Here is a 144,179-nt window from a genome sequence, read left to right on the forward strand (position 1 = left end):
AAGACATGTATATATATAATGTAGAAAAAAACGTGTGTGTATGCACACACACACACTCAGGCTGTGTCTTTACCAAAAAAGAAAAAGAAATATCATTTCTGGGTTGCATACCTATGCGTAAGATATGAATTTTGACCCCACCATCTCATCTAGCTACTTTCTCTTCCATCCTCTGGTTAAACAGTGTATCTGCCTGAATATTTTACCCTAATACTGCCTTCTTAAAGTCCTTCGCTATCCGTCAAAATTATTCTTCCCCTTTCACTCAAAATATTTGGGAAACACATTCAAAGAATTGTCCAGGACATGGGCGGGGGTGGGAATAGGGAGTGAGGCAGCTCAGTGAGGTGGGGAGACCACCTTCTAATGTAGTGTTCAGTCTCATAAATTTCTAGAGCACTCACTCCAGACCCCATAATTTTCCAAACTTCGTATTAGCATGTAAAAGAATTATCTGAAGTAAAACATATCTGCAAAGTACCTAGAATGATGACTGCCCCACAGTAGACACTCAATAAGTATTTATTGAATGACTTAGTGTTTGTGGAGTAGATAAGTGAACAAAAAGCATATCCTAATGGAAATTGCTCTTATTCTGATGGCCCAGAATGATGGTGTTAACAGAAATAATGAAGCTCTAATTCCCGCGTTCTCAACACTGGGCACATCCATTTCAAGTATACATTCGTCCCTCCTTATCCATGGGGGACATGTTCCAAGACCCCCACTGGATGCCTGAAACCGTGAATAGTACCAAACCCCACATATGTATTTCCCTATGCATATATACCTATGATAAAGTTTAATTCATAAGTTAGGCACACTAGGAGATTAACAACAATAGTTAATAATAAAGTAGAACAGTTATAGCAATATAATGTAATAAAAGTTATGTGAATGTGGTCTCTTTCTCAAAATACCTTATTGTACTGTTCTTACCCTTCTCCTTGTGATGATGTGAGAGGATAAAATGCCAACACAATGAGATAAGGTGAGTGAATGACATGGGTGTCGTGACGCAGTGTTAGTCTAATACTGACCTTCTGATGAAGTACCAGGAGGACCATCTGATTCGGGTGATCCTGGGTCCTGGAACCATGATGATGTCAATGGTTGGGGATCCCTAGAGGAATGACATGAGATTTCCTCATGCTACTACTCAGAATGGCACACAATTTAAAACTTATGAATTGTTTACTTCTTGAATTTTCCATTTAATATTTTTGGATTGCAGTTGACCACCAGTAACTGAAACTGCAGAGAGTGAAACCGTGTGTAAGGGGAACTATCGTATTTCTCTTTTAGATGCAGATTTTTCTAGGATTTGTGACAAATGTCACTAACATTTCATGTGAACATATTAAGTCTTATCCTTCATGATAAAAAGCTTAGTATTCCAGCATTTGGGAGCTTTAAAGAACTTTACAAATCATACTGCACAAACTCCCCATTTTACACACAAGGAAGCTGGGACCTGAGGTCTCAGTGCTTAGTTCTAGAACCAATACTAACATGTACATCTCCCAAGTAACAGTCCTGAAATTCTTTATTGCTATCTTAAGTCAACATGAAAACACAAAGACCACGATTAGAGGACATATTTAAAGGAAAAATAATTTTAAAAATGGGATTCTGGAGCTCACCATGTACATTTTATCATCTACTAAATTTTATTCAAGATTTGTACTGAAATATACAAGTCTAGTTTGTGATTGGCAGTGGATCCAATTTAACAAAAAGATAGGAGTGAATTAGTGCAATAATAGTGATTTTATACCTATGAATAACCAGGAGGGAAAAAAAGATGTTATCCCAAAGCAGTGATGCTATCTTTGGGTCACACAGTCACCACTAGATTATCTTTTCATAAGGTTAGCTGGTTGCACATTGAGCAGTGACAAACATTAAAACTTACCTTTTCCAATCTGTTCAAATGATCCCTTCATATTGGATGCTGACATGCCACTTCATCCTCTTCTTTTATAAAGAATGAAGACATCAGAGCTTAAGATAAACTCAAAGTTCAAGCCAAAAGACAAAGGTTTTCTCAGTCCCTTAAACATTTTTTTACAATATTAGGCTCCTAATGGATGCTCAGAAATAGTGGGGTAAATGAACACAGAGAGCAAGGTCGAAACTACAAGGATGATTGCTGAAAGCTTCCGCCTGGCAGCCAGAATGCTCATATTTTATCAGACAATGTGGAAGAGACAGAAGCCAGCTCTCTAATCACGATTCTGAGAACTTAGTGTATGTCAACTCTGGACTGGCATCAGACTTTAAATACTGCCTTTCTGAAAAAATGCATAATGCCCTACCTAAAATTTGATAACACCAAAAGACATTAATGAAAGTATACAAAAGGGATAAATGCCTCCTGGATTGTTACACATCTGTTACCTGAGTGTTTTCAAGGTGTCAGTAGCCCAACAATGCACAACTTGCTTTCATCTGTTTTTCATATTGAGTTTCTGTGTAAGAGTTTACTGAAACAATGAGTCTGCATCAAAAAAGTAAAAATAAAGGTAAGAAGTGTTATTAGGGTTTCTCTCCAATAGACATCAATGAAGAGAACAGCTATAAATGTGATAAAAATCAGACTCACCTATCACATGCCTCCTTATAAATATGATATTGACTGTTGCCAAGAAGGATATTGATAGACTGCTTCAGGGAAGATCCTTCCTGAGTCACGTTTGCCTCAGCAAAGCAAAACACTTTATTTAAATAACCACTTTCATAAATAGATAATATAAGTCATGGTGTGCTTTTGCTTGGAGCACATAGATACTCATATAAGTTACATTTTTAAAATCTCTGCACTTGCATTAAAGTTACAATTTATTCATAAGAAAATCCACTTTGTTACAACTTACAAAGTCCTAAGACTAACACAGAGAACTCAATGACTACTGCTATTTTTGACTAGTACTCAGCATCTTTTTTGATTACAACCTTATATTGGTTTTAAGAAAAGTGAAAAGCAGTAAAAAAAAAAATCTATAAAATTGAGAAAAGGAGTGTGTCTAAACCTATTTTAAAAATTGGATAATGTAGATGATTCTAGGGAAATTTCATGCCAAAATGATCATTGACACAAACAGTTTTCTATGAATCAGAAAGCTATCTGACTGGGGAGTCTAAATACAAGAGTACAGGGAAGTAACAAGAGAAAAACGTCACATCAATGATTTACAAAGCATAAATTGAATCTGCTATTACCTGCCGTAAAAATACACTGAAAGCTAAAATGATATACCTGAGAGCAAGTGTGTAGAAGCCAAGACCAAGTTTTCCTATAATTTAAAAGCAAACTTCAAAAATAAATGTCAGGTCTTTTACGTCAGGTCTTTTTACTGGAGTAAAAAGGAGATTTACTCTCCCACCTGAAATGACGCCAACACCAGCCAAAATATCTGAAAAACAGTTCTCAAGTTGATATCAGACATCAAACAACAACGAGTAACTCTCCCTGAGAGACAGAAAGCAAATGAGGAGAGTCCTATAATTCCCTAAGATCACTTTCTTGAAAGAGTTTTCAGGAGGTAGTGAAGGGAGAGTTAACCCAGGTGAAGTTTGACAGATGCTCTGAGTTGAAGAGATGGGGCTGAGAGTCCAGAGGGACCAACACAGAGTATGCAGGGGTACAGGAAAGGAGTAGACTATACACAGAGAGAATTCTGGAGATCTGCAGAAGGTCCCCTTCAAATATTCAGCTGAGTACTGGCCAGTCCATGTGTGTAAGGAAACAATATCTGTGCTCACACAGGGCTGAGAATTGCCTGTTCTCACCAGCAGACTGGATTACCTCCCAATTCTTGGGGCACTGAATCAAAAACTCAGAATGGTCTTGTATACTAGCAGGAAATAATTTGCTCGATACTAACCATTGAAATGTTCACATCTAACGATGTTATAAACACAGCATTAAAGGATACATCTATTTGCAAGAAACTTAGCTGCATCTCAGCACAAAGCTTAAGAATATTTATAAGTATGCAAAAGTGCCCAGCTCCCAACCAGGTAGAATCCACAATCTCTGGCATTCAATCTAAAGTTAGTAGATGTACAAAGAAGGAGGAAATTATAACCTATAATGAGGGGAAAAGTCAATCAATTGAAACTGATTTGAAACTGACATAGATGTTTGATTAGCAGACAAGGACAGGAAAAGACATTAAAACATATTTCGTATGTTCAAAAAGTTAAGTAGAGATATGGATGATGCAAAAATACAAATAAAACTACAATGTCTGAGATTAAAAGTATGCTGGATTGGATTAATGGAAAATTAGACACTGTAAAAGAAATGATTAGTAAACTTAAATACATGGCAAAAGGAACTATACAAAATGAAACATGGTGAGAGGAAAAAAGAATTACAAAATGAAAAGAGCATCAGTGAGTCATGGGGTAACTTAAAGCAGACCAATATATGTGTAATTGGAGTCTCCAAAGGAGAAGAGAGAGAAAGCAGGACAGAAAAAATATTCAAGGATATAGTGGCCAAAAATTTTCCATAGTTGATACAAATTATAAATCCATATGTATAGGAAACTGAACGATCCTAAGCACACGCAAGATGAAGAAGATTGCACCAATGCCAATCTAATCAAATTGCTCAAAACCAGTAATAACCTGGACACAGTATGTACAGACGAATGAAGATAAGGATGACAGCAGATTTCTTTTTGGAAATAATTCAAGTTGATAGGACAGTGGAGCAACAATTTAAAAATACTGAAAGAATCAGTAGATGCCTGGGAACAGGTAGAAAGTATTAATAATGACTAGACACTGGACTTTCTCATTGTCACTGTTGTCACTGTGTAAGGCTGATTAAGATTTAGGATTGTACAGTTGGTTACATACCAGATCCAGGTAGGAGTAAGCAAGCGTGGCAGATGTGACCAGGAGCTCCCTTAGGAGGAAACGTGAACATACCAATTGAGGATGCTTGAAGCTATGAACACCCCCCCATCACCACCACCCCCTCTGCGAAGCCTAATTTAGCAGTGGTCACATTCTCCTAATTTTTAATGAAATAAGAAGGAACTCCCTCTAACACCAGAAGATCATCTTAAAGGCATTGCATCCTGGAAAATATTAAATTGTCTTTTCAACTTAGCCTCTCTGATTGCAGGAGAAACCAACCTTAGCACTTTGACACGTCAGCTTGTCTGGGCACTGTCACCAGGGCACTGTTCATGATCTGTCCCTTGCCTCCCCTTTCAGTCCCAACTCAACCCATATTTTAATACACACCAAAGAACCGTGCTTGTTCACAATTCCATGCCTTCATATAAAGTCTTTGACAGATGCTAAGGCATTTGGATTTTAGTCTGAAGGCAATGGGAGTCTTTGAAGCCCGTCAAGCTGGGCAGGGACATAGTTCATTTGCATTTGGAAAAGATGAGTCCAGGCTTGAGAGGAGGTTGTTTGGACAAATGAAGCTATGTCTATAAGAACATTTTATAGGTTGCCTGTGGTCTCCTCTGTGGTGGGAATTAGGTGATAAATATGTCACAGCATCCCTTTCAAGAAGAAAGAAAGGAGAGTTAGATGGGGGTGCGTATTTTGACAGGTGGGTAAGTCAAAGTAGTCCTGCTCAGTGGGCTCAGAATTTTCCTGTAGCAGCAAATTGTTAGTATCACCTTTGAATGAGAATCTTAGAGGTTGGAAATGATTCTGAGAAATTATGAGAAGGTAAATAGTTATTTAAGATTTCCAGGCTGCAATAGGGCTGGTGACCATGAATTTTTACTGGAAGCAAACCATACAATTATGCACATATAATTACATTATTTAACAGCTTAGCTCTAAAAGCAGAAAAGACAGAGAATGTATTGATTTAGTCTTAGGGATTGGCTGAGTAAGTGTAGTGGGAATGCCAGAATTTTTATGAACATGGAGATGACACCAGAAATCTATGGTTAAGCTTGGAGGAGCAGGGGTGGGGGAGGGGAGTGGGGAAGGGATAGGACTAATGAAATGAGTTTTGGGGGACAGTTCCACACAATTGGTGTTAGACCCACTTCACCCGCTCTGGTTTCCTCCCAGTCACTGCAATCTGTCTTCTCTCTTAAACCAAACTATTGCAACTGCTTCACCAAGGTACATGGTGCCTTTGTCACAGAAACCCTTTTCTTCTCAGTCCTAATCTTCCCTGACCTCAGGAAACCCAGATCCCTCTCCTAAGCCTGAGACCCACACACAAAATGTCTTTAAGAATGCTTCATCTTGGGTGTTTGAGAGGGACCTCAAATTCTCCAAAACTTTTCCTGCCTAACCTGCTCATTGCCCTGGTATTTTAATCTCAGGAAATAGAACCATCATTAACCTAGGCACCCAGGCCAGAAATTTAGAAGATTTTTCTCACCCTGCACATTCAGACAGACCCTAATTCCTGGCAGTTATAACTCCTAAGTATCCCTCTATCTCATGGTTTCAGTCTTAAATTGGCAGGCTTGTCTTTTGCAGTGGACACTTTTGACCATTCTTCCTAAAAGGCAAACTATTCTTACCTCTATGGCAGATACTCTACTAGTTTGCCTCACCCACTCCTAACCTCTCCTTCTCGACTTTTTTGAGACTCCTCTTTCTATCCATCCCTCAAATGATGACTCTCAGGCCTTCTGACCTTCCCTTTTTTACATATCCTCTTTGACTACTCATTAATCTCTGTGTCTTCTTAGAATTTACATTTTTAAATGTACGCCTAAAAGTTACACTGGCTTCCTGAGCTTCAGACTAACTGGCTGCTGGTCATGTTGGACTTACAGGCCCTGGAAACTCAATGTTTCCAAAACTGATAAATTAACACGTTCTCCAAACCTACTTCTCTTTCAGTACCCATCGTTTTATGACCATTTCTTTCCTACTCACCTGATGCAACTTCTTAATTGGTCTCCTTGCCTCTAGTCTTGCAGTACTGTAGCCAGAATCGCTTTTCTAAAATGCTAATTTGATCTGGTCACTACCCTCCTTAAAAAGACAAGGGTGGCTCCTTGTTACACTTAGATTAAAATCCCAAATTCTTAGCCTGTCTTAAGAGCTTGTCTCTGAGCACCCTGCCATACTCTCCAAAAGCATCCATCTCCACTAACACCACCCATTCTGTGCTCCAACTTCTGGAAACTCTCAATTATGGACTCTTTTCATCTTGTGCCTTTCACACCTTGTTCTCTCTTTCCCTGGAGGTTTCTACTTATTTTCTACTAATTTAGGATGTGGCACATATTGCATTTTGTAGGATGTAAGTGTCTGAATGCTGACCACCTTAACTCATGAGTTTATACTGAGACAACCCTAAATGAACCAGGCAGATTACACACATGCCTTTATCCCTGCTCAAATACAAACCTCCCCCAAATTGTCAGTAGAGAATTAAATAGGGTTACAAAAGAAATAGTAATACAAGACATTTCCTGAACCTGAGCTGTGAGTCAATGGGTTAAAATGGTCTACCAAAGCCAAGCATGATGAAAGAAAGAAAGAAACAAGATAGAAAGAAAGAAAGAAAGAAAGAAAGAAAGAAAGAAAGAAAGAAAGAAAGAAGGAAAGAAAGAAAGAAAAAAGAAAGAAAGAAAGAAGGAAAGAAAGAAAGAAAAAAGAAAGAAAGAAGGAGGGAAGGAAGGAAGGAAGGAAGGAAGGAAGGAAGGAAGGCATACCAAGGCAATGAATCATGATTTGCACAACATGAAAGGTAAATAAATTTACCCTCCAAAATCTCCAGTGTAGAACAAACATGGATTACATGAAAAGGAATACCAATTAGAATGACATCAGTTTTTTGAATCCACATTGAGAAGCAAAAGGCTTTCAAAATTCTGAGTGAAGTAATTTTCACCCTAGATTACTGTACACAATCAGAATATTAATTAAAGAATGTGGAAGAAGAATAACAAAACTTATAGATTTACAAGATTTCGAGATCTTATCTCCCATGCATCCTTTCTCAGGAATCAGCTCTAGGTGAGGGTGTGAGCCATCAACACAAGGAAGTTAGCCAAGAAAAGAGGACCCAGGATCCAGGTGTCTGGGGGTTCCACACAGAATCCAGGCAGAAGGATGCTCTGGGTGCTAGTGTAGGGATGTCCCAGGGTGACAGATGTGAGCAGGCCTGGACAGCCACCCACCCACCTTGAAGTGGAAGACTCAGACCTCCAGGAGGTGAAGTCTCTAGAAAAACAGTTAAATGGAACATTGAACTGTATGGCACATTGCATTGAGAAGTTTTTAGAAAGTATGGAAAGAATGAGTGATCATTACAAAACTAATCAAATAACAAAACAAGGTAAGTATGGGCTTCAGAATTAACAAAAAATTGTACAAGAAAATAAATTCTGGTTCAGTATTTGGCTGAGTACAAACAGCTTGTGCATAGGCATAGTGATTTAAACACAGAATATTGATTTACCTTTATTGGGAAAGCAGCAATTCAGGCAAGAGGTTGTTGGAAAACTATATCCTCCACTCTCTTCAAATGCGTCATAGCTAAACTTCACTAATGAATTAAAAAAAAACAGAAATATGAAAGTAAATGCCAGAGAAAGAGCTACAAGAGTTGAGTGGAGTTGCTTCCGACCATCAAAACCAGGAGACAAGGCAAGGGTGAAGCACAAGCCTGCCATTTAGGACACAGTACTTTTTAAAGCTATGTAGGTATTAGTTTGGCAAACATCTAAGCAACTGTTTTTTTCATTTAAAATCCATTTTTTAACTTATAGTTAATTTACAATGTTGTGTTAGTTTCAAGCAAAGTGATTCAGTTACATATATATTTTATATTTTATATATATATATATAATATATATATATATATTTGATAGTTCTAAGTATCACATTTTCCCTCTCATTCTCTTTAAAATGACTTTCAATTTTAAAAAGTTTTTTAGATGTTACTCAGCCATTAAAAAAGGATGAAATAACGCCATTTGCAGCAACAAGGATGGACTTAGAGATTATCATACTAAGTGAAGTAAGTCAGACAGAGAGAGACATATGATATTATATGATATTCCTTATATGTGGAATTTCAAAATGATACAAATGAACTTATTTATAAAACAGAAACAGACTCACTGACATAGAAAATAAACCTATGGTTACCAAAGGGGAATGCAGGGGATGGGAGGGATAAATTAAGGAGTTTGAGATTAACATATACACACTACTATATACAAAATAGATAAACAACAAGGACTTACTCTATAGCACAGGGAAATCTACTAAATGTTTTTTTTTCTTCTTTTTTTTTTAACATCTTTATTGGAGTATAATTGCTTTACAATGGTGTGTTAGTTTCTGCTGTATAACAAAGTGAATCAGCTATACATTTACATGCATCTCAATATCTCCTCCCTCTTGTGTCTCCTTCCCACCCTCCCTATCCCACCCCTCTAGGTGGACACAAAGCACCGAGCTGATCTCGCTGTGCTATGTGGCTGCTTCCCGCTAGCTATCTATTCTACATTTGGTAGTGTATATATGTCCATGCCACTCTCTCACTTCGTCCCAGCTTACCCTTCCCCCTCCGGGTGTCCTCAAGTCCATTCTCTATGTCTGCCTCTTTATTCCTGTCCTTGCCGTAGGTTCTTCAGAACTATTTTATTTCTTTTTTTTAGATTCCATATATATGTGTTAGCATGCAGTATTTGTTTTTCTCTTTCTGACTTACTTCACTCTGTATGACAGTATCTAGGTCCATCCACCTCACTACAAATAAATCAATTTCATTCGTTTTTATGGCTGAGTAATATTCCATTGTATATATGTGCCAGATCTTCTTTATCCATTCATCTGTCGATGGACACTTAGATTGCTGCCATGTCCTGGCTATTGTAAATAGAGCTGCAATGAACATTGTGGCACATGACTCTTTTTGAATTATGGTTTTCTCAGGGTATATGCCCAGTAATGGGATTTCTGGGTCATATGGTAGCTCTATTTTTAGTTTTTTAAGGAACCTCCATACTGTTCTCCATAGTGCCGATATCAATTTACATTCCCACCAACAGTGCAAGAGGGTTCTCTTTTCTGCACACCCTCTCCAGCATTTATTCTTTGTAGAATTTTTGATGATGGTTATTCTGACTGGTGTGAGGTGATACCTCATTGTAGTTTTGATTTGCATTTCTCTAATGATTAATGATGTTGAGCATTCTTTCATGTGTTTGTTGGCAATCTGTGTATCTTCTTTGGAGAAATGTCTATTTAGGTCTTCTGCCAACTTTTGGATTGGGTTGTTTGCTTTTTTGATATTGAGCTGCATGAGCTGCTTGTATATTTTGGAGATTAATCCTTTGTCAGTTGCTTCATTGGCAAATATTTTCTCCTATTCTGAGGGTTGTCTTTTTGCCTTGTTTATGGTTTCCTTTGCTGTGCAAAAGCTTGTAAGTTTCATTAGGTTCCATTTGTTTATTTTTGTTTTTATTTCCATTTCTCTAGGAGGTTGGTCAAAAAGGATCATGCTGTGATTTATGTCATGGAGTTTTCTGCCTATGTTTTTCTCTAAGAGTTTTATAGTGTCTGGCCTTACATTTAGATCTTTAATCCATTTTGAGTTTATTTTTGTGTATGGTGTTAGGGATTGTCCTAATTTCATTCTTTTACATGTAGCTGTACTGTTTAAACAGCACCACTTATTGAAGAGGCTGTCTTTTCTCCATTGTATATTCTTGCCTCCTTTTTCAAGGAGGGTTTATCTCTGGGCTTTCTATCCTGTTCCATTAATCTATATTTCTGTTTTTGTGCCAGTATCGTACTGTCTTATTACTGTAGCTTTGTAATATAGTCTGAAGTCAAGGAGCCTGATTCCTCCAGCTCTGTTTTTCTTTCTCAAGATTGCTTTGGCTATTCGGGGTTTTTTGTGTTCCCATACAAATTGTGAAATTTTTTGTTCTAGCTCTGTGAAGAATGCCATTGGTAGTTTCAAAGGGATCACTGAATCTGTAGATTGCTTTGGGTAGTATAGTCATTTTCATAGTGTTGATTCTTCCAGTCCAAGAACGTGTATCATCTTTAATTTCTTTCATCAGTGTCTTATAGTTTTCTGCAAACAGGTCTTTTGTCTCCTTAGGTAGGTTTATTCCTAGGTATTTTATTCTTTTTGTTGCAATGGTAAATGGGAGTGTTTCCTTAATTTCTCTTTCAGATTTTTCATCATTAGTGTATAGGAATGCAAGAGATTTCTGTGCATTAACTTTGTACCCTGCTACATTACCAAATTCATTGATTAGCTCTAGTAGTTTTCTGGTAGCATCTTTAGGATTCTCTATGTATAGTATCATGTCATCTGCAAACAGTGACAGCTTTACTTATTCTTTTCCGATTTGGATTCCTTTTATTTCTTTTTCTTCTCTGATTGCTGTGGTTAAAACTCCCAAATCTACGTTGAATAATAGTGGTGAGAGAGGGCAACCTTGTCTTGTTCCTGATCTTAGTGGAAATGGTTTCAGTTTTTCATCTTTGAGAATGATGTTGGCTGTGGGTTTGTCATATATGGCCTTTATTATGTTGAGGTAAGCTTCCTTTATGCCTACTTTCTGGAGAGTTTTTATCATAAATGGGTGTTGAATTTTGTCAAAAGCTTTTTCTGCATCTTTTGAGATGATCATATGGTTTTTCTTCTTCAATTTGTTAATATGGTGTATCACATTGATTGATTTGCATATATTGAAGAATCCTTGCATTCCTGGGATAAACCCCACTTGGTCATGGTGTATGATCCTTTTAAAGTGCTGTTGGATTCTCTTTACTCAATGTTTTGTAATAACCTATAAGGGAAAAGAATCTGAAAAAGTTATATATATATATATGTATGTATGTATATCGCTTTGCTGTACACCTGAAACTAACACAACATTGTAAATGAACTATACTCCAATTTTAAAAATCTTCATTGAATGAGTTAAACCTCTCAGTGTCACCTGCTTTAATAAGCTCACACAGGGTGAGATCAGCTCGGGGAGGGGGGCAGTGTTCTGTGTGACAGACAGGGGGAGTGGAGAGGGAGGGAAAAGGAAGATTTCTGTCCTCAGAGAAGCCACCTCCTTTTGGCTATACTTAATTATGTCTGTTTTTTTTTTTCATTTCAAATATTGATTTCAGGGTCCTCAAACATACTTAGAGTTTCCTTCATGGTGATCCACTGATATTTGATACAGAATTTGAATTTAGCACAATTGCTAAATCAAAAAGCCCACTAGCTACACGGTCCCTGAAGACTTACTCTGAACAAGACTTGAAGATCTCTGCTTTTCTAACTAAATACGAACAAAGCTGCTTGTTGTGATTTTCTGTTGCATATCAGGGAATCCACACTGATAGTCTGACCCACAGATTCGGGGCCGAGCTGCCAGGGGCTGGGGCTCATGGGCACCTCAATTGAAAAGCATGACCGTGTTTCAGATGTGTGGAAATGAGAACATGGCTTGATACAAATAATTTTGCTTAATAAGCATCCTTACTGGAGATAGAAGGATACCACAAATACCTTCTTATCGTCACACAAAGTAACAGTGAGGTGGGTGGTGAGAACAATGGCTCAGCGGGGAGCAGTTATTCTGCCCCAGGTAACTGATATTATAACAATATCCCTTCAGAGTTTGGAATTCACTATTTTGAGCTCTTTGCTTTTCTTTCCAAAAAGAGAAACTTTTTGAGTGTGTGCACACTTCTCGCCTCTCTTTGGGAGCTGTCTATCTGAAGGGGAGCCTTGCAGAGAGGGTCACTGGCCAGCTGCCCGCTTGGCTCGGGTGCTGCAGGCCCCATGCAGATGGTTGCCCCTGCCCTGCAATTACAGCCCATTCTCTTACAAAGAGCGTACTTCCCCTTCTCCAGACCCTTCCTTTGGAAGTGCTGAGTAAACCTATCACCTCCAAGTGTTAATGACAGATTCTCTTGTCACCTCATCACTCAGGGTGGAGTGTTTAATTTAGAATGAGAGAGAGGGCCAAGGATGACTGGATTTCCTGCCCTGATTTATGGGAGGGTTGTTTGGGGTCAGAAGGTCCTACCCAGTCCCCATCAAATGAGACTTTTATAGTCTGACAGTGCCTGCAAATGTGGATACAAAATTTACTACTGTGCTGCTTGTCTTGTAGAGGGCACTTAAAATATAATTTTTCATTTAATAGAAATACTTCTCTTTGAAAAATTAAGAAGAATGCTTAACATGGTAAAGTGGTGGGTTTTCACATCAACTCAGACAGGATTTCTTGAAGATCCAAGGTTAGAGTTTAGAATCAAGTTTAGACACAAGTAAAAGTTACTGAAGGAGCAGGGAGAGACAAATCTAAGCGTAGGGATTATTTTGAGCAAAAATTCAGAAGCAAGATAGGTGACCCATGTAATATTATTGCCATATAATACCCAGGGCCAGCATTTTACAACCTCAAGGAAGGTGCCATAAATACTGATGATTTGGCAGCAAAAGCAGCCTCAAGTGGCCTCTTCAAGGTCTGTGGGACTTCTTCACATCTGCCTCGCTTGTCTCTTGCTGCCTCACTCATTCGATTTATAGGCAGCAATAAGTCACTCCTCACCCCTCTCCACCCCTAAGTAAGTGGCCCTATGACCTTCTTAGGGATGGAAATCTAGATCAGAGAGATGAATTTTAAAAAACACAACTAAGTGCATCTTAGTTAGGTATCAGGTTGATAGCTTTACGCTATTTAAATAGATTTCCAGTCTTGCAAATAGAGGATGACAGTCACTCAAAAATTTAAAAAGTGCACGAAAGACTCAAGAAATTTCATTCCCTAGCACACGATGAAAACAAAATAGCTCTTGTGGTTGTACAGGAAAGAATATGCAATAAAAATAAGCGATTTGATCATCCTACAAGTGGCATTGAGACAGATTCTCTTTAATATATGGATATAGGACTGGATGAAGAGGCTTATAAAATGGAGCTTACAAATCAGTGTGGAGCTCAGCGTGCCATGCGTGTCTTTGTTTCTGGAAACCCCTCTAATCACCTTCAGAACTAAAGGTGAGAATTGGGTAAAAATAAAATGAAAGAAAATACAATTTCTATTATCCTTTCTAAAGCTCATACCACCGGCTCTTAGCGACTGACTCACAGCTGTGATCTGCCCTGCCTCTGAGGCAAGAGGTGACCCCTCCCCACCTCCTCCCAGCCGCGGTGCTGTGTAAAAAAGACTTGGTCCACAAAAGCCAACCCGGTCACTTAAAGCATCCCCTCTCTCAAAAAGGACACATACAAAGACTGTTTTATGGTTTCATATATTTTTATAAACAGCAGGATATTTAAACCTGACCCATTTTTTCCCCTGATATAATGAATTGTCAGGAATGGCTATACTAGTAGAGACAAAGTTACTTTTATTCCTTGTTGTGTAAGAAAAAAAATAATCAAATGATTCAGTCTTTCACTTTGTTTTGCATTTCAACAACCTCAAGAGTTCACATGTTGGCAGTGCATTCCTTCTGTTAAACAAAATAAAACCTATAAAATACAAGTGTGTTAACCTTTTCCTGAAGACTGATTAATACTGGCTCCTAAGTGGCAGACGTTTTCTACTTCCTTAAAGGAAAAAAGGGAGGAATTGTGATGATAGCAAAAAGAATATTCCAGCCAGCTTCGTACGACTGGAATTCAGAGTCTTGGAATGAAGGGAGATCTTGGAGATCACCTGGTGCTAACCGAACCCCACATTATACAAGTAAGGAAACTGAAAACCTGGAGACATGGAGCTGGAAGCCTGCCTTTCAGGTTTTCTGTCCATGAAGGACGGTTTCTGTTGCCAAGCTCAGGTCTAGGCTGCTCACCACCCAAAAACCAATAATCAAGGAGCAAGTGTAGGTAGAAAGGAAAGATGCTGTAATCAGAAAAGCTGGCAAACTGGGGAGAAGGTGGACTCGTGTCCAGAGGCCAACTCTGGAGATTCTGCTCAGCTGTGACAGTTTTTAAAGGGAAAAAGGGGAGATGATCTCAGTGAATCATTAAGGCAGGAGGTCAGATTCTTCATCATTTTTCCATTGCGTGCAGACCTGCTGACTTCTCCTGACCTTCCTTTGGATGCTATGTTTCCCAAGTGCTCTGGTTGCACCCAGTGGGTCCACCTGCAAATGTTCTAAGGAGAAGCTAGGAGTAGAGAGTCAGTCATTCTTTAGCTACTTAATTCTTCATTCTCACTCCTTCTAATCAGGGAAAGGAATCAACAGATTAGGCAAGGCATTGTGTACATTTAGTAAAGCAGAAATCAGGAGCTAGGTTAAATGTTACATAGTGATCTCATCTTTATGATGAAGGTCTGAGGAAAACATGGATGAACAAACAGAAAAGGGACAAAGGAGCTGCTTACATTTCCCTGGCCCAGTGTCTTACCTTCTTTAGACACCTGGCTGTGAACAGAGATGGGGGTTGTGACTCAGATGCAGTCAGGGATTAACATGCAGCAACTTGCATATCATGTAATATACCAGGTTAAATACGATAATGAGGAGGAATGCCTGCCTTTGGGGAATTGAATTCAAATTAAAAGGACACCAATGTCAACAATAAACATACATGTTGGCATTCTTCCAAACTTGTCCCCACTACACAGTGGGTAGGCCATACTTCCCTCTGGAGCTGCAATGCCTAGATTTTCCAAAGTACCTTCAAGATCCACACATACAGCTGTTATGAAAAATTTCCAGTTTCCAAAAATTCTGTGATGCCATACTCTAAAAACACCTCTCTGGTTTACATTGTCCCATATCATTGTTTTGTGTTTCCTATCTTTTTCTTTAAAAGGTAGCAGATAAACAAAAGAGCAGACAACTCATCCTTATGCTGTTAAAAGTGAAAACCAAATAAGCAAGCTTTACACACTTTCTACTCAGTGGCAGATACTGTGTAAAACATTTTTTGCATATGTGCTCTCAATGAATTTTCACCATAGCTGTGTGAAGTAGGCTCATCATGTTGTTTAACAGGTGAGGAAACTAAATTGCAGAATGGTAGAGCTACTTCCTCAAATTCACTTGCCTCAAAAATAAAAAAAGTTCAGTTTGAAACCCAGATCTCCTTGTTTTAGCTCAATGATTTCTTACTAAGCCATAATTAATTTTTTTTCTAATAAGAGCGGATGAATACCATCCCTATGGAAACTCATTTCATACAATGAAGTGAGTTCTTTAGTCTTGTTTGCTGCCACAATGCTGGACATAAATGTAAAATTTAAATGGGGAAATCAAAAGTACTGGTATTTCCATTATGCCAGGCTGAATGATATGAATTTAGTATTTCATTATTTGGCAGACGGTACACCAGATGCAACCTTATGTGATGTATTAGTTTCTGAAGTTGTTCATCTTTGCTTTTGTAATATATTAAGAAATATTCTTCTCTGAATAATTTTAGTGATTCAACCTTCTCTCTAATTGTTGACATGAGAGATTCTGACTAAAAAACTTGGTAACGTTTCACCCAGGAAGTAAAATTTGAGCTGGGATTTAAAGAATATTCAGTTGTTTGTAATTTCCAATCTGTTACATTACATTTTCTGGCCCTTTCTCCAGGAAAACCTCTGTAAACCAGAATTTATACCAAAACAAAAACAAAAACAAACAACATATTTCAGTAGAATCAAATAATACATCAAATAATGCAATCTCAACACTTTAAATATTTCTTTCATAATTGAAATAATTACTCTCATTTTTCATCCTGAAAATATGAATCCTTGCATGTTTGCTCTAAAGAAAGTGGGGCACATCTCTATTATTGAAGACTGAATATAAATAGAACATTCAGATGAGGAATGAGACACTGAAGAGAATTATTGCCTGTATCAAACTATACACCTACTTTGAAGATGGTCTCATTGTAATTAGTTAAATGTCTATCTGTTTATCTGTTTTTTTATTTTGCCCTCAAATCATAACTAAATCAGCATCCTTAATAAAAGCTGGTCAGGGCACATGGACTATAGTCTGCAAAAAAGAAATAAAAGGGAGCTAAAAATAAACAGAAATGGCAATGTTAGATTTCACCAAGTTTAAAACCCCTAAAAGCTTCTTTTCTGATGATGATCTGATTCTCCAGCCCATCATGTTTCAACAAGGGCTGAACCAAATTACCTCTGCTCTACACCTCACCCAATCTCAGGCTTATGTTATTTATTTTTCTTTCTTTTTCCTTAGCTCTCAAATCTCCCTGTCTTGATATCTCTGAACCCAGGCTGGTAATCAAATTTCAACTCCTAGTTGCATCCTTTGTAGGGTAAATTTATTTGAGGAATCTTCATTTTGGCCTCTGCCTGGACTCATTAACTCAATTCCAGTGATTCAAGATACCTCTCTTTTCCTGATTTCTCCAATTCAAGTCAGCATCAGCTTTCTAATCCTAGTAGTTAGGCACAGCTTTACACATTTTCTTCCTTGATTGCAATACTTGTTGGATTATGAATAGGATATAAAGTATAATAGGTATTCAATAAAAACTGGTTAGACTTTTTTTCCCCAGAAACTTGATGTTTCATTATTAGGTAATACCGCTATGGTCAATGTGGTGATTATTTTGATGTTCAATTAAATTATTCTGTAAACATGTTTATTGAATAACTGTAATAAGGAAGAACAAATCTGACTCCATAATGGAGCTGCTTCTTTTACTTTTATCTTAGTATTCTATTGCTTTTTCTTCCAGTTAAGAATGTTGCCTATAGCCTGAATGGCCATTATCAAAAAATCTAGAAACAATAAATGCTGGAAAGGGTGTGGTGTGAAAGGAACACTCCTGTACTGTTGGTGGGGATGTAAACTGATACAACCACTATGGAGAAGAGTATGGAGGTTCCTTAAAAAACTAAAAATAGAACTACCATATGACCCAGCAATCCCACTACTGGGCATATACCCTGAGAAAACCATAATTCAAAAGAGACATATACCACAGTGTTCATTGCAGCTCTATTTACAATAGCCAGGACATGGAAGCAACCTAAGTGTCTATCAACAGATGAATGGATAAACAAGATGTGGTGCATATATACAATGGAATATTACTCAGCCATAAAAAGAAATGAAATTGAGTTATTTGTAGTGAGGTGGATGGACCTAGGTACTGTCATACAGAGTGAAGTACGTCACAAAGAGAAAAACAAATATCGTATAATAACACATATATATGGAATCAAAAAAAAAAAAAAAGGTACTGATGAACCTAGTGGCAGGGAAGGAATAAAGATGCAGACGTAGAGAATGGACTTGAGGACATGAGAGGGGGAGGGGGAAGCTGGGGCGAAGTGAGAGTACCATCAACATATATACACTACCAAATGTAAAATAGATAGCTAGTGGGAAGCAGCCGCATGGCACAGGGAGATCAGCTCGGTGCTTTGTGACCACCTAGAGGGGTGGGGTAGGGAGGGTGGGAGGGAGGCACAAGAGGGAGGGGATATGGGGATATATGTATATGCATAGCTGATTCACTTTGTTGTGCAACAGAAACTAACACAGTACTGTAAAGCAATTATACTCCAATAAAGATCTATTAAAAAAAGAAAAAGAATGTTGCCTATAGCCTGAAATCTACAGAATAGCCCATTCTCAAGGCTCTGACCTTAAGGGTATGACACTTTTCCATTCATATAGAGATAAAAAGTTGTAGAACAGAGAATAACATTTATTTTCTCCAGGCTCTGAGGATTTCCATCCCAGCAATATGTTAGCACCAACTCCCAAGGTTCTTCCTTCCCAGAGTGTTAAATCCTGTGTAATGGGCGATGGTCTCCATATCAGTAAACTCTCCCTCATCCAGCTTTCTCTTCTGTCTCTTCTAATCTATGATGCTCAGAATCCAGTCGCCTATATACTCTCCAGCTTCTTTGACTATGTGTTCGCCGAGCCCCACACGTTCCTTCAGGATACATATATATATAATTTTCCTCTTAGCACTTTCCCAGCTAGCTATATGCTGTGACTTAGTTATTGTTCTAAGGGGAGGCGGGGGTAAATCCTGAGAGAACATGGATGCCCTGCAAGGCAGAGACCTTTGCATTGTCTTCAAGAAATGGGGGAGGAGTGGACCACCTCAGCAAAGAGTATAGGAACATCCCATTGGGTTCAGGGATTTAATATTTTCAAGTGCTTCTAGCTAAATGTCCCTTTCCATGGCTCAGATTCTCACCTTATTTCAACCAGGATCTTCATAATAGATTTGTTGAAGTTGACAAGTCAACACCTTTGCGATTGTTACTATCCTTATAATTAAGTTTCGGACCTGATGTCTCTCAGCTTTTTTCGCTTTCAGACTGCAATTGCTGAAAATCTCTGTATAGGCTGCCAAAGAGGCCCTTCGGCTTTCACATCTTGCATTAAATTGATGGTTAATTGTACTGATCCTTTCCATTGTCTTTCTCCAATACATTTATTGACCATGAGCGATAGACATTTAACTCCCTAGTCCTTATAATTGCTATTTCTCCTTTACCTCTCAAACACTTGAGAGATCGCACCTGCCAGTGCAGTCCCCTACACTGGTATCTCGCCCCAGTTTGCAAATGGAGGAATTTTGAACTGCATGTGTGGGGCTATCCATCGTCATCACAAGCGGTAAGGTCTTCCTTGCCAGTCAGACTGTTGATTGCCAATTCCAAAATATGCTTCCTAGGATTCCAACTGACATTTCTCAAGTCCCCAGGATACTGGCTCTGAAACTTTGAGATACTTACTGAGAAGGAGTTTGCTGTGAGTACTCTTGGAGTACTACTTGGAGGGAGCAAGGGAAGCAGAATTGGGCAGGAAGAGAACCTGGGCTGCACTGCAGTGACAGCGCCTCGCAGCTGACCCCACATGAAGCTCCAAGACGGAATGACTATTCACAGATATCCCAAATCAGCACAAGGGAGTCAGGCCTTTGCACCCCTTTGTACCCCAATGTATACTAGTCATTAAATGTGGGATGCTTGTGGGGAGTAGATGCAACTTTACATAAAGCTGCTTTCACTCATGGAAATTTCTGGAAAAGGACACAGCTGTGAGCTGTCTGCAGCTAACATTTCCAGCAGCTGGGGAAAAGAGTTCCTCAGTCTTGAAAAGCATCTGGACAGTCAACACAACATCCGCTAGAGTGAATTTCTCACATTCACTATTGTTTCTCTTACAAGAATAAAGATCATTATGGTAGAAAGGCCAAAGTGGAACTTTCTAGAAATGCCCCCTCTTTACCAGCGTATTAAACTGAAAATATTCATATCCCTGGAAAAAATGCAAATTAGTGCCACCATCAAAGACTTGAAACTGCTAGTGTAGTGATAAGCATTCCATTCTCATTTAACCCCCCTGTTTTGCCCATGCAGAAGGTGGGTGGGTTTTGTAGAGTGACTGTGGATTACCATAAAATTAATCAACTGCTGACTCCAATTGCATCTGGTATCCCAGATGTATATGTTCCAAAGCAAATCAGCACAGACTCCGACATCTATTATGTAGATAGGACCTAGAAAAATGTTTTTTCCTCCATACATATATTAAAGGAAGACTAGAAGCAGTTTGCTTTTCCCTTCACATTCTGACGCCAGGAATGAGTCCATTCACATACTGTAATGTAATACACAAGAGACCCTGACTCTCCTGACATCATACCCAATAATTCACCAGCTCCCTCTGTAATTAAAATATGCTAACTGGACCCTATTAGCTGATGCAATAAGTATTTTAAATGCCTTAGTATGACATATTTGAAGTGTCAGAGATAAACCACACACAAATTTAGGCATGAACCACCTCAATGTAGTGGTCTAGAGCATGTTGAGATATTTCTTCTAACATAAAAGACAAGCTGTACCATCTTGCACTACCCACCACAGAAAGGAAGAACGATGATTAATGCACTGTTTTTGAATTGGGGAGGCAACATATTCCATGTTCAAATGTTCCAACTTGACACATCTATCAAGTAACTCATAAGTCTTCCAGTTTAGAGTGAAACGCAGAGCGAGAGAAACTTTGTAGTAAGTCTAAAGGGCAGTGCATGCACCTGGGCCCAATGACACAACAAATCCAAAGATATTCAAAATGCATGGTAAATAGGGTGCTGTATGGACCCTCTCACAAGCAGCTATGAAAGAATCAGACCTCTAGGGGGGTTGATCAAATCTTGGCTGTTTTCTGCATATAACCATTCTTTTTGAGAAACAGCTTCTGCCTTACTATTTGGTTCTCGTAGAGACGGAGTACCTAATCATGTGACATCAATTGACTATTCCACGCTGAATGTTATCTGACCTGCCAAGCCTACTGATGGTCATACACAGCTACAATATATCAACAAATGCCTTAGTGTGACATGTGAAGTGTTAGAGATAAACCACACACAAATGTAGGCATGAACCACCTCAGTGAGCACATTGAGATATTCCTTCTGATGTAAAAGACCAGCTGTGGCCTCTTGCGCAGGCTTGAGCAGGTCCAGAAGACCAAGTAGGTTGTCTGAGCACAAGTCTCTGACTCTTTGGCACCAACTCCTGCTTCAGTGAATCCCTCCCTCAGCTGACACTTATGTCCCTTTGGGGGAGTTTCTTATGACCACTTAATGGAGGAGGAAAAATAATGGGTCTGGTTTCTGGATGGTTGTGCTTGAAATGCTGACACCAAATAAGAATGGATATCTGTACTGTTAAAACCCCACTGACAGATGGCCTGAGGGAGAACACTGAAGGGAAATCTTTCAGGGGGAGAAGCTTTGAGTGGTGTATTTGGTTTTCCACTCTGTCTGGAAATAGATGGTCATAAGTACATATCTGCATGGATTTATAGGTGGTAATTAATGAGTTGGCTGGATGGTCAGGAATTTGGAAAGAACAGCATTGAAATGTGGTGATGAGAAAATCCAGGGAAGAGGCAATAGAGGGATATCTCAGAACAGGCGCAGGAGATGAGGACTGTTCTGTTTCATGTGAATCTTCACCAAAGGGCATCTACTACACAGAAAGCTTTCCATGATAAGACAGACAAATAACACGCTTGTGTCCATCATTCTCTTTCCCCAAACACTCAATCCTTTTCCAGTGGGCCATGTAAAAAGTGACCCTCACTAAGCCTGACCCGGCTTCCACTGGGGGAGAGCACCATACCCACCAACAGCAGGAATGAACACTGAGACCCTAATACGGCCCAGGGCCCGGGGTATGAGGCAGCCCCTCAATGGCAGGTAGGTTATATTGGACTTCTTCCATCATGGAGGGGGACATGGTCCTCACCAAAATACGTACCTGTTCTGGATATGGTTCTGCCTTCCTTGCCCATCACACATATGCCCACACTACCATCTGCAGAGTTATAGGATGCCTTACTTACCATTAGGGCATTCCAGACAATGTTGTTTCTGATCAAGACACCAGCACAGCTGCCTGGTGGTCCTTCTTCAAAGGTTTGGGTCTCAGCCTCACAGGGTCACTCTCTGAGCTCAGAGATGCCACCATCAGGACCACAACAAATCCTCCTCAGAGGTATGAGTTTCAGTTTTGTGGAACTTCTCGAAGTTTCTAAGTTTTAGTTATTTTAATCTTTTCCCTTGTTCCTTCAACCCTAGGGATGGTAGCTGCTTTCTACAGCTGCTATTATCATGGCACTCAAAATTTTGCTTTGACCTTTTCCAGTAAAATATTATCATTTAATCATCTAGCTAATGATTCTTTACACTAAATTCTTTCTGTTCACATAACTGATGTAACTTCTGTCTCCTGACTGAGCTCTGGTTGATGCACACAATAAATATCTGTTGAATGGATAGGTAAGTGTATTCCTACTGGGACTCTGCCATAAACTTTTCAGGAAAAATGCCCACAGGACTCTTAGTTTGGAAATTCTTTTCATCTGGAGTCTTATTTCATTTTTAGATCGAACTTTGTGACCAAAATTTCACGGTTTCACTTCCTTACTGTTCTTTTTTGGATTATCTCTATGTTGGATGAAAGTGTCGTGTTGTCTTCTTCTACAGTTGCTCACCTTAACTAAATGGGAGTTTCTGTTCCATATGAAGTAGCACCCAGAATCTAGAACCAGTAACAGAAATACACTTCTCATCCTTGTGACATCACTGCTACACAGATAAGCCACTATGTCCCAGTATCACTCTCTATATCAGTGTCCACAAACATAGAATACATTTTGTTTCTTTGTGGTAATCAAATGGGCTGCTGATAAATAAATTAATGGAGAGAATTTGGTGCTTAAGCTGTTCCGAGCCCTCCATACACCTAAGCATGAGTTTTCCCTTCTTGTAATCTTCCATTAAATGTGATATTGAGAATAATCCAAGAACAATTTTGAACATAAAAGTTAATATTACACAAATGATTTCATTTGGGTTCAAAAAAAAAAATTGCTTCTGAACAATCTGACAACACATTGCTGAATTAAATGTGGCATCTCCTTGGCAAATTTACCAGTTTTTAAATCAGAAACCAGAACAAACTGGAATTTAAAGCAACACCATATGAAGTAAGAGAGATCCACACACTCCTCTGATTTCTAACCTGTAAGAATAAATTAAATAGAAGCTGGCATTTATGTAAAGCTTAATTGGACGTTTAATTTGCTTCTAAACATCAGATGAAGTCTTTGATATGGGAAAGCTAAGAAGGGGGACCGGAGTTAATGCTTCTTAATCCCATGTAAATTGTTCACAAAGACACCGAGGTAGGAAAGTAGTCTGCAGGGGAAAACAGGCCAACTGTTTGCAGGTGCAGAATTTCTGCGAAATAAATGCATCAGCCATTTGAAACACATTTCCCTGCTTTCTTTTTGTGTGAAAGAATTTTCCTTCATTTTGTAATGCATTTTGCACTAATCTTGATTTAAGAATGAGCTTCTTAATAATCACTGACTTTTATTTACTAGGTCTGGTGATCATTGTGAAATTGGAGATGGAGCAAATAAATATTTAGTGATTTAAAATAGGAAACCCCGTTCAGAATAATATCATTTCATCTGAATTCTCCCTACTCTTTTCTATCTCCCACGCCTATTCCCTGGTGAACTATTTAAATGAGGTACCCTCTCAGAGAAGAGGATGCCCTTGTAGGAACAGACCACGAGGTGAAGATTTAGGGAGGACTCCATCATCCCATGATTTTGATGATCGTCTTCCCAGACCTTTATTTTCACCTATTTGGACTCTTCTCACCCTTCCTGGGTTTAACCACCCCACCGTGGGCTTGCACCACTGTCTCCGAGGCTGCACATTCCTGTGATTAAAGGACAATCTTGGCTCAGAGAAGTCACCCAGTCACTCATTCACAGTTGCAATACCGACGCCAACCCACTGGCGGTTCCAGTCTCAGTATCTCTCAGCACAGGGAGGAGTGCAACATTTTTTTCTCCCAGCTTTTTAAAATTTTCCATAGGAGGAGAGGCTTGATATTGGTTAAACATGTCACTGGAAACATGTCTCTAGTAAAACAGGTATATTTCTGTAATCCCATTTCAAAGTTAATAAAATACAAAGCAAGAAAGGTGCAAAAATAACAGGAGGTTTGTGTTCTGCTCAATAAAAACAAGTTAAACCCAAATTTAGGTCCTAGCCACGTCATTAGCCAAGCTCCAGGGGTTCCTAGGTATCGCTGCGCATATGGTCTATGAGATCACCCACTGTCTTCAGGCCCCCCTGTTTGATGACCAGATGGACTTGCTGAGATCCCAGGGAGTAGGAGGGCAACACAGGCCTTCCACTGCCCAGCATCCCAAAGCATCTCTGCTTCGTGCATTCACCAAGGTGTATTTTCCCTAATTATAGTCTACTTAGACCTATAATTTAGTATATGATTTTAAACCATTTTAATTTTCAGAACACATTTAAGCTCTTTACCCGGACTATACCCAATGTCATTTCTTTGAACAGCAAGAATAGAAACAGTATATGGCCTCAAATAAAATTTTATTATCAAAATAAAGTTTTATAATTTTAATGATATTAATTTAAGATTTTTAGGTTTGATCAAACTGTAGTGTGTCTCCTCATTTAAGTGTTCAGTTAGGTATTCTTTGTAAGAATTTATTTTTAAATTCTTTTGCAGCTATTAAAAAACCCAGGGCAAAATTGCTCAAATATTTTATCTTTAGCTTTTATAGTTTTATAGTACCAATGAAATTATATATATTATATAAAGTTATATATATAAGAGGGACATGTATATATGTATGTATATGTGTATGTGTATATATTAACATATATACATATATGTATATGTATATATATTCTGAGCTTATAAGGAAAGAAATAAGTAAAATGGCTTCAAAATCTACTATGTGCCAGGCCTATGTCTTGCACTTTTAATATATTATCTTATTTAGTAAGATAAGAGAATTAAGCATAGGGCAATAAGGACTCAGAAAATTTAAACTGTATTTCAGTCTGTTCTGCTTTGATTTGCCCTTTCATCCTTCAAATAATACATGAAGTTACAAATAATACATGAGGCTCTATAATATATTATGAACTTTGTAGTGGTTCAAATTGATCTTCAAACAGACAATTATGAGGAAATACTGAAGATGGAAAGAACAGCAAGTCAGATCAGAAGTGAGTTCTAATCTTGTGCAACTCTGAGCAAATGACTTACCTTTCTCATCAATAACAAACACATTAACAAGACATTGATAATAATGTATTGAAGATTATTTCAAGTAACTTATGAAAAGCTCTTGACTCACGATAATCACTCGTCCAATAAATACAGGCCCCTTCCTCTTATTAGCCATAATATTTGGCAATTTACACGTACTCTTGGAGAGTCAGTTTCCTGTAAGCATGGGATAATAATTTCTATCCTCAGAATGACTGTGAAAATTAAAAAACATTATATGTGTCAATTCAATTTAATATACAATAAATTGTTACTTCTGCTACTGCCTAGGGAACAATAGAACAGGCATTTCTAACTAGAAACCTATGTTATCGAGTAAAAGCCATTATTATTGTAGATATTCTAGCAGTCATTACCTCCCTCTCCTGACCCTCAGAATAAATGTCCTCACGTGTGTTTATACTGTGACCCTGGAATGACAAATCCAGAAGGTTTCAGCAGGGAGGGGCTCTCCTATCAGGAACATTTTTTGGTTAAAGAATTCCCGGTGCACTTCTCCAAATGGCTATGAAGAGAGACCTCGCCTCGTATTAGTACCACCTGATCTTTGACAAGTTGAAACAGACCATTCTGCACCAGATTCTGGCGAATCACCCCTGCCCTCATGAATGGACTTGCAGAATGTAATGACAATTTAGATGCGCAGACAAAAGGTAACAGTTCATCCATATACGATTAGATATTCTTCAGAAGTGCTCACCTACTGGCTGTCAGTTTTAGCCACGCCGTCTCAGGAAATCATGTGTCTTATTCAGCTGCGTGTTGCCTGTGCTGGTCCGTGGCTGGTGGAATTTACGACTGATGGGATGTACAACTGGCCTCGGCTTGGTCGGAGTTGGGTGCAGCTGCCTGGCTGGCTGGGTCCCTTGACTCTGCACACACGTCCTCCATTCAGTGTCCTGGCCCGTTCAGTTACCTTCAGCCTCTGTTGCCACAAAGGACCTGATGGCTGACCCTCCACAGCTCAACTCAGCATCCGTGTTCCATGGTGATTCTGGGCAGCTTGGAGAAGTTAAAATGACTCATGCCTTTAATTGCTAACTGAGCCTTCAAGTTGACACTGCCAAGCCCTAGGTTGTTTAAGGGAAGCTAAAGAAAGTAGTTCCTTCCAGAGTCCAAAACTAAGAGCACAGGAGAGAGCCTCTACCCCCACCCACCACCACCTAGCCTGAGACCCTTACTGATCAACTTTTAGTGAGATGAACCCATAGGGAAAAAACCTCGGACACATACAACTGGTCACCTCTCTCCTCTGTGTGCCATAATCCCCAGGCACTGGGAAGAGCCCGAGTTTCCTTTTACTTTCCCCATGTGAAATTCTTCTGTCTGACTCCAAAGCCAACTTAAATCCTTAATATGCTAAATGGGAGTGAAAGGAATTTGGGAAATCCTTTTCCAGAAAAATAGCATGGCTTGAAAAGTTATTGCCCTACTTTGTCCAAAATTGCATATTACCTATACTTTCCTCTTTAGATTCATCTTGTTTTAGTGTCTCTACCCCATTTTCTTCCCCAAAAACATGGCTCTGGGCCAATGAGGATGACATTCAGAGTCATGAAAGCAGAGTAAAAGAGACCTATCAATCATTGCTTTTAGTAAACATGGTAGATCTCGGAATAATGAGAATGGAGGCTGGGAGCCATTTTCTCTGTTACTTTAATCCAGCAGGCCCAGCAAGATGGGGTCAACAGAAGGAACTACACAGCAATGTATTAGCATTAGATACTATTTCTTTTCCTATTACAAAATAAAATCAATCATTTTATCTATAAACACTCTCCACGGTCTGCTATGTTCCTGGCACTGCGCTGCCTGTTGGTAATAGAGATATGCAAGGGCCTGCCCTGGAATTCCAGGAACTCACAGTTTGGTAGAGAGAGGAAAGCATCAGTTAGGATAAATGTAAGTCTTCTTGGAAAAGCCTGATGTCAGTGTACTATGAGAGGTGCTCATGGAGCAGATAAAACACCGTCTTCCTTAACTTTTGTGTCCTCCGCTATCTTTATTATGTGCTTTCAATTTTGTTGAACTCATCTGAATGCTGCCAAGTGTGACCGAGAAAGAAATTTCTCAGTATTGAAAAACAGATTACTAGGAACTTCTCTTACCATTTCTAAGATTTTGAGGTTCTATCCAAGGGAATAGGAAAAATATCTCCTTAGGTTTTCTTTTCCTTGGAGACATTAACAAAGTATCCCCTATTGCATCTAAAACATCCAAACATGTCATTTTCAAAAAGTATAAGTTGCTGAATATGTTCACATCCACTCCTCTAAATTTTTTATACTGTGACAATATGGTTTCGCTTGTCTGCTACTGACCTCACTTGAATAAAAAGGGGGTTTCAATATTTACCTAGCATGAAACTCTAACAGAAGCAAAAGGGTCTCGGGAAACAGAATCACAGCAAGAAGAATCTTTCCAACCAGCAAGTGGGAAACCTACCCTGTGATATTAAAAACACACACCCATTATGAAAAAACTAGAAATCTATTGCTCCCCAATTCTTCCCTATTAGAAAAAGTTTTACAAAACCAAGGAATGCTCTTGCAAATTTTCAGCCCCAGAGTCACAAGACTATTCCCAAATAAGAAATTTGCTTAGGATTCCATTTGTTTTCATGCTTTCCTGATTAAAAACCTGTCCATGTCCTGCAGCTAAATTTAGATGATAAACACTAACCAGGGGTATTTTAAAGTTTTAATTTTCAGTTTGAGGCTTTTGAGGTTTGGTCTTGATACAGGGAGAAGTTCTTTAGGGGCTTTATAGCACAGAATTTTAGAACATTTTTCTTCCTTCCACCAGGGAAATAAAAACAACAGGCAGCAGCAAGTTTGTGTGTTCGTGTGTTATTGGTGTAAATCTTTCCACTCCCAAATCTTCTGGTACGAAGACTTCATAAGGAATAAAAATGAATCAAAATTGTCCAAACACACAGTACATACTCAGGAGCCCGGGCAGCTCCACAGGCATGTGGCACTTCATGAAAAACTGTAATGAGAGTTTTGGTATTTCATACAGTTGCTCCTCTGACAATAAAAATGACTAAGCTCAAAGGAATCAATTTGAGCTGAAACCAGGTGACAAACCTTTGCATCTGCAGATATGTAAGTATAAACAAATATGCCCTTCCTTTAGATATTAAGTAAATTTGGAATTTTGGAACCTGATAACCGACAGTTTGTTCGTTCATTTTTATTGACTTACAATACTATATTCGTTTCAGGTGTGCAACATAGTGAGTTGATGTTTTCATACATTACAAAATGATCACCATGTAAGTCTAGTTACCATCTGCCACCATACAATTATTGATTATATTCCCTGTACATCACATACCCATGACTTATTTATTTCATAACTGGAAGTTTGTGCCTCTTAATCTTTCTCACCTATTTCAGTCATCACCCCAACCCCCTCCTCTCTGGCAAACACCTGTTTGTTCTCTGTATCTATGAGTCTGCTTCTGTTTTATGTTTGTTAGTTTTTTAGATTGCACATATAAGTGAAATCGTATGGTATTTGTCTTTCTCTGCTTGACTTATTGCACTTAGCATAATATCCTCTAGGTCCATCCATGTTGCAGCAAATGGCACGATTTCACTTTTTATGGCTGAGTAACATTCCATTACATAGATAGATAGATAGATAGATGTTGAATTTTGTCACAAGATTTTTCCACATCTTATTTAGAGGATCATATGATTTTTATTCTTAAATTTGTTAATGTGATGTATCACATTGATTGATTTGCAGATACTGAACCATCATTTTAATGTGTTGTTGAATTCAATTTGCTAATGTTTTGTTGAGGATTTTTCCATCTATGCTCAACAGGGATATTAGCCTATAATTTTCTTTTTGTGGTGTCTTTGTCTGGTTTTGGTATCAGGGTGAAGCCGGCCTCATAGAATGAGTTTGGTAGCATTCCTTCCTCTGAAATAATTTTGGAATCATTTTAGAAGGATAGGTGTTAACTCTTCTTTTAAATGTTTCGTAGAGTTCATCTATAAAGCTGTATGGTCTACACTTTTGTTTGTTGGGGTTTTTTTTCTTTATTGCTGATTCAGTTTCATTACTGATAATTGCCCCCTTTGTATTTTCTATTTCCTCTTGAAATAGAAAGACAAAACCTCTTGGGAGATTGTACATTTCTAGGAATTTATCCTTTTCTTCTAGGTTTTCCATTTTATTGACCTATCATTGTTCATAGTAATCTTGTATATTTCTTTGTATTTCTGTGGTGTCAGTTGTAACTTCTCTTCTTTCATTTCTGATTTTATTGATTTGCACCTTCTCTCTTTTTTCTTGATGAGTCTGGTTAAACAATTTTGTTTATCTTGTCAAAGAACCAGCTCTTATTTTCACTGCTGTTTTCTTTTTTCTTTTTTAGTCTCCATTTCATTTATTTCTGCTCTGATCTTTATAATTTCTTTCCTTCTACTAACTTTGGGTTTTGTTTGTTCTTTTCTAGTTCCTTTAGATGTAAGATTAGATTACTTATTTAAATTTTTCTGGTTTTCTAAAGTATCTCTCTTAGAACTGCTTTTGCTGTATCCCATAGATTTTTGGCTTGTTGTGCGTTTTCATTTGTCTCCAGGTTTTTCTTTTTTTTTAATTTCCTCTTTGATTTCTTCAGTGACCCATTGGTTGTTTAGTAGCATATTGTTTAGCCTCCATCTGTCTCTGGTTTTTCCAGTTTTTTTCTGATACTTGACTTTTAGTCTCATAACGTTGTGGTCAGAAAAGATGCTTGATACGATTTCAGTCTTTTTAAATTTATTGAGACTTGTTTTATGGCCTAGGGTGTGATCTAACCTGGAGAATATTCTATGTGCACTTGAGAAGAATGTGTAGTCTGCTGTTTTTGGATAGAATAATCTCTATATATATCTATTAAGTTCATCTGGTCTAATGTGTCATTTAAGGCCAGCATTTCCTTATAACTGGCAGTTTAAAGCAAGAAAGAATAATTAGCTTGTTACAGGATGGAATTCCCTTTCCTGAGGTTTTTATCTCTGTACCACAGACTCTGCAGCATTTTAATAATTCAACTTCTCAAACTTCTAGTCTATCTTTTAAAAATAAATATAAACAATAATGTTAAATTCCCTTTTAATATTTTATTGAATTGTTTTGATCATAGGTATAGTCAAGTATGATCAAATTTGTCCACAATTCTTCTCATATCAAAATGTCTTTAAACATTTCTTGTTTAAGAATTTCTTAACATAGTCCTTTCACTAATAAATAAATATGGGGTATTAAAAACAGGAAAGAAAGCTATGCCCCAAGAAGAGCCTCATGTATGCCCCCCTGTTAAGGAATTGGATCAGTAAACTATTAAGAAACAAACCAAAAAGGCAGAAAATGTTCTTGGCACACCTGGTTGATTAAATAATTGGTAAAATCTCAAAATGATTTGCAAAATCTAATTCACATCTATAATTCACATTATAACGCATCTACTTGTTAGCTCAATGTCTTTAAAGGACCTGATTTTTTTAACCAGTCATTTCGCACTCTCATTCTAGAATTACAGACACTACTGCGGCAGTAGATACAGCAGTTTGTCCAATCACCTAAACACCAACAAGGGTGTGGCAAGTTTCGGGGTCAATATGTCCACCTCCTGAGGGCATTCTGGCATTTGCCTCTGTAGCTGTTGCTTCCTCTCACAGGCTACTTGCATGTTGGAGTCTCCTGTTCTGCGCTTGTCTCTGGGGCTGCCAGAGTCTCTCCCTCATCTCTCTTTTCTAAAATTAATTAATTAATTTATTTATTTTTGGCTGTGTTGGGTCTTTGTTGCTGCGCATGGACTTTCTCTAGTTGCAGCGAGTGGGGGCTACCCTTCGTGGCGGTGGGTGGGCTTCTCATTACGGTGGCTTCTCTTGTTGCAGAGCATGGGCTCTAGGTGCGCGGGCTTCAGTAGTTGTGGCACGTGGGCTCAGCAGTGTGTGGCTCATGGGCTTAGTTACTCCGTGGCATTGGGATCTTCCCGTACCAGGGATCGAACCCCTGTCCCCTGCATTGGCCAGCGGATTCTTAACCACTGATCCATGAGGGAAGTCCCTCTCCCTCATCTCTGATGTCATCCCAATGCTTCCAGGGTGTGAGAGAAGAATGTGAGTCATCCAAGGGGCTCCTGAATGGAAACCAAAGTCACAAAATCAGAGAGAGAGGGAAGCAGCAGAACTGGAAGGAATGTAGGTGGAGAGAACTGTCGGGGGAAATATTCACATTTTTTGGTCCATAGAGCTCATCCTCTCACCTCCTGATCCTCATATTATTGACTCTCCTACAATGAGAGTATCATGGAAAGAGCTGACTGGCTTGCTTTCGAGTCTCAGCTCTGGCACATACCCACTGACTGAACTTTGACAAACCAACAGACATTTTTTCTTTTCCTTTTCCATATAGCTCAGTAATAAAAATCACTATTTTCTTGACCTCACCAGGACTGGATCCAGATACTATGAACTTACATGGAACTTCAAGTATTTTACAAGTGGAATGTTTTGGTAGAGGTCTTCAGCTTGAGAACTGAAGCTCACTTACCATGCAGGGCATTTCCCAGTAATAGGCAAGGCTGGTGAAGGAAACAAATTCAAGATCAGAGGATCACTAAATAAAATAACATCAAAAGAAGGTGGGAAAGGATAGTCACAAAGTGCCAGAGAAATAAGCCACCTTACATGGGAGGGATGTTTTTATTTAACTCAAGAATGGGTAAATGGGTTTCTGGTATGAGAGCATTCTGTTCCTGAACAGTGATGAGTCAGAATTATCAAATTCTCGTTCTTTGGCTTTCTTTTTCATAGACTCCATACAGATCACTCACTTCCTGGTAGCAAATTCCAACCAGATCCTCTGATTATTACCTATGACCCAGTCACTATCAGTTACTACTAGTACTACTTATCAGATGCTTGATACTAGTCATGTAGTCCAATACAGTTGTAGGTAACAATCTTATCATATTTGTTACAGTGAAGCTCCTCTAGTTGAAAATATATTCTATTTTGTCAAATGGAGTCTTACAAATGGTCACCACTGCCATCATCTAGTAGAGTGAGATCCTTCTGCAAAAGGGTAACCTCATCCATTACTACCTTTGATTTCAGAGTCACCTTTCCTGAGCTTGTTTGTACCTTACTGTGCCCATGTATGATAAAAGGGGAAGGTCTTCTATCTCTGGGTCAGTTGAAATGTTAGAATTGTTCAGAGTCACATGATTTTTGCTGTACAGGAGAAAGAAATATATGACAGATGCTGTCAATACACCCCGTGTGAGTGAGGCAGAGCCCCTTATCCTTACCATAGGGAACGTAAAAGCCTGAGAAGTTTGAAGGGCACGTCAATCAGCAAGCTTCTCAGTGCCCTGGCAGTTGAGTCTCTTGTAGACCAAAGCCTGCATGGCCATTGGCACAGTCCCTTTAACAGTCACTATGTAGGCAACAGCCATGCAATTGGCAAATTATCTCACAATCCCGACATGGTACCCACCTCTCCTCCAAGTCTTATCTTTAGGGGCACTTACTAGGATGTGGGAAGGGGAAGAAAAGGAGAAGGAGGCTCTCAGTCCCACTGAAAGTCCTTGAGGCCATCTAATCCTGTGTAGATTCATCTGGAGCTAAAGACACGGGATGCTTATGCTGCACTTTTGAGCTCTTCTCTCCAGTTTTAATGTGCTGTTTCTCCTTCTACCAATGGCTCCTCTCTGCTTATGTAACTGTTACGTCCACCTGAAGCCATACTTCCTCCTCGAACCCTTCTCTACCTGTTCCATGTCACCCTGATTGGGCTCTATCCTCAAATCCTACAGGATATAGGACTATATCATAACTTAGGGCACAATTTCACTATTTTGAAATTTTCTCAAATTTTCTGTATGCATCCCCAACTAGACCAAGATAATTTTTTAAAAATTTTTATTGGAGTAGAGTTGATTTAGAATGTTGTGTTAGTTTCAGGTGTACAGCAAAGTTTATCAGTTACACATATACATATATCCACTCTTTTTAAGATTATTTTCCTATATAGGCCATTACAGAATATTGAGAAGACTTCCCTGTGCTATACACAGGTCCTTCTTAGTTATCTATTTTATAGATAGTAGTGTGTCTAAATGCAACATAATCTAATCCAGGGTCTCTCAACCGTGGCACTATTGACATTTGGGGCTGGATATTTCTTTTGGGGGTGGGTCCTGTGCATTGTAGGACTTTGGCAGCATTTTTGGGTCTACCCACTAGATGCCAGTAACATCCTCCAGTTGTGATGATCAAAAATGTCCCCAGACATTGCCAAATATCCCCTGGGGTGGGGTTGAGGGTAAACTTACCCTTCGTTGAGAACCACTGATCTACCCTGATTTTGGAATATATTTTTATACTTGTTATTAAAAAGTAAATTTAGATGTGACACTTGATTTCATTGACCATACTTCCCATACTGATATAGTAGAAGCTGGTCATTTGCATGTATCTGAAGATGACTACACCCTTTGGGGACCTGGAGCCTCTGAGAAGGACACCAGAGTTGAGCCCAAACATCTGCGATGTGTTCAGGTTCTTCCTGGTCAGAAGACCCTAACAGTAGGGAAGGCCAACCAGAGATGATAAACGCCCCTTAAAATCCAGAGCTGATGGCTGAGCAACTTGGTTAATGCTACATTGGCTTGAAAAGTCAGATGAAGCCTTTGGAACTGTTGGCGCCACAAGTTTCCCTGTGTGTTTCTACTGCTGGCCTCAGGAATTCTTCTCCATCAGTGCTCCTGCAGTGGTCTCGGAGACCTCTCCTCCCCCCACCCCACTTCAGAGTGCAGCCTCAGCCTTGGTCACTGGTGACAGGTAACCTACTAGGTCCTGGTGCATAAGATGAGGTACCCTCAGTCAGCTCTGTGGGCTGCAGGGCTCAGGTGGCTGGGCCCTCAGGCTACATATTCCAGAACTGAAACCCAGTACTGGCTTCAATGGTGTATTGCTCACTGAGGAGCTGGTTAATGGCCGAGGCCCAGGAAATTTGTTAGATCTTTTGTGACGACCATATGTCCCTGGTCGTTCATTAAGGTCAGAGTCAGCAGGCTATTTGTTTTATCCACTCCTGAGCCCCAGGCTTTTGAAGCCCCAGAATTTCTTTCCAGATTCTATTCATAGTACTCTTCTGTCTGGACCCTTAAAACTAAAGGAATATCTGTTCATTCCTCTTCCTGAACACCCTTAAAAAAGTAGGTCGTCTTGCTGTGTTTTAATTATAAGGCATCCTGTGAGTCTTTGGAAAAGAAGCCAAGTAAATGCTTGTTGTTGTTAGGGTAATTATTTCCTAAAGAATGCACACACTTTGGCTTTCCCAACAAAATAACTCCGCAAGACATGTAATTTAAACCTCCATTTTATATTATTCGTTGAAATTAAGTAACAGGAGGAGAGCTTATTTTGAATGCTTCTTTAAAACAGGCTGAAAAAGAAAGTCCAGAACTTTTACATATAATTCCTACACATGAATGTTTGCCTTACAATTATATTCATTTCAAATTATTGTTGTCCTATTAAAATCAATGCATCCATGAATGTAGAATGCTGAGTGACACTATAGAGCACATTTGCATTTCTTTTAATGTGTTTTGCTCATTTACTTTTAATGATGCTATTGTCTTCTCATGATAGAAATAAAGAGTTATAAAAACTAGACTCAGGAAAAAGTACAAAAGTATTTCCCCAACACGGGATTAATCATATAGTTTCACTGGTCATTTCTATGTGGTCATATATGTCCAAGTCAGGAATCACATGGAGTATTTCTCTAGAGGGTCAGATTTCTTCTCCATGTGGCCTGTGTTAAGTGGGTTCTTTCCAGCAGGGAGTGAAGCAGGTGGTCTATGTCATGACCTTAGGGGTCTGCTTCAGGAGAAGACACAAGAATGTAAAAGACAAAGAAAAGGAAGAATGTATTGATCAGCTTGACGTAAATCATCTGCAGAAAGCAATCCACCAAGTAATTGAAAACAGCAGTTAACGGTTTTTAATTTTATGAACATTTTTGGTCTTACAGACAAATGTGGTAGGAAAATGATTTTTTAAATTACTCATCAAGATTTTCTTTTTTTCATTTAGAAGTCTCTGTGGACTTTGTGTAGCCCTGACAGTAGCTGCTTCCTTGTCCTAAACTTCACTTACTTTTTGGATGTTCAGTCACCCTGAATGTCAACTGTTTCTTGTCTACAAAGTTTTAGAGCTGTTCCTGTCAATTGCCCCCTCATCTGCTCCCATTGAGCTGATAGGACATGATCAGAAACAGACCCACAGACACAGAAAACAAACTTATGGTTACCAAAGGGGGGAAGGGAGGGAGGGATAAATTAGGAGTTGGGGATTAACAGACACACACTACTATATATAAAATAGATAAACAACAAGGACCTACTGTATAGAACAGGGAGTTCTACTCAATATTTTGTAATAACCTATAAGGGAAAAGAATCTGAAAAATGTATATATACATATAACTGAATCACTTTGCTGTACACCTGAAACTAACACAACATTGTAAATCAACTATATTTCAATTAGAAAAAAAAGGGGGAGAAAAGGACTGGACTGAAAGGCAGCACTTTTAAACACTGGTTCTCTCCCAGGTTAATGTCGACCATAAGTTCATCCCAGTCAGTGGGAAGGAATCTCAATACAGGAGTTTAGGCCATTTTATAATCATTTAGGCTTAGAGGGGAAGCAAAAATTGGGGGCCATTTCATAAATATCCTCTCTTATGTGGACACTTCCTAGACAAAACAGAAGCAATATGATCTTACTTGACCAGAGGATTAATAACTTTTGAGGTTTTTGTTTTTAAGAGTAAAAGGACAAAGATTTGTGGATTTTCTCTTTAGCTAACCGTATCAACAAATGCGATTACTTTTCAATCAATGTAGCATCTTTTCCAAAAAACTGGAATATGCTACCAGTTATTGTGTTTATGTGCCAGAATCTGTGATAAGATTTACGTAATTATTAAAATTAGGAACTGTGTTAAAAGAGGTCTTTCTAGAGTTGCCAGCTAAAATGCTGAACTGTTGGTTAAATTTGGATTTCAGATGAACAAGGAATACTTTTTATGTTGCATGGGACATACTTATACTAAAAAATTATTGTTAATTATGGTTTATCTGAAATTCAAATTTAACCGGGCTTTCTAAATATTTATTTACTAAATCTGGCAACCCTAAATATTGGACTTTATAGGTTAAATTTACAATATGGTAGAATTGGGTCCACAGACGTTCAAAGACAGAAACAAGACTTATATTGGATATGGGATTCTTAGCCCAATCACATTAACTAAGTTCATCAAAGTCTATTTACTAACATTAAAAAGCAAATAATGGGTCACTGAAGACCCAAGTTAGGAAGATAGGCCCACATCATCTCTACGAGTGCATTGATTGACACCATGTTTGTCCAGGTTAAACTGGTTTTCAGGCACAAAGTGCATAAGGGAATGAGTGAATGTCTTATGGTTTAAGACTAAGACAGGCCTAAGAGTTAATCCCCTAGCTGGGAGCTTGGCTATAGGACCTTAATACTTTAAAAAATCTACTGGCTTAAATTCCCTGTTTCCTGAAAGTGCCCAGATGGGTGCTGCTGGTATTTGTCTCTGTGACCCCTTTCCTAAGCCCCCATGGGCTGTCTAATCCCATGTGTGATGCATCCTTCCGTGAGCTGTATTAATAGTTCCCATTATATTACGTCAATTCCTGCTAGAAGAGACAATTTTTATCCATTATGTGTTGATTGTGAGGCTTAACCCACAAAAGGCAACTGTGTTTCTCTTACTTCTGAATTCTTGAAGAACACTCTGACCCTCATATATTTCCTGAACTTACTAGACAGGTAAAATTGTGCTAATACTGTTCTCTTTAAACAAGGACAATGCTGATAATTTGTTTCAAGCCAAATTTTTATTGGTATAATCTCATTTAATGTCCCCTACAATCTTGGGAGGAAGGTAGCACAGTTCTAGAGTAGAAGAATACATATCTAAATTTAAGTGTGTCTGATTGGAATCTATTGTACCAATATAGCACTAACTCCCACTTCTAAGTAAAATATTCACTATGCATTAATATATTAAATTTCTTTTAGTAGGAAGCTGCTGTATAGCACAGGGAGCTCAGCTTGCTGCTCTGTGATGACTTAGAGGGATGAGACCCAGAGTGGGAGGGAGGATCAAGAGGGAGGGGATGTACGTATACATATAACTGATTCACTTCATTGTACAGCAGAAACTAACACAACATTGTAAAGCAATTATAATCCAATAAAAAAAATAACAAATAAATAATAAAATTTTTTTACACTGGATGAATTCAGCTTGTTCTGTGGCTGAACCATCACAGGAGTCATAAATAAACCATGGTTTATGATCATGCTGATACTATAAGGAAATGAACATAAGCTTTGGAGTAGAAAAGATGTAGATTAGAATCACAACTGACACATTACATACGGTTTTATGTTCATTCTATAACGCACATTCTTTTTATCTCTGAAATTGGTACAACCAGTAACATCCTACAATGATAATCAGAAGTAGTCATACACAAAACAGAAGTGTGCCTTTCAATCAATGGCATCCTAGATTAAATCAATGTAATTGCTAAGCATAAACAAGTTTCCAGGGTATTCGTTTCCATTTTGAGCACCTTGCCTAGTCGAGCTTTGAAATTTTACAGGGTCATTTCTTCAGAGGTTGTCGTTGTTTACTATTTTCTATTTGCTGTAGATGCATTGCTTTTTCTCTCTGTTGATCATTTGAATGCATAGGCATTGATCTGTTAAGACAAAGAATCTATACTCAGATATGAGATTATCAGCAATAGTCATTTCTTTATTTTTTCAGCTATTTTTTTATGATTTAAGCGCTCTTAACTTCCTAATGTCAGGACAGGAATAAAGACGCAGACGTAGAGAATGGACCTGAAGACACGGGGAGGGGGAAGGGTAAGCTGGGATGAAGTGAGAGAGTGGCATGGACTTATAAATACTACCAAATGTAAAATAGCTAGTGGGAAGCAGCCGCATAGCACAGGGAGATCAGCTCAGTGCTTTGTGACCACCTAGAGGGGTGGAATAGGGAGGGTGGGAGGGAGATGCAGGAGGGAGGAGATATGGGGATATATGTATATGTCTAGCTGATTCACTTTGTTATACAGCAGAAACTAACATGCCATTGTAAAGCAGTTATACTCCAATAAAGATGATTTAATAAACCTAAAAATTAAAAGTAAAAAAAAATTTTAAAACTGCATGACAAAAGTGTACTAAAATTGAAATCTTTAGGATAGAAGACCCCATCAATACTCAATCATATCGTGCCTTTGCAAAAATACACTCCAATAAAGGAAAACAGAATTTTACTCTAGTGCAACGATTAGGTCTTTTCTTTGAGTAACAAAGAACTTTTTTTTTTAGTACTTAAATAGCATATTAAATTTCCAAAGCACTTTATATTCATTAATTATTCCTCTAAAAACCCAACTACAGAGATGCTTTGAGCAATTTTCAATCATGTTAGTTGGTTCCAAATTTAGGGATAAGGAGCAAGGTTGAAAGTAATTTGGCTCCTTCAAGGAGTAATGAGATTTGCAAAACACACACCTGAAAGGACAGCGGTCTATTGTTGTTATTACTAATTTTTTTGGCCACATTAGAGTCCCCCATATGGCACATTCCAGAATAAGTTTCTGTCAGAAATCCATTTTTCGTGTTATACTTCTTGATTGCTAAGGTATATATGAAAATTTCAGTCAACTGCATGCCCCCTAACAACTAACAAATTAGATTGCAAAAGATATATGGTACCAAATTGATTCCAATAATGGAGGTGGAAATCAATGTAACCCAAATAACACATACAGGGGCTTTAAGTTATTTTCTTTTAACGATTTTAGCTGACCCAATTTCATTTTGGTATGTAATATTGATTGAGGTCAATGATACTCTAATACTACGTAGAGGGTTTGAAATGTTTGTTATGATTTTACTGGGCCAATAGCATTGTTTGTATGCAGTATTGACTGACAGCATCCCACAGAACTAAGAGACACATTTCGGTCTGTAAGAGATTTTTTTTTTTTTTTTTAATTTATTTTTGGCTGTGTTGGGTCTTCGTTTCTGCGCAAGGGCTTTCTCCAGTTGCGGCAAGCGGGGGCCACTCTTCATCGCGGTGCGCAGGCCTCTCACTGTCGCGGCCTCTCTTGTTGCGGAGCACAGGCTCCAGACGCGCAGGCTCAGTAGTTGTGGCTCACGGGCCCAGTTGCTCCGCGGCATGTGGGATCTTCCCAGACCAGGGCTCGAACCCGTGTCCCCTGCACTGGCAGGCAGATTCTCAACCACTGCGCCACCAGGGAAGCCCTGTAACAGATTTTGAACACCAAAAATCAGTGTGAGTTGACATGTTTTATTGGTGTAGGTCTCAAATCAGTTTTTATTTGTTTGCTTAAGGAAATCCTAAAAATTAAAAACATACCTGAGAGGGCTTCCCTGGTGGCGCAGTGGTTGAGAGTCCGCCTGCCAATGCAGGGGACATGGGTTCGAGCCCTGGTCTGGGAGGATCCCACATGCCGCAGAGCGACTGGACCCGTGGGCCACAACTACTGAGCCTGCGCGTCTAGGGCCTGTGCGGCACAACAAGAGAGGCCGCGATGGTGAGAGGCCCGTGCACCGCGATGAGGAGTGGCCCCCACTTGCCGCAACTGGAGAAAGCCCTCGCACAGAAGCGAAGACACAACACAGCCAAAAATAAATTAATTAATTAATTAATTTAAAAACTGAGATAGTTTTTATAAATAATATATACTTCTAGAGAGAAATTTGGATTAATTATTCACCATATATCTTATTATTATTAGGTAATAGATTTGCTCTCTGAATGAACCACTGGAGGCATTAGGCAGTTTTCAAGCTATTCTGTGTCTAAGAATGACCTGGGAAGCTCGCTAAAAAATCAGATTTAAGAGCAAAATGGCACAGCCCCTTGGGAAAACAATTTGGCAGTTTCTTATAAAGTTTAGACATACACTGTCCATATAACTCCATAATCCAACTGTTAGGTTTTACCCTGGGGAAATAAAAACTTATGTTCTCACAAAAACCTGTACTCAAAGGTATATAGTGACTTTATTCATAAATGCCAAAACCTGGAAACAACCCAAATGCCCTTTAATAAGTGAATGGATAAACTAACCCTGAGAGAGAAAACTGCCCAGCAATGAGAGGGCAGAACTGTAGATTTGTGCAACAATGGTATGAATCTCAAAGGCATTGTGAGGAGATAAAGGACACAGCCTCAAAACATAGCATGATAAATTCTCCCATTTATTTACAGTCCTGACAAAAAGCAAAACTATAGCAACAGAGAATAGACCAGTGGTTGCAGGGGTTACAAGTGGCAATGTGACCACAAAAGGGTAGCATGAGGAACATTTTGGGGGTAATAGAACTGTTCTGTATCCTGATTATATTGGTGTTTACATGAATCTACACATGTGTTAAAATTCACAGCACTGTACACCCCCAAAAAACTATGTTATTGCATATTTTTAAAAATTCCAGAATCTCACCCCCAAAGCACCTCAGGAGATCTGAGGTGGAACCTAATAATCTGCATTTTAGCACATACACATATATGTGCATTTTAATGGTTCTGACAAAGATGGTCCATACTTTAAGAAACACCATTTTAGCAGAAAATGTGTTGGACTGAAAGTTAGAAAATCAAAGTACAGAAACCTGCCAATTGATAGCTGTGTGTCCTTGCATGTTTGCATGCTGTTATAGGTTGACTAGTAATCCCCCCAAAAAAACCCTTTCAAAAAATACTTTGGCGCTCTAACCCCCAGTAACTCAGAAAGTGACCCTATTGGTTTTTTTTTTTTTAACTTTATATTTTATATAGGAGCATAGTTAATTAACAATGTTGTGTTAGTTTCCGGTGTACAGCAAAGTGATTCAGTTATACATATACATGTATCTATTCTTTTTCAAATTCTTTTCCCATTTAGGTTGTTACATAATCCTGAGCAGAGTTCCCTGTGCTATATAGTAGGTCCTTGTTGGTTATCCATTTTAAATATAGCAGTGTGTACGTGTCAATTCCGAACTACCTAACGATCCTTCCCCATACACACCCTTCCCCCCGGTAACCATAAGTTCATTCTCTGAGTCTGTGTGTCTATTTCTGTTTTGTAAATAAGTTCGTTTGTATCTTTTTTTTTAGATTCCTCATATAAGTGATATCACATGATATTTATCTTTCTGTCTGACTTATTTCACTCAGGATGACAATCTTTAAGAATGTGACCTTATTTGGAGACTGAATCTTTTTTTTTTTTAAGCATCTTTATTGGAGAATAATTGCTTTACAATGGTGTGTTAGTTTCTGCTTTACAACAAAGTGAATCAGTTATACATATACATATGTCCCCATATCTCTTCCCTCTTGCGTCTCCCTCCCTCCCACCCTCCTTATCCCACCCCTCTAGGTGGTCACAAAGCACCGAGCTGATCTCCCTGTGCTATGCGACTGCTTCCCACTAGCTATCTATTTTACATTTGGTAGTGTATATATGTCCATGCCACTCTCTCACTTTGCCCCAGCTTACCCTTCCCCCTCCCCGTATCCTCAGGTCCATTCTCTAGTAGGTCTGTGTCTTTATTCCCATCTTGCCCCTGGGCTCTTCGTGACCTTTTTTTTTTTTTTTTTTTTAGATTCCATATATATGCGTTAGCATATGGTATTTGTTTTCCTCTTTCTGACTTATTTCACTCAGTATGACAATCTTTAAGAATGTGACCTTATTTGGAGACTGAATCTTTATAGAAATGATCAACTTAAAATGAGGTCATTAGGTTGGGTCCTAATCCAATGTGACTGGTGTCCATTATTTTTAAGATTTCTTTTTTGAAGCAGTTTTAGATTTACAACAAAGTTGAGAGGCAGGTACAGAGATTTGCCATATATCCCCTAACCCCACATATGCACAGCCCCCCCATTATCAACATTACTCACCAAATGGCACATTTCTTACCAAGGATGAGCTTACATTGACATATCATGATCATCCAAAGTCCACAGTTTACAGCAGGGTTCATTCTTGGTGTTGTACATACTATGGGTTTCAACAAACGTATACTGACAAATATCCATCATTACAATATCAATAAAGACCCTGAAAGGGTTTCAGGGATCTCCAGTCCAGGGATGAGAATGATTGCTTTAAATAAGTTGATACCCACTTTGAAGTTTGGATTACTAAAATTCTGCACCTAATAATGGTTTAGACACGGAAAAAGTGATAAAGCTCCTCGTTTTACAGATGAGGATGCAGGCATGGAGAGGCTTTACCCAGTTACACTGGGAGTTCTTTCATTCATTCATTTGATTATCTATGGAGCACGATATGCACAGAGCTAGGGAAAGAAAATGTTTCTCATCCAGTGCTCCTTCCACATATGTGTCTGCTCTGCTGTCTCCTAACGAAACCTCAGATCTACCTTCGCATTTATTAGTACTTTCTTGCTTTACTTCCTTGTGATCAAGCTTTTTAAAGAAATGTCTGATATCCAATTGTTTATGAAGCCAACCAAAGTGGTGCCATATGACAAAGAAGTACAACTGAAAGCATTTGTTGTCCTTAAACTACCAATAAAACTTTTCCCTTTGATATGAGCTTCTTTGTAAAACTGAGTATTAGGACTTGGGGTTCTGTGGCAGAGACATTTACTTCTCATTGAATAGCCATGTAATCCTCCCAATTTCCCAGTTCCTGTGAAAGTAGGGTCCATGTGACTGCTATATAAAGAGACACGACAAGTGTCACTTTTAAATCAAGGCATCTTTTTTTTTATCTTTATTGAAGTATAATTGAATTACAATGTTGTGTTAGTTTCTGCTGTACAACAAACTGAATCATCTATATGTATACATATATCCCCATATCTCCTCCCTCTTGAGCCTCCCTGCCACCCCCCATCCCACCCCTCTAGGTGGTCACAAAGCACCAAGCTGATCTCCCTGTGCTATGCAGCTGCTTCCCACTAGCCAACCCTTTTACATTTGGTAGTATATATATGTCAATCCTACTCTCTCACTTCATCCCAGCTTCCCCTTCCCCCCCATGTCCTCAAGTCCATTTTCTACATCTTTGTCTTTATTGCTGCCCTGCCACTAGGTTCATCAGTACTGTTTATTTAGATTCCATATATATGTTTTAGCATACAGTATTTGTTTTCCTCTTTCTGACTTACTTCACTTTGTATGACAGACTCTAGGTTCATCCACCTCATTACAAATAACTCAATTTCATTACTTTTTATGGCTGAGTAATATTCCATTGTATATATGTACCACATCTTCTTTATCCATTCATCTGTCGATGGACGTTTAGGTTGGTTCCATGTCCTGGTTATTGTAAATAGTGCTGCAGTGAACATTGTGGTACCTGACTCTTTTTGAATTATGGTTTTCTCAGGGTATATCCCACTATATGCAGTAGTGGGATTCCTGGATCATATTGTAGTTCTATTTTTAGTCTTTTAAGGAACTGCCATACTGTTCTCCGTAGTGGCTGTCTCAATTTACATTACCGTCAAGAGTGCAGGAGGGTTCCCTTTTCTCCACACCCTCTCTAGCATTTATTGTTTCTAGATTTTTTTGATGATGGCCATTCTGACCAGGGTGAGGTGGTACTTCATTGTAGTTTTGATTTGCATTTCTCTAATAATTAGTGCTGTTGAGCATATTTTTCATGTGTTTGTTGGCAATCTGTATGTCTTCTTTGGAGAAATGTCTATTTAGGTCTTCTGCCCATTTTTGGATTGGGTTGTTTGTTTTTTTGGATAGTGAGCTCATGCAGCCATGAGCTGCTTGAATATTTTGTAAATTAATCATTTGTCATTGCTTCATTAGCAAATATTTCCTCCAATTCTGAGGGTTTTCTTTTCATCTTCTTTATGGTTTCCTTTGCTGTGCAAAGCTTTTAAGTTTCATTAGGTCTCATTTGTTTATTTTTGTTTTTATTTGCATTACTCTAGGAGGTGGGTCAAAAAGGATCTTGCTGTGATTTGTGTCATAGTGTTCCAAGGCATCTTTTTTTTTGACCTTTTAAAAATGATAGAACTTTACTTTTTTATTGAAGTATAGTTGATTTACAATGTTGTGTTAATTACTGCTGTACAGTGAAGTTATTTAGTTATACATATACATACATTCCTTTTTTTAATATATTCTTTAGATCATCATACTAAGTGAAGTAAGTCAGAAAGAGAAAGACAAATAAACCAAGGCATCTTAAAACTTAGTGCACTCAAATAACCAGTCTCCCTTCTCCTGCCTGGGTGCATATGGAGGCCCCAAAATGAAGGACCAGCTATACCTTGGAACAAATCTACACATGGGAACCTGGTGAAGGAAGGTTGCAGACACATGAGAAATAAACGTCACCATGTTTAGCCTCTGAGTACTTATTTATTACTACAACATAGCCTAGCCTTTCCTGGCTCATATATGGGCAAAACGAGGAAGATTAATTCAACATGATTAGAAGTAACCAAATGTATCATTTAATTAAATGTTTTTGAGTCTGATAACCGTTCTAATTCCCAGTATAGCTGCTTTCTCTTTCCTTCTAGAGGAAGGAGGGAAATGCGATGAATCATAAACTTCTATAAGGAATGAGAGGAAGCAACAGTAATCCCCCCATAGTCTCAAAAATAAACAAGAAGTTAACTAAAAACAAGCAGGCTCATAAAAAAACAGATTGTGTTTAAAACGCTTGCTTCACCTTTTAATAGCTTAAGAATTCTAAATTTTCATTAACTGTCCCAAATTCATAATAAGACAATGTAAATACAAAACAAAACAAATAATAGGCAAAACCTATTGATTAACATCAGAGTCATAACTTCCCTCAAGAAATTTTTTCTATCATCATCTGACAGAGGGAAAATAAATCAAGTTCTATTTGTGAAAGAGGACTTAATGTTATTTAACCAGATTACACAGTAGTCCCTGAAACAGCAGAGAGCCCACTAATGTTCATTGAATGAGTATGATTCTACTCATGAAGGAACCCTTAAGACAGAGAAGAATCCAAACCTTTCACCCTGAGTTACTGAAATGTGCTCTATTTAGAGCCATTCTGTCTAAAATTTAAATAATAGTTTAAAATTCAATTTTGTTATGTATTAGTTTTATATTGCCACTGTAACAAATTGCCACATTTTAAGTAGTTTAAAAGCAGCACAAATTTATTATCCTACAGTTCTGTAGGGCTGAAGTTTGCCATAGATCTCGCTAGGCTGAAATCACAGTGTCTGTAGGGCTGCACTACTTTTTGGAGGCTCCAGGGGATAATTCATTTCGGTGCCTTTTCCAGCTTCTAGGCGTGCCCACATTCTCTGGTTTGTGACCCCCTCCCTCTATCTTCAAAGCCAGTACCATTGCATCTCCCTGACCCTTCTTCACATCTCCCTTTGACTGCAACTGGGCAAGGCCCTCTGCTTTTAAAGGTTCCTGTGATTAGCTTGGACCCACATGGATAATCCAGAATAATCTTCCCATTTCAAGGTCCTTAACTTTAATCACATCTGAAAAGTTCCTTTTATCATGTAGGGTAACATACAGGTTCCAGAAATTAGGACATGGGCATCCTGGGGTGAGGTGTGAGGGAGCAGCTCTGCCTACCATGTTGTATATAGAACCTGAGGCACTGGAAGAAACACATCATTTGGAACTCAGAGTGTTCTGCTCTGGATACACTCCTTGTTTCAGGTCAACTGTGGGCAAATAGTTAACTTTTCTGGGCTTTGCTTAGGCAAAATATAGATGATACCTCCCCTGGCTAAAGGTAGAAAGTCGGACAGCATAATTTAGTGTGGGTTTCTTCTTGCTACAAAATCAGCAATCATATTAGTTCAGTATGGGGACTCAAGTCTATATTTGGGTTACGTATATATAATTTTTACATTTAATCATTTACACCTCCTTCTTCTACCTGATTAAGCTTCTCAGTTGCCTCCTCCCAGCAATATCTCTTACCAAGCTCCACCTTTCCTAGTTCCTTTCTTTTGGGGTAATTGTCTGCATCACCTGAAAGGGAGCAGTGTTAAACTAGGCAAATGAACTAATTTAGCTACTAGTTTGACAAATGTGTCTATTGTGCCTTAATTATACAAATAGAAGACCTTGAGAAGTGACCTGAATAGTAGAAATACCAACAGAATGACGACCTTTGTTGACAGGTCACGGACGGATTCTTCTCATCTCAGCAGTTGCTCTGTGGAAAGCTGGCTACAAGGGCATTAGGAGAACAAAGGCTAAGGTCAGACTTAAGTTTAAATTAAGTCCCTTCTTTTCCAATTGCCAGTTATATTTGTGACAAATTCCTTAAAACTTAGCCTCAACGTCCCTGCACCTCAATTGCATCATCTGTAATAGTACCTAATTCATGGGGCTGTTGTAAAGATTAAATGAGATAATGTATATAAAGTGGCTAGAATCATACATGGCATAAAACTACAGTCAATAAATAATGACTGCTCTAGATGTTTTTATTGCTCCTGCTTTGCTGTATCAACCAAACTTCCCAATGGACTGATGCCCTCAAGTCTCTCAGTTCTTCCACATTCGTTCTCCAAGAATTCTTCCAGCATCCATTTATTCTGTGCAAGGTACCAGGGATATAGAAGAGAGAAAACAGATCTGATGCCTCCTTAGTGGAGCTTACATTCTGGTAGGGGGAGGTAGACAAAAACAAACAAACAGAAAACAAAAACAAAAAGAAAAAGAAAAACGGGCACACACAAATAAACACTACTATTTTAGACTGTAATTAGTGCTCTGAAGGAAATAAACAGGGCAGTGTGACAATGAATATTTGGTGGTCAGGGAGGAACCCGCTAAGGAGTGACATTCCAGCGGCCACCCAAAGGATCGCTCTGAGTCAGGCAAGTGAACAGCAAACGTAAACAAACCAGGCAGGACAGAGTATGGTGTGTTTGAGAAAGAGAAAGGCATCTCGCTGAGCACAGTCTGGGATGCAACAGGGCAGGTGGTATGAGATGATGCTGAACACTTGGGCAGGGGACCAATTTACGGGACATCGGGACCCTGTGTGAGCACTGAGGGTGTTCGCACTCTAAAAGCAGCAATGAAACATTAAATCATAGTATTCAAACTTAACTTGCTTTTAAGTATATACATCTTTTATAAAGATGATGGCTGCAAGGGAATAGATTTGGGTCTAGAAAGTAAGAAAGGATGGGTTGGCAAGAGTGCAGTCAGAGAGGCTGTGAGATTATTTCACATCCTGGGGATAAATCCAGGATGAGAGGAATGGCTACAGCTCAAAGATACACATTCTTCCTAAAACACTAAGACTTGCCTTACATTGAGGAGATGAGGGGAAATTTCTCCTCAAAGGAGAGCTTTCAAGGATGCTTCCTAGACGTTTTGCTCAAGGATAGAGGTGTGGTGGTGCCATTTACTCCATTAGATGGGAAAGAATGAGAGAAGAATTTGGTTTGGAGGATGGTTGGAAAATAGAAATGCTGAGCTCCATTTGGATGTATTTTTGAGCTGCCTATTAGACCTGATATCAGCATGTTCCAGGTTCATAGAAGTTTTCTAAGTGGGAACGACAGTCAAGTCCTCCCAAGTCTGTATATCTTCCTTTTTATGCCAGTAGCAACTTGGGTATACCAGTCACCCATCACCCTGCTCTGTGATGAGTGCACCAATTTCTCAGGCCCCACTAGTCGGGGTGAGATCCCGGAGAACATCTTTGTATCCCTAGGCAAGACTCAATGCCAAGCCTAAAGTAGCAGCCCAGGAACTGCTCTGTGAATCGATGAATGCATTGGTGCTTTGTTCTTTAGATTACCATTTCTTTATCTGAGGATTCCATTCTCTATTAGAAAAGCGTCTTCTCTGAAGATAACTACGGTCTTCTCCAGCATCCCCAATAACTTAGTGGTGACTGCTTCTTTCCTTTCATGTACAATCAAAGTTACCAGTAATTTTATCAACAAATTCAAAATTCAAATCTGATAATAGAAAGGACAGCTATTTCCCTGTGGTCCAGGAAGAAGATGATTAAGTAGAGTGGAGTGCGGGGAAGAGACACAGAAAGATAAATTTTCCACTTGATTCCTGGAATTGGATGGGATGCTTTGCTTCTTCAGGCCGGGCATGTGGTTCTTATAGTGGAGGGGCAAGAACCACTCTTAGAGTGGATGGTCTTACAGGGGATTCTCATAATACATTCCTCTGCATATCAATTGAGAAGAAGGGAGGCTGCTTGAAATACGGGTTTCATGGTAAAATCAGGGCAGAAAACCTTGTCTGCATGCAACTCCTTTGATGGATATTCCCAATGGCTGTTAAACACTCTGGAAGACTTTTGTTTAACTCTGAATGACAGAGAATTCCCCAGATTTATTTGACCTCGCAATACCTTTTTTTTTTTTTTTAATTTTTTGGCCTTGTGGCTTGCAAGATCTCAGTTTCCCAACCAGGGACTGAACCTGGACCATGGCAGTGAAAGCCTGAATCCTAACCAGTAGACCGCCAGGGAACTCCCAATCCTTTTTATTTTGAATGACACTTTTTAAAGTACCTGAGAACTAGTGTTTTTGGAACATCTGTAGCTGTTACAATAACTTCAGTGATTGACGAAAAGGCATACCCAGGCCCAGAATACGTGTGCTTTAAGAGAAGTATGTAATAGATATCTCCACAGAACAGGGATACAGTCATACAAAAGGGCCAGGTATCAATAATTCCACCTGATTGGAATGAGGTTTCCAGGAAGCCCTGAGAGGCTCCCTCCTCAACCACACTAGCTCTATGTCTGCCTGATTCTCAGGTGAGGGGCACTTACCTGGAGACATCTGTGGCTCAGTCCTGAAGGTTCGGTACCCAGGTGTCCATCCCTCTGCCATGCCTGGGAACCACTCTTGCAACCCAGCCATTCTCCTCAGTTAATATCCCACAGTATTAACTCAGCAGACTCATCTCGCCTTGTGACCATAAGATATTCCCTACATCTCAGCCAGAGTAGAACCAACTCCCCTCACCAATGCGTCAATAACTACTTGAACGACTAATGAGAGGATTGTTCGAATTAAACCAATCAAAGTAGTCCATTTCCTTTAAATTGGATGACTTCATCCCTTCTTCCATCTGGGAGACACTGGGATCATATTAAATCAACTCATAGGATATAAACAATCTTCTCTAGCAACTTACGTCATTTTAGTCTTTTAGAGCATTTGTATGGACCCATGTCCTTTCCCAAGCTCCCAAGCTGGTTCAGATGAACTCTATTCACTGTTTTCCTTTAAATACTCAGACAACCAGCTTAGGCAGCTAGCAGCATTCACTCCCTGCACATCAATTTACATTGTCTAACATGGGCACACCATGCTCCGTCCCTCCATCCCTCTGAAAGCTTCCTGCTTTCTGCTAATGGCACCACTGCTTATCTGGACTTTTTTTGTCCCAAGATATGGAATCAGATCCTCTTTTTTTTTATGTGTTTTTTTTTGGTTTTGTAGTGGAGAATAATATTAGCTAGAGGTGAACAAGTGCACATGTACAGGTTAGGTGGGGCAGGGGACAGAGGGGCTGTTAGAACTCTCATAACAAAGCACACAAGTAACCATTTTCTCAAAAATCATGAGTCATGGTGATGTTTTAAATTGATATTTCTTTTTTTGCAGTTTTTATATATTCACGAAAGTATTTTTGCCATAGGTATAAGATTTGAAGTATATGTCCTTTTTTAAGCAAAGAACATCCTAGTACCTTTAAATCTTCTTTTGTGACCATTCCTGATCTCCCCCAACATCTCAGTCAGCCACTATCTCACAGTATCTGTAAAACAGTTTTACTGTGTATCCCTAGTGCTGCATCCCTAAACAATATATTATTTAACTTTCTCTATTTATAGACTTTATAGAACACATATATATTCTTCTGTAGCCTGGTTTTTGGTCAGCATTGTTTTTGAGATTTATCCTCATTGACACACGCAGCTGAAGGTCATCCGTTTTCACTGCTATACAGATTTGTTATTGTCTGACATACTATGGTTTATTTATTCCCTGGTGGATGGAAATTTGGATTCTTACCAACGTTTTATTCTTACAAATGCTGCTGTTATGAATATTGTTGTATCTATCTTTGGGGGTATATATCAAACAATTTATTTAGGACATATGTTTGAAAAAATGGAATTTCTACAGTAAAAATAAGTGTTCATTTTAAATTTGGGGGGAAACAACTAAATGTTTTAGGACGTATTTTTAAATTTAATATTCCTACCAGTAAGGTATAAAGTGTCCACTTGCTTCCTATTTATGGCAATATTTGTCCATCTTTATGATTTTTGCTAACTACATAAATGTGAAATGGTATCCTGAGTAGTTGAGCTTCTTTTTCTGTGCTTATTAACCATTCAGATTTCCTCTTCTGCCAGTTTTTTTTTGTGACTCATGGACCAAGTGCTCCAATCTTGCTCTTAATCCTTCAAGAATGATTTCATTCTTCTATGTAGATTTTAGACTCAGCTTGTCAATTTCCACTGCAATGACCTGTTGGGATTTTGAATGGAATTATTCTGGATCTATAGTTCAACCTGTTATGTTTCATAACAGTGTGTCTTTTTATCCATAAACATCTATCTCCATTTATTAGATCTTTAATATCTTTCAATAAAATATAAAATTTATAATTTTCTCTGTAAATGCCTTGAATGTTTTGGTTCAGGTTTTTCTAGGTATTTGACACATTATTTTTTGTTGTATGTTTTTATAAATTACATTTTTTTGGTGTTTAGAAATGCAATTATCTTTAATTTTGTAACCAGGAACACTGTTAAACTATCTCAGTAGTTCTAATATGTTAATTATGGGATTCTTTTGATTTTTCTACATAGACAATCATGTTAACTGTGAGTAATGGTGGTTTTGCTTCTTCCTTCCCAATCCTTTTACTTTTCATTTATTTTCATGTCTTACTTCACTAGCCAGGGCATTCAATTCAATGTTGAATGAAAGTAATGATAGCAGTTTCTCTTTCTTTGTTTCTGATCTAAAATGGAATACTTTAAACAATTCTTTATTAACCTGATATGTCTGCAGATTTATTTAGAGGTACGATTTATCTGGTTATGGAAGTTCCTTATGCATAAAAAGACAATTTAAAATAAAAAAGATTTTACAATGGCCCTTAAACATATGAAAATACACTTAACCTTCCTTACAATTACAGAAGTGAAGATTAAAACATTTCTTATCTATCAGGCTCATGAATATTAAAAAATGTGACAATGTAATTTGTAGTGAGACTATTGGGAAACAGGAACTGCCATATATTGCTGCTGAGAATGCAAACCCTTTCTGGAGGTGCGATGCACAGGATGTGCCTTTCCCAAATTCACATGTGAAGTGCTAACCCCTAATGTGATGATGTTAGGAGGCGGGGCTTTGGGAGGTGATGAGGTCAATACGGTGGAGTGCTTATAAAAGGATTGGTGTCCTTATAAAAGGGATCCCAGAGAGGTCTCGAGCTTTCTTTTCTGCCACTTGAGGATACGAAAAGGTGGGCATCTGCAACCAGGAAGAGGGCTCCCACCAGGACCTCATGACACCCTGATCTCAGGCTTCCAGCCTCCAGAACTGGTAGAAATAAATGTTTGTCGCATAAGTCGCCCAGCCTGTGATAATTTATTATAGCAGCCTGAACAGACTAAGGCAGAGGGGAATTTGGAAATACCAACAGTACGTTTTATACACTGAATTTACCCTGAAGAAAGACTTTCAACAACACAAAAATACATATGCAGCACTGTTTGAAATTGCACGTTATTAGCAACAATCTGAACATCTATATATATGAGAATGGATGGATAAACTATAGCCAATCCACAGAGTGGAGTTCTATGAAGCTGTAAGAAAATGAAATGATCTCTAGGAATGGATACAGATATGTTTCCAAGATACACTGTTAAATTTAAAAAGTAAAGTGCAAAAGATTATCTACTATATGCTACCTTTCACCTAAAAAAGAAAGGGAAATTAGAAAATGTAGATGTGCCTGCTTATTCGTGAAAAGAAAATCACAGGAAAGGTCAACTGGACACTAGTGACAGTGTGTACTGTGGAAGGTTGGGAAGGGCTCCCTAAGATGTCCTGCTCCCCAGAACCTGTGAATGTTACCTTATTTGGAAGCAGGGTCTTTGCAGCTGGGAGAAGAATCTTGAGGTGGGGAGATGGGCCCTACATGCAGCCACAGGGTCTTTCTAAGAGAGAGGCAGAGAGAGGTTTCACAGGGACACACAGAGGACAAGACAAGGGGGAGACAAAGGCAGAGCTTGGAGGGATGCAGTACAAGCCAAGCAACTCTAAGAATACCGGCAGCCACCGAAGCTGGAAGCAGCAAGGAGGGTAAGCTCAGAATCTCACAGAGCCTCTGGAAGGAGTGCAGTCCTGAGGACACTTTGACTTTGGACTTCCGGCCCCTAGAGCTGGGAAAGAGTAAGTTTCTGCCTTCTTAAGCCATTACCAAAATTGCGGTAATTTCCTACAGCAGCACCAGGAAACAAATACAGTTACCTACAGAGGCAGGTTGGAATGAGGTGGAAAGAAAAGAAAATGGAAATGGGGTCAAAGGGATAAGGGGAAGTGAGCAGACCTTCCGTGACCATATTTCTGTGATCATGTCTTTTTCTGTAATTCTGACTTTTTGAAACACATTAATGTTTCACAGACTCAAAGAATAATACACGATTAAAATCAAGCGAGATGCAGGAGGAACCCCAAGTGGAAAGTAAACATTTACAAATCGAATCGAACTGTATTGCAGATGCATAACATAGCAACACTGAAATGGCGGGAAGAAAAGAACAAACGTAAGTAATTTGGGGGAAAGTATGTTGACAACATATTCTAAGGCTGAAGACAAAAGGGCTGTACACAAATATTGTGCTCTAGCTAGTAAACTTGTTTTTCACAGAGGTATGAGTTAGCAGTTCTGAGACTCATTGAGGTGTGTCCCAGGGTTGAGTAATAAGTAAATCGTGTGTATAACAATGAGCCACGTTACTCATTGTCAGAGAAGGGCATTTACAAGTAAGGAAAGGAGGCTGGATGGATTCTGAGGTGGGGTTGAAATCGATGGTGTCACTATGAATTCATTATTTGTCATATACATTTATAAACAGATGTGTGTACCTATGAATATTTATTAATGTAAGTCAATATTGATCTTCCTTAGCTCTGTTTGCTGATGGGGGTCTAAAAGCAATAACACCCCAGTGGCAGTGAGCACATCCAGTACCCAGACCTTCATTTTCAAGGGTTGCTCTCTAACAAAAAGAACCAGAGATCCTTGGAGAAATGGCTGACTCTGGGGCTGGAACAGGACAAGTACAAGATAAGCCTGAAACCTCTTTTCCATTCAGGAAACCAGAAAAATGTTCAAAAAGTGATGGGGACATTTCAAAGTAGAAGAAAACTCACAGTGGTTCCCAATGGCCAAAGCTAGGACAATATAAGCAATAGAAGAAAGAATGAGAGTAATGAGATATAACTCATAAGGTAAACAAATATTCACAAGTTCATGATGATATCAATAAATAATTGAATAAATGAAAGAGGGAGAAAGAAGAGCTCTTCCTCGCAATAGAAATTTAATTATTTAAAAAGAAAGAATTGTGCAAATACATCACCATTTTAGCAAACAGCACAGAAATAATTCTTGCAGTAAAACACCATCAATGATATTAAAATTAGTGTGCAAATATACCATGAGATACGGGATATTTACATAGTCACAAAGAATCTCTCCATGAGACAACTATTCATTTACAAAGGGAAAAAGTAGTATCTTTACAAAGGAAGGACCAAGCAGACGGTACCTTAACAAGTTGGTAAGGAGAGCATCCCCAACAATGAGGCATAGCAATATCACATGTTTACTGAGATGATGCACAGGGATAGCACATCACTTCTCTGCTATTCCTGCCAAAAACATATAACTTGAATTTAATCATTAGGGGACATAAAACAAACATAAATTAAGGAATATGGTACAAAATAATTGGCCAGTTCTCTTCAAGACTATCATGAACCAAAAAAAAACCTGAAAATCATCTAAGATAAAAAGAGACTAAGGGGCTTCCCTGGTGGCGCAGTGGTTGAGAATCTGCCTGCCAATGCAGGGGACATGGGTTCGAGCCCTGGTCTGGGAAGATCCCACATGCCGTGGAGTGACTAAGCCCGTGAGCCACAACTACTGAGCCTGCGCATCTGGAGCCTGTGCTCCGCAGCTGGAGAGGCCGCGACGGTGAGAGGCCCATGCACCGCGATGAAGAGTGGCCCCCGCTCGCCGCAACTGGAGAAAGCCCTCGCACAGAAATGAAGACCCAACATAGCCAAAATTAAATATAAATAAATAAATAAATTTAGAAAAAAAAAAGAGACTAAGGAGATTGACTATTAAATCAACATCTAATCTTGGATTGAATTCTGGTTCAGAAAAAGTAAATTAGTGGGACAATTAATGAAATTTGGATAAGGTCTGTAGATAAGTTAAGAGTGTTGTGTCAATGTTAATTTCTGGGTTTTGATAGCTGCACTCCCATTATGTTAGCTCTTAACCCCTGGGTAAGCTGAGAAAGCATATATAGGATTTCTCTGTGCTATTTTTGTAAGCTTTTGGTAAGTCTGAGCTTGTTTCAGAATGAAGTAAATAAAAAATCATTTAGAGATTAATCCTTTGTCAGTTGCTTCATTGGCAAATATTTTCTCCCATTCTGAGGGTTGACTTTTCATGTTGTTTATGGTTTCCTTTACTGTGCAAAAGTTTTTAAGTTTCGTTAGGTCCCATTTGTTTATTTTTGTTTTTATTTCCATTTCTCTAGGAGGTGGGTCAAAAAGGATCTTGCTGTGATTTATGTCATAGAGTGTTCTGCCTATGTTTTTCTCTAAGAGTTTTATAGTGTCTGGCCTTATATTTAGGTCTTTAATCCATTTTGAGTTTATTTTTGTGTATGGTGTTAGGGAGTGTTCTAATTTCATTCTTTTACACGTAGCTGTCCAGTTTTCCCAGCACCACTTATTAAAGAGGCTGTCATTTCTTCATTGTATATTCTTACCTCATTTATCAAAAATAAGGTGACCATGTGTGTGCGGGTTTATCTCTGGGCTTCCTATCCTGTTCCATTGATCTATATTTCTGTTTTTGTGCCAGTACCATACTGTCTTGATTACTGTAGCTTTGTAGTATAGACTGAAGTCAGGGAGCCTGATTCCTCCAGCTCCATTTTTCTTTCTCAAGATTGCTTTGGCTATTTGGGGTCTTTTGTATTTCCATACAGATTGTGAAACTTTTTGTTCTAGTTCTGTGAAAAATGCAATTGGTAGTTTGATAGGGATTTCACTGAATCTATAGATTGCTTTGGGTAGTATAGTCATTTTCACAATGTTGATTCTTCCAATCCAAGAACATAGTATATCTCTCCATATCTTTGTATCATCTTTAATTTCTTTCATCAGTGTCTTATAGTTTTCTGCATACAGGTCTTTTGTCCACTTAGGTAGGTTTATTTCTAGGTATTTTATTCTTTTTGTTGCAGTGGTAAATGGGAGTGTTTCTTTAATTTCTCTTTCAGATTTTTCATCATTAGTGTACAGGAATGCAAGAGGTTTCTGTGCATTAATTTTGTATCCTGCTACTTTACCAGATTCATTAATTAGCTCTAGTAGTTTTCTGCTGGCATCTTTAGGATTTTCTGTGTATAGTATCATAGCTCATGCAGCTCAATATCAAAAAAACAAACAACCCAATCCAAAAATGGGCAGAAGACCTAAACAGATATTTCTCCAAAGAAAATATACAGATTGTCAACAAACACATGAAAGAATGCTCAACATCAATAATCATTAGAGAAATGCAAATCAAAACTACAATGAAGTATCACCTCACACCTGTCAGAATGGCCATCATCAAAAAATATACAAACAATACATGATGGAGAGGGTGTGGAGAAAAGGGAACCCTTTGCACTGTTGGTGGGAGTGCAAATTGATACAGCCACTATGGAGAACAGTATGGAGGTTCCTTAAAAAACTAAAACTAGGTCTGTGTCTTTATTCCTCTCTTGCCCCTAGGTTCTTCATGACCATTTTTTTTTCAATTCCATACTTATGTGTTAGCATATGGTATTTGTTTTTCTCTTTCTGACTTACTTCACTCTGTATGACAGACCCTAGCTCCATCCACCTCACTACAAATAACGCAATTTTGTTTCCTTTTATGGCTGAGTAATATTCCATTGTATATATGTGCCACATCTTCTTTATCCATTCATCTGTTGATGGACACTTAGGTTGCTTCCATGTCCTGGCTACTGTAAATAGAGCTGCAATGAACACTGTGGTATATGCCCAGTAGTGGGATGGGTAAGCTGGGACAAATTGAGAGAGTGGCATGGACATCTATACACTACCAAATGTAAAAGAAATAGCTAGTGGGAAGCAGCCGCATAACACAGGGAGATCAGCTAGGTGCTTTGTGACCACCTAGAGGGGTGGAATAGGGAGGATGGGAGGGGTGGAGATGCAAGAGGGAAGAGATACGGAGATATATGTATATGTATAACTGATTCATTTTGTTATAAAGTAGAAACTAACACACCATTGTAAAGCAACTATACACCAATAAAGATGTTAAAAAGAAAAACAAAACTAAAAATAGAACTACCATACAATCCAGCAATCCCACTACTGAGCATATACCCTGAGAAAATCATAATTCAAAGAGAGTCATGTACCACAATGTTCACTGCAGCTCTATTTACAATAGCCAGGACATGGAAGCAACCTAAGTGTCCATCAACAGGTGAATGGATAAAGAAGATGTGGAACATATATACAATGGAATATTACTCAGCCATAAAAAGAAATGAAACTGAACTATTTGTAGTGAAGTGGATGGACCTAGAGTCTGTCATACAGAGTAAAGTAAGTCAGAAAGAGAAAAACAAATACTGTATGCTAATACATATATATGGAATCTAAAAAAAAAAAAATGGTTATGAAGAACCTAAGGGCAGGACAGGAATAAAGATGCAGACATAGAGAATGGACTTGAGGACACGGGGAGGAGGAAGGGTAAGCTGGGATGAAGTGAGAGAGAGGCATGGACATCTATACACTACCAAATGTAAAATAGATAGCTAGTGGGAAGCAGCCGCATAGCACAGGGAGATCAGCTCCGTGCTTTGTGACCACCTAGAGGGGTGGGATAGGGAGGGCGGGAGGGAGATGCAAGAGGGAGGAGATATGAGTATGTATGTATATGTATAGCTGATTCACTTTGTTATAAAGCAGAAACTAACACACCATCGTAAAACAATTATACTCCAATAAAGATGTTTTTAAAAAAATCATTTAGAAATTTCCACATATTCTACACTTGCTTCTAATATTTTATTAAAATACTGAATATTGAATTTTATTTGGTGACTCCTTACATCTATTATGATGATATTTTTCTTGAATAAATTAATATGTTGAACTACATTATTTGATTTTTCCAGTGCAAGGGCAGGTTAAATAAAACGTGCACTTATGGGAAAAAATAGCTTTGTCAGTAAATATTATATTTTTAAACATTGCTGAATTGGTTTATTTTCTTGTTTGGAATTTTTGGATCTGTCTTCATGAGTGATATCAGCTATCATTTTTCTTTCTCATATTGCTCTAAGTTGCTTTTCAATTCCAATTTTGTAATATCTTCATAAAATGAGTTGGAGGGTTTTCATTCTACTTTATACTCCGAGTTTGTGTAAAGATTGGAATTTACTATATATAGTATATTGTTTTATTATTCACAAATATATGTCCTCCCACACCCTATACTTTCTGGAAGCAGTGTACTTTCTGATCACATCGGTGTAGACTTGACCCTGTGATGTGGCCCAGCCAATGGGATGTGAGTGGATGTGATACACGCCACATCCAGGCAGAAGCCATAGTGAAGTTGGACAGTTATGCAGGCGCTTTCCGGCTCCTGTGTTCCCTCTGGTGAGAAACGTATATCCAGGAAAGGAGTAGCTATTTCCATCTGAGTCCTAGAATTAGAAGGCATGAATTAGAAAACATGATACCAATGCACATCTGAAGAAGAACTACAGAAAAGTTGCAGCAAGAAAAGAATATAACATAATGTGAACAAGAAATATATGTATGTTATGTATGACACAGCTGTGGCATAACCTTTCAAAAGTTGACTTTTATTCTAAACCTTAAATATTTTGTAGAACTTACTGATAAAACCAGTTCAGGTATTTTCTTTGTGGCAAGATTTTTTTTTAAGTACTGATTAAATTTCCTTAATGGTTATAAGACTATTCAGATTTTCTCTCTTTTCTTAAGTCAATTTGATAAGCTATAGAATGCTTAGAACTTCATATATATTTTCAAATTTATTGGTATAACTTTTTTCATACTATCCTCTTTTTATCTTTTTAATTCCACAGAGCTTACATCCCACTTTCTATTCCCTCATATTACAGATTTGGGCCTTCTTTCTTTTAATGTTTTTCTTCTTTGGAGGGGGAGAGAGGTAAGTCTACATAGACATTTACAAATATTATTAATTTTTCAAAGAACCATGTTTTGGCTTTATTGATTTTATTAGGTAGGGTTAGTTATAGATGACAGTAACAGGGAAATTCCAAATCACAATGGCTTAATAAATATAGAAATTTTTCTCTCTCACATAGTTCAGCGAGGGCACTCTGGGTCAACAGAGCAGCTCTACTCAAGAAGATCTTAAGGAATCAAGATCTTTCCAGTACATCATTTCATCTTGTCCTCATGGTCCAAAATAGGGGATAAATAAGTAAGAAAATGGCAAAGAACATCTAGTAGCTTTAAAGAAGTTTCCCAAAAGCTGCCCCAAATCATGCTCACTAACTTATACTGAACTAAACCTATTCCCACAACTGCACCCATCTGTAACTGTAGTTATTATTCTGGGCCACCATGTGCCCACATGAATATTGGGTGTTGTATTAATAAGGATAAAAACAGAATAGAATAGAATAGGGAAAGCAAATTGTCCCTGCAACATTGATCTTCACTATCACATGTGAATTTCCTGATTCTGCTCTCATATTCATTGTCTTTCTGTCTACACAAATTGAGATTATTCTTATTTCTCACTTGTTTAGTTGTAAAAGTACCTAATTAACATTCAAACTGGGGGGATTGATACAAGTTTTTATTTGTATCTTATAGTTAAAATATATGATTACTCTTCTAATTTAAGTTCTCTTAGTTGAATGTGAAAAAATAAATGCTCTACGACACCCAAATTCATCCTTTATCTCTTTCAAGTCTTATAGGATGATAATTTATTATGCACAGGATAAAAGACTGCTAAAAATAAATAAAGTCTTTGGAAGTTCAGGAGTTCTGATTTTCATGTTCATTTTTTTTGCATTTTCCAACTTTGTACAATAAAAATCTGTTGCATTTTAATGAAGAAAAAAATTTAACCAAAGATAATGAAAATCATAAGTAGTGGACCAAACTAAAGGACAAAACCAGAACCACAAACAAAATGATCAAGCCAACCAAATAAACTTGAGAAGTGTATTAGAAAAACAAAATAAAATTCATTGATAAATACTAGAACCTTATCATGATTAGCATCAAATGAAAATATATTCGATTCAAAATTTTAAATATCTCGTTATGTTAGTAAGAGAGTCAAAGTAATAATGACACTGCTGATTGTAAAAGACATCAGATTGTGCTGAGCTGTCTAATATGCTCCTATTGCTTCCTAATTATGCTGAATCATGCCAAGCATATCCTGGTAAGAGCCAGTCATGGGGCCTTACTGTGTGTATTGGAAATTTACAGTCACAGCCAAATGTCTCAGGCACATCAGTAACAGAAATGCTGACTAACAACCACCTAATTGAGTATCCTTATCGGTGTATTTACTCAGACAGAAAATTAGCAAATCCCACTTATCCAAGTCATTACTATACACACATCCAACACCTAATCAATCACCATCTTCTCTTCCTATAAGAGATACTGTGTCTTTTAAGCTAGAATTCTATTTCCTTAAGTATTCCACATCATTTGTCATTATTGACCAATTTAAACATTTGATGTTACTACTTAGAGAACACCCTGGGGACTGTACACACAGTTCTGAGAATCTATAAACAGATGATGTGTTTTCTAGGGGATACAAATCCAACAGTAACTAACTGTTAGAAAAGTAAAGACAGACAAACCTGGAAATTATAAAAAAATGTGAATTTAATTTTATATCTTGGAAAATACCAGGGAACTTATTAGAAGAAATTTGTGAAAGAACGTATTGTAAAACTTAGCCTGCTTTTTATATAGACTGTGTCTTAGCATATAAACTGGAAAACTTCTTTCTCAGGACATTAGACCAGTTAGACCTGCATGCCTTGATGTTTTCATTTTCATACAGACACATCAACTAGAAAAATATACTCTTGCCAACCCCCTTTGTCTCATGACTTCTGCTTATGCTGTGCTGTCTTTCCAGCACCTGCTTCTCAGTTCTCTCTGTTATCTTTTGTTTGAACTTCCTGAGATACTCCAGGAGTCAGCTGGCCTTGAAGCCCCTTGTCCAGCCTATCACTATACTTTCCTTACATCGATACTCACATCCAATTCCATCACGTGTGATCAAAGCTGAATTTGCACAGTACAAATTGGGCAACTTACGATTTAGGACCTGCCTGAGAATGGTGCCCTTGCTGGGAAATAAAGGGTAAATCACTACATGAGGCAAAAGCCAATCATGATGGCAGTTTTCCAGTACAGAGATTCTCATAAACAGGCAAGACTCACTTGAGAGAAAGGGATGCCAATTATTCTGGCCCATAGCATTTGGGGCCTATGTACTAAGAAAAAGGATCTCCAGGGAATTCTGTTGGAGGGGTGATTTGTGCTTTCCTTCTCTGTCCCTAGATGTTGGATGGATGTATGCATGCATAGGTAGATAGATAGGTAGGTAGATAGATAGATAGATAGATAAGATAGATTTTTTTCACTCACAATTTGTTAATACATATGATGATATAAGTATTGCTAACATCCACCTTTTTCCCCTCTGCAGTGTTGGAATACCTTATGGAGGAGACAGAGCTAATATAGATTAAACACGACAGGGACTCCCTGGTGGTCCAGTGGTTGGGATTTTGCCTTCCAATGCAGGGGGTGCAGGTTTGATCCCTGGTCGGGGAGCTAGGATACTGCATGTCTCACAGCCAAAAAACTAAAACGTAAAACAGAAGCAATATTGTAACAAATTAAATAAAGACTTTGAGAGTGGTCCATATCAAAAAAATCTTTTAAAAAAGGGGGGATTAAAGATGCAAATGTAGAGAATGGACTTGAGGACATGGGAAGGGGGAAGGGTAAGCTGGGACGAAGTGAGAGAGTGGCATGGACATATATGCACTACCAAATGTAAAATAGATAGCTAGTGGGAAGCAGCTGCATCACACAGGGAGATCAGCTCGGTGCTTTGTGACCACCTCGAGGGGTGGGATAGGGAGGGTGGGAGGGAGATGCAAGAGGGAGGAGATATGGGGATATATGTATATGTATAGCTGATTCACTTTGTTGTAAAGCAGAAACTAACACACCATTGTAAAGCAATTATACACCAATAAAGATGTTAAAAAAAAAAAAGAACAATTGGTCAGTAGTGATTCTCTAAAGACCTGAGTGGAGAAGAATTTTGAGGCCTCAACAAGGCATATTGGGCAAAAGCATGATGATTGCTTAGTGAGGTGTGCCATGAGAACAGGAGGAGAGAGTGGCACCATACTTGTTTGATTGGATACGCCTGATCTAGCTGCTTCTTAGTTACTTTGAAAGAGAGACCAGCAAGCTAGCCAAAGAACAGTGGACTTGGACAAATTCTGTCTTAATGTTGGTTCCACACATTTTGTTTATTTTTTCATATTTTATTTTTAAAATATTAAAATATTTTACTGTAATAAAATGCTTGTAATTTAAATGTTTTCAATATTTAATGAGCAGCTACTATGCATCAGTCACTGTTTTAGGTAATGACAAAAAATGCTGAGCGAAAGAAGCCCTGGGCCCTGCCTTATAAAGTGAGTAAAATATTAAACAAACAATCGTAAAAACAAGTGTGCATTACAACTGAGGACAAGCATTAGGAAAGAGAGGGACTAGATGTTATGAAAGTTTGTAATGAGGAGATAGATCACTTACTAGCTGTGTGACCTTGGACAAGTTACTTAATTTTCCTGTGAACCTGCATAAAACGGGCACTAACAATATGTCTTAGGGGTTTACAAAAATTAATTGACAACGTATCCAGTATGTATAATATGTATAGATATATTGAATATAATGTATACACATGTATATATAATTTGTGTGTATATATGTATACATATATGGACATAAATAAACACATGATTTATAGAATTTATACATGTCCACTGAAATATCCTATTTAGTAATTGTACATGAAATGGGGTATTAGTTGCTGTGAATGTATGCAGACATTGTATTTTTTTCTGTGTTATGTCCGCATTCTATGTATTCCTCACAACCTATGTTAGCATGCAGGTGACAAGGAGAATTGGTATAATTCCGGGAAACAAGACTTTCACTAAGGGAATAGTAATTAGCCCTGACAATAACACAAAATAGCTAGGTGGAAAGAGAGCCCAATAGCATGTTGTGGAGTAGCCAAAAATATCAAGAGGGTGTCCTTCCTCCTGGAAGATAAAGGCTTTGCTTAACCCCACAATTAGAATGCGATGATGAAGACACATTAACAGGGAAAGGAGTAAACTAGGAAGGGGCATCGGATGATAGGGGGACAATAGGGCACAGAAGGAAAGAAGGGAAAGGCAGGAGCAAGTGGAGACCCTCCTCCTAACTCAGCCCAGGGAGCCTTGACCCTGAGAGGGACACATCGCAGGATCTAATCCCAACTGTGCAAATATCCATGTGCGTAACCTCAGGGAGGTTATTAATCTCCCTGTGCCTCAGATTCTCATCTGTCAAAATACAAAACATAGTAGTACATATCTCACTGGGTTAAATGAAATAATATAAGTAAGATATTTAGAACAGTCCTTGGATCATAGTAACTGCTATATGTGTTAGCTATTATTATTATTAATATATTTCTAGTCCTTTAGATGAATGCACCAAAATGGGAATCAAACATGATAGTGAGAAACCTACGGTGCTTCCACCTGTGATTTCTAGTCATCAAGTAAAATCAAAATTATATCAGGAATGTTTTCAGCTGCAAGTAACAGCATATCTGAGTAACCAAGGCTTAATTAATAAGGACATTTAATTATCTTATATATAATAAGAATAGTGGTAAAGGGTTACTGATTTGGTGCAGGAGCTCAAAATATTATCAAAGACCAAGGCTCTTCTTATCCTTCCTATCTGCCATCCTCAGCTTATTGACTTTTTGCCTCATGATCACAAGATGGCTGCCACAGCCACACACATAAAATACCCTGGCTAAGGAGAGTGAGGTTTTCATTGGTAGGAGCTAAACAGGTTAGAATTAGAAATTACAAAATTAGAATTCTGTTAAACAGGAAGAAGTGGTATGGCTCCTGGGTGGGCAGCTAACAGTGTCTAAAAAATTTTTCATGTTTTTAAAATGTTCTGAGTTATCATTTTGAAGGCAATTAAAATCATTACCTGCAGCAAATTGAAAGTATATAAGTATATATGTATTTATAATATTTAGATACAAAGATCATGATGTATCTGGATGAAAGAAGATAGGAACACTGTCAGTGTTTTGGGCAAGTTTTCCACAGTGAATTTTAAGTATAATTGTGTGCATAAAAACATAGATTTATTTTCAGAAATGCAAATGAAACAGCTGGAATAACTGAAAATAATACCGCTGTGTTTCTTCTATTATCACTCTCCACCATATGTATTATCTGAATGACGAAAAGTGTTTCAAACTGATATTTAAACCTAGATCCTCTTCTAAAAATCTGCTCTCCTTCTTCTGCTTTTGTATGCAGCAAAACTCTGGAAAGAGCTGACTCTAGTTTCTCTCTGCACTTCTGTCCTCCCTTGAACACTCTCCAGTAAGTCCTGTGTCACCACTGCTCTGTCTAATCTCCTCTTGTCAATGTCATCAGTTACCTCCATGCTGCCAAATGCAATGGTCACTCAGTATCTGACACAGGTCATTACTTACACCTTAAACCACTCTGTTCACCTCCTGACATTCTGGCTGTTTCCACTGGTCCTCCTCTACTAGATCCTCCTTAGCTTCCTGACTTTTAACTGTTGGAGATCCTCTTTGGGATCGTGCATAGATCTTTGAGACCTCTTACCTTCTTCAACCACACACCTCCTCTAGATGGTACACCCAGTCCTGTGGCTTTAAATACCATCTCTAATGCCAAATACTCCAAAAATTAGCTCTCAACTCAAAACCTTTTACCTGAAATCTAGTCACATATGCCCAACAGGCATCTCAAACTTAGCACACCCCAAACTATACTCCCGACCCCCTCACCACCACCTCCACCACCCCAAAACTTGCTTCTTCCATGGGTTTTTCCTAGAGCAGTATTTGATCCTACACTTTACCCAGTTACTCAGGCTCTAAATGTTGAAATCATCCTTGACTCCTCTCTTGGTTTCCTGCCCCTGAGCCAATCAATTTGGAAATCCTGTAGGCTCTATGTCCAAAACGTACCTTGACTAGGACCACTGTTATCACCTTTATGCTACCCTCCTGCTCCAAACCTCCATTATCTGCCTGTAGCTACACTGGTCTCCTTACTTCCACCTTCTCCCCTGCAGTCTGTTCTACACACAAGAGCCAAAATAATCTTTAAAACCAAAGTCAGGTCATATCACTCCTCTGCTCAGAACCCTCCAGTAGTGTCTGATCTCCCTCTGAGTAAGTCCTAAGCCCCTACAGTCACCTGTAAGCCCCTGCCTGATCCATCCCACCAGAAACTCTCACCACCTTCTCCTCCATCCCACGCTGCCTTCCACTTGCTCCCTACATGCCCCAAATGTTCCATGCATGATGACCACGTGCCTTGTCTCTCTTTTCCTTGAGGATCCTCTTCAAATTCTTCCCATCAGAGAGGCTTCTCCAACTACTTGTCTAAAATGCTATTCCCATTCCTGTCAGTCTTTATTCTGCTGAACTTCTCTCCACAGTCACTGTAACCACTGACCTGTGTGTGTGTGTGTGTTTGTTGTCTGTGTTCTCTGCCAGCATGTTTGCAGCCCAAGACCAGTGATGGAGTCTGCTTTGTCCACTGCTGTGACCGGGATGTGGACCAGTGCCTGGCTTCCAGGAGATGCTTCGGTCCGTGTGCGTTGAAGTTAGGAGTGAATCAGTGAATGGTTGTTTGCCAGTAACCACTTTATTTTATAACTATATAAACCTCATAGCTTTTGACTGTTTTCACTCTTGATTGAAAGTCAATGTTTTCAATAGGCTCCTTTGTTTCAAGCAGGTAATGAGACTAACATTTTGTTATGGTATTTAACAAAGTATAGGAGTTCAGGTTTTCTGAGCACAAACCACCTGTTATCCTTGCTTGGTCCTGCAATAAACCTTTCTCTGTTCAAAACAAACAACAACAACAACAAAAGAACAAAGTATAGAACTTACCTTGTAATTTCCATTAACTTTTTTTGTTTTATTTTTACCAACATTATGTTTCATATATTAATGTCTTCTATAAACTGACTTGTTTGGTATAAATGTTCTATTTATTCAAAAAGATCATATTGAAATCACGATGCTTTGAATTAGATCATTTTTGTTATTTGGGGGTCATTTTTCTATAGCCCAATATTTTAATAATCTAATCAAAAATCATCCCAAAATTAAATGCTGTGATTTTTCTGAATATACCAATTAACACCTTGAAAACACAAGGCACTTCTTATTTCTGTTAGGCCTGACACTGTTACATAATTTGTTCCTATTTTATGTAAAATATTTTGATGAACTTGTTTTAGCACATTCTCATTACTATTGTAGCCCTTATACAAATGTTAATAGTGTTAGGGACATACATAAACACACACAATAATATCTAAATATATTTCATTAAAAGATATCTTTAGAAGATGATGGAAAAATAATCACAGACAAAGCTTTTGTTTTCTGGCTACTAGTAATTTCTCACATATACTAATAAAAATTACCCAAGTTAATCAAATGGAAGAGAATTTTAAAACTTGCCTTGGAATGTCTTTTATATCCTGCCCCCTCCCCCATTGTTTGTATCCACTTTCCAATGAGAACATTTGTTTTATTATAAACTGAAATAGTTCTACAAACTGTCTACATTTCTATTCATAGAACATACTCTCCATGCATGGTGCATCTTTCTCTCACCTCCTCTCACTCAGCCCGTTTCTTCTTCTTCCTTTAATCCACCAGCTTCCACACTCCTGCTATGACCCTGGATTTAGTGATCACTTATCTGCTGATTACCTTCTCACATGTCTCATTATTGTTTGGAAATAACAGTGATGTTTCTCTTCCCTGGTCTCTGCCCTTTGTTACTTTCTTTCCTTTCTCTTAAGATGATTTCATCTTAATCACTATTTAACTATCATCTATGCAGCAAATAATCACAACACTTTGGATCTCAATATGAAACTGACTTCATCCCGGTGACTAATGGCAAACTCAAGTCAACATCACTGAAAAAGATTAAGGACATCATTTGTCCTTTTTTATTCTCATTTTTCTGATCTGTGTTACTCATTCCCTTCTGTGCTACTCGAACTTACAAGTGTGGTGTAATTTTAGCCTGTCTTTGTCTTCAAAACTATAAGCTTAAATCAACTATACTTCAATAATTTTTTTTAAAAAATTTGAACTATAAATAAGCTTATAGATAAATTGTGAATAAGTGCTTATATATAACAAGTTTCTTTAAAATAGGTTAATTTTAATTATAAATGGTGCTGCTGTGCTTAAACCAAAACATACAATTATTTAGAAGACCATAACTGCAAATAAAACAGTGTAAAATTATAAGAAAAATTAGGCTCAAATTATTCTACTAGCAGGGTAGGTCAGGTTACAATATAATTTCCACATCCTATTGATACATTTTCCCCCTCAGCTGTAAAATCTAGGCTTTCCTTTCATCTTGTTTTCATATAAACTTTCATAATTACTTGCTACCCACTGGGTGTTTAAGCTTGTTCACTAATCCTGCTCAGCTGTGTAGTGTTTAAAGTTTGAAATCCACATTTACAGCCCCAAAGGTGGTGAACTTCGTAACAACAGGAGATAAACATCATTTATCATTCTCCATCCATAGACAAGGACAGAGTACAGACAGGGGCTCAGAAAAGCTGTTTTTCTAATTGATGTCATGTATCTTAGAAGGGGCAGCAAAACGAAAGGCAAGTGTTCTAACACCTGGACAATAGCTGTCTTTGCCCATCCCACAGGTGTCTGTAGAGCAGAACATTCGTTAAAATAAACATGGAAACGTTCTGTCAGCCCTGCAGGGATTAGGGTTTCAGGGTGACCTGACAAATAAACACAATGTATTGTTTCTCTCTCTACCTGCCAGCAGGTGTTTGCTCCATTTTGCTTCCTGGGAGGTGTGATTTTGATTTGTCCCCCTCGAGTGTTTAGTGACATTATCCTTATGTTTCTGGAGAGAGATAGATGTAGGGGACGTTAGAGACCCCAGTGTCCAGATTGCATTTCTTATTTCAATTGGATAATCAGGTTGGAGTCTATAAATTTAGCATAGAAAGGGGGAAAAAATGCTGAAGTACCATGGTCTTGTCATTTTACCTTTCTAGACCTCAATTTTCTCATCTAATAAAATAAAAGAGATCGACTCAATAATAATAATCATAGGATAATAAAAATGAAACCAACCTCCAATGAATTCAGTGCTGACTTCAGGCCAATGATAAATATTCACATCCATGATCTCGTTTAACATTCATAAGAACCCCTCGAGGAGGAGACTTATTATCTCCATTTTAGAGACCGTGAAACAGAATCTCAGAGAGTTAGTTCCTAAGATGACAGGGCTGATGAGAGACAGAGGGACCAAGTCTATACTCATAACTCCCAGGCAGTGAAGCCCCTCATTGCTGCACCACCTCCATGGTTCCTAAGGGTTTGAGGATTAACAGATACTCACTACTGTATATAAAATAGATAAACAACAAGGACCTGCTGTATAGCACAGGGAACTCTGCTCAATACCTTGTAATAACCTATAAGGGAAGAGAACGTAAAACAAGAATATATATATATGTATATGTATAACTGAATCACTTTGCTGTACATCTGAAACTAACACAACATTGTAAATCAACTATATTTCAATAAAAGTATTTTTAAAAGAAAGAAAAAAGAATATTTCATTGTTCTTTTCTATTAAACAGACATGGAATTATTTCCTGTTTTCTCATTACCTGTTGAAACATTTGGGACTTGTTTCCTTAATTATAAATCAATATTTGTTCTTCAACTTAAAGAACTAGGCAAGGGACTGATAAATGGAAAGTCATTGGAAGTTCTTAAATTGATGTTGGATGTTGTTAAATTAAGAAATCTCATCATTCAGGGAGAACTTTGTTAATAAAATTTCAATTAAATTAAGATCACATAGTTCTATTAACTGTAACAATGAAAAATATACTCTCAGCAGCTTCTTCCTCAAGAGAGCATTACATCTGAATAACATTCAACTATAGATGTTTGTAATGCATGCAATTACAAGTTCTAGATTTCTCTCCACAAACATTTAAAATATACGCATTTATTATTATTTTCAGTTAAAGAATATTAATATTACATTAAACATTTTAATCTTAATGATACCACAAATAATAACCCACAGCAAACTTTTTTCAATATGGTGTTTAAGTTGAAAGAAAACCTTGTTTTCAAAAGTATTTGGGATTGTTATTTTTCTTGCTGGAAGTGACACAGGTATAATACTAAACAGAAGTAATACCTATCTCGATAGTCCTTTGTTTATAAACAACTAAAGATTAGATTCAGAGGGCCACTAATTCTAGCCTTAATGCTGAAGTCATTTCTTATCCTGAATGTAATCTTTATTTTCATGCACTTTGATGTTTTTACTATTAAAATTCTGCTACTGAGGAAAGAGAAATATATTCAAGGAAATAAGTAAGTCTGTATAGATAGGCCATTTAATTTTTTTTCTTTAAAATAAAATTTGAGTGTGTATGTACATGTTACAGAGGCAAGGGAAAGAGTGGAGAAATTAAAAAAAAACTAATGCATATCACAATTTGGGATTGGGGAATATTTCAATTATTTTAATTAATTATTTTAATTTTAATTGAAACATTTTCAATATTTTAAAGTAAAAAGTGGTCAGACAGTTCACACTAAGAACTTAAGAGTTTCAGTTTACAAATCAAGAAAGCATAAAATCGTGAAAACATTGACCAAATCTGCCAGGTAATAATTTAGGATTTGAACTTATTTTTATTCACGATGTCTTTTGAAGAACTTGTGTTGTATTGGTACTTAAGAACAATATTCAATAGTAAATAGAAGTTAACTGATCCCATAAAATACCTATCGGTCTTAAATACGTACCATGTCATACCAATCTTGAGCCCACTGCAAAGTGCTGTCAACATTCCCAGACCAAGCAAGTGACATAATTGCTTATAGTGAACGTTAGTCATGTTCAAGAGGAAGAGATCATCCTCTCTCCAAAAATCTAGATCTTCAACAGCTTCCTCTTATGGCCAAAGCCCCATTGATTAAGTTATCAAGTCACTGTTTATCACTATATTAGGCCTGGCTCCAAATCTCCATCTGGTTTCTTGTTTTTTCAAAAAGCCCACACATGAATCTCTGCGATCTTTGGCTAGTTTAGTGCCAGGCTCAAACCAGACCCAGAGGTCCTTGCACTGCGCCCCCCTGGGTGCTACTCTAATCACTTTCTCATTGTTAGGACCCCAAGTTCTGAAATTGCAAGTCTATCTACAGAGAAGTTCCACCCACACATCCCTGAGCCTTCATCCCTGCACTGAAAGGATGGTTTCAGGAAAAGATCCAGGGCCGAAACGGTGATCCACTGACACTAGAAAAAGGAAAGTTACCCAGAAAACCCAAAGACTCACTACTTGGAAATTTTAATCCAAGAGAGTATTTGCATGGCCTCAGGCGAGCAGGCTGGAAAAACATCCATAGCAGCTGCCCCAGGTCAGAACCCTTTAGAGAAGGATTCCTGAGGCAGGAAACGTGAAAACAATGGGAAATTCAAAGTGAGAAGCCAGAGGTACAGACGTCAGGGATATCGGAGGGTGAGGCAGAGGAAGAGACAAGGGTCCGGGGACATGGATTTCAAGCAGAGCTTGATGGCTGAGGAAGGAGAAGACTCAGCAAAGAGGATACCTGGGATCAAAGCCTTCATCTGGCTTTTGCTGAAGGACTTTTTAGTCTTCTCTTCCACCATTTGATGTAACCCCAATCCTACTTTCCACAAATTTAATTCTTAACAAAAATAAGTATGGATTCCAAATGAGGAGGTATTTCTACATCTGGAAAAAGGTGAGTTCTGTCCTTGAAATATTATGTTCTGCTTGGTCTAATCAAAGACTGAATAAAATCTTTTGAAAGGAAACCACAACAATCTTTTTTTTTTTTCTTCTCTTCACAAAAGGGAATTCATTCTGTCAGTCCTGATTCATTAAAACAGATTGGAATTGTGTCTGCTTTGTCTCTGTTGACCTTCATCTTTGAATGAGGCTTCATAAGCTCTTATAATAAATTTCTCCTGAGATTTTCGGCATCAGTTGTGTTTTCCAGGAATTAATTTTTTAAAAAGGATGTTTTGAGACAATCATAAACAGATATTGAGAAACCCTATTTCCTCTTTTTTTCAGGGTATTTTATACAATGGAATGAGCATTGGATAAGAATCAGAATTTAGAATGAATTCCCATATCTGCAACTTCCTAGATGTTTGACCCCCAGAAAGTCACTTAAGTTTCTGAGTCTCAGCTTCCTCATCTGGGGGAAAAAAAAAAAAGATGCTCGCTGATTCAAAAAATAAATAACATAAATATGGCTAATAAACACAAAAATGTTTAACTTAATGGGTCATCAACTAAATAAAATTAAAATACCTGTCAAATTAGCAAATGATCTCCCACATACTCAGTTTTGGTGATGGTTAAATGAGACAGGCATTTTCATACTCTGTTGGAAACAAAATGTCAGCCTATACCCGGAACCTTAAAAAGATGGGTGTGATTTGACTCAACAAATCTCCTCCTAGGACTCTATCTCAAGGAGATCATTTGAAAATCACAGATGACACTTTATTACCAAGGACAATTATAAAAATTATTTATAACAGTAGGAAGTTTGAATCTTCCTAACTGTTTGGAACAAATCCAACAGTGAAACTGACCGTAAGGTGTTCACAACAAAGCAGACTTAGAATGTAATAGATGTATATTGATAAATGCATGTGTGGAAGTTAGTTATTGATCTCTAATGAACAATAGAGATCGTTCAGCCTGCAGAGCTTTAAAATATTTACTGACTGGCCCTTTGAAGAAAACGTCTGCCCGCTCTCCATCTGAGGTTAGAGGTCCTTGTTGTAACATCTCAGTGGTCTCCCCAGCTGCTGAATAGGAAATGAGCTTATATGTCTTTTTATATTCTATCTTAACTCCGGTCCCTACTGGTGCATTTGTCAACAGTCTGCAACTGAGAGCTGTGATGGTGATCAAGTCTCTTCCTGAGCTCAGCCCAGAAGGCAGCGGATTGCTGCTGCCAGAAGTGGCCAAGCCGAGTGTCCCAATCCCAGCTCTCAGGAACTTCCAGGCCTTCAACGGAATCACTCATGGTGACCCTACACCCTTAACCACGGGATACTTCATGCCTCAGAAGTGAGGTGTGACCCCAGCCACCACCCATGTGCTCACAGCCCAAGAGAGAAGACACTGTCCTTCATGCCCAGGTTGACTGGTAGAAAACCCATTGCATTTCTGGTGATCTTATCCCTACCTATAAGGTTGTCTGACTCCTATACCTGGGACCAGAGCTCTCAGCCCACTTCTCAAAGTTTGGGTTAATTGGTTTTAAATAACACCAACTGTCCAGTACATACAGTGTTATACAAGCTTCTTCCAGTACCCCATTTGGAGAGGCAAACAGAAGATCAGGCTTGAATATGCCTCCCACCATAATCCGAATCCTGATTTCCGATGAACAAATTTGTAGATAAAAAGAGGGATGAGACAACAACTGAAGCAGGAGTTGACAAACTAGGCTCATTGGCAAAATCTGGCCAACTACTTAGTTTGTTTTTGCTTTTGTTTTTGTTTGTAATTGAAATATAGTTGATTTACAATGTTGTGTTAATTTCAGGAATACAGCAAAGTGATTAAGTTATATATATATATATATTATTTTCCATTACAAGATATTGAATTTAGTTCCCTATGCTATACAGCAGGTCTTTATTGTTTATTTTATATATAATAGTGTGTATTTGCTAATCCCAAACTCCTAATTTATCCCTTCCCCCCACCCTTCCCCTTTGGTAACCATAAGCTTGTTTTCTATGTCTGTTAGTCTGTTTCTGTTTTGTAAATAAGTTCATTTGTATCATTTTTTAGATTCCACATATGAGTGATATCATATGGTTTTGGTCTTACTCTGTCTGCCTTACTTCACTTAGTATGATAATCTCTAGGTCCATCCATCTTGCTGCAAATATTTCATTCTTTTTTATGGCTGAGTAATATTCCATTGTATATGTGTACCACATCTTCTTTATCCACTCATCTGTCAAGGGACATTTAGGTTGCTTCCGTGTCCTGGCTATTGTGAATAGTGCTATGAACATTGGGGTGCATGTATCTTTTCAAATTAGAGTTTTCCTCTTTTCCAGATATATGCCCAGGAGTGGGATTGCTGGATCATATGGTAGCTCTATTTTTAGTTTTTTGGGGAACCTCCATACTGTTTCCCATAGTGGCTGCACCAGTTTACATTCCCACCAACAGTGTAGGAGGGTTCCCTTTTCTCCACACCCTCTCCAGCATGTATTGTTTGTAGAATTTTGGGGGATGGCCATTCTGACCAGCTGCTAGTTTTGTAAGGTTTTATAGGAACGTAGCCATGCCCACCATTTACTCGTAGGCTATGGCGGCTTTTGTGCTGCAGTGGCAGAGTTGAGTTGTTGCAATAGAGATCGTCCAGCCTGCAGAGCTTTAAAATATTTACTGTCTGTCCCTTTGAAGAAAACGTCTGCCAGCGCTCCATCTGAGGTTAGAAAATGGAGCCTGAGCTTAGAAGCTGGAAAGCTAGCCCCCTGGTGAAAAAATCAAGGCAACTAAATTGAACCTGCTCTGTAGAATTATAGACAGGATAAAAAGAGGCTCAAGGAAACGAGCAAGTTAAAGGAAGGTGGCGGAGGAGACTGACCCAGAAGCTCACCTGTGAAGATCACTGCCTACTGGGGACTGACCAGTGCAGAGCCTGACCGCAGCGGGTGATGCCGCACGTTCCGGGAATGCTTCTCAGTCACGGGACGCTTGTCTGCACCTGCCTGACTGTGGCCCTTGTCCAGAGCCGCCGTGGAGAGAGAATACTTACACTTCCCATCTTCAATGATGGAATGGACCTCAGAACCTGGGCTCCAAGGTGGCAGCTCACCAGGCCATACACTGTGCACAGAATGGACGTGCTCAAAGGGTACCTTGCTCTGTTTTTCAGAAACCAATTGAATTCATATCCTGACACCTCTCCCTCTGCCTTTTCCCTGAAAAGGAAAAGCATCCAGTGCACATGTGCAAGAAACAGGGTCAAGGGAGTGCAAAGGGCCGAGGTCCCCAACTATCGATTCCCTTGGTCAGCCATTGAGTCCCCTCTTATTTCCATCTGCAACTTCCCTACAGATCCAGTATCAATCTCTGCTATTTTCCTCAACTCTCAGGCATAAAGGACTCATCCTGTCTCCACACCATGCTGGAGAACTAGAAACTTTATGAGGCCATCTGGGGTCTGGGTTCGGGGACACACCATACTAACTGTTTCATGGCAATTGTCACAGCCCCAGGAAATTACTGAGGAGTCAACCAGGAAGGGGGAGGGCCCAGGTTCCTTCTTCTCCCAGAGCCCACTTACCCTTCAGGGTCTGTTCCTGCACATACACCCCAGGGAGGAAGGGAGGAAGCCCACCCCTCACAGGCAGCTCCCTGCTCTCTCAGAGCCTTTAGATTCCCTCCCTCTAGTCAAAGGAACATTGCTTTTCCCTAAAATTGGGGGCCAGAAAGACTAGGACTGATACCATATTTTTCGCTCAAGACTGTTGTTTGTTCCCTTTCATCTGTTACTCACAGGGCCTGAGCTCTTGTAACTTAAAAGCCAGAAGTAGCAACTCCTCTCTGTTTTTTGCCCAAACATCATTTCCCTAAAGCAATGAGTCCAGAATAACCTCTTGCCTTGAACTGGGGATAAAGGAACCGAGTGGAACAGGAAGTGCCCGGTGATATTGTTTGAAATTTGGTTACTATTTCAAAAACATAATCTCACTGAAACCAATTACTCAAGTTATCCATCTTTTAGCAGTGGAATACACCAAAGATCATGGTGCCAAGAATCAGTGTGTATTATGCTACTCATTGCTTTTTATACACACACCCTCAACATGCAATCAAACACACAGTTAAAAGGCCAATGGCACGAGGGAACATTTTTGCAATACCCATAAGAGATCAAAGTTTCTATCTATCTAGATCAAGATAGCTACATAGTAAGACACATGTCAAAAATTTATATATACAAGGACATATCAAGATTTGTGATAAAGCAATAAAAAATAGTAAAGGAAAACATTGGCAAAGGACACAAAGTAGCAACCTACAGAAGATGGAATACAAGTATATAAATGTGTACCAAAAATATTAACAGTAAATAAGGAAAAAAATCACCGAGAGATATTAACAGGAACACAGCTTCCTAGGCTCCACCCTGGTGTACTGACACAGAATTTTGAAGGAGAAGCTTGGGAAGCTGCACTTTCAGTTAAGCTCTCCCAAATATTTCTAGAGCCTATTAAGGTTTGTGTCCCATTGGTATTGAGGAAATTATACTTGCTCAGAGTCTGACTAAATTAAGACGACAAATAATCCTACCCGGGAAGCTAAACTTTAAATTCTCTAAAGTAGGAACCAATACACTGTCGACTAAAAGAAATGCACAAAGTGAGAGCTGTGAGTTAAGTTTTATTTGGAGTTTTATTTGGGGCAAAATGAGGACTACAGCCCGGGAGACAGCATCTCAGACAGCTCTGAGGAACTGCTCCAAAGAGGTAGGGGGGAAGTTCAGCATTATATACAATCTTAGTGAAGGGGGCACGTGCAGTCAAGCACACATTTTGGTAGAAGCTTGCTGCTAGTCACAAGGGGCAGATGTCACCATTGATGATTTGAGTGCTTGTCTAGACATGAGGAGATGCAAGAAATTGGGCTCATAAAATCTCCTGAAAATATCTATCTGAAGACCTGTTCTGCCAGTTTTCCCAGAGCACAGAGGGTCTCACTCCTGATCTCCACCCTGGACTCCTTTCAAGGGGTGTTGAAGGTCAGCGGCTGCAGCTGTTTGTGACTTAGTCCTTGTAGAAGCAGATGGCAAATGCCAGTCTGTAGTTTGCACTACCTTCAGAAAGCAAACATCACCGCACCGACAGCAGCAATGCTCCCAAAGAAACAGCAGCCACACCTGGAGATGGAGTCTTACGGAGAGGACATTTCCTTCTTTACCCCTTGTCTTCCCTCAACCTTTTTCTAAATAAAAATGTTAACTACTTCTATTAAATTTCAAATATTTGCATGCCCATGCATCCTCCTTACCTAAGAAGATTTCTTTTGTCTCAACTGGGAAAGGAGAGCTATTGCTACTGGTTTTTAGGTTTGGGGATTTGTACACACTGCCTTGATTACTTTACAGAATTCCACTGGTAGCACAGAAGCTATCTGAGAGCATCGTGGCTGCCTGAATAAACATATGCCTCACGTGAAACTCAAATAATGTGCTCAGTGGGTCGTGTTACTCGGTGCTACCTACATGCATTCAGAGTAGGTAACACAATGATGACATTCCATAGAGAAATGTCGGAGTAGGTAACACAATGATGACAGAGTAGGTAACACAATGATGACAGAGTAGGTAACACAATGATGACATTCCGTAGAGTAATGTCGGAGTAGGTAACACAATGATGACAGAGTAGGTAACACAATGATGACATTCCGTAGAGTAATGTCGGAGTAGGTAACACAATGATGACAGAGTAGGTAACACAATGATGACAGAGTAGGTAACACAATGATGACAGAGTAGGTAACACAATGATGACATTCCGTAGAGTAATGTCGGAGTAGGTAACACAATGATGACATTCTGTAGAGTAATGTTGGAGTAGGTAACACAATGATGACAGAGCAGGTAACACAATGATGACATTCCGTAGAGTAATGTCGGAGTAGGTAACACAATGATGACAGAGTAGGTAACACAATGATGACATATTCCGTAGAGAAATATGGGTTAGCATCGCCTCAATGAAATTGTCTGGAAACGTACTCCTCTAAAGTGGCCTGCTCTGTGGTAACAATTGCATTTGCATTTATTAACCAAATGTAAACAAGATAGACTAGAAAGGAAAGGAAAGGGAGAAACAGGTCTACCATCACAAAATGATTCTATTTAGAACACTGCCATCATCTCTTGGCAGACATATCTTGTTGGCTTCATTTTGGAGCAGATTGCTTTGATTTTTTTTCCCCCATTCCAAAATTTGGGTGCCAGGCTCTATAACCAACACATTAATGCCAATGTTGGTTAACTGACCAGAAAACAAGAAAAAAAGTCACATTCTAGTAAACTATATCTGTGTTTTTAGAACAGCTCTCATCTCTAACCCATAATTGGAAAGACTTCATAACAGTCTGTAGGAAAGTTCTGTAATGGAAGATTCTAGAATCTGCAGGTATACTGTCTAGCGTCTTTCCTCACCTGCTCTGCATCCAATAATACTGACTCCCTTTTCCATGTTTAAATAACCCTTTAAAAATTCCTCTATTATTGCACAGGTTATGTTGTGTCATAATCATCTGTTTAGATGTCTGTCTCAGCTCCTCAATCATGAGCGATGTGAGAAGGCCATCTCTGGCTTTGTTGCCTCTAGCACAATACAGTCTAATAAATGCTAGCTAAGGAAATGGGTAATTCCACAGCAAAGGAATAACAAAACCAGGCTTACATATTTAAGTCTAGCCAGGCTGTGTAAAAGCAATGAAAACAAACCACCTTACTCAACGTGTAAAATGGACAACATCAATAGCATAGGTTAATTCTTATTAGACATAAAATTCAGTTAACATTTCAGTGCAAGATCCACAGAGTGTGCGTGTTCATTAAACACTACCAGTTGATTTGCCTTTCCATTTGCACGTGAAGGAGTTCTGAGTAAAGTCTTCTAGAGGTAACCCTGATGGGGCTGGCTCAAGGGAGCCTATTTGGTGCCAGTGTTAGTTTTTCTTTATTCACCGTAAAGAATCCTCTCTCATCAAAAGCAACAGCAAGAAGTATAGATCGGCCCCAAAGATTGTTTTCAACAGGTTTACTGAAGATTTGGAGGGAAAATAGAGATAGTTAACATGCACACAACCGCACCGATCAGCTTAATTTATTGATGCTTGACAAATTCCATATGTCTGCCCCTCCGCAAGTCATTCTTCTGCCCCACTACTCTCCAGGATTCCTAGCACTTCCTCTGACCTTCCATCAACCCAATAGCCTTGTCCTATGCAAACCAGCACCTTCCGACGCCTTGCACACAAATCCCCCTTAACCCCCAAACGCACAGCACTACATCCGGGTACACATTGGCCAGCTTCCCTCTTGTTTGACAGAACAACAGAGGACAGGTCATCTTTCAAATAAATAAAAATACCATCATCTCATTATGTCTAAAATTTCTCATGAAGTAGCAGCTAGTTAAATAAAGTTGATGACAGTTAGAAAGTAATTCACTTCTGGTATTTGGAGATCCTAAACAAAAAATAGTTACTAAAAATTAAAGTTAACCCTTAACAAATTCTAAATATTCTGAAAGGGATTGATACCTGTTATTTAAGAACTTCTTCTAATTCTAATAAGCTCATTAATCCTGTCCCAGATTTATAGGACTAAGACCTCTTCTTTAATAAGCTCTGGAATAGCTAGTGTCACAGGAAGAGATGGGGTATGTGTACCACTTAATGAACTCATTCAACTCAATTCCTTTCTTGAGGACTGTGGTAGGTGCAAAAAATGTGATCCAATATTCACTGATGGTAATCTTGGGTGGTAAAAACATGTGTGCCTGTCTTACTTTCCTTTATGTTTTTCTTCATTTAAATCTTTTTTCAAAATTATTTTCATAACCATTACGGGGTAAATCAAAGATCCCTTCCACCAACACATCGTTTTCTTCTGTGACATGCAGTAACTTTCTTCCTTCGACTTTCCAGACACTCCACTGCCAATCCTCTCCTTCCTCCCCCTGCCCCTCATCTGTAAGAGGTTCTCCAGGCCAATTCTTGAAAATCCCACAAGGGGACCACCTGCAGGAACCAGGTGCCTGCGGAGGTGAGGAGAGCTGGAAGGCAAGAGAAGAGCATTGAAAGCAGTTCAGTTATTTACCTAACATGAGTGTGCTTACCTAAAGAGATGTTGTTGCCAAAGCAGGGGAATAATTGACACAAGCTGGACATGTCTGTTATCAAGAGTAATTATAACACAAAGCATTAGGAGATAAGGGTTAGAAGCAGTAAAAATCAGAAAGCATGGAATGGCAACCTTCAATAGGAAAACTCTTATTACAAAAGTAATCTCTCTAAGTGCACCCTGAGTCTTGGAAGCGAATGACTCCAGAATCTCCAGACTCCTCAGAACTAACAAGGAGTTAGGGCAATCCCCCTCCCCACGCAACTGAACAGAAGAAAATCCTGTCTCTGACAGTTGGTGATGCAAAGCCTACCAGCATATCCTAATTTAAGGGCAATCTGTCAATATCTTATGAATAAAGTGTGTAAGGAAATTAAATATCTTGACATCAAATTCATGTAATAGTGATAGTTTCCTAGTGTTACAGCAGGCAGGTAGTTTAACACTGTGAGCAGAGAAATGGGGGCAGGGGCGAGGTGACAGGAAATCATGCATCTTGTAAATAGCGGGGTCCATGGGCAGACGAAGAAAAACAGGAACCTCCAGACTGACAGGAAACCACACGTTTTGGGTGATAAGTGTCCTGAAGGCAGACAAAGAAAGGTGGGGAAAGGTGGGAATCTCCTGCTTCTGAATGTAACCTGTTGCTCATTATGCTGTCATTACAATAAAATTAGCCTTGCAGATAAGAAGTACCCATCAGGCACCGAAGCCATGACACTTCTGATAAAAGCTAAATAAAAATAAAAATCCCTCCTCCGCTTGGGAAGATGGAACTGGGATGAAAATCAGGGAATATGACCCCCCAACCCCTCATTTTATACATACTACTGAGGGAAATTTCCTTTTTTCTTTTATGGAAACAATCATAGCAAAAACTTCACCACACTGTTAAACAGGAAAGAAGACTATTCAAGACTATTGCAATAAGAGAGAGAGATTAGAACTCCATCTAAACTCTGCTGTAAACCAGGGGCTGGAGAGTTTTTGCCTTACTTTCTCAAATCTTCATGTCAGGAGGTAGTTTTATAACTTGGAGCAAAGCACCTAAGGAAGTGAGCCCCTCCCCTCCCAGGGTCCTGGGTGATAGCTGCTATCTGATGCCCATAATACCAGCACTATCTTCCTTATGATTACACTTCAAAGGGATGGCCCCCAGGTCCTTGAGAAAGACATTCCTGAGGTGTGATTCAGGCAGGAGGCCAGGGAAGGATTTATATACCTTTCAAAGGGGCAGAGAAAGAATTTGCAATTACAAGTTTTCTGAAGTAAATGCTCTAAGAAAAGGGAGATGGGGGCTGCTTAGAGTTAAGCCACCTCAGTCAGTATATACAGGGCTTCTTTGACTCTCTCTCTTCAAAGAGGATAATTCATGCACTATTTAAAAGAATGGTCATTAGAGTAATGCCAACCCTACAGCTATGCCTCCTCTTAATAAAATTTTTAAGATTATTGTCAGTGAAATCCCATTTGGAATCCATTGTCTTCAAATTAATGGAAAAGAAACATGTTTGTTTTCTAAAAGAACTACTTACTCTGCAAAACTATGCAAAAACCCTACAGTGGCATTTGTTATGATTTTGAAATATTCCTAGGGTGACAAACATTGTTTAGTGCTGAAAAGAATTTAATTGTATTAAATAACTTAGAATAAACTAAGTGAGTTTTATTTGGATATATCTTCATTCAGTGGTTCAAGGTATTCATAAAATGTCTGAAATGAACGTTCAGTTTGGATGGGTGAAAATTTTCATTTTCCCCTTCTATGGGAGATACTGTAGTTCCATCTCAACAAGTATTTTAAGCTCCTGTTGGATTAAAAATTGAGTAAGGCTAACGCTTGCTCTTAAACTCACACTAATAAAGTAGATCATGCAAGTCACCAAGCCACTCTAATACAAGGTAAATTGAAATTAGTGCCTTAAAATAATGTAAATTGCTGTGGCATTACCAAAAAAAGGAAAAATTAAGTCCTATTAAGTAAGTCTCTTCTAGTTCACAAGTACCTTAGTCAAGCATTAGGAGGCTGTAAGTAACATAAACTCCTGAATTTCTTTCAACAAAAAGGATGAAACACTAGCCAAAGTGAATGGATTTCATGGAACCCAAGGCCAACTCTCTGGAGAAGATGGATCCAGAAACTGGATAATAAAAACACCAAAATTACTCTCTGTGTCTCTCTGGATTGGCATGGTCTCTTGTTCCTGCTTCTCTCCCTTTATTTTTCTCTTTCTCTGCAGAATGGTTGTATCTACTTTGGCAGGCACCAGGCTAAACATGGCTGGCCCAAATCCTAGTTTGCATCACTTTTCAGTTCAAGAGCTAATAAAGAATGACCCATGTCTTGGAGACCCAAATCCAAACATCCTGAAGAGCATGTCTAAGGGCCCAGCTTGGGCCAGGAGTCTATCCTAGTCAGCAGATAGCTAGAGGTTAAGGATACTGAGGTGCAATGAGGTTCACCCAGTGAGGGGGTGAAGTGCTCCTAGATGAGGGAAACATGAGTTAGGACATTAATGCAAAATATGCCTAAGACAATGAGAGATGCTACACCGAGAAGTAGTTACCACCTTCCATCAATAGACATATTCTATGGAGTTGTCGCTTAGCAGGGCTGAGGTTCTAAACTTGGCACACACTGAAAAACCACTTATGGAAAAAATTATCTTTGAAATATCTTAAAAAGCCCTAAATTCTACCATACATGTGTTTTTTGGGTTTTTTTTTTTTGGTTTTTTGTATATAACCCTGGTATTCTATGGAATGCATTGGTTGCAAATAGCAAATAACCTCGACTCCATTGGCTTACACAAGGACAAAAACTTGTCATCTCACAGGCAAATGGTCCACGGTTTGTAAACTCAGTTGTCCAATGTCATTACAGCCCCAAAGTGCTTTTGGTATTTCCCTTCTGCCATCCTTAGCAAGTCTGACTCTCTCAAACTAGCACCCCTCATGTTCACAAATGATCAAGTCAGACCAGGGAATCGATTCATCTAGGAAGATACACAGTCTTTTCCTGGTTCGTCTAATTCAAGGAGTTCTGTAAACCCTTTCCCAATGCCGCCTACCCTTAGTAGACCTTCCCCAAGTCTCAGTCAGGCATGGGGCAGAGCTCACTCTAAACTAACCCCAAGTAGAAGAGTAGGATCAATGGAGCAAGTTTATAACAATCAGAATTTACTCGGGAGCCATGCTGGGCAAAGCTGGACACGTACAGAAGCAGGGTTCTCTCAACCTAAAAGAGGAGGAAATGAATAAAACTCACAGGACTCTTGGCTCCAGGCGTGTTTAGTTTAGGTCTGATTTATAAAAAAGAAAAGAGTAAAAATAAACCTTAGACTTCACCAGGTCCAGTGAATTCCAAGATTAGCAGTTGTGTGTGTATGTCTATTGACATCCTGTGACCTGGTGATATTCTTTCTGAATATTCTGGAATATCCTAGAATATTCTTTGGGAACTTATTGTCCAGGCTGCAAGGTGACACTCTCAGGCCCAAGTGATGTTTTAAAAAGTGAAGTAAAATTGCTATTTTATTCCAAAGGTAGATGTCATGAATAAACTTAGGCAGCTTGTGAAGAATCCATGTGGATAGGGTGGGAGAACTATTTTCACTCACCCAGTCGTTTTGTTATTTATCTCACAGGGGTTCGTGTTTCCCTGAGGCCCTGTAGGGGACTCCCCAGTGAAGGTTGAGGGTTACATGTCATCCTCGTCTCTAAGACATCAACAGGGTCACAGTCTGGATGCTTGAAAATAGCCACACGGTTTTGCATCTATTTGCCCTAAATTCCCACTAAGTTCTGAGAAACACTGCACTATTCTGTAGAAATTTGTGTTCAGGTAGCAAAAAAAGTTTTATCTTAAATTCTTGCCCACAGGTCTTACTGCAGATTTGCTTTTTTTAAAATAGTTTGTCGTGCTCAGTTATAACCTTCCTGAAAACAGGTCTTTGATACTCACAGCGTCAAGTTCAAGGCCAGGGTCACACTGATCAGAAAGTGTTCAGTGAATGAAAGGACACATTTCTTCACCCAGTGCTGCTTTTACCCAAGCCACAACACTCTGTCAGTTGCTTTATGAATTAGTAAATGTCGTTAACGAACATATGACTCCCTTGTGAAATGATGCACAGTGACAGATACATGTATCAAAGGCTTAATGTTAGAATGAAACAAAATATACACTCGGTCCTCAAGGAGAGCAGGACTCCCCAGACCCTAAGTGTGGGCTATGCACAAGGACCTCCTCGCAAAGAATGCATCTGGGAAAGGGGACAGAAAGAATAACTTTTCAGTGGAGACACTTGACAGACGCTACCTCAGCTAGGTGATCAAGGTCAACAGCAAGAGTGAAAGGTCACGTTGATAGTATGTCCCTTTATATGACGTGATATTTATGGCACCTTACCTCTGTGATCCTCCTCCCAAAACACAGCCCCAGTCTAATCATGATAGAAACACCAGCAAGTTCCACTGAGAAACGTTCTACAAATATTATACCTGACCAGGACTCCTCGGAACTGTCAAGGTCATCAGAAACACAGGACGTCTAAGAAACCGTCAGAGCCAGGAGGAGCCTAAGGACACATGATGACTACATGTCAGGTGGTGTCCTGGATGGGACCCAGGAGCAGAAAAAAAGGAACTTGGGTAAAAAGTATGGAAAACGAACCAAGTAAGGACTTTATTTAATAACAATGTATCACTATTAGTTCACTAATTGTAACAGATGTACAGTTGTACAAATATACTAATGTAAGAAGTTAATAATAGGGGAAACTGGATGTAGGGTACGTGAGAGCTCTCTGTACTATTGCAACTTTTCTGTAAATCTAAAACTGTTTTACAAATAAAGTTTATTTTTAAAAATTGAAATTTATCAATAGGAATTTGTCATTTTTGTAGAGGTATTGAGATGGGTCACTTGGATCAGCAGAGCAGACACACTTACCCCAGATCTTTACCTCACATGAGTCTGGAGTGGAGAGGGAAGAAGAGAAAAGCAATTGCCAAACGATGTCCTTTCAATAGATTATCACACACCCCACCCCCGCCGTAGAGGAATGGATCAAGGTCTGTGACCCGGCAAAGAGAGAACGCATGCCTTCCTCGTGGGGAAGAGTGAGTAAAGGGTGCAGCTGGAGGACAGGAATGTCAGCCTAGTGGAGGCTACTGCACACAGTGTCAGAGGAGCGCCACCCACCGCAGCTGCCCTCCGTGGGAAGGAGGGGCTTGGTAGGAAGACCACTAGCCTTGATCTAAGACCTGGCAGAACTGACCCAAACGTCCCAGGAACTTTTATCTTCTCCCAGAGTTTTGTCTCCTCAGAACTAATAAAGACAACCTTTTCTTGAATGAAAAAAAAAGAAGTATATTATAGTACTGTTCTTCCCAAATAAATTTTAAAAAAATTTTAAATCAGTTCTGCCCCCAACAAACCAACAAATAAACAAAAACAAATGAGATAAAGGGTTAGGTTGTTCAGAGCTGGCTCAACTATCATGTGTGCCGGTTGTAGAAAGATGACATTCTAAGTTTTTACCTACAGACTTTGCAAACGTTGAAAGGAAAGACTGAAAGACTTGGCTAAGTAGACTGAAAGGAAAATGCACAGTGTAAGGCAGTGATCCCCCAACTTTTTGGCACCAGGGACCGGTTTCCTGGAAGACAATTTTTCCATGGATAGGGTGTGGGGGGGAATGGTTCAGGGGGTGATGCCAGCCATGGGGAGCGGCAGGCGAAGCTTCGCTCACTCATCCGCCGCTCACCTCCTGCTGTGCGGCCCGGTTCCTAACAGGCTGTGGACTGGTACTGGTTTGCGGCCCAGGGGTTGGGGACCCCTGGTGTAAGGGTTGTGAGTTTAGGCTTCATTCAGGGACCTTGCTGAGGACTAGAGTCTGGGAGACAGCCTCTCAGTCGCTGTGGGGGAAATGCTCTGAAGACATAGGGGGAACAGTAGTTTATATATGATTTTGGCTGGGGATACATGCAGTCAAACACCCACCTGCCAATGCAGGGGACACGGGTTTGAGCTCTGGTCCGGGAAGATCCCACATGCCGTGAAGAAACTAAGCCCGTGCGCCGCAACTACTGAGCCTGTGCTCTAGAGCCCGCGAGCCACAACTACTGAGCCCACACACACCACAACTACCGAAGCCTGTGGACCTAGAACCCGTGCTCCGCAACAAGAGAAGCCACCACAATGAGAAGCCCATGCACCACAATGAAGAGTAGCTCCCACTCGCTGCAACTAGAGAAACCCTGCACGCAGCAACAAAGACCCAACGCAGCCGAAAATAAATTAAAAAAACAAAGTCAGTAAAAGATTACTTCTAGTCCCAAGGAACAGATATCTCAAGGTAATGACTTTAGTGACTTTCTATGTATGGGAAGATGCAAAGATGTGAGATCATTAAAGATCTAAGGAGCCTGCTTGTCCACAGCACAGAGCATCCTGTTATTGTCTTTATTTCCTTTCTGAGTGCGCTGTTGGTCATGACTGCACTGAGTTATGCCTTAATCCTTGTGGAGCTGGGTGGTGAGCAGCCCTTTACTCTGCTTTGATTACAGCTGCCTAATCCAGATGCCTGATTTTCCCTGAGAAGCCCTCTCATAAAGAAACCTGTTTAACTTTGCTTAACCCAGCCTTTTTCCAACATTAGTTGAACAGAGAATCTATTTCTCTGGTTATCTCACAATGACAGAATATATGGAAATCCTCCTAAATTAAAAGTTGTAAGAAAACTAGAGTTGGGTCATGGCAGTAAATCAATGAGCATATATATTTTACTCTGCAGATAATTCCCAGTAAAGAAACAGGTATTGTGTCTCCCTGACTGTTCCATATGTTCCGACTAAAGATTCCCAGCCTGGATTTGCAACAACTTGAAGAGGAGGAGAGGTCTTTCTCCCTACTAGGAGCCTTCTTCCTTAAGAGGGGAAGATTTGCAGTGTGCGTGTGTGTTTGTGTGTGTGTGTGTGTGTGTGTGTGTGGTTATCTACCTACCACTTTAAAGGTTGGGGATTGCTTGCTCTTTGGGGTTATCTTTGTCACTGCTGCTTCCAACTATTCACCGATCCTTTGTTTTTAACTGTCTGCCCTTGCTGGTCCTTTCTGCATCTTTTCCCACAGTGTCAGATATAGAGGTGAGTGGACAAACATGGCCCCGCTACTGCCCTCTATAAGTTCCCATGGCTAACCAGGCAAGTTTCCTCATTTATAAAAGTTATTTTAAGGGAGTTCTAAAACTTTAGGTTGTAAAGGATCAATATATATTCTCATTTGTCATTCATTCACTTGACAAGTCTTTTCTTGAGGACATACATTATGCCAAGCACCACAGTTCCAGGTACTGAAAATACAGTGATGAATCCAAGTCCATGCACTCATCCTTGTGGGGGAGACAGAAGGCAGCAAATAAGTGTTGGGGACCTTAAATGTCATAAAAATGAAGCAAGGTAGAGTGGATAGAAATTGATAAGGAGGGTGCTAGTTTATATAGTGATATCAGGGAGGACACATGGATAAAGCGACATTTGAACAGAGACAAGAAGGCAATAAAGGAGCTGGCCATGCAAAAACTGCAGGTAGAAAAAAAACAGACTGGGTCCAGCAGGAGGGCACAGCAGGTGCAAAATCTCTGAGGTGGGAGGGCGCTTGGCATGTCCTAGGAATAGCAGAGGAAGCCAGTATAGCCGAGGCAATGGGGGAAGAAAGGGGAGCGCTCAGGAGATAAGGGCAGGAAGCTTGTTGGTTGAGCAGAGGCAAATCATGTTGAGTTTTTCACCTGCAGTAAAAACTGAATTTTACTTTGCTGCAAAATGGGAAGCCATTTTAGAAATTATTGTAAAAATCCTATATTGGGGGAAATGACGTTAGTTTCTCTGATTTAATCATTTTTCTTTTGCATAAAAATACCAAGGTACAACCATCACCAAGTTTACAATGACACAATATACTCATCAAAATTAAATTCTGGAAAATGTTTCCTCTTGTTCAATATTCTCCCTTTATCTTAGCAGCACCAAAATACTACTACCTTCTCCAAGTGTTACGATATTTTGCCACAGACTTTAACCCCCCAAAAAGATGACATTATCCTATCTCCATCAATGACTTCAAACTTAGCCACTTCTGGCTAATTTTTTTAAATTTTCATGATTAACCATTCAAAAAGTGTGTATCCTTTCTCTTACATTTTTATTTCAGATCTCAGATCCTCAAATACTTGGGTTCATCCTGCCTAACCTGCTCAAGTTTCATATTCCCCAGAATTGCTGTGGTCCAAGAGTCTTCCTTCCTTACAATAGTACTTTTCTTCACTGAGTTATCTTTTCTGTCTTCAACAATTACTTGTCCTTGGCTAACGTAAATTATGAAAGAAATCCACAGCATTTCAAAGTAACCTTTTCCCATCAGCCAAGGTTGGTTACCTGCCAAGAAACCCTTGGGGAAACCAAGTTACTTACTAAATCTTGATAAAGATTGGAGAGGTCTAGAAGTTGTTCCTTCTGTTGGGCAGCAGATAAATGTAGCATTTATATGGTGTATCCCAAATTCATTACCAATTATGGGCATATCAGATACTTTGTTTTGGAATGTGTTATGTGTCAATTTACAGAAAAAGAATTCCAAACTCTGCCACCAAATTCCTTCTTCGTGTCACTTGAAAATGAGGCACTAAAATAATTACAACCCCTATATATATCCAGGGGATATATGTATGGATAGATCACAAGCCATACATTTTATATAGAAACTGAGAGTTTCAAAAGCTTAAAGCAGTTAAGTAAATAATTGCTTAAATTCTCAGCCAAAACCATCATTTTGATTGGAGAAAGACCACATAGTAAGTTGAATCTGTGACCTTAACTTAAAGGAAGCCATCTGTTGTCAGTTTAAAGTAGCATAAAAGGACATTTTTTTTGTGAACAGACAAGCCCAGATTGCTTATTTGAAATAGATAGATTTCTAATCTTTCTTTAAAAATTTCTTTAAGTTTAATTTTTAATTAGTAACAAAGATGCATAAAATATATCTGTGACAATTTCAAATTTCTGATCTTTTGGCTTTTGAAAACTGATTTTCGATAGATAGAGAGAGAGAGAGAGAGAGGGAGAGACTCCTTGAGGGTCTTTTCTACGCTGTCCACCTTTTATCCACTTAATACAGGCGTTCTCCCAAGTCGATATTTAATATTTACATTGAAATATGGTAGATGATATTAATGTCTAAAAGAAACTCAATGAATGCTTAAAGAAAGAGTTTTAGCCAAGGTTGCAATAAAAGAGCATAAAAGGGGATAATGAAGAAAATACAGCAATGATGTTTCTTCATTCATTTATTCAAAGACATTCTTTGCTGCACTTTACTGGTGCTCTGCTAGGCCCAATGCGGGGTGGAATAAACCACAGGGTTCTGGATTTCAAGTAGCTTCTCAACAATTAAAGATATAAGGTGTACATGTGAGGTGTACTAGACACAAAGTCGGAATTGAAGGGTATATTGAGTGACTGGGACTTAAGGGGAGGTAGAGATGGTTTCCAGTTGAGAATGTTCTAGAGGCTGCTTGTAAATAGACTGAAGATAATTAACATAGCTAAGTTAATAATTACCTCAATGGACTGAAGGGAAAATAGAGTGACAGTGATCAAAACTGATTCTCTGGGGGCTTCCCTGGTGGCGCAGTGGTTGAGAATCTGCCTGCCAATGCAGGGGACACGGGTTCGAGCCCTGGTCTGGGAAGATCCCACATGCCGCGGAGCAGCTGGGCCCGTGAGCCACAACTACTGAGCCTGCGCGTCTGGAGCCTGTGCTCCGCAACAAGAGAGGCCACGATAGTGAGAGGCCTGCGCACCGTGATGAAGAGTGGCCCCCGCTTGCCACAACTAGAGAAAGCCCTCGCACAGAAACGAAGACCCAACACAGCCATAAATAAATAAATAAATAAATAAATAAATTGAAAAAAAAACCAAAACTAGGCAGTTAACGTATCCATTGGTAGACCAAATTGGTTTGAAAAAAAAAAAAAAAGAAGCAATTCTTTGAGAAAACATTGGGAATATTAACAATGGTTATCTTTGGGTGATGGGAAATATAGGTGAATTTAAAAGAAAAAACAAAAAAAAAACTGATTCTCTGGATCCTGTCAGAATCTTACTAAAATAGTGTCAGGAGAAATATAACAGGAAGCCCATGACTAAAAGACACCTTGCTTGGGTGGCTATGATTTGCCAATTAATCAATCTGACAATCTGATCAATGTGATCCCTAAGAGTTTTATATTAGTTTTACTTAGACATTTTGTGTTATAGATTGTCAATCTTTTTCATTTTTAAAGAGGCTTTTTATTTCTAAATTATGCAACCTTCATACCAAAAATTTTGCAACATTCAGGTTGCTCAGTCATGGCTACAAAATGTCTAGTATGAAATCTAAGGGTGTGCAATAAAATATTTAGCTAGACATTTAAAAGCCTAGTTAATATTTAACAGGAAACATATAATAAAAATGATGCTAATGAATGTGACTCATGATAACCTTTAGACTTGTAAAAAAATGAAATTAATGATGGTTTTAAAACATGAAATGATCATTTCAAAGGAAGAAAATTAGGTGTTTTTTTGGAATTTTGGAATTTTACTTTATTTTTTTATACAGCAAGTTCTTATTAGTTATCTATTTTATACATATTAGTGTCTGTATGTCAATCCCATCTCCCAATTCATCACACCACCACACACCCCCCCCCCACCGTGGCTTTCCCCCCTTGGTGTCCATACGTTTGTTCTCTACATCTGTCTCTATCTCTGCCCTGCAAACCGGTTCATCTGTATCATTTTCTAGGTTCCACATATATGCGTTAATATATGATATTTGTTTTTCTCTTTCTGACTTACTTCACTCTGTATGACAGTCTCTAGATCCCTCCACGTCTCTACAAATGACCCAATTTCATTCCTTTTTATGACTGAGTAAAATTTCATTGTATATATGTACCACATCTTCTTTATCCATTCGTCTGTCGATAGGCATTTAGGTTGCTTCCATGACTTGGCTATTGTAAATAGTGCTGCAATGAACATTGGGGTGCATGTGTCTTTTTGAATTATGGCTTTCTCTGAGTATATGCCCAGTAGTGGGATTGCTGGGTCATATGGTAATTCTATTTTTAGTTTTTTAAGGAACCTCCATATTGTTCTCCATAGTGGCTGTATCAATTTACATTCCCACCAACAGTGCAAGAGGGTTCCCTTTTCTCCACACCCTCTCCAGCATTTGTTGTTTGTAGATTTTCTTATGATGCCCATTCTAAGTAGTGTGAGGTGATACCTCATTGTAGTTTTGATTTGCATTTCTCTAATAATTAGTGATGTTGAGCATTTTTCCATGTGCTTCTTGGCCATCTGTATGTCTTCTTTGAAGAAATGTCTGTTTAGGTCTTCTGCCCATTTTTGGATTGGGTTGTTTGTTTTTTTAATATTCAGCTGCATGAGCTGTTTATATATTTTGGAGATCAATCCTTTGTCCATTGATTCATTTTCAAATATTTTCTCCCATTCTGAGGGTTATCTTTTCGTCTTGTTTGTAGTTTCCTTTCCTGTGCAAAAACTTTTAAGTTTCATTAGGTCTCATTTGTTTATTTTTGTTTTTATTTCCATTACTCTAGGAGTGGATCAAAAAAGATCTTGTTGTGATTTATGTCAAAGAGCGTTCTTCCTATGTTTTCCTCTAAGAGTTTTATAGTGTCTGGACTTACATTTAGGTCTCTAATCCAGTTTGAGTTTATTTTTGTGTATGGTGTTAGGTAGTGTTCTAATTTCATTCTTCTACAAGTAGCTGTCCAGTTTTCCCAGCACCACTTATTGAAGAGACTCTCTTTTTTCCATTGTATATCCTTGCCTCCTTTGTCATACATTAGTTGACCATAGGTGAGTGGGTTTATCTCTGGGCTTTCTATCCTGTTCCATTGATCTATATTTCTGTTTTTGTGCCAGTACCATATTGTCTTGATTACTATAGGTTTGTAGTATAGTTTGAAGTCAAGGAGCCTGTTTCCTCCAGCTCCGTTTTCTTCCCTCAATACTGCTTTTGCTATTCGGGGTCTTTTTTGTCTCCATACAAATTTTAAGATTTTTTGTTCTAGTTCTGTAAAAAATGCTACTGGTAATTTGATAGAGATTGCACTGAATCTGTAGATTGCTTTGGGTAATATAGTCATTTTCACAATATTGATTCTTTCATTCCAAGAACATGGTACATCTCTCCATCTGTTTGTATCATTTCTAATCTTTCATCACTGTCTTATAGTTTTCTACATACAGGTCCTTTGTCTCCCTAGGTAGGTTTATTCATAGATATTTTATTCTTTTTGTTGCAATGGTAAATGGGAGTGTTTCCTTAATTTCTCTTTCAGATTTTTCATCATTAGTATATAGGAATGTAAGAGATTTCTGTGCAATTAATTTTCTATACTGCAACTTTACCAAATTCATTGATTAGCTCTAGTAGTTTTCTGGTGGCATCTTTAGGATTCTCTATGTATAGTATCATGTGGTCTGAAAACAGTGACACTTTTATTTATTCTTTTCCAATTTGTATTCCTTTTATTTCTTTCTCTTCTCTGATTGTTGTGGCTAAGACTTCTAAAACTATGCTGAATAATAGTGGCAAGAGTGGACATCCTTGTCTTTTTCCTGATCTTAGAGGAAATGCTTTCAGTTTTTCACCATTGAGAATGATGTTTGCTGTGGGTTTGTTTTATATGGCCTTTATTATGTTGTGGTAGGTTCCCTCTATGCCCACTTTCTGGAGAGTTTTTATCATAAATGGGTGTTGAATTTTGTCAAAAGCTTTTTCTGCATCTATTGAGATGATCATATGGTTTTTCTTCTTCAATTTGTTAATATGGTGAATCACATTGATTGATTTGCATATATTGAGGAATCCTTGCATCCCTGGGATAAATCCCACTTTATCATGGTGTATGGTCCTTTTAATGTGTTGTTGGATTCTGTTTGCTAGTGTTTTGTTGAGGATTTTGCATCTATTTTCATCAGTGATATTGGTCTGTAATTTTCTTTTTTTGTAGTATCCTTGTCTGGTTTTGGTATCAGGGTGATTGTGGCCTAATAGAATGAGTTTGGGAGTGTTCCTTCCTCTGCAATTTTTTGGAAGAGTTTGGGAAGGATGGGCGTTAGCTCTTCTCTAAATGTTTGATAGAATTCACCTGTGAAGCCATCTGGTCCTGGACTTTCATTTGTTGGAAGATTTTTAATCACAGTTTCAATTTCATTACTTGTGATTGGTCTGTTCGTATTTTCTATTTCTTACTGGTTCAGTCTTGCAAGGTTATACCTTTTTAAGAATTTGTCCATTTCTTCCAGGTTGTCCATTTTATTGGCATAGAGTTGCTTGTAGTAGTCTCTTAGGATGCTTTGTATGTCTGCAGTGTCTGTTGTAACTTCTCCTTTTTCATTTCTGATTTTATTGATTTGAGTCCTCTCCCTCTTTTTCTTGATGAGTCTGGCTAGTGGTTTAGCAATTTTGTTTATCTTCTCAAAGAACCAGCTTTTAGTTTTATTGACCTTTGCTATTGATTTCTTTGTTTCTATTTCATTTATTTCTGCTCTGATCTTTATGATTTCTTTCCTTCTACTAACTTTGGGTTTTGTTTTTTCTTCTTTGTCTAGTTCCTTTAGGTATAAGGTTAGATTATTTATTTGAGATTTTTCTTGTTTCTTGAGGTACGCTTTTATAGCTATAAACTTCCCTCTTAGAACTGCTTTTGCTACATCCCATAGGTTTTGGATTGTCGTGTTTTCATTATCATTTGTCTCTAGGTATTTTTTTTATTTCCTCTTTGATTTCTTCAGTGATCTCTTGGTTATTTAGTAACGTATTGTTTAGCCTCCATGTGTTTGTCTTTTTTACATTTTTTTCCCTGTAATTGATTTCTAATCTCATGGCATTGTGGTCAGAAAAGATGCTTGATATGATTTTAATTGTCTTAAATTTACTGAGGCTTGATTTGTGACCCAAGATGTGATCTATCCTGGAGAATGTTCCATGTGCACTTGAGAAGAAAGTTTAATCTGCTGTTTTTGCATGGAATGTCCTATAAATATCAATTAAATCTATCTGGCCTCTGGTGTCATTTAAAGCTTCTGTTTCCTTATTAATTTTGTTTGGATGATGTGTCCATTGGTGTAAGTGAGGTGTTAGACTCCCCCACTATTATTGTGTTACTGTCGATTTCCTCTTTTATAGCTGTTAGCAGTTGCCTTATGTATTGAGGTGCTCCTATGTTGGGTGCATATATATTTATAATTCTTATATCTTCTTCTTGGAATGATCCCTTGATCATTATGTAGTGTCCTTCCTTGTCTCTTGTAAGCATTCTTTATTTTAAAGTCTATTTTATCTGATAAGAGTATGGCTACTCCATCTTTCTTTTGATTTCCGTTTGAATGGAATATCTTTTTCCATCCCCTCACTTTCAGTCTGTATGTGTCCCTATGTCTGAAGTGGGTCTCTAGTAGACAATATATATATGGGTCCTGTTTTTGTATCCATTCAGTAAGCCTGTGTCTTTTGGCTGGAGCATTTAATCCATTCATGTTTAAGGTAATTATTGATATGTATTTTCCTGTTACCATTTTCTTAATTGTTAATTGGGTTTGTTTTGGTAGGTCCTTTTCTTCTCTTGTGTTTTCCACTTAGAGAAGTTCCTTTAGCATTTGTTGTAGAACTGGTTTGGTGGTGCTGAATTCTCTTAGCTTTTGCTTGTCTGTAAAGCTTTTGATTTCTCCATCGAATCTGAATGAGATCCTTGCCAGGTAGAGTAATCTTGGTTGTAGGTTCTTCCCTTTCATCACTTTAAATATATCATGCCACTCCCTTCTGGCCTGTAGAGTTTCTGCTGAGAAATCAGCTCTTAACCTTATGGGAGTACCCTTGTATATTATTTGTCATTTTTCCTTTGGTGCTTTCAATAATTTTATTTTGTCTCTAATTTTTGTCAATTTGATTACTATGTGTCTTGGCATGTTTCTCCTTGGGTTTATAATGCCTGAGACTCTCTGTGCTTCCTGGACTTGGGTGGCTATTTCCTTTCCCGTGTTAGGGAAGTTTTTGACTATAATCTCTTCAAATATTTTCTCGGATCCTTTCTCTCTCTCTTCTCCTTCTGGGACACCTATAATGCGAATGTTGTTGCATTTACTGTTGTCCCAGAGGTCTCTTAGGCTGTTTTCATTTCTTTTATTCTTTTTTATTTATTCTGTTCCACAGCAGTGAATTCCACCATTGTGTCTTCCAGGTCACTTACCCATTCTTCTGCCTCAGTTATTCTGCTATTGATTCCTTCTAGTGTATTTTTCATTTCAGTTATTGTATTTGTTCACCTATGTTTGTTCGTTTTTAAATTCTTCTAGGTGTTTGTTTGTTCTTTAATTCTTCTAGGTTTTTGTTAAACATTTCTTGCATCTTCTCAATCTTTGCCTTCATTCTTTTTCCAAGGTCCTGTATCATCTTCACTATCATTATTCTGAATTCTTTTTCTGGAAGGTTGCCTATCTCCACTTCTTTTAGTTGTTTTTCTGGGGTTTTACCTTGTTCCTTCATCTGGCACAAAGCTCTCTGCCTTTTCATCTTGTCTATCTTTCTGTGAATGTGGTTTTTGTTCCACAGGCTGCAGGATTGTAGTTCTTCTTGCTTCTGCTGTCTGCCCTCTGGTAGATGAGGCTATCTAAGAGGCTTTTGCAAATTTCCTGATCAGAGGGACTGGTAGTGGCTAGAGCTGGCTGTTGCTCTGGTGGGCAGAGCTCAGTAAACTTTAATCTGCTTTAGTTTGATTAAACTAAACTTTAGTCTGCTGATGGGTGGGGCTGTGTTCCCTCCCTGTTGGTTGTTTGGCCTGAGGTGGAGCCTACCCAGCTCTTTGGTGGGCTAATGGCGGACTCTGGGAGGGCTCACGCCAAGGAGTACTTCCCAGAACTTCTGCTGCCAGTGTCCTTGTCCTCACAGTGAGACACAGCCATCCCCCCGCCTCTGCAGGAGACCCTCCCACACTAGCAGGTAGGTCTGGTTCAGTCTCCTATGGGGTCGCTGCTCCTTCTCCCTGGGTTCTGATGCACTAAGTACTTTGTGTGTGCCCTCCAAGAGTGGAATCTCTGTTTCCCCCATTCCTGTCAAAGTCCTGCAATCAAATCCTGCTAGCCTTCAAAGTCTGATTCTCTAGGAATTCCTCCTCCCATTGCCAGACATGGGGCTCAGAACCTTCACTCCAGTGGGTGGACTTCTGTGGTATAAGTGTTCTCCAGTTTGTGAGTCACCCACCCAGCAGTTATGGGATTTGATTTTATTGTGATTGCACCCCTGCTACCATCTCATTGTGACTTCTCCTTTGTCTTTGGATGTGGGGTATCTTTTTTGGTGAGTTCCAGTGTCTTCCTGTCAATTATTGTTCAGCAGTTAGTTGTGATTCCGGTGCTCTCACAAGAGGGAGTGAGCACACATCCTTGTACTCTGCCATCTTGAACCAATCCGTCCAGAAAATTAGTTTTGTGTGACCACATGCTACAAATTCTGAATACAGTTAGAAACCATCACAGAGCACCAAGATTATAGAGACAAAAATTCTTCTTGGATTTGACTCATATGTGAAACACTTGGAGATTCCCCACTGCCTAAGGTTGATCCCCTCCCCACAATTCTCAGCGTGGGATACAAGCCCCTCAACACTCCTGTCCCTACCTCTTTTCTAGTGCCCAGCTATTCTACCCCCCATTTTAGCAAAAGGCAACTTGCTTTTCTGGAAAACCACCATGGACCTTCCCTTATCATGACCTTTGCAGCTGGAGTAGACACCCTTCTCCACATCTCTGAATGGAGCAAACACATCAAGGCCTAGCTGACCCCTACTTCTGCATGAAGTAAAATAGTCTCAGCTATTACAGGCTTCAACTTGACTCGGCATTATGCAAACACACTCTACAATTCCTGAGGAACACTGGGGAGACTGTGGACAACATCTCAAACCAAAGAGCCCTTAAAAGACTCAGCTGCCAGGTGTGCAATGATCCCCCAGGATAGTGGACCGGGGGAAAGGAAGAAAATGGGGACCATACAGGATAAGGAAGATCAGAGAAAATGAGCTAGCTCAGTCTCTGTGTGTGTGTGTGTGTGTGTGTGTGTGTCTCTGTCTGCTGTGTGTATCTGTGTGTGTGAATGGGGGCATGGAGAGGGAAAAAGAAGAGTGCAAGGGGTTACCAGGAATTCCATTCAGGAGTGTTGCAAATTCAGGCTTGGTTCCTATAGAGTTCAATGTTTTCCTATGTTTGCATGTTCTTGGTTATTTATTTTTTTTGTGTATTTTAGCTTTATTGAGATATAATTCACCTATCACACAATTCACCCACTTAATGCATACAATTCAGTGGTTTTAATATATTCACAGACATGTGGAGCCATTCCCACCATCGTTTTTAAAACATTTTCATCATTTCAAAAAGGAATTCCTTATCCTTTAGCCATAACCCCCCCCCCCAACTGTAGCCCCATCCCAACAGCCCTAAAGCACTAATCTGCTTTCTCTCTCTGTAGATTTGTCTTTTAAAGACATTCATATGAACAAAACTCTATACTCTTTGGTCTTGTGTGCTTGGCTTCTTTCACTTAGCATTATACTTTCAAGGTTCATCCATGTTTTACCAGGGTCAATATCTCAGCAGGTGGATCATCCATTGGAAGTGGCAAGCAAGAAACCAGTCCTTACAAAGGGTCCACCCTCTCACAGCAACCTTGTGAGAATTAAGCAAGGTGTGAGGTGCAGATCTTGCTGTCCAGGGAGGACTTCAACACTAGAAAGAATAAACAAAGTCCAAGCCTAGTTATGTAGCTTAGGCCAGTAAAGATGGAGGTGCAGGTGTCTCTCCTGACCTCCAAACAGGAGGCCTCTGGTAACAAAACAAGCTATAGACCCCGTTCAATTATTGTAGTCCCTTCCCTCCTCCTTGTCTTCACATGATGGACAATAATACCAGTTACCAACAGCACAAAGATCAGGAACAATGCAATAGGCTGTTTTGGTTATTATAATCTATCAATATTATTAACATCATGAGAAATAGAATCACCTCAGCACAAGACTTTTTAATGAGGCAACAATACTTTGTCCAATTTGGAAAAGATATATACATTTTATATAGCATCTGTTCATTGTTTATATATTACTGAGCTTTCATAACACTTTGTCCTTACCAAAAATAGACACACAAACTTCTTAACTGAAATTTTGAAATAATGATACCTTTTGATCTACCAGATTCCCATTGATCTTAAAAAGATAGAATACTTACATTGTTCAGGATTTTTTGATTAGTTTACTGTTAATTTGAAAATTTGAAAATCATTCCTAAAAAAGAGGTGTTCCAAATTCATAATACTTTTACTTTACTATAAAGTATTAAAAACTGAAGTCAATAGCAATTGTTTGATTAATCTAAATAGACCTTTGTATTCTTTAATGTTTCTAATTCAAAGCTTTCAGTTATATAATTCAACAATCTATGTCTTTTCTCTACTGTGGAGAAATTAGATGTGGAGGGGTCTCACATCCAGGCAGTTCATGTTAGTCTTTTCACTGATATACGATTTTAGGTAAATTTTTTTAATTTGACAATTTTTAAAGACATTATATGACTGAGTTTATTATTATATTAATGAAAGTTTTGTGATATAATCAACATGTCATAAAGTTCACCCCTTTATCTTGTCCATTTTAATGGTTTTTAGTATGTTCACAGAGTTGTACAACCCTCACCACTGTGTAATTCCAGAACATTTTCATCACCCCAAGATGAAACCTCATTTCAGTCAGCAGTCACCCACATCTTCCGCTACCCTTAGTCCTAGCATCTACTAATCTACTCTCTGCCTCTATTGATTTGCCTCTTCTAGACATTTAATACGAAAGGAATTGTATAATATGTGGCCTTTTATTTCATGGTTCATCCACATTTTACCTTGTATCAATACTTCACTTATTTTCATGACCAAACAATATTCCTTTATATGGACATACCACATTTGTCTATCCATTCATTACTTGTTGGACTTTTGGGTTGTTTCCACATTTGGTTCTCATGAATAGTACTACTATAAATATTGTGTACAAATTTTTGTGTGGGTGTTTGTTTTAAATTCTCTCGGGTATATATTTAGGAGTGCAGTTGTTGGGTCTATCTATGTTTCACTTTTTGAAGAACTGCCAAACTATTTTCCTAAGTGGTTCCACCATTTTACATTCCCACCAACAATGTTAAAGAGTCCCAGTTTCTCACAGGCACATGAAAACTTGCTCAACATTGTTAATTATTAGAGAAACACAAATCAAAACTACAATGAGGTACCACTTCACACCAGTCAGAATGGCCATTATTAGAAAGTCTACAAATAATAAAAGCTAGAGAGGGTGTGGAGAAAAGGGAACTCACCTACACTGTTAGTGGAAATGTAAATTGGTACAGCCACTATGGAGAACAGTCTGGAGGTTCCTTTAAAAATGAAAATTAGAGTTGTCATGTGATCCTGCAATCCCACTTTTTGACATACATCCAGAGAAAACTATAATTTGAAAAAATACATGCCCCACAATGTTCATTGCAGCACTATTTACAATAGCCAAGACATGGAAGAAACCTAAGAGTCCATCGACAGAGGAATGGATAAAGAACACATGGTACATATATACAATGGGATATTACTCAGCCATAAAAAAGAATGAAACAATGCCATTTGCAGCAACATGGATGGACCTAGAGACTATCATACTTAGCGAAGTGAGTCAGACAAAGACAAATATCATATGATATCACTTACATGTGAAATCTAAAAATGATGCAAATGAACTTATTTACAAAATTGAAATGGACTCACAGATATAGAAAACAAACTTATGGTTACCAAAGGGGAAAGTGGAGGAGAGATAAATTAGGAGTTTGGGATTAACAGATATACACTACTATATATAAAATAGATAAACAACAAGGACCTACTGTATAACACAGGGAACTATATCCAATATCTTATAATAAACTATACTGTAAAAAAACAAGAGTTCCAATTTATCCACATCCTGTCAATACTTCTTATTGACATCTTTTTTTATTATAGCTATCTTAGTGGTGTGCAGTGGTATTTCATTGTGGTTTTGATTTGCTTTTCCCTAAAAACTAATGATGTTAAGAATCTTTGCATGTGTTTATTAGCCATTTGTATATCTTCTTTGAAGAAATTTCTATTCAAAACTCTTGCCCATTTTTTAGTTGGGTTATTAATTTTTTTTAACCATTGAGTTGTGAGAGTACTTTATGTATTTTGGGTACCAGTCCCTTGTCAGACATATGATTTGCAAATATTTTCTCCCATGTGGGTTTTCTTTTCAACTACTTGATGGTATCCTTTGAATCACAAATGTTTTAATTTTAATATATTTTAATATATCTATTTTTTCATATGTCAGTGATGCTTTTGGTATTATCCATGAACTCATTGCCCAATCCAAGGTCATAAGATTCCTTTCTATGCTTTCTTCAAATGACTTATAGTTTTATCTGATACATTTTGAGTTAATCTCTGTACATGATGTGAGGTAGGAGTCCAAATTCATTGTTTTGCATATGTATACCCTGTTGTTCCAGCACCATTTGTTGAAAAGACTATTCTTTTCTCATTAAATTATCTTGACACCCTTGTTGGAAATCAATTGATTGTAAATGTAAGCATTCATTTCTGTATCCTAAAATCTGTTCTATTGATCTATATTTCTATCTTTATGCTAGTACCACACTGGCTTGATTACTGTAGCTTTGTAATAAGTTTCAAAATTGGAAGTGTGAGTCCTCCAACTTTGTTCTTTTTCAAGATTGCTTTGACTATTCTGGGTCCTTTTCATATCTATATGAATTTTTAAAGTTACAGCCAAAATTTAGGAGCTTTTTTTTACATTCTTTGTGATTTCCTATGTAGATAATACACTATCTGCAAATAAGGATAGTTTTATTTCTTTTTTTCTGAGTTGTATGTCTTCTATTTAATTTTCTTAAGTTATTGCACTGGTCGTATCTGCTAGTATTATGTTGAATAAGTTTGTAACATGAACATCTTGCCTTCTTCTTGATTGTAGGGAGAAAAGATCCAGTCTTTCACCGTTAAGTACGTGTTATCTGTAGGGTTTTGTAGATGTTCTTTATCAATTTGAAGAAATTCTCCTCTATGCCTGTTTTATTGAGAGTTTTGTCAAAAATGTGTGTTGGATTTTGTCAAATGTTTTTGCTGCATTGATTCATATGATCATGTGATTTTTCTTCTTTAGCCTGTTAATATGGTAGATTACATTAATTGATCTATTCTTTGACAGTGGAGCAGTCTTGCATAACTGTGATAAACGTCTCTTGTTTATGGTAAACAATTTTTATTGCATACTATATTATTAATATTATATACTATATATTATATATTGCTGAATTCTATTTGTTAATATTTAAGAACTTTTACCTCTATTCATGAAGGATATTCATCTTTAGTTTTCCTTTTTTGTAACGTGTCTGTCTGGTTTTGATATCAGGGTAATGCTAGTTTCATAACATGAATTAAGGACATGCTCCTTTCTCTTATATTTTCTGAAACAGATTGTGTAGAACTGGTGTTAATTCCTTTGTAAACATTGATAGAAACTATCAGTGGACCTATCTGGGCCTGGAGTTTTCTCTACTGGGAGTTTTTAAATTAGAAATTCAATTTCCTTCATATTACAGAATTATTATTTTTAATATTTTTATTTTATATATTATTATTATTAAATGTATGTATATGTTCTCAACTTGTTAAACTATTTTTAAAAATTTAAAATAAGAAAGTTCCTTTTCTGACCCCTTGACCAACACCTTCTTCTCCAGTAGACTTGGCAGTTCTTGGTCTCTCTCCAACTGGTTACTCAATCTCCTTCCCTCGGAAAGTCCTAAGGCTCTGAGTTTCTACCTTCACCTCTCTATGAATATAGTCTCTCCTATCCAACTTTTTAGGTTACCTCAAATCACCACTCCCTCTGTTAGAATGTCTTCTCTCCTCTGAAAGACACACACCTATTCCAAGCAGGAAATATTATCAAGTGTTGGCTCTCTTGGTGGTCTTCCTGCTTTTGGTCAAATACCTTCTCTATTTGTTTTCTGAAAAGGAGGACAACTCTAACGAGATAATATCTAAGGTCTTGTCTAGATTTAAAATTATCTTATTCCATGTTTCTAAATACAAAAGCACCATCTTTCCTTTGAAGTCAACACCTCTCATTCTATAATGAGAAACTAGAAATCTTTCAGTTTTATATTTTCCCTTCTTTTTGCCTTCTTTATCAAATGTGTCACCATTACTTTCTATTCATTTTTGAAGTATTCACTGGTCTCTTCCCTGTGGTTGGACCCATCATTTAGTTCCTTCCACTATTTTCTTTATTCTTTCTTTTTTTCTCTATCAGGCATGTCCTGTCCCTTCCTTCTACTATCTAAATTGCATTCATCTGATATCCCATAACACTGTACTCTATCATAGAAATATGCACATATTGTATAAATATATGTACATTTAATGCAAATATTATAAATATGCATTAAACAAATACACTACAAGTCATCAATGTCTTCAAATTTGTCACCTTAAAAAATCATACATTTTTGTTAAAGTAACCCTATATTGGTAACGTCTTTATTGGAATGGCTCTCAGATGCTTGGGCATGTATATAATTTTAATGTTCTCAGGGTGAGAATATAATCTTAAAACATCAAAAGTTAGTGAAAGTTGTCCATAAAACTGGCTAATAACATTTTCAGGGCTTTTTAAAAAGTGTGTCAATAAGAGATAGGTATTCTTATGCTTTTGTAACTTACTCTGAAAGCAAATCCAAATGACAGCATTCCAAAATTGTTATGCTGTGGCAATGTCAACAGACTTAATAGATAGTTTGCCAAAGTAGCCCTTTGAATGACAATATTCTTTTGAATGTATAAATTATATGTTGTATTTTAATCACCACAACCTGCCACATATTATTCAAAAAGTATTTTCTACATTATCTTCTCAAAATCACGGATTATATGCTCCTCAAGGACATATTTTTGCCTCACATATATTTTGCAGTGCTTAACATCTTTATTCCTTGTGAGATGGCCTGTGTGGACTCCCTGACAAAAGTCAGTGCAATGTGTACAGTGCTTCAGTGTATAATTCAAGAATCAGAGAGATAGCCCTCATATTGGAAATGACTCCTGATTTTGTTATGAGATTTACGGAATGACTTTGCATTATCAAAGATAAAAGTCTCCAAAGGACAAAGACAAAAGCAATTTTTTTTGTACTTTGTACATGTTTGTACTTTCTCATTTTTTTGGTTTTGTTTTGTTTTAATTTTTATTGGAATATAGTTGATTTACAATGCTGTGTTAGTTTCAGTTGTACAGCAAAATGAATCAGTTATACATATATATATATATATATATATATATATATATATATATATCCACTCTTATTTTAGATTCTTTTCCCATGTAAGCCATTACAGAGTACTGAGTAGACTTCACTGTGCTATACAGTAGGTTCTTATTAGTTATCTATTTTATATATAGTAGTGCGCATGTGTCAATCCCAGTCTCCCAATTTATCAGCCCCCCATCCCCTAGTAACCATAAGTTTGTTTTTTACATCTGTGACTCTACTTCTGTTTTGTAAATAAGTTTATTTGTACCATTTTTTTTAGATTATCACATATAAGTGATATCAAATGATGTTTGTCTTTCTGTGTCAGACTTACTTCACTCAGTATGACAATCTCTAGGTCCATCCATGTTGTTGCAAATGACATTATTTTGTTCTTTTTTATTGCTGAGTAATATTCCATTGTATATATGTACCACATCTTCTTTATCCATTCCTCTGCTGATGGACATTTAGGTTGCTTCCATGTCCTGGATATTGTAAATAGTGCTACAATGGACATACATTGGGATGCATGTACCTTTTTGAATTATGGTTTTCTTGAGTATATGCTCAGGAGTGGGATTGCTGGGTCATATGGTAGCTCTAGTTTTAGTTTTTCAGGGAAACTCCATACTGTTCTCCATAGTGGATGTAACAATTTACATTCCCACCTACAGAGTAGGAGGGTTCCATTTTCTCCATACCCGCTCCAGCATTTATTGTTTGTAGGTTTTTGATGATGACCATTCTGGCTGGTGTGAGGTTTTACCTCATTGTAGTTTTGATTTGCATTTCTATGATTAGTGATGTTGAGAACCTTTTCATGTGCTTTTTGGTCATCTGTATGTCTTCTTTGGAGATATGGCTATTTAGATCTTCCAGCCATTTTTTGATTAGGTTGTTTGTTTTTTTTGACATTGAGCTGCATGAGCTGTTTGTATATTTTGGAGATTAATCCCTTGTTGGTTGCTTCACTTGCAAATATTTTCTCCCACTCTGAGGGTTCTCTTTTTGTTTTGTTTATGGTTTTCTTTTCTGTGCAAAAGCTTTTAGGTTTAATTAGATCTCATTTGTTTATTTTTGGTTTTATTTTTATTACTCATAGTTTTGGAAGTCCTAGCCATGGCAATCAGAGAAGAAAAAGAAATAAAAGAAATCCAAATGGGGAAAGAAGAAGTAAAACTGTTACTGTTTGCAGATGACATGATACTATACATATAAAAATCCTAAAGATGCTACTAGAAAACTACTAGAGCTCATCAATGAATTTGGTAAAGTTGGAAGATACAAAATTAATATACAGAAATCTCTTGCATTCTTATACACTAACAATGAAAGATCAGAAAGAGGAATTAAGGAAATGATCCCATTTGCCATTGCATCAAAGAATGAAATACCTAGGAATAAACCTAGCTAAGGAGGCAAAAGACCTGTACTCAGAAAACACTAAGATAATGATGAAAGAAATCAAAGATGACACAAACAGATGGAGAGATATACCAAGTTCTTGGATTGGAAGAATCAACATTGTGAAAATGACTATACTACACAAAGCAATCTACAGATTCAGTGCAATCCCTATCAAATTACCAATGGCATTTTTCACAGAATTAGAACAAAAATTTTACAATATGTATGGAAACACAAAAGACCCCAAATATCCAAAGCAATCTTGAGAAAGAAAAATGGTGCTGGAGGAATCAGGCTCCCTGACTTCAGATTATACTACAAAGCTACAGTAATCAAGACAGTATGGTACTGGCACAAAAACAGAAATATGGATCAATGAAACAGGATAGAAAGCCTAGAGATAAGCCCACACACCTATGGGCACCTAATCTATGACAAAGGAGGCAAGAATATACAATGGAGAAAAGACAGCCTCTTCAACAAGTGGTGCCAGAAAAACTGGACAGCTACATGTAAAAAGATGAAATTAGAGCACTCTCTAACACCACAAACAAAAATAAACTAAAAATGGATTATAGACTTATATATAAGGCTGGACACTATATATCTCTCAGAGGAAAACATAGGCAGGATACTCTTTGACATAAGTTGCAGCAAGATCTGTTTTAATCCACCTCCTAGATGCTATCTTGCTCACCCAGTTTGTTCATGAGATTACTGAACGGGAAGCTAGGGAAGAGATCTGGTTATCTGTTAATTACTTATTCTTCATTTCTACTTCTTTGATGTACTGAAAGAACCAACAGGTTAGGCAAGGTATTGTGTGATCAAAAGATTTGAAAGGTGTGCTAGTGCAGAAGATGAGTAGAGCATGGGGGTGCCTGGTTAAGGTTAGCAACAAGACAAAGGGGCCTCCTGCAGAGAGTTCTTTCCTGCCCAAAAGCTGCTTACAGTATATCTTTTAAGTCTAGTAGCTGGTTAAGTGGGAGGTGAATTTTCCTGTATACAGAAGTTGACTTGTGACTTTTAAGGTACAGGGATGAAGGTACTGTGCAGTTCAAAGACATATCTAATAGTAAAGTGTTACAGTTGATAAACAAATAACAGGAGCTTGAGCTCCTAATGCCAACTGCAGAAAGTTAAGCTCTGTAAAATCCATTTAGGCCAGTGGGGCATGGTTTTTAAAAGGTTAAGCAATTTAGAATGAAGTTCCTTAACTTTAGTCAGGGTTGCCTATTCTTTTATCACACTGATCACTTCTATCTACTCTGTTTTTATTAAAACTCTCAAATGTGAAATATTTGTACAAATAATCCATATATATTTTGTTTAGTCTGTTAACATTTGAAAATTATTCTGAAATGAAAAATGTACATACAATGCATTAAGGAGTTAAGCTGCTTTGTTTTAAAAGAGGGATCCTTAAAGTACTCTTGTATATTTTGGAGATTAATCCTTTGCATGTTGTTTCATTTACAAATATTTTCTCCCATTCTGAGGGTTGTCTTTTTGTCTTGTTTATGGTTTCCTTTGCTGTGTGAAAGTTTTAAGTTTAATAAGTCCCATTTGTTTATTTTTGTTTTTACTTCCATTACTCTAGGAAGTGGGTCACAAAAGATCTTGCTGTGGTTTATGTCAAAGAGTGTTTTTCCTATGTTTTTCTCTAAGAGTCTTTTACTGTCTGGTCTTACATTTAAGTCTTTAATCCATTTGGAGCTTATTTTTGTGTATGATGTTAGGTAGTGTTCTAATTTCATTCTCTTACATGTAGCTGTCCAGTTTTCCCAGCACCACTTATTGAAGAGGCTGTCTTTTCTCCATTGCATTGTATTGTTCTTGCCTCCTTTGTCATAAATTAGGTGCCCATATGTGCATGGGTTTATCTCTGGGCATTCTATCTTGTATCATTGATCTATATTTCTGTTTTCGTGCCAGTACCATACTGTCTTGATTATTGTAGCTTTGTGGTATAGTTTGAAGTTGGGGAGCCTGATTCCTCCAACTCCATTTTTCTTTCTCAAAATTGCTTTGGCTATTCGAGGTCTTTTGTTTTTCCATACCGATTGTATATTTTTTGGTTCTAATTCTGTGAAGAATGCCATTGGTAGTTTGATAGGGATTGCATTGAATCTGTAGATTGCTTTGGGTAGTATAGTCATTTCACAATATTGATTCTTTCAATCCAAGAACATGGCGTATTTCTCCATTTGTTTATGTCATCTTTTATTTCTTTTATCAGTGTTTTATAGTTTTCTGAGTACCAGTCTTTTGCCCAATCTCCAAAATATACAAACAGATCATGGAGCTCAATATCAAAAAAACAAACAATTCAGTTAAAAAATGGGCAGAAGACCTAAATAGACATTTCACCAAGGAAGACATACAGATGGCCAAGAGGCACATGAAAAGATGCTCAACATCACTAACTATTAGAGAAATGCAAATCAAAACTACAATGAGGGCTTCCCTGGTGGCGCAGTGGTTGAGAGTCTGCCTGCCAATGCAGGAGACGCGGGTTCGAGCCCTGGTCTGGGAAGATCCCACGTGCCGCGGAGGAGCTGGGCCCGTGAGCCACAACTGCTGAGCCTGCGTGTCTGGATCCTGTGCTCCGCAACAAGAGAGGCCGCGGTGGTGAGGGGCCCGCGCACCGTGGTGAAGAGTGGCCCCCGCTTGCCGCGGCTGGGGAGGGCCCTCGCGCAGAGACGAGGACCTAACACAGTCAAAAATAAATTAATTAATAAAAAAAATAAAAAATAAAAAAAAAACTACAATGAGGTATTACCTCATGCCGGTCAGAATGGACATCATCAAAAAATCTACAAACAATAAATGCTTGAGAGGGTGTGTAGAAAAGGGAACCCTCCTACACTGTTGGTGAGAATGTAAATTCATACAGCCACTATGGGAAACAGTATGGAGGTTCCTTAAAAAACTAAATATAGAACTACCATATGACCAGCAATCCCACTACTGGGCATACACCCTGAGAAAACCATAATTCAAAAACAGACATGTACCACAATGTTCATTGCAGCACTATTTACAATAGCCAGGACAAGGAACCAACCTAAATGTCCATCGACAGATGAATAGATAATGAAGATGTGGCACATATATACAACGGAATATTACTCAGCCATAAAAAGAAACAAAACTGAGTTATTTGTAGTGAGGTGGATGGACCTATAGTCTTTCATACAGAGTGAATTAAGTCAGAAAGAGAAAAACAAATACCGTATGCTAACACATATATGTGGAATCCAAAAAAAAAAAAAAAGTGGTACTGATGAACCTAGTTGTGGGGCAGGAATAAAGAGGTAGACATAGAGAATGGACTCGATGACATGGGGTCGGAGGGCAAAGCTGGGGCAAAGTGAGAGTAGCATCGTCATATATACACTACCAAATGTAAAATAGATAGCTAGTGGGAAGCAGCAGCATAGCACAGGGAGATCAGCTCGGTGCCTTGTGATGACATAGAGGGGTGGGATGGGGAGGATGGGTGGGAGGCTCAAGAGGGAGGGGATATGGGGACATATGTATGCATATGGCTGACTCGCTTTGTTGTGCAACAGAAGCTAACACAGTATTGTGAAGCAATTATACTCCAATAAAGATCTATTAGTAAATAAACATATGAAATGGGGGAGAAAAGTACTCTTGTAAAGGAAAGGACATTGTGAATTAGGTGAATGAACAGACTCCCTGTGAATGTATGAGAATCACTTGGTCTGTTCCTGCTCTTATCTTTGCTCTGGGTGTCTACACGGCATGCCATTGGGGACCATAGAATCTGGCAGTGCACACACTGAAAACCCAGACTTTCTCTGTAGTTCAGCCACTTCTATTTGATATTTTGTATAAAATAATACAGTGGCCCTCCACTTTTTAAATCACTTAAGTAAAACTATGAAGGGACGCAGTAATATTGCCAGTGAATTAGGCATCATGAAATGACTGTATTTACATGCTAACTTCAGGTTCCCCTGAACTTTTTCATTAAACAAATCCTACTCTTTGCTCTTTCTCTAACTAACTAACTCCACAAGGAAAAAAAATGTAAAAAAGCAGAACATATCTGAGGCCAAACTAAAGCAAATTGTTTTCCAATGTTTGTCTCACTTTAAGTAGATATTGGACTCCTCCCAAGGACACCAGCTTCCCCCCTTGTGTCTGGTATCCCAGGACATGCCAGTCTACAGACTGGCTCAGGGCTTCAGTTTATGCTATAAACCACTGCATGTGATCCAAATGGCATATGCAGTTCATTTCATTTGAAGCAAATTATTTTTTAAAAAAATTTTATTGGATGCAGTTGATTTAAAATGTTGTGTTAGTTTCAGGTGTACAGCAAAGTGATTCAGTTATACATATATGTATATATTCTTTTTCACACTCTTTTCCATTATAGGTTATTATAAGATATTGACTATAGTTCCCTGTGCTATACAGCAGGTCCTTGTTGGTTACCTATTTCATATGTAGTAGTGTGTATATGTTAATCCCAAACTCTTAATTTATCCCTCTCCACCTTTCCCTTTTGGTAACATAAGTTTGTTTTCTATGTCTGTGAGTCTGTTTCTGTTTTCTAAATAAGTTCATTTGTATCATATTTTTTTTAGATTCCACATATAAGGGATATCGTATGATATTCATCTTTCTCTGACTTACTTCACTTAGTATGATGATATCTAGGTCCATCCATGTTGCTGCAAATGGCATTATTTCATTCTTTTTTAAATGGCTGAGTAATATTCCATTGTGTGTGCACACCACATGAAGCAAAATCTTCTTTCAAAAGCTTGAGCTTGTAACATTGTTTATTGAGGCCCCATTTTTTGATAAACAAGGTTTCTATTTACCTTGGAGAAATAGGGCTCCACAAGGACTTTGCAGTAGAAGTTCAATAAGTACTTGAAGTTGAACTGATTCCACATTAATTATTGCTTTGCAGGAAAAGTGGTCATCCAGAAAGCCTTCACCTCTCTGAACCAAGGAAGGTAAGACTCTAGATATTTCCAGAGAACCTAAATCAACCTTTGCCTGGTTCTTTGTGTTCAGTATTTATTACTGCCTCGTATGTGTTGCTGGGCAAGACGGGTTCCCAAGGAGGCCATAGTCCAGTCAGAGAAGATTCAAGTAAACAAAATCATCTCTCCACAGGATGTCTGCTGAGAATGGCCAGGATGGAAGACTAGTGCCACCGAGAAGGAACACAACATCTGGGAGAAAATTAAGGCGATCAGTCAGGGGGGACTTCTGAGAGGAGGTGACTTTTAAGTCACTGAGTTTTGGGAGGTAGATGTGGAGTAAAGGTAAACTGAGTGAGGGAGGAAGTACCTGGCAGAACAGGAGTGCATGCAGTGCCTTAGAGACCTGGGCAAGGAAGGGCTGCCAAGGGACTCCTGATAACTCAGCTTAGGTAGAATAAGGCGACCGTGGCAGGGGGGGTGGGGGGGAGGGGTGAGGAGTAGGGAAAGGTAATAACTTAGTTTGCTACGTTAGGGAGTTTGGGATTAAGCCTTCGGGTGATGGAAAATCGTAAAGTTTTGTGAGCAGACCTGATTTGATTGCAGTCTGAGGAGTGCCCTAAATCCTTCCCAGCCTGGAACAGGGGACAAGAGAGGCCTGAAAGCCACTGGGCCAGCGGGAAAGCAGAGCAGTGTAGAGCTTTACTGTGGGGTCTTCACAGTCAGCTTTGAGCCTCAGAACTTGGCTCATGTTAGAATCGCTAGTTGAATTTAAACACCAGTCCTCTTTTCCAGCACCATCATCCAGGGTCCCAACCATGGATCTCCACGCTTCTCTCTACTGTGTTGACCTCTAATATGGGGTAGGACACTCCCACTGTGCCACCGAAGTGCCATGAGGACTGTGGCAAAGTGCTTCCTGGAGAAAGAGCCCGAGTGATGCCCCAGACAGTCTAGAATCAAACCTTGGCTTTGTCAGCTTTAGCTGTGTGGCCTTGGGAAACCACTTAAACTCTCTGAGCCTTGGTTTTCTCACCTTAAAGATAGAAAACAAAAGAGCCATCTGGGAAAGCTGTAAGAATTGGAGACCATTTATCTAATGCCTCTAGCATGGAGGGAGACCTCAATGGGCAACGTGTGCAATTGACCTTCTCACTCCCGTTTGCAGGATGCTCCAGAGAGGCGGCTGCCTTGTCCCAGGATGAATGTGGTTCTGGCTCCCTGATTGTCGTCCTAATCAGAGCCCCTTCCAGGGAAGAGACACCACGAAATAGAGACTGTCTGAAGCCCTGACTCTCCCGGCTGAGCTTTCAGAAATTTCAAAGAATGCAAGCAAGCAGAGTGGTTTAGGAGAAGGGAAGCTGGCACGTCTCTCCCATTTTCACATGACTCTTACGATGCAGCCCACACCGTTTCTGAGGGTAATGAGGATGTGATCCATAGTTTAAGCAGAAAAACCTGGTTAGAGAAGAAATGGGGGAAATCTACCCTGAACAGAGAGCTCGGGGAGCTTTGGGCAGAAGGTATGGAGACAGAGGCAGAGGGACTTCTATGTAATTGGCTCCCAATGCACATTCACTGAGGACTTTTTCTTCCTTCCGTCCCTAAAGGCAAGAAAATCAGAAAAATCTTTCCCTCTGTCTGTACAGCTGGCATTTTTGCAGCGATCATTAGTAGAACATGTTGGCAGTGGAAAATAGGTTCTGCTTTGCCAGAACTGGCAGTCATTTGTGCCAAAAGCAAATAGGAATAGAAATAATAACACCAATATTGTAGTTACCATACCAGGAGTGAGCCAGCTCTTCTGGGCCTACAGCGTCCGTAAGTCCATCCCAGCATCCTCACGTGGCCTGACCTCTGGGCGTCATTACACATGTGTGACCGGAGAGCAGAGGGGGCAGGGCAGGAGGTACAAATCTGTGACCAAATGCGAGCCGCCAGCAGACTCAGCAGCCCAGGACTGTCTCTTCCCAAGGGGTTTACCTCCTTTAATTGCAGGAAAAGCTTGAAAATTAAGCCCACTTTAATGGAAGTATTAATTATTAGAAAACTTCCTGAAAGCAGTTTAGAGAATTGGGCTATTTTATCAATAGCCTTTGAAAAAATGTCATATGTTTGATCCAGAATGTCATTTCTAAGAATATACCTCGACATAATCATTTAAAATACACACAAAAATGTTTAAAGTACAAAAATGCATATTATAGAGCTTTTAATAAAAAAGCAAACATTTTGAATAAATAGCAATAAACTGTTAATTTAATAAATTGATATTATCCATATTGAATATATTCAACTATTAAAGGAGATTTATGGGACTTTAAGTGAAAATATTTATTGTTTAAATTTTCTCTTTTTCTCACTTCAAACAAAAGAGATCCACTCAAATTATCCAGTAAGCGGGACTTTTCTCCTTTTCACAGGGTACATGTGAAGTGAAACTAGCGTGGAATTTAAAAAAGTCATTAGGAACAGAGGTGACTTTTGCAAAAGAGAGAGAGAAAATCAAAAATACTATCAGGAAGATGGTTAATGACACAGCACTAGAAAATTGGGAGAAATGCCTGCTGTCTTTACGATTTCACACTGTATTGTTCCAGGAGTATTAACCACTGCAGTTAAACGGGGGGGAAAAGCAGGAAGAATAAATATTGTAAAGTAGGAAACACAATTATTATTATTTAAAAATGATATAATTTTATATTTGAAAATTATAGGACATCAGTTCTAGAAAGTAACAAGACAATAAGAAAATTTAGGAAATTAAAATATAAAAAATTATCAGAATGTATATTAAAAAATCAGAAAAGATAAAGTATCTAAGAATAAACATTTGAGGAACGCGCAGGAAGTCAAGTGGCATGGGTGCCTGGGTCCTGACCACAGCAGAGTGAGTGAGGGCTCTGGAAGCCATGATTTGGTCTATTTTTCCTCCATTCTTAAAGTAGTGAAAAATCTCTGAAGAGTTTCAAAAGGACACCTGAAGATGATATTCTCCCTCTGAAAGGGTATGCTAGTTGTAAATGAGGAAGTCGTTTTGAGGTGAGCCGCTTAGCTATGGAGAGAGAAGTTTTAGGTGTGGACTCATTAGAATAGTGTCTGCAGTAGTAAGAAATCCAGACAAGAGATACTAGTAGTTTAGACTAGGCTCATTGGTAGTGGGGACAGGAAAAACTGTACTAACCTCGTGATGTTTAGGAAATACAATTAATAGGGCTCCGTAATGAATGGGGTACAGGGATGAGTGGGAACAAGCTGCCCGGCTGACTTCTGGCTTTATGAGTCACACAGATGCATAAGGATGCCCCTTATGTGAGACAGAAAACACTGAAAGAGGGCATACCTTGTTCTATTGCACTTCACTTTATTATACTTCCCAGATATTGCAGTTTTTACAAATTGAAGATCTGCGGCAACCCCGCATTGTCTGATAATGGTTGGCATTTTTTAGCAACAAAGTATTTTTAATTAAGGTATGTACATTGTATTTTTAGACACAATGCTATTGCACACTTAATGGACTACAGTATAGTGTAAACATAATTTTCTTATGCACTGAGAAACCAAAAAATTCTCATGACTTAATTTATTGCAATTTTTACCTTATGGCAGCGGTTTTGAACTGAATCTGCAATATCTTTGAGGTATTGTAATTCAAATAACTCAAATAGCGTAACTCAAAACTCAAAAACTTATTTTTGCAAAATGATTTCTCTAACATGAGTTTCAATAGTTTATTTTGAAACTCAGAAAACTGGTGAATCATTTTTTTAGTTCTCTCCTTTACTCTCTTAAGACATGGGATGGCTTAATATTCTGTAATAACCTAAATGGGAAAAGAATTTGAAAAAGAATGGATACTTGTATGGGTATAACTGAATCACTTTCCTGTACACCTGTAACTAACACATCACTGTTAATCAACTATATTCCAATATAAAATAAAAATTAAAAAAAAGAAAAGAAACACACAGAACATTCATAAAAGGTTGCTTATGACATAGAACTAAAACGTCTATGTGCTAAACCTAAAATAATGTCTCAAAAAATTACAAAAATCTGAAATTATACCTGTCATATTTTGTAATCACAAATAATATCAATCACAATAATATCAATAATCTTGGATTAATAAGTTGAATAATACTGGATTAAAATAATATCAATAATACTGAAGTAGAAATCAATAATAAAAATAGAAAATTTTAAAAAAGACATGGGGATTAACCAAGATGGCGGAGTAGAAGGACGTGCTCTCACTCCCTCTTGCGAGAGCACCAGAATCACAACTGGCTGCTGGACAATCATTGACAGGAAGACCCTGGACTTCACCAAGGAGGATACCCCACGTCCAAGGACAGAGGAGAAGCCACAGTGAGACGGTAGGAAGGGCGCAATCAGAGTAAAATCAAATCCCATAACTGCTGGGTGGGTGACTCACAGACTGGCGAACACTTATACCACAGAAGTCCACCCACTGGAGTGAAGGTTCTGAGCCCCACGTCAGGCTTCCCAACCTGGGGGTCCGGCAACGGGAGGAGGAATTCCTAGACAATCAGACTTTGAAGCCTAGTGGGAATTGATTGCAGGACTTTGACAGGACTGGGGGAAACAGAGACCCCACTCTTGGAGGGCACACACAAAGTAATGTGTGCATCGGGACCCAGGGGAAGGAGCAGTGACCCTGGGGGAGACTGAACCAGACCTACCTGCTGGTGTTGGGGGGTCTCCTGCAGAGGCGGGTGGTGGCTCTGTTTCACCGTGGGGATAAGGACACTGGCAGCAGAGGTTCTGGGAAGTTCTCCTTGGCGTGAGCCCTCCCAGAGTCTGACATTAACCCCACCAAAGAGCACGGGTAGGCTCCAGTGTTGGGTTGCCTCAGGCAAAACAACCAACAGGGAGGGAACCTAGCCCCACCCATCAACAGTCAAGTGGATTAGGTTTTACTGAGCTCTGACCACCACAGCAACAGTCAGCTCTACCGACCACCAGAGCCCCCCATCAAGCCTCTTAGATAGCCTCAACCACCAGAGGGCAGACAGCAGAAGCAAGAAAAACTACGATCCTGCAGCCTGTGGACCAAAAACCACAGTTACAGAAAGATAGACAAGATGAAAAGGCAGAGGGCTATGTACCAGATGAAGGAACAAGAAAAAACCCCAGAAAAACAACTAAATGAAGTGGAGATAGGCAACCTTGCAGAAAAAGAATTCAGAATAATGATAGTGAAGATGATCCAGGACCTCGGAATAAGAATGGAGGCAAAGATTGAGAAGATGAAAGAAATGATTAACAAAGACCTAGAAGAATTAAAGAACAAACAAACAGAGATGACCAATACAATAACTGAAATGAAAACTACACTAGAAGGAATCAATAGCAGAATAACTGAGGCAGAAGAACGGATAAGTGACCTGGAAGACAGAATGGTGGAATTCACTGCTGCGGAACAGACTAAAGAAAAAAGAATGAAAAGAAATGAAGACAGCCTAAGAGACCTCTGGGACAACATTAAACGCAACAACATTCGCATTATAGGGGTCCCAGAAGGAGAAGAGGGAGAGAAAGGACCAGAGAAAATATTTGAAGAGATTATAGTCGAAAACTTCCTTAACATGGGAAAGGAAATAGCCACCCAAGTCCAGGAAGCACAGAGAGTCCCATACAGAATAAACCCAAGGAGAAACACGCTGAGACACATAGTAATCAAAATGACAAAAATTAAAGACAAAGAAAAATTATTGAAAGCAGCAAGGGAAAAACGACAAATAACATACAAGGGAACTCCCATAAGGTTAACAGCTGATTTCTCAGCAGAAACTCTACAAGCCAGAAGGGAGTGGCATGATATACTTAAAGTAATGAAAGGGAAGAACCTACAACCAAGATTACTCTACCTGGCAAGGATCTCATTCATATTCGATGGAGAAATCAAAAGCTTTACAGACAAGCAAAAGCTAAGAGAATTCGGCACCACCAAACCAGCTCTACAAACAAATGCTAAAGGAACTTCTCTAAGTGGGAATCACAAGAGAAGAAAAGGACCTACAAAAACAAACCCAAAACAATTAAGAAAATGGTCATAGGAACATACATATCGATAATTACCTTAAACGTGAATGGATTAAATGCCCCAACCAAAAGACATAGACTGGCTGAATGGATACAAAAACAAGACCCATATATATGCTGTCTACAAGAGACCCACTTTAGACCTAGGGACACATACAGACTGAAAGTGAGGGGATGGAAAAAGATATTCCATGCAAATGGAAATCAAAAGAAAGCTGGAGTAGCTATACTCATATCAGATAAAATAGACTTTAAAATAAAGAATGTTACAAGAGACAAGGAAGGACACTACATAATGATCCAGGGATCAATCCAAGAAGAAGATATAACAATTATAAATATATATGCACCCAACATAGGAGCACCTCAATACATAAGGCAACTGCTAACAGCTATAAAAGAGGAAATCGACAGTAACACAATAATAGTGGGGGACTTTAACACCTCACTTACACCAATGGACAGATCATCCAAAATGAAAATAAATAAGGAAACAGAAGCTTTAAATGACACAATAGACCAGATAGATTTAATTGATATATATAGGACATTCCATTCAAAAACAGCAGATTACACGTTCTTCTCAAGTGCGCACGGAACATTCTCCAGGATAGATCACATCTTGGGTCACAAATCAAGCCTCAGTAAATTTAAGAAAATTGAAATTATATCAAGCATCTTTTATGACCACAACGCTATGAGATTAGAAATGAATTACAGGGAAAAAAACGTAAAAAAGACAAACACATGGAGGCTAAACAATACGTTACTAAATAACCAAGAGATCACTGAAGAAATCAAAGAGGAAATCAAAAAATACCTAGAGACAAATGACAATGAAAACACGACGACCCAAAACCTATGGGATGCAGCAAAAGCAGTTCTAAGAGGGAAGTTTATAGCTATACAAGCCTACCTAAAGAAACAAGAAAACCTCAAGTAAACAATCTAACCTTACACCTAAAGAAACTAGAGAAAGAAGAACAAACAAAACCCAAAGTTAGCAGAAGGAAAGAAATCATAAAGATCAGAGCAGAAATAAATGAAATAGAAACAAAGAAAACAATAGCAAAGATCAATAAAACTAAAAGTTGGTTCTTTGAGAAGATAAACAAAATTGATAAGCCATTAGCCAGACTCATCAAGAAAAAGAGGGAGAGGACTCAAATCAATAAAATCAGAAATGAAAAAGGAGAAGTTACAACAGACACCGCAGAAATACAAAGCATCCTAAGAGACTACTACAAGCAACTTTATGCCAATAAAATGGAAAACCTGGAAGAAATGGACAAATTCTTAGAAAGGTATAACCTTCCAAGACTGAACCAGGAAGAAACAGAAAATATGAACAGACCAATCACAAGTAATGAAATTGAAACTGTGATTAAAAATCTTCCAACAAACAAAAGTCCAGAACCAGATGGCTTCACAGGTGAATTCTATCAAACATTTAGAGAAGAGCTAACACCCATCCTTCTCAAACTCTTCCAAAAAATTGCAGACGAAGGAACACTCCCAAACTCATTCTATGAGGCCACCATCACCCTGATACCAAAACCAGAAAAAGACACTACAAAAAAAGAAAATTACAGACCAATATCACTGATGAATATAGATGCAAAAATCCTCAACAAAATACTAGCAAACAGAATCCAACAACACATTAAAAGGATCATACACCACGATCAAGTGGGATTTATCCCAGGGATGCAAGGATTCTTCAATATACGCAAATCAATCAATGTGATACACCATATTAACAAATTGAAGAATAAAAACCATATGATCATCTCAATAGATGCAGAAAAAAGCTTTTGACAAAATTCAACACCCATTTCTGATAAAAACTCTCCAGAAAGTGGGCATAGAGGGAACCTACCTCAACATAATAAAGGCCATATATGACAAACCCACAGCAAACATCATTCTCAATGGTGAAAAACTGAAAGCATTCCCTCTAAGATCAGGAACGAGACAAAGATGTCCACTCTCACCACTATTATTCAACATAGTTCTGGAAGTCCTAGCCACGGCAATCAGAGAAGAAAAAGAAATAAAAGGAATACAAATTGGAAAAGAAGAAGTAAAACTGTCACTGTTTGCGGATGACATGATACTATACATAGAGAATCCTAAAACTGCCACCAGAAAACTGCTAGAGCTAATTAATGAATATGGTAAAGTTGCAGGATACAAAATTAATGCACAGAAATCTCTTACATTCCTATACACTAATGATGAAAAATCTGAAAGAGAAATTATGGAAACACTCCCATTTACCATTGCAACAAAAAGAATAAAATACCTAGGAATAAACCTACCTAGGGAGACAAAAGACCTGTATGCAGAAAACTATAAGACACTGATGAAAGAAATTAAAGATGATACCAACAGATGGAGAGATATACCATGTTCTTGGATTGGAAGAATCAACATTGTGAAAATGAGTATACTACCCAAAGCAATCTACAGATTCAATGCAATCCCTATCAAATTACCAATGGCATTTTTTACAGAGCTAGAACAAATCATCTTAAAATTTGTATGGAGACACAAAAGACCCCGAATAGCCAAAGCAGTCTTGAGGCAAAAAAATGGAGCTGGAGGAATCAGACTCCCTGACTTCAGACTATACTACAAAGCTACAGTAATCAAGACAATATGGTACTGGCACAAAAACAGAAACATAGATCAATGGAACAAGATAGAAAGCCCAGAGATTAACCCACGCACCTATGGTCAACTAATCTATGACAAAGGAGGCAAAGATATACAATGGAGAAAAGACAGTCTCTTCAATAAGTGGTGCTGGGAAAACTGGACAGCTACATGTAAAAGAATGAAATTAGAATACTCCCTAACACCATACACAAAAATAAACTCAAAATGGATTAAAGACCTAAATGTAAGGCCAGACACTATAAAACTCTTAGAGAAAAACATAGGAAGAACACTCTTTGACATAAATCACAGCAAGATCTTTTTTGATCCACCTCCTAGAGTAATGGAAATAAAAACAAAAATAAACAAGTGGGACCTAATGAAACTTCAAAGGGTTTGCACAGCAAAGGAAACCATAAACAAGACGAAAAGACAACCCTCAGAATGGGAGAAAATATTTGCAAATGAATCAATGGACAAAGGATTAATCTCCAAAATATATTAACAGCTCATTCAGCTCAATATTAAAGAAACAAACACCCCAATCCAAAAATGGGCAGAAGACCTAAATAGACATTTCTCCAAAGAAGACATACAGACGGCCACGAAGCACATGAAAAGATGCTCAACATCACTAATTATTAGAGAAATGCAAATCAAAACTACAATGAGGTATCACCTCACTCCTGTTAGAATGGGCATCATCAGAAAATCTACAAACAACAAATGCTGGAGAGGGTGTGGAGAAAAGGGAAACCTCTTGCACTGTTGGTGGGAATGTAAATTGATACAGCCACTATGGAGAACAATATGGAGGTTCCTTAAAAAACTAAAAATAGAATTACCATATGACCCAGCAATCCCACTCCTGGGCATATACCCAGAGAAAACCGTAATTCAAAAAGACATATGCACCCGAATGTTCATTGCAGCACTATTTACAATAGCCAGGTCATGGAAGCAACCTAAATGCCCATCAACAGATGAATGGATAAAGAAGAGGTGGTACATATATACAATGGAATATTACTCAGCCATAAAAAGGAACGAAATTGAGTCATTTGTAGAGACGTGGATGGATCTAGAGACTGTCATACAGAGTGAAGTAAGTTAGAAAGAGAAAAACAAATATCGTATATTAATGCATGTATGTGGAACCTAGAAAAATGGTACAGATGAGCCAGTTTGCAGGGCAGAAGTTGAGACACAGATGTAGAGAATGGACATATGGACACCAAGGGGGGAAAACTGCAGTGAGGTGGGGATGGTGGTGTGCTGAATTGGGCGATTGGGATTGACATGTATACACTGATGTGTATAAAATTGATGCCTAATAAGAACCTGCAGTATAAAAAAACAAACAAAACAACTAATACTAAACTTTCATTGGGTTATTTGTATGGAAATATGTTAATATAAATGTTTCAGACATTACATGAAATTTCTAAAAATCTTATATTTGTATTTGTATGGAAATATGTATGCAAATATGTTAATATAAATGTTTCAGACATTACATGAAATTTCTAAAAATCTTATATGTTCTGGTATAATGTTATAAGTAATAATCCTAGTTATTACTTTAAAATGTATATCTCAGAAATAACTAATTTTCTTGTCAACTGCATTATTATGAACTTTCATCAAATCTTTAACCGTGGTCATTTTTAAGTCTTTTGTCATTTACAGACAGTTCTGGGTGTACTCTGATGATTTTGCAAATATGTTCCTATAAAAGGGTTTCATCTTCAAGAAATTCATGGAAAAGACTCTGACAAGTGCAGGTTTCTGGTAACTGACTGTACTGCTGAACTGAATGAATAAGCATTTTCAGAACTCTAATGAAAAACTGATGAACTCATAAAAGTGCTAACAAAAGATCAAGATGAAAAAAAAATTAATTACATGGGACTGAGTGAACTGATGAGGATGAGTATAATTTTTGTGACTTTCTGTCTGAATTAAAAAAAAAAAAAATCCCACAAGGACTCAGAGGCAAAGAATATACAAATCAATTTTCACTGCAAAGTAAAGGAGCTGTTACAGTGGAGGATTACTGGACTGAATGTCAATATTATGAGATAGTATGAGTGTGTTTCATGTTTGGTAATTGCAATCATTGTTGCTTTTGTTGTGGTCATCCATGTACAATGCTTGGTGTCAGTCTATTTATCTCTTGTAAAAATAAAATACAGTGTGTGTGTGTGAAAAAAAAAAAAAAGACATGGGATGACATCGTCTGATGGGGGATTGTCAAAAGGCAATTAAAAGTACATTTAATTAAAAATTAAATTACACTAAATATACATGTATTAAATATGCATTAATATACATCAAAATTACTTTTTAAAATACATTTAATATGAATTAAAACTACATTTTAGGTATATCAAAATATTACCATGAGAAATATAAAGCTTCTATTTGAGGAAATTATTTTTTTTTTTTTTTTTTTTTTTTTTAAAGAAATTCACGTTCTTTTATTTATTTATTTTATAACTGCGTTGAGTCTTCGTTTCTGTGCGAGGGCCTTCTCCAGTTGCGGCAAGTGGGGACCACTCCTCATCGCGGTGCGCGGGCCTCTCACCATCGCGGCCTCTCTTGTTGCGGAGCACAGGCTCCAGACGCGCAGGCTCAGCAATTGTGGCTCACGGGCCCAGTTGCTCCGCGGCATGTGGGATCCCCCCAGACCAGGGCTCGAACCCGTGTCCCCTGCATTGGCAGGCAGACTCTCAACCACTGCGCCACCAGGGAAGCCCTATTTGAGGAAATTATAAGCAGTAACCTAACGATGCCCTCCTCTGGAGAAGTACCCTGAGAGTTATTAAGAAAAGCAAATTTTATTTTCCTTAAGCATTATTTGAATGTTTTGCATGAGTTTATATTTCTGATATAGTAAAAAGAGAGAAAATAAATTGTCAATTTGGAAAAAATAGAGATGTTGCTTTTGTTTAAAACAGAAAAAGGAGAGACAGAGGAATTGTCAAATAGTCATCAAATGTTGGTCAGAGGTAAAGCAAGGCAAAAGCTAGAAAGTGCCCCCTGCATTTAGGAACACGGAGGCCATCAGTGACCTGGTGGAGGTCACAGTCAGGGTGGTACAGAGAGCACCAGGAAGCAACAGCTTGTGAAGTGGCCGGTGATGGTGGAGAACAAAACATCGAACCCATTGGCAGGCAGGTGGAACAACAGAGAGTTGGTAGCAAGAAGAAACTGGAGTCTAGGAATTTATTGCCATTGTTTAATTTTAATAAATATGTAAACATGTTTGCATTCTAATGAGGAGGCTATCAAGAGGTGAAATATTAGAATGAAAGAAAATTATTAAGTAATTTTTAAAATCACGTAATGAAATAAACCAAGATAAAAAATATTATTTTGTGCCTGGATATTGGGATCTAGCACAATTTTGAAGCCTTAAATAAAATGATAGGAATTTTTAAAATTTACTCTAGTGAACAAAGCTTTATTTTATATTCAGAAAAATAAGGACAGTGAACTTGATTTTACAAAAGGATGCTGGTCAATGGGGCACAGTTCTCTGGGCATGAGCTAGGATGCCAGAGTCTTATCGACATGGGTACCACTCTGTCCTGACTCCTCCTTCCCACTCGGAACTTGACTGAGGTAAGAATTTCACACTGCATGAAGCTGGACAGCTAACAGTTTGCAAAATCATGTTTAAATGAAGGATAAGCATTAAAAGATACTGAGGGTTTCCAGTTCCAGATAAGATAGAATAGAAACATTTCACCCAACTCCTCTCTGCTTCTTACACCTAAAAACTCTGAATGAAATACATGAAACAAACATCAGAATATTCTGACAGGTGAAAAGAGGGAGTAGCTTTTCTAGGGACCTTGGGACTCAAGGAATGACCTGGCAAGTTCTGGGGTTTTTCCTGCCTCCTAGATTTCTCATCCTGGGCAATGGAAAATTTTGTACGTTTGAAAGAATAGTGCAGACAAAAACTGAAAACAAACAAACAAAAAATAAAATAAGCCTGGCTTCCTTAGCCAGAGGAACTGGAAGGGAGTGGCCACATAGGGCATTGCCTTTTGGACAACACTGGACACATGCCAGGAAAACTGCCTGTCCCCACCCTATCTTCTGTGACAGCTGACATCAGGACTTTGTGAGCAGAGATCTGATAACTACCACAACCTGGCAGTCAGGACATGGCTCCGCATCCTGGCGAGCAGGTGTCTGTGAGACCGTGAGTGTGTGCAGAGCCTGACGGGCATCCATCTCTGGGCAAAGCAAGGCAGCATCTTTCTCCCTCCTGAAGGTGGGTGTCTTCAGAGGTTGTGTGTATGAGTAGAACCCAACTAATATCCTTAGTTTGGTACAATCAATTAACATCATCTAAATACAATAAAAAATAACTTTTTATACCAAGGACCAGGAAAATCTCAAGTTGAATGAGAAAAGACAACCAAAAGAGACAACACCACAGGGGCATAGATATTGGAATTATCTGACCAGGATTTTTAAAAAAGCCAATATCATAAAAATTGTTTAAATGAGCAATTATGAACACTCTTGAAAGAAATGAAATACATAGAAGTGCTCAGCAAAGGAAGAGAAGATATAAAGAAGAACCAAGTGGAGGTTTTAGAGCTGAAAATATAATAACAAAAAGAAAAAATATAATAAAGGTTTCCATTTCCAAATGGGTGGAATAACTTGACCAATACTCCCACCAAGAACAATTAGAAAATTTAGATGAAAACACAAAAACATCTATTTGAAGGCATCAATGAAATACCAAAGGAGTTAGGACCTGAGAAACTAAAATTTCAGAGGGAAAAGAAACACGTTGAGGTAAACATTGTATTTTGTAGCACTTTTCCACTTGAGATATTTACTGATTTTTAAGCTGAGAAAGGAACAGCAGAAAGAGACTGCTAGCATGTACATACTTGAGATGAGCTTTTGAAAGTCTTCCAAGGCTAGGGAAGCAAACTTGGAGTTCAGGACTGTGATGACAGACAAGACTGCAGGGTAGTTATCCCAGAGAGAAACAAAACACGTGAAGGGGAGCCCAGGACTCTGCACCATGTTCCCCCTGAAGAAATGCGTGGTCTTCCAAGCAGCATAGGGACTGCAGTCTAAGATGCCAAGAAGAAAGTAATATGTAAGTGTCTGGAAAGATGACAAAAGCTCTTGGAAAAACCAAAAAATGAAACAGACAAAAATTAGAGTTCAGAGCCCACCAAGGAAGAGATGCCCCCCCTCCTCATAAACAGCCAAGATTTCCAGGTAAGACCCAGAAAGGACAGCATCATAGGACTAAGAATACACCTGAGATAGAGTAGATCTCACAGAACTGGACCAATTCCAATCCAGGCTGCTGTTTTCTAACTGCCTGTAAGAAAGAAAAGGAAATCCTCTCAGGGGATTAAAACAGTGACAAAAGTCTGAAAATATCCCTAATATTGTTCATACATATTAGTCAACCTTCAATCAAATACCTTTAGGAGTGCCAAGACACAAGACAAAATAATTAAAAGCCAAGATAAAAGAAAAACAATAATATATGTCCAACTAGTCAAGATATTGAACCTAAGTGACAGGGACTTTAAGGTAACAATTAAAAAGTTCAGAAAAATAGTTGAAAAGTTGGAGAATTTCCTCCTAATATTGGACTCTATTACATAATCAAATCAAATCTATAAAAAGTATAAAAATTAGTCAAATGCAAAATGCAAGAATTGATTTTTAGAAACAATTAAATAGATTTAATGACAGATTAGATACAGCAGAAGAGAGGAATAACAAACCATAAGACAGGTCAATAGAAAATGTCCATATTAAAGGAAAGTCAAAAATATGGAAAATAGAAAAAACAGCTTGAGAAACATGTGAGACACATACTTTTAACATATGTACAATTGAAATTCCAGAAGAACAGGAGACAGAGAATCATAGCAGAAGCAATATATAAAGAGATAAGGACCAAAAATAATTTCAAAATGATGGAGTATATCCAGCTGAAGATTCAAGAATCTCTACAACTCCAAAGATGGATAGACTGATAGATAGATAGATAGATGAAAGATAGATGCATATATTCATACATACATACATATATACATACATAGATATCACACATGGGTGCACAGGTACATTATAATTAAACTACTGAAAGTCAAAGACAAAAAAAGATCTTTAAAGCAGCCCCAGAAAATGGCATATTATCTTCCAATGAGCAACAATAATATTGAAACTAACTTCTCAACAGCAATGATATAAGCCAGAAGATAGAATTATATCTTTAAAGGGATAAAAGAAAATAACTGTTTGCAAAAAGTGTTCTTAAAAATAAAAGCAAAACTGAGAAGAAGTGAGAAAGTTCTTCTACAATGGAACTCCTCTAAAACAAAGACAAAAATCAGTTCTTCATGCAAAAGAGAAATGGACCCAAGTGAAAGCTTGGTTCACTGTAGAAGGGAACTCAAATCAATGGAGAAGTTAAATGTGTGAGTGAGTCTAAATCAATGTATTGTCTGTGTAACAATGTCAGTAACATCTGTGTGATTAAACTATATGTGGAATAAGAATACATGACAAACAGCCCAAAAGGTGGGACAGGGTTAGAAAGAGTTAAAATGATCTAAAATTTTCACATTGTGTAGAAAGCAATAAAAATAATAATTATAAACTTAGATAAATATTATAGTCTAGCCTCAATATAAATAATGGAAATATGACTAAATACTAAAAGAGAAAAAATAGACAAATCCAAAATCATAGTTGAAGGATTTAATGCATCTCTCTCAGTAATGATGAAACAGGCAAATCCAAAAGATATAGAAAACTTGAACAACAAAATTAGGAAATTTGTTTTAATTGAGATATTTAGAACACTGTCCTCAACACTGACATTTTTCTTAAACATGCATAGTATATTGACTCCAAAATTAACTGTATATTTGAACCATAGAACAAGTTTCCAAAAAATGTCAAAGAATTGACAATGTTATACATAAGGTCCTGGTCAATGCATTAAGGTTAGGGAAAAAAATTTTTAATTCTAAGTATTTGAAAAAAAAATCTTTATGATTCCCAGACATTTTGTATATGTAGAAAATTCAAAAGAATCTACAAACTATTTTAATTTTCAAGAGAATTTAGCAACATGGCTAGATATTAAATCATTTCTATACTTACATACCAGCAACATTTAGAAAATGAAATTAAATCAACAAGATAATGTGAACATACAAAATTAATTGATAAAAGAGAAGGAAGAGATAAAAGAAAAAATCTTATATAATTAGATATTGAGAAAAATGGATAAAATATAATATGAAAACAAAAGTAGCATACACAGAACAAATGAAGATATAAAACTTTCTTTATTAAAATAAATATATTCTCAGTGAAACTAAGAAAAATATCAAATGATAGCAAACTTAAGTTCTGCCAAGGACTAATACCATTTGCTTGCTTTTAATATATTTTTTTTCGTAGTGTGTTATTCTGCTTTCAACTCATTGTTTCTAGTTTTAGTCTTTTAAATTCTCAATTTAAATTTTATTTATTTAAATGTTTTAAAGTTTTCTGTTTTGCCTTAAAATGTATGCAAACATTTTATCCCACAGCCTCATATAGTTGTTTGTTTTATTATGTGATATTATATAATAACATAAATATGTATCCTTATAGTAATGAATTTATAATTTAATTAAGGTTTAGCTTCCTCCTCTGAAAGTAAAGTTGATGCTCTACCAGATTTCCCCCTGAAATCTCAAAAACCCGGGAGATACGTGTAGCTGAACTTGTGGAGCTGGGCCTTATCTGATCCCCCATTTTGAAAGTTAGTTGGGAGACATGTAAGCCCAAGGATGCTAGAATTTGGTAAGACAAGTCTGATGACAACAGTCAAGTTGACTTGGATACTTGTTCCAGAAAAGGGACGCGCCTGTGGACACTTCCTGGATGCGATAAAGAACGCCAAGGCCCAGAGGTGAGGTGCTTCTGGGGATAGGCTGATACAATTGTATCAGAGGTGGTTATGGGTCTTGTGAAGGTAGAAGACAGTGAGGATTCCAAGCGTCACCTTTTTAGTGCTGGTCATTCCATGTTTCTCCTTCCTCCTCTGATTGTCCCTTCCACTCAACCTTCTAAACTCATATACTCTTTCATCCTGGACACCCCCTCCCTGTATGACTCCCCACATTTTCCAACAATATCTTGCCTCCAAGCTGTCAATGCTGTTGTCCTGGCGTTTGCATTATAAGGAGACTTGACCTACTACAAACTTTGATCCTGAGAGTATACCTCCAAGGAGATACATGCGTGACATCCTGGATCATATGATTAGGCCAGTGAAGGCAGCTGGGTGAACCAGTGTGCTCCAGAATACACTCGGGTGAAATGACTTTGCTCCTTATTTAAGGAAAAAGAAGTGGAAATCACTCGGGGAGATGATGCATGTTTAATGTAGACTGGTGTTACCTATGTGTTCCATCAGCGCATTTCTTCATTTACCTTCTGTGTAAGCTGTGTAGAGAAAACAAACATGTGATAGTGAAGCTCTTACGTGCACTGGAGTAATGTATTAGTAAGACATAAAAATAAAATGCATTTGTGATTATGAAAAATTTCATTTTTATTTTATAATATATTTCCTTATGAGAGCTCTAAAAGTCATTTAGAAAGACACTTCTATTTTTTTATAAGCTTCTCTCTGGAGTCACTGTACTGTGCTCTGCTGTTTTGATACAGGAAATGACAGTTTTCATTGTGAAAGGAAGCTTGATGTTCTATAACCCACAAGCCATGACAGAATGTTCTAGAAAGTGTGTCATGTCCTTTTTAAACCTTTTTTGATAGTTAATCAATTTCCTCCAACTTATAAGTATCACACAAATATAATCTTTTCCAAAGAACATACACTGAGAAAGAACAGAAATTTGTATAAAATTCATTTTCATGTCCAAATGTGTGCATCTCTCAAAAGTAAGTAAAGGGGGTCCAGAATTCTTAATTTTTGTGAATTTTTGAAATTTTTATTTTTGATTTGTATTTACTCATTATTTGGGAAAGGAGCTCTAACATACTGAAAACAGTCAATTCTAACAAACTACACAATCAATAGCGATCTTTAACTCATCTCATTTTCTTTGCTAAGTACAAATAAAGAAATTTTCTTAAAGAAACTAATATATGAATCAATTTTCATGTAATTATTGTGGAATCCAAAATACAAAAGACTAAAGGCACTTTAGGACAGTCCTTGAGCCAAAGAACTCTCTCTTTAAGTAGAGAAATTGGGCTATCATTAGTCAACTGTGACAGTTCCTAGGGTCCCAGAAGTTTGCTGTGTCCAGTTCATAGTGGAGACCCCCTTCACCACACAGAGATTTGGCAATCAAGAGGCTTACTAATCTTTTGATATTTCCCTCTCTTAACTCCAAGTGTCTGTGTCAATCTTTTCAAATTTTATTTACTGTACTAATCTCTTGAATTTTCCCTCTGCTTAGTTGTAGTTCCAATCCAAATCTACAGATTTAAGACCATTCCTGCCACTTCAAATGTAGATTTCTACAGAAAGCAAGTCTCAGGTAATAATCATTGCAAAGAACCAAATATTATTTCGTAACATCTTATGGAAAAACCGGAACAAATGTTTTGGCCAACCCAATACCATGACTATGCCTTCTTCCTTGAAAAATTAAATACTTGAATTTAACTAACTGAAATTGCCATGACTAATACATTTTTGACTCTACAATTTGTACTGATTTTCCTTTCCCTAAATTACATCAACAAAACTGAAGAAGTAAATATGAGTTATGGGGAGAAGTCAGGAGTTTTAAAAACTCACTTTATTGTGCTGCATCATAATTCACCCAGAAGAGAAGTTTGCTCATTTTACACTTCACAAAGCAGAAAGAAACCATCAGACACCCCATATTATCTGACTCAGTAGTTTTTGGGTGGAGCCCAGGAATATTTATTCAACAAGCTCTTCAAGTGATTCTGATTCCAACAAAGTTTAGGAATATTTAAAGGTAATATTCCATTGTATATATGTGCCACATCTTCTTTATCCATTTATCTGTTGATGGACACTTAGGCTGCTTCCATGTCCTGGCTGTTGTAAACAGAGCTACAGTGGCATGGACTTATATATACCACCAAATGTTAAATAGATAGCTAGTGGGAAGCAGCTGCATAGCACAGGGAGATCAGCTCAGTGCTTTGTGACCACCTAGAGGGGTGGGATAGGGAGGGTGGGAGGGAGTTGTAAAAGGGAGGGGATATGGGGATATATGTATATATATAGTTGATTCACTTTATTATAAAGCAGAAACTAACACACCATTGTAAAGCAATTATACTCCAATAAAGATGTTTAAAAAAAAGAATAATTATAGGGGTCAGAATGGCTGGAGATAGCAGAATTTTTAAAACATCCGTTTTGAATGAACATGTCTTTTTCCTTAAAAATCTTACACCTGCTTTTTTCTTTTGGCCATATCTTCAAAGAAAAGATATTTTTTGAGGCCTCTGGTGCCACAGAACAAGTAAAGAGAGAAATCCCTGGGAACGCTGCTGTATGCTTGGAGTCTATCATTCATAACAGCCTGGCAGGCAATGTAGAGCTATAATTATCCTTGAGGCACAACTTGGAGAAATAGTTCACCAATTTTTCTTCTTTTGGATTATTTTCAAAAATATCACTTTTTTAAAATAAAGTAACTATTATCACTCAGAAAGATGCTTAATACCATCTGCAGAAATTCAGTCTTAGCCCTTAAAGTTCCAGATTGATCTTCACTCTTGCCTACTTGTCTGAGTCCTGGAAACACTGATCAATGGAAAACAATTTGCCATCCCAACTGTAGTAGTACAATTTCCTTGTAGGACTTTAAATCCAAGGTATATCTATATTCATCATTTTATGCATGAAAAATGTAAAAGAAATAAACATTTGTCCATAATATCAACTACTCCTGCTCCTCTAGCTTTCAAGCATTGGCTGGATTCTCAATCCTCTATTGTTTTAGAATCCTAGGGTTCTCTTTAACAAACAGAAATCTATTCAGGTAAAAACCTTCAATCATGTGGTCCAAATGTACAGATGCTATGTAAACTTAGTGACCACCCCCCCATCTGTCAACCTTGATCACTCACTGCCTCATGCCATGGGTTTCCGTATCTTTTTCATGAATTCTCCTTTGCTGGTTATTTTCAGAAACACATTTTTAATCCCCTTTTCTGAATTATGTAGTTAATTACCTTTTATAATGATGATTTTCTTGTTGAATACTTATTTTTTTCCATCATTTGATGGCTTACCCTTACTTGGGAACTTGAAATGCATGTCTAGAATCTGAAGTCTCAAAATCTTCAGATGCTATTCATGTAAACAAAATAACGTGAGAAAATTGCATTGTGTTCTATTCCTGTAGTTTGTTGCTATTCATTTGTACTGTCATTGTTTCATTCATGAATATATGAATTCGATTGATCTTTACTTCATTGGATAAACTGGACTAAAGATAATTAAATAAAATACCTCTGGTCTTCTGTTCTTTAATCCTCCCTTCACCCAATAGCCAGAGTCCCCTATCTAAATGCAGATGTAACCATGACATTCCCTTTAATGACTCCCTCATTGTGTACTTATGTAAAGCCTGAACACCTTGACATGACATACAAGACCCTTCATATCTTGGTCATATTTGTCTCTGCTCCTTACCTTGTGGTTATGCTTTAGCAAGACATACACTTGATTGTAGTCAAATCAAACACACACACACACACACACACATACACAGTGTTCTGCCCCTTTGTCTACAGTCTACAATTATGTTGGTCCCACTGCCTGAAATGTTTCTTCAACCTGTAAGACACATCTCAAGCCATGTTCTAGAAAGCCCTTCTTGATCCCACTTCTAGATTGAATTAGATGATGCATCTTGTGCTCCCATAACTCTGTGTCTATTTTCTATCCGTGCATTTAATTCCATTGGGTTCTCATTTTCTATAAGGATGTCTTCTTGCCCAGTATGAGTGAACTCCTGGAGGACAGGGACTCTTTATTTGCATTTTAGTCTTCTGACTGGTATCCATAGATGCTCATAAATGCTTGTTGAATGAATGAATGAATAAAAAAAATCAGTCACTGTTGTAACCTATTGGAGGAAAAGTACTTAAATAAAACAGTTCCCCTGTTGGTAAATAAGCACATATACTTGATATTCAAAGGACATAAATAATTTTTGTAAGATTCTTTTCATAATTAGTGATTCTTTTAGTCATCCATTCTTTTTTTATTTTTAAATGCTTAATTATAAAATAATGAATAAAATATTCTGTCCTCTTTTTTTCAGAGGTAGCTTGGAGGTTGGGGAGAACACAGAGTGTGTGGATTAATGCTGGAACACCTGACTGATGTCTAATCTTTTCACGTCCTGGCTGTGAATTTGGTTAAGGCTTCTTATCTCCTCAGAGTCTCAGTTTCTATGAGTAAAGTGATTACCCAAACTACTCATGAGATGTCATTGCAGATCAAATGAGATAGCTTTGTGAGAAGATGAATAAGAAGTACTTTTTTTCTTCTTTGCTAAACAACTCTCTCAGTTCTACATGGCCCCACATCGGTACGGAGTTACATTTAAAGAAACAGTTCAACAACTAAAATAATTAAATATTTTTTGAAACTGTCATCTGTGCTCCTCGTTGAACGTGAATTTATAATCCACAACTTCTTAAAATTCGTTCTTCCATCCCCATTCTTTTGCACTTGTCTTTTATTCGTATCTGTCCCAAAGCTTCTCTCCTAATACCTCATTCTCAACGCTCCACTAAAGCTCCACTCCTACCCAGAAAGTGCAGGCTTCCTCTTCATTCCCATCTCTCCATCAACATCTTCTTTCAGAGGAGCAGGAAAAAGCCTAGCCCATGAATGGTCAGACACTTTTAGTTGTAGTTCCTTCTTTATGTACGTGATACTCAGAACTCTAGAGAAGATGCGTGTTTTTTGCCCACGCACAGATGGTGGCTCTCAGGATTCTCTGTGAACCAGCATCGCCTTGATGGCACTAAATTGTCACATCCCAGCTCTCAGCATGGGACCAAGCTCAGGCACCTCTGTTGTTAATTCATTCATTCACTCATTCACTCAATGCTTGTAGACACCAATTCTGTGCCAGGCACTACGCTAGCAATGAAAGTCCTGGCCTATGATTTCAAGGACTTCATAGTGGAAGAAAGATACGTGAAAAGAATGTTTACATCACTGTCTAATAAGTAAAATAATTCAAATAATTAACTTCCGTTGTTCTCCTTTGTGTTAGGCAGTGTGCAAAGATCTGGTGATGTAACAGTGGACAGTACAGACGCTAAAGATATAAACTCAGGGCTTCCCTGGTGGCGCAGTGGTTGAGAATCCGCCTGCCAATGCAGGGGACATGAGTTCGAGCCCTGGTCTGGGAAGATCCCACATGCCGCGGAGCAACTGGGCCTGTGAGCCACAACTACTGAGCCTGAGCGTCTGGAGCCTGTGCTCCGCAGCAAGAGAGGCCGCGATAGTGAGAGGCCCGTGCATCGCGATGAAGAGTGGCCTCCGCTCGCCGCAACTAGAGAAAGCCCTCGCGCAGAAACAAAGACCCAACACAGCCAAAAATAAATAAATAAAAATAAATAAATTTATAAAAAAAAAAAGATATAAACTCAGTACAAGGAACATGTTGGGTGGAGATGTAGTTTAGGAGACCAGGTAGACATCCCTGAAGAAATGATAGTTAAGATGTTATCTGAAGAATGACTGGGATTTTGCCAGATCTGAGGCAAAAACTTGGCATGTGTGGAGGCCTAGAGGCTACATAGAGTTTGCACATAGCAAAAGCTAATAAAAATTTATTATCTCAGAAGCCTACACTGATGGTGGGAAGAGGGAAGACTGGAGGGGTATGAATGCACAGGCCCTGGGCGGCCAAATAAAACCAGCTTTACCCTCAGGGCAGTGGGAAATCACTGAAGAACTTTACGCAGATTGGATTTGCATTTTTGGAATTTCATCCTCTTGATTCAGGATGGATCACAGACTACTTTGTATGTTTTTTTTTTAATTTATTTGATTGAAGCATAGTATATTTACAGTGTTATGTTAATTTCTGCTGTACAGCATGATTTAGTTATAAATATATATACATCCTTTTTTAAATTCTTTTCCATTATAGTTTATCCCAGGAGATTGGATATAGTTCCCTGTGTTATACAGTAGGACCTTGTTGTTTATCCATTCTGTATATAACAGTTTGCATCTGCTAACCCCAAACTCCCAGTCTATCCCTCCCCCCACCCCTCCTCCCCCCCTGGCAACCACAAGTCTGTTCTCTATGACCACGGACTACTTTGAATGCTAGGGGACCAGTGCAGAGGTGACTTCTCTGGTCCAGAGAGAGGCCGGTAGTGTAGACTATAGTGGTGGCCATCAAGATGGGAGAAGATTGATGTATAGAGAGAGTTACAGAGATAGAGAGAGTATAGAGTTACAGGTACATAGAGAGTTATGGGGATAGAATGAATAGCACTTAAACTTGATTGGATGAAGGATATGGGGGAGAAAGTGGGGTTTCCAGCTCAGAAGAAGACAAACAGTGACCTGGGGACACAGACTACTCCCATCTTGTGGCCCCACCAATTTCAATACATAGCTTCTCAGGTCAGAAGGGCCAGAAAGAGGGAAGTTTTGCAGGAGAGACTTTTCTATGAAGCACACATAGAAGGAGCATTGACCCTTCCATCCATATGCAATTGGCCATCCATTCAAAAGGCCAAGAGCTCAACTGAAAGGAGCTAGGCAAGTGTTTAGCGGGCACCAAGGAAGACGGAGAGAAGCTTGAAAGTTGGTGAGCTTCAGCATTTCCTGCTCAGCACGTGATCATGATGAGCTTTGGCGGGAAGGGAGCAGAAAGGGGAGAACAGAGAGAACAAACACTCAACCTGAGCCTTGACAGATTCATGGGGAGATCAGGGGCAGCCTTCCAGGCATCAGGAAGAGAGTATGTCAAGGGCACAGCTTAGCAGACGTATGTGTATCAGTGATGGGGGCAGATGTGGTCCAGAGGGTGCTGGTCAGAAGCATGATCCAAAATAGGAAGAAAAGCTACTTTCCTAAAGGGTTGTCAGCACATCATCTCAACAGTCTTTCCAGACAAGTCGGCAATCCACCTCCAACATTTGCTCTAGGTGCAAACAGTAGAAAAATAGGGAAGAAAGAAAACCTTGTATTTATTTTGTTAATTTCTCCTCCTTTCGCCCGTGCTTATCATATTCTACTGCCTTCAGGAGTCTAACACATAGAAATGCTACTCACAGACTTTGTGGTTAAGTTTTATTTACTTCCTTATGGCTTGTCTGTGTCCTCCCCTAATTTTAGTTTTTAATCCTCAATGAGGAGTAAACTTCATCTCTGAGTCTCAGGAAACTTTGTTGTCATTTTCTTTTCAGAATTCCATAAAAAATATGATCTTACTGAAATGTGAGTTGCTATTACAGCTCTTTTTAATATTTTTTCCTAAATAATTTTTAAACATTTATGTAGGTGGAGAACCTTAAAGGGCACATTGTTTCGTTAAGAAGTGACAACAACAAAATGTGCTCTGTAGTGCTAATAGGGGTAATTGGAAGTGTAATTATTCCAGAGAATTTTGGACTTTGTCACTTCACTGCATATTTATTAAAATACCTGCCAATCTCTCTCCAAAGATGTCAAAATCAATGGTAAAAATAATGCTTGATGAATTGATTTGAGAAGTTGTATATTTTAAAATGAACATGTGACCCAGTATATGCCATAATTTTATTTACAGATTTTATATATTTCAGCTATTTCCAGGACACATTGAATTGACTATAATTAAAAGTTATTAGCTATACATTTTTGTTGTTTTGTTTTGTTTTTTTAATTTTATAACCATTTTTTATTGAAGTATGGTTGATTTACAATGTTGTGTTAGTTTCAGGTGTACAACGAAGTGATTCAGTTATACACACACACACATATATATATATTCTTTTTCAGATTCTATTCTCTTCTTCAACTATACATTTTAAAAATCATTTTCTATGATATTTTCTATTGTATGGCTTTGAGATTACAGACAGTTAGACCTTAATATTCCTGTTTCCAAAATGGAAGGTTAAATACGTTTTAATTTAAACAGATTCAGTAGATGAGTTTCAAACAAATGCAATGTATAGAAAAATTTTTTTTTACAATCGTAGAAAACTTTAAATAAAGAAATTAAATGGAAGAATCGCGAACAGACACAAAAATTTACCATGGTAAAAAGACTTCCAGACTATCACCCCTACAGGTAAAGAATCTCAATTACTCTGCTGCTTTTTTCCATGTCACTTGAAAATCTTCTTCCCTAGCCTTCCATCCACAGAGACAGAAAGGCTACACTGCCTCAGGGTGTATCTATTTGCGGTACCTCTGGAGGAAACACAACAATTCAGCAATAATTCCTAGTAATCTACCACTTATGAAGACGCTGCCAAAGAAGACAGAGCGCCACCTAGTGAGCCCCTCGAGGAATCTTTCCTACAGTCAGTCATTCAATCAACGTGCTTTGATGGGGCACCTTCTCCGAGAGGCCTGCTGCGAGGACCCTTCTCGGAAACCACTCACGCTAATGTGTCAGCACATTGAAGTCCTCCTGCCAGGCTTCCCACTGCCTCACCCTTGCACTGTAGGTCCTGTGTCTGGGATGTCCAGGCCATATCCCCACACCTGCTAAAATTCTGCTCAGTCTCCAAGACATGCTTTAAATGGTGCCCCCTCATAAGATTTCCAAACGCCCCTCTCGTCACCAGAGTTGCTTTCTGTGTGTCCCGTGCTTCTGTGACAGTATCTATTGTCTTCCTCTCTCAGATATGTGTGTATGTCATCTATTCAGTTACTATTTTTTTACGTGTGGGAGATCCCACTCGACTATAGTTTTAAGAGTGGGAGCAATGTCTGCCGTGTGATAAACACTCGATAACAAAAAAGGATCATGTTCCTTTTGAAATACTATTAACCTTTACCCTGCCTGAGAGATACAGATTGTAGAACACGTTTTGATATTATCAAGGGTGTTGATGACCACTGCTGTTGTATCTTTTCATTGGCAGTAGGCTACCTGACTCTCAGAAAATCATCCACCTCCCTTGGCTTCTAGATGAAAATGCCATCAACTTTGATTACTTTATAAAACTAAAAATAGACTCCCAAGATACTCAGTGAATGTTTCTTAATGAATTAATAATTTGATGATTTTAAGAGCTCTGTCGGTGTAAAGGGCTGCATCAGAATGAGAGGCGACCAGAAGATGGTCACTTCCAGCCCTGGAGATACCCTGGTAAGAAGCTCCACACTCCCTGTCCCGCAGTGAACCCCGCAAACATCCTACCTCAAAGCTATGCCATGGTGTAGAGAAAGCTCACTGTCAGAGGCAAGAACTAGGAGAGGTGAAGTGAGTCCAGCAGAGCTTGGCAGAACAAGGCGTAGGAGAGAGCCACGCAGGTGGCTGGAGACCGGGTCACAGAGGAGTCACAGGCAGGGGATCAGGGCTTAGTCCACGTGACAGCAGGGAAGGGGTGCTCCCTGGTGGGCGGGCGGGTCCCAGTGTCGAGAAGGAAGCATGATCCTCAGATGGAAAGGAAGCAGTGGAGGGAAATCTCAACAGGCACGGAACAGAATGAAGAACGTAGGTGAGAAGGCAAATGTACTCAATCGGAGTTGAGCAAAAAATGTAAATTAAAGCAGGAAAGCATCAGCAAAAAAGAAAACAGTTTAATCCTGTCCCAAAGGCCTCCACGGCTGGACTCTGTCTCCTATGAAGAGCAGCCTGGCCTTCAGAGCAGAGACAGGGGCAAGTGTGACAACGGGATATCAGTGTATCTCAGACTTGTCTGAGACGAAGATTCTCTCAACTGAATTCTAGCCACACTCATCTGAGCCCTGTTCTCTACCAGCCCTCAACCTTGGCCTATGAAGACTTGCACAAAACACTAACCTGCTTCTAACAGTTCAAGCCGCATTCCTAGGATGACCCAAGCTCTCCTTAAAGTGCCTGCCTGAGAAAACTCAAGGCTGCTGGGGGAATTCTGTTCCAGCCCAGCCTGAAGATGGGGCCTGCCTCCAAGCCTCTGTGGGTGGGCAGGAGCCTAACTTCCAGAAGTGCCCGTTAGCCAACCCGGATGGGTTTCCCAGGGACCTGCCCTTATCCCTTCATTCTCCTGTATGGTCACCTCTGCACAGGTGAGCTCAGTTCAGGCTGGAATCTTTTCCCCATTGCAGTTGTGTGTTCCCGATTAACATCTGCCCTTACTTTAGTGTCCAGCTTTGTTTGTCTTTGACAGCCGTACACAGTTTGAAAAATCCCAATAACCAGACCACACCCCGTATCCATTAACTCAGAATCCCTGGGGTTGGGACCTGGGTTTCAGAACCTTTTAAAAGCACCTGTGTGATTATAATCACCCACCGTGGTGCTTGCGTGACAGCCGTGCAGAATAAAATTCCTGTGTCATCTCTGAAGGAAACCAAGCATCCAGGCTAACAACCAACCAGCAGCCTCCAGGCCGTGGGCAAGAGGAGGGCTGGTGCAGCCAGAGGCCGAACATCACGTTGGTCCAGGATGAGGCCAAGGATGCTGGGTGATGGCAGAGGGCCCAGCCCAGAGCAACCAAAGCAAGATTAGAAGCAGGGAGGTGCGAGCATGGCCCGGGCTCTCCATGGAACCAGCAGCCAAGGCCCAGCTGTGGATCAGAACCAGGAGACAGGTCGTGTGGGGTCACAGACATGCTCGGAGATTAAAGCAGAGCCATCAGTGGAAGCATCACTTTAAAGTCATAATTATTGTATATTATGCAGTTCCTGTGCCTTGGTGAGTGCTTGCCGAAAGAAATCTACAGTCAGAAGGTCTGTTTCTTTGTTTCTTTTGTGTTTAAGTCAGATCTCTGTGTGGAGGAGTGGAAGGCTGGACTAATAGATTCATTTTGGGTAGTTGAAGGACTATTTAAAGAAACTTTTGAGTTAGAAATATGCAAAATAATGTCAGTAATTATAAAGTTTAAAAAATGGAAACAAAAACATTTCATGGAATCCCTTTTATCTTTATGATTCTTATTTTCAAAGGATTTTATTCTAAAACATGGATTTGAGATTTACTTTAATATCTGAATATAATAGCTAAATATTTATAATTAATTTTGTTTATGGTAATTTTTATTCTACGGCATATAACTCATTTAGAACATGAAGCTGCTTTAAAAAATACATGCATAAGCAATTCCCATTAAGCAAAATAAATATGCATAGAAGGTTATAAAAACTGAGACATGATATATAATTTTGCAAAACAGACTGTGGCATTTTCTGTCAAAACTGCTATAAATTTACAAACATATATGGGGAATATCTTAGCATGAGCTGCTGTCACCTTTTAATACCTTCTTGCATCTGCTTGGAAATCTCTAGTTGAAACATCTTTTTTTTGGGAATCTCTAGTCAGAACATCTTTTTTTTTCCTCTATCAGGAGAGAGCAATCAAGCAATCAGCAATATCTTTGTTTAATACAAAAGGAAAACAATAATAAAATTAATAAAATCCTATTAAACTATACCACAATGAAGGGAAACGATCTACAAATACTTGCAACCATACGGATGAATTTCACAATAAATGAGAGATGTCAAACACAAAAGAAAGCACACTGTGTGGGTCCATTTATCAGAAAAATAAGCAAAACTTATTTCTGCTGTCAAACATCTGGGTAGCATTTAGCCTTGAGAGTGGGGACAAGGTGAGGGCACTCAAGGGTGCTGGCAACAATCTGTTTCTTCATCTGGGTTTGGTCAATTTGTGAAAGTTCACTGTGATATAAACTCCTGGTAGGTACATCTTTCTGTGAGTATGTCATGTTTCGATAATTTTTTTTCTTTTCCATTGTGGTTTATCACAGGATGTTGAATATAGTTCCCTGTGCTATACAGTAGGACCTTGTTGTTTATCCATTCTATATAATAGTTTGCATCTGCTAATCCCAAACTCCCAATCCAACCCTCCCCAAACCCCTCCCCCTTGGCAACCACAAGTCTGTTCTCTATGTCTGTGAGTCTGTTTCTGTTTTGTAGATAAGTTCATTTGTGTCATATTTAGATTCCGCATATAAGTGATATCATATGGTATTTGTCTTTCTCTGTCTGACTGACTTCACTTAGTATGATAATCTCTGGGTCCATCCATGTTGCTGCAAATATTTCATCCTTTTTTATGGCTGAGTAATATTACACTGTATATATGTACCACATCTTTATCCATTCATCTGTCAATGGACATTTAGGTTGCTTCAATGTCTTGGCTATTGTGAATATTGCTATGAACATTGGGGTGCATATATCTTTTCGAATTAGAGTTTTTCCAGTTATATGCCCAGGAGTGGGATTGCTGGATCATATGGTAGCTCTATTTTTAGTTTTTTGAGGACTCTCCATACAGTTTTCCATAGTGGCTGCCCCAGTTTACTAAAATGTTATTTTTTTAAATCCCACCAGAAGTGCCTCCACATGTCCATTTTTCAACATAATGGGCTAAACCAGAAGCATGTGGAAGGCAGGTGAAGCACTTTGGATCTGGAGTTCTGGTGGCCTGTGTCTGAGCCATGCCTCTGTCGGTTACTGGCTGTGTGGCCTTTGGAAATGACCCAGTCTGTCCAGAACCCAGGAGCCTCACTGATAAAATGGGGATAATCAAAGCCCCTCCCCAGCGAGTTATTGGTAAGCATCAGTCAGGTGATGATTGTAAGAGTGCAGTTTGCAGCACACGGCTCTATAAATGTGAGCTGTAGCTGGATTATACATTTCTTGTACTTATAGGAAACCTTAAAACAGTTCCTAACATCCACTAGGATTGTAATTGCATATCTTTTCATGGTTTCTATTCTAAAAACACCACCCTCAACACTAAAATAAAGTCAGGGAGAATGCCGCTTCATGGAAGTAGAGAGTTCAAATGATTAAAGGTGTCAGGCAGGTAACATGAATGTGAGTCCCCAGGTGATAGTGAGGGAGTTGTGGGCCTGGAGCACAGCCCCTCGGAGGCCTGCAAATGAGGTGTAAATATATGTAGACACTCCGGCACCTAAATAGAACACCTCTGCACAGAAGAATTCAGTCCCTGGGCTTCTGACCCCCACCTTAGAAACCACACTCTATCATGGCCATTGCAGTCAGGAGTTACATTCTAGCTTTGCCTCTTTCTAGCTGTTTCACCTTGGGCAACTTATTCTACCTTTCCAAGCCTCGTGGTCTTAATTTGTGAAATGGAATTTATAATATCTTACATGCTGCATCATGAAGATTAAATGGAATTGCTCTGCCCATGCCTGGCACACGGCTAGGTTAGGGAATAATAGTCATCTTCTCCACCTCCCAGCCCCTTGATTGAGGGGCAGCCCTGAAAGCCAGGAAGCTAAAGTGATACAAAGAACAAAACCAAATACAAAAAAGCAGCCCCGTGATTTGACTGGTTGACAGACTGAGCACCAATGGCGTTCCACTCTGTGTATTAGAAAAGTGATGTGCCTTTTCTCTTCAACTCAATTCCTAGTGAAATTTGACTGCTGAAGATGCAGACTATTCAAAGGATTTTTGGAAACACGTGATTTTGATTTATTTTGCCAAGACTCGTGATTAAGTTTTGTTAATGTGTCCATATTTGTTACTCACTCAAGACTTTGGTTCAGAGAATGCAAAAACGTGAAGCCCTGGACCTGACTATGGTCGTGACATAGGATTATGCTCTCCAGCCCCTGACCTTGGCTTCCCCAGGATCCATTAATTCAACTTGAACAACGTGGAGCATCTAGGGTACGGATGCATCCTGATAAGCATAGAAGAAGATATAAAGGTTATTAAAGCTCAGCTCCTCTTGAAAAGAGTCTTGGAGTGAAATAAAGGGAATAAGTTATGGTTAGAGCTAACTACCACAAGGCAGACTTGACTTGACCAAGTGCAATCTTTTAAGCAAAAAGTCCTCTGGGATCATAATCAAGGCAGTAAAGCTGTCATCCAGGCAGGTGTGGAAGAGTGAAATATATGGAGGAGAGAACTTTGGGGGAATAATCTATGTTTAGGGGGTGGAAAAAGAAAGATGACTGAAAAAGAAGATATAAAAGCAGTAGACTCAGAGACAGGAGGAAAATCATGAAAATAATTCATTCTTTGAAAGTCCGTGGAAAAGAAACGTTTTAAGAAAAGTTGGACAGTGCCTTCACACATGGCAGGGGGTGGTGAGGACAGAGCACGGACCATCAGATTTGCTCTGACTCGGTCTTTGGGGTCACCGGTGACCTTTCTGTGAGCAGGCCCCGTGGAAAGCAGGAAAGAAAGGAGCAGCACAGGGGAGGAAGGAGGTTAGATTGTGGAGCTTTTCTTTGAAGAAGCTGGATTATCTCAGAAAGGAGAGCAGGGTGTAGAACCGTCAAAGGAAAAGGGGTGGGGAGAGAGAGGTCATAGAGACCGATCGTTTGAGAGTTTTAATATACCCTGAGCCTCGAAAAGGGCTGAAATGAAGTACAGGGGAGGGGAAAGCAGACACAAGGCCGATTGTGTTTCAGGAAAACCCTCCGGCCACACAGGAGAGAGGGTGGTGGAATTTTGTTTGGTTTCTGGTTTGTTGTTGGGTTTATTTATTCATTTCTTACAATGTCCCTTCAAAGTTCGTGAAGAGGTATCCGGGTGGTAAGAAAGTGACTGAGACTGGAAGAAAACAACAAAAAAAGAGGAGAGAATCAAATCAGAGGCAATGACTTCTGCTGAGGTCTGAGTCCACAAAGAGAGGAGAGAATATAGAGAGACACAGATGTGTGTGTGTGTGTGTGTCTCTGTGTGTGTGTGAGATCTTATTTCATGTGGAAGAAAGAAATTTATGCATTGGTGATCTTTATGCCCCTGTGAGGTAAAAGCCCACGTGACCTTTTCAGAAATGTTAGAAGTGGACCCTTAAGAGGAGGGGGAAGAGTCCCTATGAGAAAAGGATGCTTCAGTGCCTTAGGGGGTGAGCCAACCAGCGGCGAGCAGTGCGTCCACCCCAAATAAGGGCAGGCGCCCCTCTGCAGTGGGAGAGCCCTGGGCACAATTCCTGCTGGGCCTCTCGACAGGACTCTTCACCGGCACAGATCTGGGGAGACAAATGGTGAGCACGGGGCCACACAGGGGTGGGGTTAGCTGTGGGGCTAGCCAAGTAGCCAAGTCCAGCCAGGATGGAAGACGGATGTGGGAACTAGAAAAGGGCATGGTTAGTAGACAGATGGCAGGGTGTGGGCAGGGAGCAGAATTTCCATATTCCAGGATTTGACCTGGAGTAGTTTTAAGGGTAAGAAAGTAGTAATCAATTAGCAAGTAAAAGGGAGGTTTTATTTTTAAGAAAAGTGAGTCTTTGACATAAATGAACTTATCTACAAAACGGAAAGAGACTCACAGACATAGAGAACAGAATTGTGCTTGCCAAGGGGGAGGGGGGAGGGGAGGGATTGACTGGGAGTTGGGGATTAGCAGATGCAAACTATTGATATTGTATATAGGATGGATAAACAACAAGGTCCTACTGTATAGCACAGGGAACTATATTCAATATCCTATAATAAACCATAATGGAAAAGAATATAAAAAAAGAATGTATATATGTGTATAACTGAGTCACTTTGCTGTACAGAAGAATTTAACACAACATTGTAAATCAACTATACTCAATAAAATTAATTTTAAAAAAGGAAAAAAAAAAAGAAAAGTGAGTCTTCTAGAGGTGAGTAGCTTAGGACAAACTCTTTACTCTGGAGAAAAATAAAGCTGTAAAAGAGGGATCAGGAACCCGGAGGTAGCACGGGAGGAGGGCTGTTTTATATCTGCTGGTCATAGAAGGTCTTGCTGATGAAGTGACATTTGAAAAGAGGGCAGAGGAGGCCGTGGAGTTATCTGGAGGGAGAATGTTCCAGCTACAGGGAGTCAGGAAGTGCCCTGGACCTCAGCTGAGCATGGGCTCTGTGTGCTCAAGCACAGCCGAGACTTCAGGGGCTGCTGGAACAGAATAAAAAAGGGGGAAGCAGAAGGAGATGAGGCCAGGGAAACAGCAGAGCTCTAGAGAGCAGTTATCACAGAACTTAGAAGCTGGATTCACAGTCACTGGGTCGTGGCATAAGGCTGTGGTTTTTCACGTTGGTAGACTTCTAAAAATAAGTACATGTTCTTAGTTCCCACACCTTAGGGATTCTGGCTCAGTGGGTCTGGAGTGGGTCCCAGGAATCTGCATCTTTTTTTAGGTCCGTTAAGCGATTCCAATGCAATTGGTCTGTGGCCTGTAATTTGGAAACTCCTAGTAAAAAAAAAAAAAAAAAGGCATTGTATTAAATAACCTCATGGCCTCCGTCACAACTATAACTCATCTGGAATTTTGACAACTAATGTGTTTTAACAGTGTGAAAATACTAGGCAGCTCACTGGTTTTGTATATTTTATTATTATCTCTAAATTGTGTGTTAACCACCTTGATGTCAGTAATATTTGTAATAAACATTTTTAAAATCTTTCTGGTTGTTTTGTGAAGACCAAATAGTGTGTGTGTATATCTGTGTGTGTGTGTGTATCTGTGTGTCTGTGTGCTGGGTGGGAGAGGAAGGGAAAAAGCAGAGATCACTTAAGAGGTGATTATAACAATCCAGGTGAGAGGTAGTAATAATGAAAGTGGTCAGAGTGTCAATATGTTTTGAAGGTTTGGCCAGAAAGATTTATTGATGGATCCTATGTTGGATGTGATGAAAACAGAAGTCAGGGAAAGGTCTATGGTTTCCGGCCCGGACAACCGGAAGAATGGAATTGCCAACTGCAAGGAAGAGAAGCTCTGGAGGAGAAGCGGGAGGACTGGAGTCCAGGATCTGGTTTTAACCAGGTACATCTGAGATCGCTGTTAGACACGCAAGTGTACTGACTAATTATATCTGCCACTGAATACATGGGTCTGGAGTTCAGGGGAGAGTTCTGGGCTGGAGATAAAAAATTAGAAGTTATCGGCACACAGACGTCCTAAGCCCAAGTCTAGGTGAGGTTGACTTGGGTGAGAGGGTAGATGTTAAAGCAAAGAAGCCCATGAATGGAGCCATGGGGCACCACAATATTGAGAGGTTGGGGGGGGGGTGGTGAGAAGAACCAGCAATGCAGTCTAAGAACAGAGGCAAAAGGAAAACTCAGAAAACAGTGTTTCGGAAGGCAAGTGAAGATGTTTCAAGGAGGAGGAAGAGCTCCACTCTCTCAAATGCAACTCAGGTCAAGGCCGTGGGTAACTGAGAATTGAGCGTTGAATGTTGCAATGCAGAGGTCAGCAGGGGCCTCTGTAAAAGCTAGTTCTGTGCAGGGGAATTTTAGGTCGAGAGAGCTTGCTGTTATTTGTTCTTTAAGATGGGAGATATTGCCAAAAATATTTGCCAGATTGTGGGAATAATTAAATTAAATTTTTTAAATTGATTATTCAGAGCAAAATTATGTTCTTGAAGAAGGCAAAGGCAGGATGTTTCGCATAAGTAGAGGCATCGGCCTTAAGTAGGAGCAGAGCCAGCTCTTCACCGGAAGGTAGCAGAGTATATAGCCTGTGATGGTGTAGGTCAGCAGTGTGGAATCTCTGGAAGTTTCTCTTGATGGCTTCTATCTTCTCTGTGAAATATGAACTAAATTTAATGACTAAACATGGAGTAGGGAGAGAAGTTGGAGAGTTCAGGAGAGAGAAATTAGTACCAGCACGACTGGTATAGACGATGTTAGCAAAATTCACTCAGATTTTTAGAATAAGGTGTATCTAATTTTCTTACATTTTACAAAGAGGGGTCTCTGGTTTTGTTCATGACATGTTTATATATCATGTTTTGTCTGTAACATTTGTTTTAAAATATGTATATTGGAGGGTTAGAGCCAGTGGAAAGAGGCGTTGAAAATACAGCAAAAAAAAAAACCCAAA

The sequence above is a fragment of the Balaenoptera musculus genome, chromosome 12, assembly GCF_009873245.2.
Source record: "Balaenoptera musculus isolate JJ_BM4_2016_0621 chromosome 12, mBalMus1.pri.v3, whole genome shotgun sequence".
NCBI lineage: Eukaryota > Metazoa > Chordata > Mammalia > Artiodactyla > Balaenopteridae > Balaenoptera > Balaenoptera musculus.